This window comes from Pristiophorus japonicus, chromosome 8 (genome assembly GCF_044704955.1).
Source record: "Pristiophorus japonicus isolate sPriJap1 chromosome 8, sPriJap1.hap1, whole genome shotgun sequence".
NCBI classification, from domain to species: domain Eukaryota; kingdom Metazoa; phylum Chordata; class Chondrichthyes; family Pristiophoridae; genus Pristiophorus; species Pristiophorus japonicus.
In genome coordinates this window covers 179437480-179581658 of record NC_091984.1, presented here as the reverse complement: position 1 = coordinate 179581658, position 144179 = coordinate 179437480, and the positions used below count along the sequence as shown (strand labels likewise).

At 43.9% G+C, this 144179-nt stretch overlaps 1 protein-coding gene and 4 pseudogenes across 1 annotated transcript; 3 read left to right on the top strand and 2 right to left on the bottom strand.

Moving 5' to 3' along the window:
* LOC139268251 (immunoglobulin lambda-1 light chain-like) overlaps positions 1–2105 on the bottom strand; it is an 11897-nt pseudogene extending 9792 nt beyond the window's left edge.
* Positions 2106–61709: 59604 nt separating this feature from the next.
* Positions 61710–66166, top strand: LOC139268250 (immunoglobulin lambda-1 light chain-like). Its single transcript, XM_070886297.1, has 3 exons — positions 61710–61758; positions 61903–62247; positions 65844–66166. The coding sequence occupies exons 1-3, from the start codon at positions 61710–61712 to the stop codon at positions 66164–66166; spliced, it is 717 nt and encodes a 238-aa protein (XP_070742398.1).
* Positions 66167–84009: 17843 nt separating this feature from the next.
* LOC139269229 (immunoglobulin lambda-1 light chain-like) lies at positions 84010–96932 on the top strand (annotated as a pseudogene).
* Positions 96933–109629: 12697 nt separating this feature from the next.
* On the bottom strand, positions 109630–113946 carry LOC139268249 (immunoglobulin lambda-1 light chain-like; annotated as a pseudogene).
* An 18711-nt stretch (positions 113947–132657) lies between these two features.
* The window catches only part of LOC139268248 (immunoglobulin lambda-1 light chain-like), a 16191-nt pseudogene continuing 4669 nt past the window's right edge, over positions 132658–144179 (top strand).

Below are 144179 nucleotides of genomic sequence, written 5' to 3'. Positions count from 1 at the left end.
TTAGTTTGGTGTTGATCCTTGTGAGTTTTGGTCTGTTGCTTTTGTGCGGCCACAGCTGTTCAAATTGTTGGATGCTCATGAGAGATTGACTAGCTCCCATGTCCAGTTCCATGTTGACGGGTATTCCATTGAGTAGGACCTTCATCATTATTGGAGGTGTCTTGTTGTAAGAACAGTGGACATTGATCGTGTTGACCTGCTGTACCTCGGTGTCCCGGGCACTGTCCCCACCATCTTCTGGTCCGCTTTCCGACCCTTCCGATTCATATACCAGCCGAGCTGCTGTTTTTCTGCACATGCGAGCCAGATGCCCTGTATAGTTGCAGTTTCTGCAAACAGCATGCTGAAATCGACACCCCCTTGTTGAGTGCCTTCCCCCACATCTCCAGCACAGACCGCTTCCATTGTTTCTGAAGGATGAGCTGCGCCTGGCTGATCTCTCTTGAGCTTCTCTCAGTCTGTAGTTGATTGCTCGCATTATGCGTTGATGAGGTGTGACCGTTCATGTTGCCCTTGATGGCTTCTGGCGCCACTGCCTGCTGTTGAAGGCCTGCTCTCCTGCCTTTGTCTGTGTGTGGGGGTAGTGGCTTGTTTCACGCTGTGAACCCCTTGTTCCGATATTTTGCTAGTTGTCGTACCCGCAGTATAGATCAACTTCGTTTCTTCTTCTCCTGCCAAGAATGTCTGTGCGACCAGTGCTGCTGCCTCTAGGGTCAAGTTCTTGGTCTCTATAAGCTTTCGGAATATGCCTGCGTGGCCTATTCCTGCAATAAAAAAGTCTCTCAGTACTTCTCTCCTTAGTTCATCAGAGAACTCACATAAACTAGCCAGCCTGCGAAGTTCCGCCACAAAGTCGGGTATGCTCTGGCCCACACAGCGTCTGCAGTTGTAGAACCTGTGTCTAGCCATGTGTAGGTTGCTCGCCGGCTTCAGGTGGTCTCTCACCAGTGTGCTCAACTCCTCAAATGACTTGCTTGCTGGTTTCTCGGGTGCCAGCAGGTCCTTCATTAAGGCGTATGTTTTCGAGCCACAGCTGGTCAAGAGATGGGCTCTTCTCTTGTCTGCCATATCGTCGCCCAACCAGTCTTTGGTTACAAAGCTTTGCTGGAGCTCCCAATTGTCTGCAGCATTGTATTTCTCATGTGAGCGGTTGGTAGCCATTCTGTGGATTCTGTGATCCCGTAACTCGTCACCACTATAACGTCGTGACCCTGCAGTACAGACTTACACGAGGCACATGTTGAAGTCAAGGTCACTCTGGACCTGCACCTTTATTTCACAGCAATCGAGTGCCACACTTGCCTGAGACCAGCCTTTATATACCTGTGTAGGACAGGTATGCAGTGTCTCCTGCAAGTGCACCCCTGGTGGTAAAGTATGCTTGTGGTTACAGATCATATCTAGTTACAGTCGTGTGTAGCATGGTAAGATACAGTTATATACAGTAGTGTGAGATACATGACAAGTTCCTTTCCCGAAAGTGAATTCATCACCATTGTTATCCCAGGCACCACAGTAATAACTGGCGCATCCCCGGATTGGACATTGCTGATGGTTAAACACATGACGTTGCTCGACCTGTCCCTGGATCCAATAAATCGCTCAGGAATCCCCGCACCTCTCCTCGAATGAGAGTCCCTCCAAACAAAGGCAGGGGCACTGTTTCTGCCAGTACCAGCTGGTGTAGCAGCTGCCCACGCAGCCTCCGGATTGGGTGCAAGTGATTTTGACGGTTTTTCCCGGTGAAGTTGAGATGGACGGTGGCTGAGTGAGCAGAGTACCCGCGTTGGTACCTGGAGAAATAACAAGTGATTAATAAGTGACCGTCAGCAAAATTTCAGCTCACCTGTTTCTGCATGTAGTGAATGAGTCTAGTATTGTAAGAAAAACTGGCAAAAATTCGCTTTATGAAACACCAATCAGACCAATTCCAAGGATTTAATAAATGGCCATGTGGAAACAAATAGTAATTCAGATCCGTTCAGCTCAAGTACAGCAAACGATCAGTGTCATAAAAGAGCAGGAATATTGAAGAATTTTACAGCCCTGTACCTACATTGCAAACAAAGCATGAGGGCGGCAAGAACATGAAGCCACTCACTCATTGTGTTGATTTTTAAAAATCAAGATCAAAACAAACTGTGTCCGACACGAACCCAATGATGCCGTACTCGTCAAAATCTCTCTAAAAGCATGTACAGGGGTCACATTATTTATGCAAATTTCTATACGTCGCGGCCGTTTATTGGATCCTTGAAATTGGTTTGATTGACGTTTGCATAAAACGAATTTTTGCCAATATATTTTTTTCAATAGTATACTCATTCATGACATGCAGAAACAGTTGAGATGAAATTACCTTGCTCATGGAGACTCTGCAGACTCTGAATGGTTTCACATGAAATTCCATTGATTGCTATTTAACAGAGACGTTACACTATTTAAAATCTGTTAAAGTGACGGCCAAATTAATTTTCTGCAAAGTTGAAAGGTAGATGTTGCAAAACTACACAGTGCAATTTGACCCAATGTGTCTTTGAAGAAATGAGAGAAACAAGATTTTTATTGTTCAGTCTCGAGAGATCAAGTTCGAGATTCAATCCCTGCATTGAGAAACAATTGGCATGTCCGCATATCTCCTTATCCTGCTTAACATGTAATGCTCATCGCGGATGAAGAACTAATTTTTAAAATCCCACAAGGTCAATAAACACGACTTATAACCATAGAATCATAGAATGATACACAGCACAGAAATCGGCCATTTGTCTCATCGTGCTTGTACCGGTGCTTTGGCATAGCTATTCAGACAGTTCCACTCTCCTGTTCTTTAGCCCCATAAAAACATCGGCTATAAGTTTTTATCTACTTCCTTTTTGAATGTTACTCTTGGATCTGTTTCCTCCAACCTTTCAGGGAATGCATTCCGGATCACAACACCATGTTGCCTCCGGTTCTTTTGTCAATCAGTTTAAATCTGTTTCCTCTGGTTACCAACTCTTCTACCACTGGAAACAGTTTCTTCTTATTTACTGTATCAAGGCCGTTCATGATTTTGAACACCTCTATCAAATCTCCTCTTAACCTTCTCTCATTAATGACAACTGCAGAATTTCCACGTAACTAAAGTCCATCATCCCTGGTAACATTCCAGTAAATCTCTTCTGCATTCTTTCTAAGGCCTTGACATCGTTCCTAAAGTGTGATGTTCAGTTCTGAGGCCTAAGCAATGTTTAGTTATGACATCAGCCAATGGAAATATTCACCCCTGTTCCCATTGACCTCAATTTTGTTCGTGCTCCTTGATGCCACTCTTGGTCAAATGCTGCCTTGATGGCCAGGGCAGTCACTCTGACCTCACCTCTGAAATTCAGCTCTTTTGTTTATGTTTGGACTAAGGCTGTAATGAGCTCTGGCGCTACGTGGACCTGGGGGAACCCAAACTAAGCGGTGAGCAGTTTATTAGTAGGTTGCCAACTGGGCATATCCATTTACAACTCTTTGAAGGAAGCCCTCCTCCAGTTAATTATTTTCATGCTGGCTTGTTCCTTTCCTTTCCCATAATTATACTAAATCTGCTGATACTATGATAACTGTTCCTCAGTAGCTCGCCCACTGAAACATGCTCCACTTGCCCCACTTCATTCCCTAGAACTCGACGACAATGTTCCGTAAATTAATTCTCCCAAAATACCTACAAAAAAGTTAATTGTTTCCTTTTTTTTCAAACTCTGTTTTTTTTTAAGATAATGGCATCACTATTACCGTTTTACAGTGACTTTGGAACCTAGTAAGGCAAAGACAATTGTTGCTGGGCATGTTCCAAGAAGTTGTAACTTTCAAGTGCAGGCTATTATTCCCGAAAGAAACCATAAGATAACTTTGCAATACTCTGAAGCCAAATCTAAAAGCTGCTTCCAGGTACTCATCATCATCATAAGTGGTCCCTCGAAACGAGAATGACTTGCTTCCATGCCCCAAAACAGGTTTTTCAATGATGGACCCGAATTACATCCTGAAGGGTGGAAGATGCCTGTGAGTGAATTTTTTTAATGTGGGCAGGCCGTTGCACACCAACCACCACACAGGCTTGACCGAGCTAGGTCTTGGTACAGTGGCAAGGATTACCCAAGACAACTGGAGACCAGCTCTGCTGCACTGACCTAGTGCACACATGTATCGCAGTGTGGGCTGGCCGATGCTGCCCCTGGGCCCCTGGCCCGAACTCACACCTCCCCGGGCCAGAAGTCACTCCACAGTCTCTAGCACGCTGCTCCTGCTGTACCTGCCCACGCTCCAATCACCAACCTGGATCTTAATGACGTCACTCTTCACAGCCATCGCCCTGCTGCACCAGCTCCTGCTGTACCTTGTAGTGGCCTCCACGCTGTCCATGGCCGTCGCTCGCCGCTCCTTTTATTGGCCCCGACCTGCCGCTGATGTTCTCACGCAGGTCGGGCCTGCACGCTGCTCCCGAGGCCGCCGCACGCCGCTACTTTATGGCCCCGACCTGCCGCTGGTATTCTCACGCAGGTTGGGGCCTCCACGCTGCTCCTGGGCTGCCGCACACCGCTCCTTTTGTGGCCCCCAGGTACTGACAGTTAAATCAATGGCAATGTCCTTTCAAGCAGCAACAGGAAATATATGAAAATTCTCCGAAGTTGCAGCTCACAATAGCAACATGCGAGATACAAACCACATGGTTGACTGCCCCAATGAATTTATAAATGTTGCCATGGAAACGAGGCAGTTGTGCGAAAAAACCCTGGAAGTTTATTATCTGGCTGGATTCTGTACTGTGAACAAGATGTCTCTGTCCCCCGTGCCAACCCCTTCAGGGACATAAATGTTACGTGAGCAGCGATACCTAATCAAACACCTTCAGGCCAAAAACCCTCGTTAAAATTGCCATTGCCACTATTTCCCTCATATAAGGTCCCACGATACAAGATTGTTGAGGGAGTACAGCGAAGGTTCACCAGACTTGTTTCCCGGGATGGCAGGAGTAACGTATGAGGAGAGACTGGATCAACTGGGCTTGTATCCACTGGAGTTTAGAAGAATGAGAGGGGATCTCATAGAAACATATACAATTCTGATGGGATTGGACAGGTTAGAGGCAGGAAGAATGTTCCCATTACTGGGGAGTTCCAGAACCAGGGTCACAGTCTAAGAATAAGGGGTAAACCATTTAGGACCGAGACGAGGAGAAACTTCTTCACTCAGAGAGTGGTTAACCTGTGGAATTCTCTACCGCAGAAAGTTGTTGAGGCCAGTTCATTAGATATATTCAAAAGAGAGTTAGATGTGGCCCTTACAGCCCAAGGGATCGAGGGGTATGGAGAGAAAGCACGAAAAGGGTACTGAGGTTGAATGATCAGCCATGATCTTATTGAATAGCGGTGCAGGCTCGAAGGGCCGAATGGCCTGCTTCTGCACCTAATTTCTATGTTTCTATGTTTCTCCACAGATAGATTGCTGGACCTCACGGCAATTGTTATTTATTCTATATGTATTTGCAGTTACGTGCATTGCTTTCGGCATTTTGAGACCTGCGTGTGTTTTGGGCAATTGTAGTGCTATATCATTACACCAAAAAGGCAGTTCTTAAATTCCATGTCCTGGTTCCTTAAGCACTTTCCCGAGTACACTCATATTACTGTCCTGCGTTCATCGCTCCCATTCACAAGTTTTAAAACATGAGAAGCAATCTTGGCTATTGTTCTGTTTACCGATATTCTAATTAACACACGAGATACTGAGATATTGTAATACAAAAAGTTCGTTAGATGTTGTCGTCGAGATGATTTCGGCTCTATAGATTAATCTGAAATATTAGTTATTCTTCTGGAAGTATATTACTCTAGCTTCTGTCTCTCGACTTTATGACAGTGCAATTTGTACTTCGTTAGCTATAGTTAAATACGGCAAATGCTCGTGATTCAATTCCGCTTAGTGCTCAGCCCATCTTAGGAGTGACTGGCTTCAACAGTCTTCGGGAATGGTCCTACTAGCACAGAACAGTGTACTAATCATTGTTAATTAAATGGATAGGTGTTAATGATTCAAAATGAGTGGTAGTAAGCATCACGCATTTAATCGATATTCCTGATCCATTCTCTTACAAATCTGAGGGGATCCTGAACGGAAACCTAATTTTTATTGCATATTCTTGCAAAACAGTTTTCACGTGCCTCCTCCTCACTCCAGAAGTATATGAGGAATTCCTTCTGGTTTGTGCCCAGATGAAATTTTCTTCCCACCCCACCCCGTTACACCCACACTATGTTCGAGTACTCCTCCTCCTAGACCTGGTTGATTTCTCGGAAAGCTCGGTGCGTGTGTGGCAAGTGATATCATTGGACTGGACCAAATCCGGAAATCATGACACGGTCGCTAATCACTTCATACCCAATAAACGTGTTAACAATCTGTGACTCACGCACAATGCACCATCTATCCATCAATGTGTGTGTGTGTGTGGGTGGGGCGGGAGGGAAAGTAAATAACTTGGGAGGAGAAGGTCATGGGGGCGGGGCTGAGGGAGGAAGTTGGGAGGGGGAGATGGTCAGCAACCTGGGCGTGTTGAGGAGGTAGAATTTTTTCTGAGGGGGGAGAGTTGTCAGAAATTTGTGAGGTTGGGGAGGAGTTCAGGAACTTGGATGGGAGGAGGTCAGGAACTTGGGTGGGAATGTGGTGGATGGGGAAGGTCAGGAACTCGCTGGGGGTGAAGGAGGTCAGGAACTTAGGCAGGTGGTGGCAGAAGGTCTTAACCCGCGAGGGTGGTATGTGAGCTCTGTTCTGTCTGGAGCCTGGCAGTCAGAATTGATCGAATTTCACTTTGCAAAGTAATTGATTATGTAGGCAAGCAGGATCTAATTACACATTCTAGAGAAACTGCTGGGTGTATGTTGTCCTCCAAGGGGACCAATCAGAAATCAGTCGTGTCCTCCAAGCTGACAATTCAGAACTTTGGTGCTGAGAATAGACAGGTCCATTTTTGAAGTGTGCTCAATGAAAATTGTGCCCCAACGAGTTATCACCCATAAAACTGGCCATGGCCCAGGAACTGAATGCAAGTTTCCTCCAATTGCGTTTGTTTGAGGGTTTTCATTAAATTTTGTCCAGATTGTCAGGTGCATAGGGATAACCCTGCACATGTGTCCAATAGATAGGTCATCCAGACAACAACTGATGTGCTGAAGAGTCACTTCAAGTATCTGGACAGATCTGGGGTGAACTGAGTATTTCCCACAGAGCGTGGATTATGTTATGGTGAATTGCTGCATTTTTCACAACTTTGTATTAGCCGAAGGTCTCGACCACAACATCCTGGGAGAGGAGATGGTAGAGTTCAGCAGAATGAGAGGTGATCTTATTGAAAATTACAAGTTAATGAATGAGCTGGACAAGTTGGATGCAGAGAGGATGTTTCCACTCATAGGGTAAATTAAACTAGGCGACATAGTCTTAGAATAAGGGGCCACTCATTTAAAATTGAGATGAGGAAAAATTTCTTCTCTCAAAGGGTTGTAAATCTATGGAATTCTCTGCCCCAGAGAGCTGTGGAGGATGGGTCATTTAAATTATTTAAGGTGGAGATAGACAGATTTTTGAGTGATGAGGGAATAAAGGGTTATGTGGAATGGGCGGGGAAGTGCAGCTGAGTCCATGATCAGATCAGCCATGATCTTATTGAATGGCGGAGCAGGCCAAAATGACCTATTTCTGCTCCTATTTCTTATGTTCTTATGAGATGGAAGATGCAGCATTGCGGGTCCTGGAGCAGGACCTACACAGGAGGAAAGTGCCCGATAGGGCAAGGCCATCACAACATGGGTTTTGGAGCAAGTGTTCATACAATGAGCAACCCCATCTCATCGACCACCCTCCCCCGAGGTCTGTGAACACAATAAAACTAAGACATTCATCAGTTCAAATTAAAAGGATATCCATTACAAGAAATTTAACTCTCTAACTGTTAACAATAAATAGAATACAGATATAAAAAATGTAATTTTTTTGCAGTGATAAAAAAATGTAACTATATATAAATGTTTGCTGTTTCAATTTATAAGATCGAAGGATGAAAACATTTTGCAAATTCTGCATTGAACATTAGCATTTAAGCCTCAACAGGTGTGTTTAGATTTATCTTTTGCATTTTTGTTCGTCAGACGACTAATTAGCAAATTTGTTGTAAAAGACTCTAGTTAGTGGGTTTTATACGACAATGGGGAAGAGTGACCATAATATGGTTGAATTCTGCATTAGGATGGAGAATGAAACAGTTAATTCAGAGACCATGGTCCAGAACTTAAAGAAGGCTAACTTTGAAGGTATGAGGCGTGAATTGGCTGGGATGGATTGGCGAATGATACTTAAGGGGTTGACTGTGGATGGGCAATGGCAGACATTTAGAGACCGCATGGATGAACTACAACAATTGTACATTCCTGTCTGGTATAAAAATAAAAAAGGGAAGGTGGCTCAACCGTGGCTATCAAGGAAAATCAGGGATAGTATTAAAGCCAAGGAAGTGGCATACAAATTGGCCAGAAATAGCAGCGAACTTGGGGACTGGGAGAAATTTAGAACTCAGCAGAGGAGGACAAAGGGTTTGATTAGGGCAGGGAAAATGGAGTATGAGAAGAAGCTTGCAGGGAACATTAAGACGGATTGCAAAAGTTTCTATAGATATGTAAAGAGAAAAAGGTTAGTAAGACAAACGTAGGTCCCCTGCAGTAAGAATCAGGGGAAGTCATAACGGGGAACAAAGAAATGGCGGACCAATTGAACAAGTACTTTGGTTCGGTATTCACGAAGGAGGACACAAACAACCTTCCGGTTATAAAAGGGGTCGGGGGGTCTAGTAAGGAGGAGGAACTGAGGGAAATCCTTATTAGCCGGGAAATTGTGTTGGGGAATTTGATGGAATTGAAGGCCGATAAATCCCCAGGGCCTGATGGACTGCATCCCAGAGTACTTAAGGAGGTGGCCTTGGAAATAGTGGATGCATTGACAGTCATTTTCCAACATTCCATTGACTCTGGATCAGTTCCTATACAGTGGAGGGTAGCCAATGTAACCCCACTTTTTAAAAAAGGAGGGAGAGAGAAAACAGGAAATTATAGACCGGTCAGCCTGACATCGGTAGTGGGTAAAATGATGGAATCAATTATTAAGGATGTCATAGCAGTGCATTTGGTGACATGATAGGTCCAAGTCAGCATGGATTTGTGAAAGGGAAATCATGCTTGACAAATCTTCTGGAATTTTTTGAGGATGTTTCCAGTAGAGTGGACAAGGGAGAACCAGTTGATGTGATATATTTGGACTTTCAGAAGGCATTCGACAAGGTCCCACACACGAGATTGATGTGCAAAGTTAGAGCACATGGGATTGGGGGTAGTGTGCTGATATGGATTGAGAACTGGTTGTCAGACAGGAAGCAAAAAGTCGGAGTAAATGGGTACTTTTCCGAATGGCAGGCAGTGACTAGTGGGGTACCGCAAGGTTCTGTGCTGGGGCCCCAGCTGTTTACACTGTACATTAATGATTTAGATGAGGGGATTAAATGTAGTATCTCCAAATTTGCGGATGACACTAAGTTGGGTGGCAGTGTGAGCTGCGAGGAGGATGCTGTTAGGCTGCAGAGCGAATTGGATAGGTTAGGTGAGTGGGCAAATGCATGGCAGATGAAGTATAATGTGGATAAATGTGAGGTTATCCACTTTGGTGGTAAAAACAGAGAGACAGACTATTATCTGAATGGTGACAGATTAGGAAAAGGGGAGGTGCAAAGAGACCTGGGTGTCATGGTACATCAGTCATTGAAGGTTGGCATGCAGGTGCAGCAGGCGGTTAAGAAAGCAAATGGCATGTTGGCCTTCATAGCAAGGGGATTTGAGTACAGGGGCAGGGAGGTGTTGCTACAGTTGTACAGGGCCTTGGTGAGGCCACACCTGGAGTATTGTGTACAGTTTTGGTCTCCTAACCTGAGGAAGGACATTCTTGCTATTGAGGGAGTGCAGCGAAGGTTCACCAGATTGATTCCCGGGATGGCGGGACTGACCTATCAAGAAAGACTGGATCAACTGGGCTTGTATTCACTGGAGTTCAGAAGAATGAGAGGGGACCTCATAGAAACATTTAAAATTCTGACGGGTTTAGACAGATTAGATGCAGGAAGAATGTTCCCAATGTTGGGGAAGTCCAGAACCAGAGGTCACAGTCTAAGGATAAGGGGGAAGCCATTTAGGACCGAGATGCGGAGGAACTTCTTCACCCAGAGAGTGGTGAACCTGTCGAATTCTCTACCACAGAAAGTTGTTGAGGCCAATTCACTAAATATATTCAAAAAGGAGTTAGATGAGGTCCTTACTACTCGGGGGATCAAGGGGTATGGCGAGAAAGCAGGAATGGGGTACTGAAGTTGAATGTTCAGCCATTAACTCATTGAATGGCGGTGCAGGCTGGAAGGGCCGAATGGCCTACTCCTGCACCTATTTTCTATGTTTTCTATGTTTCTATGACAACCTTTTGAAAGTATTTTAAGAGGAAGTGATATTTTGTTTGATTTTTGCTCTTTACTAATTTAAATATAATGTTTTTTCTGAAGTTGTACACAATCACACCTGTTTGATTAATTCACAATGCCCCCCCCTTTGACCCTTGGATTTATCAAGTTTCAAAAATTATTCAAAAATCCACAAAGATTTGCTGCAATATCTATCAAATTCAAACGTGAACAATAGTGAAAAAATGTATGGAATTCTAAATTTTGAAAAGAACTGTTGTACATTTAAATATTTACAGATGTTCAAATATTGTGCAGTCAGCCAGCTCCTCCCCTCCCCCTACGACAACAAGAAGTAGAAAGCTGAGGCAGTAGAGGCAGGAATTAATTTCCCCATCTATTGTAAGGCACCTTGCTTGGCCCACGTGCCCCAGATGAGCTTTTCTACCAACTGCCCCCCTCCACTGTCCATCAGTCAAGGTGAATGACGCTTCTACCTGTGGTGCGGTGGGTAGATGCCGGCCTGATGATGCATGGGCCTATGACTCACGGATTGTTATGGCTGTCAGCTCCTGGACCAGCAATGCTGCTACCTACATCCCAAGTTGGAGTCCTGAGTTGCCATGTGCAGCTTGCCATTTGTGTCTGCCAACTTGCATGTTGCTGTAAGACTAGTATCCAGGGTGGTGCTGCTACCCATAGAGGTGCAAGCACCAGCCACGCAGCCCACACTCAGCCAACCAGATACAGAGCTGGCTGGCAGGACGCAGGCAAAGAGCAGTTATAGATGGATTTGGATCCGTTTGGAGACCGGTCTTCAGTGGTGTACCGCAGGGATCAGTGTTGGGACCATTGCTTTTTAATATTTTTATTAATGATCTAGATTGAAGGATTGGTGGCAGAATTTGCAAATTTGCAGATGATACCAAGATCTGTGCGAGTGCTAGAACTATAGAAGAAGCTCGTCTGATTCAAGCAGATCTTAATGCGTTTGGTGACTGAACTCATGAGTGAAAAATGAAGTATACCTTCGATAAGTGGAGGTAGAAAGAGATTTGGACATTCTAGTGCATACATCCTTAAAGTTACACGAGCAATGTTGTGTGGTGATTGCTAGAGCAAATAGGTTGTTGGGGTGTATCCATAGGACAATTGAATATAAGACGAGGCATACTGTTTTGTCTTTGTACAAAACCTTAGTCAGGTCACACTTGGCATATTGTTTACAGGTTTGGTCTCGTCACATGGTGGGTGATTTTGAGGCTCTGGAAAGGGTGCAGAAGAGGGCCACTATACCAATTCCAAGTCTAAAGCATTTTAGTTATCACGATAGGTTAAAAGAGTTGGGACACTTTACCTTAGAGCAGCGTAGACTAAGTGGGGATATGATTGAGGTTTATAAGGTAATGAAGCGAATTGACATTTTTCGAGCTGACCATTCATTTCAATTAAATAGATTAGGCAGGACCAGGGGGCACACCTTTAAGTCATATAAGACTAGATCTAAGTTAGATGTCAGGAGATGTTGTAAGTGGTTTTGCCCTTGGTGGTTTCGAATCACCTTTTGTACAACAGGTCTAGACTCCGGAATTACAGTGGTGAACAGAAATACACAGTTACAGCCAGATCTTTCGGTCTCAACCCATCACAATACTTTTATTCAAGTTAAAGCACACACCTGTACCCAGTAAAACACCCCCTGGTAGTGTAAAACAAACAAACACAGTACAACACACAACCCTTGGCCCATCTTAACAGGACCCTAACGTGAAGTACCCACGTCTCAAGCACCCCTGCTCAGATTCAATAGTGCACCTCTGAAATCTGTCCAACAGAATTGTGCATTTGCTTACGATCCATGCTAAAATCTCCCCACTAAACTCCTAATGCTTGGTTGGGACACATGATACCCTTTTACACTATGCAGTGGTCTTAAAGATGTCTGGGCTGGGATAAATGCTCACCATTTACCTGTCTGGCTTACTTGCTGCTTCTCCCAATGAGGCGTATCTTCTGGGTCTGTACCAATCTATGGTATTCAAGTCCAGTCTCAAGGTCAGGTTCCCAGGCTCTCTTTGCTCATAGATGGTGTTTATTCTCTCCATTCCAGATGGAGTGCATAGTCCTTCTGTGTTGAACGAAGCAAGCAGGTGTAGAAGAGGGGAAAAAGAGAGAGATGGCTGCAAACTGCCATCTCTTATACCTGAAAATTGCTTCTTCTCATGCCAAAAGTTCAACTGTTCTTCTCCTGAGGCTGTACAACTGCAAGAACAAAAAACATCTCCAGCCTATCTCTCTTACTGGGCCTCTTCCTGTGGATCTGGCTCCGAAAAGTCTGAGTGTCCATCATCGTTTCCTTTGTCTTTCAATGGCCTGAATACCGGTCACTTTAATTAATGTCTCACTGATGGGCTCCCATTTCATGACAAAAGGCGCCCATCAGCCATGATGTTCCTGCTTTCAGCCATTGACGCATCCCCGCCCAGCTGATGTGTATTCAAGTTAAACATTTTTGGGCCTGCTCCAGACACGCTGTCAGCTCTTCTGCTGTATAGTGAATATAGTAGCAATGTCCAGAAAGTCCAAAACGTTTACGCTGATGTTTTCACCGAATTCCTACAGTGGTTCTTTTCTTAGAGAACAGTAGACCTCTGGAACAAATTGCCCTCTCATGTGGTGGATGCAGATACACTGAATTCCATCAAGCAAAAGCTGCATTTGTTTCTGGCTGCAGTGGAGATGAACTCTTACAGAAGGTAGGTACTTCAGGGAATTTAATGGCCAGAGTGATCTCCTGGAGTAGTTTCGATCACCTAGATGGGTCGGAGAGGAATTTCCCAGGTTGTTTCCTCCCAAATTGGCCTGGGATTTTTATCAGTTTTTTTTGCTTCTCCCAGGAGATCACATGGTTTCTGGTGGGTTGGAGTGTATAAGTTGTGATACACAAGGTATCGCAATTGTGTGGGACAAGCTCGATGGTCCAGATGGACTTTACCTGTCGGTGATTGTTCGTATGTTCGTAAATATAAAAACTGCAAATGTATCAACATTGCGTGAAGCGAGTAGCTGAAAGTCGTGACTAATATATGCTGTAATGCACTGCAACATTATGGTGAGGGCATCATTGCTTTGCTAAGGGAAAAGTCAGCGTAGATTTATTTAAGCAGAATGAGAAGAACTTTAAGTAAAATGGAGTATATTCTGTTTGAACAACTAAGTTACAACAATATTTGTCATTTTTCTACGACAATATGCAGTTCGTATGTAGGACAAACATTGATTAAAGTCGTCAATTACGTATGGAAACTACGCAACTTTCTTTGAACTGGCACTTTAAACATACTACATAGCAAAGCTGGATAGTTTTAACAACCATTTTCTCATCACGCTGAATTAAGTTTGTGGAGATGGAGGAGGGGAGATTTTCTCTCGTCGTTGTATATATGGTTAATTATGAAGAAGATGCTCACAATTTCATGACGCATCCCACACGGGAAAAATGTGTCACCATAATTCCTGCTGTTTACACTTTAAGTCATTTTTCCACAGCTTTCTGGAATTCATTAAACATCATACAAGTTGGGGTATTTTTAATTAATTAAATTGAGGGATGTCTACGCGCTGTCGATATCAAGGCTCCTAAATAAGGCATAAATGAATCAGATGCAGAACTAACTTCTTCTGGGGAAGCTGAAAATGAACATCTACGTTGTCAATGTGTGGGTGAAGATTTCATATATTCCACAGTTCTAGTGAACTTCGAGGTCCTGTTTCCATATGCAAAAATAATTCTGGCCCCTCATTCCTACTCCTGGATGGCGTTGAACAAATCAAACCTATGGTTTGATCTTTCGCTCAAGAACAACTTCCCACTACGCCGGGTAAATGGAATTGATACACAAATCAACCATAATCCAGTTGAAGGGTGGAGGAGGCTCGAGGGGCTATTCCTGTTCCTATCTTATCCCTCTTTCTTTCAGTCAAAGCTTTCTTATAGATACCGATAAGGCCAATGCATCTCGGAATTTTCCTATTTTGCTTCTCCTAAGCCCCGAATACACCCGTTCTTTTGCGCCCTTGAACCGTCTTTTTGTTGAAACCACAGTGATCGTGAATTTTTAATTGTCCGTTTTCGATTCTTGTTTCAATGTCATTTTAGTAGGAGCTCTTTTCAGCATAAACCATCATTATCCAAGTTTGTCTATTCCTTGAGCACATAAATCTAGGCTGACACTGCAGTTCAGTGCGGAGGGAGTGCTGCACTGTCGGAGGTGCCATCTTTCAGATGAGACGTTAAACCGAGGTCCGTCTGCTCTCTCAAGTGGACTTAAAAGATCCTATGGCATTATTTTAAAGAAGAGCAGCAGAGTTATCCCTGGTGTCCTGGCCAAGATTTAGCCCTCAAGCAACATAACAAAACCAGATTACGTGCTCATTATACTATTGCTGTTTGTGACAGCTTGCTGTGTGCAAATTGGTTGCCCACATTACAACAGTGACTACATTCCAAAAGTTCTCCATTGTCTGTAAAGCGGTTTGAGACGTCCGGTGGTCGTGAAAGAGGCTATATAAATGCAAGTATTCCTTCCTTCCGGTTCTATTTCCAAAATGCTCGTCGAACTGCTTATACCAAATAAAGCATCAAAAAGATATTTTCGGAAGATTAATTTAAGTTAATTCTAAATTAGTGTACTTATTTAACTTGTATTAATATGGAACGTGCTAGTCAGCATCAATTGGTAGCTAAGAAAGATCCAGAACATAATGAGAAGCGTATCAGACAGCACTTACGGATTAATTTACATCAGACTTTAAAGCCTCAATTTTATCAATCGTTAGAGAGGAGCTAGAATATCAAGTTACTAATCCCTATTGAATCAATGAGATGGAAATCGGGCCAGAACCGCCCAGTGGTGAAGGGAAAAAAGAAGGGAATTAATCCGCAAATTAAGCGGAGACGCTCAGTACAAGATTATCAGTCCATAGTTCACATGAATCCACCATGTCTGTGGTAATCATGCACTTGCAGTCGTTTAGACTAGTAATTATTATTCATATCGATTTTGTATTCAGTGTAATAACACACAATGATTGCATGATGTCTATATTGTAATAGCTACCAGAGCTTTATATTCAAATCCGAAATACAAGATACTTCAGTTGTTGGAAATCTGAAATATAAACAGAAAATGTTGGAAGTACTCGTCAGGTCCGGCAGCATCTGCAGAGAAAGGAAACAAGGTTAACGTTTGAGAAACCTTTATCAGGGTTCTGAGGAAGAGTTATAAATGAAACCTTAACCTTTTTCCTCACCTTTAAATCTGATCAATTTTTTGGAGAATATTCTTGTTCTGTGCTTGTTATTATATATTTTGTCTTATAATGCTCCTGTTATTATTATTTTATAAGCGCTATATAAATACAAGTTTTTGTTGCTGTTGTTGCTATTGTTGTTCTGCTTGTTCTGATGTAACGTCCACGATAGGAATAATAAAATACTACTGATAACTGCAGATATCCTGCAATATCCCAGTTATTGCCTGGTCTTTACAGCAAATAATGACAATAGGGAACAGAAGTGGCAATTCTCTAAAGGTCTTGAAATTTTAGGATCTAAGTTATAATGCCAGGCGGACGCATAAAGTTGCACGTTTCATGACTAATACACCAGATTTTGAATAAATTGTTCTTCTAACCATATTGATTATGTCGCTGTCATAACCAGCGCAGTACTTGTGACAATTGTTTGCGTTGACATTCTGTCTGAAAGACAATCACTGTGAAAATGATCCTTCCTAAATATCAATTGGTGTTGATCAGGAAGTGAATGTAAAAATTACAGTGTGAAAGTAACATCTACTTCCACAGAGTATGAGGCACTTATCTCATTGTACTACTCAAAGAGTTAATGCTTCGGCTATTGTGTTCTTTGAATTATAATAGACCTTATTGTTATTATTATTTTCAATGCTTGATCAACCGCTTCCATGTAATAAATGTTGATACAGCTGGTGACTTACAGAGACAGGCACTCTTCTTATAGAGCTCAGTCGCTTGTGATAATCTGTCTTCCTTCTTGGACATCGATTATATTTCAGAATTAGTGTCATAGCAAGATTTAATTTAAATATGACTGAAATCAGTATTGTGATTGTTTTTCAGATTATTATTGGGAAATTATAATTTTAACAACTAGTTTACCATAGTGATCCTTAATTATTTTTGTTGTAAACTGCTTTAAATATTGGCAAAATACCTTTCAGTTGATGCTGGGGATGCCGCCGGTCAGCATATCCTGGCTATGTTATCTTAATCCGATAATATTTAAAAAAAATCATACACCGCTTAGTCACAGTCAGACAGGACAGAATTCTTGCAGAAAGGGCGACTCAAGATGAGTGGCCAGGGCAATAATAATTCCATTCCTAAACCATTAGTTAATGATTTACAACTTGCTTCGGGAATCTTGTGAAAATTGCTCACAGTGGGAAGCAATCCAGACTGGTAATGAATAAACAAGCACCTATATTTTTGGCTACAATTACAAAATGAGCTTGCATTATTATTTGTTACTTCTTTTTCAATAAATTCATGGCTTGCTGGATAACGGAAAAATCAGGACGAAATGGATTAGAATGATTTGGTGTAGCCGAAGAGCTAATATTCATACAGACATGATGGGCGGAATGGCATCCTTCTGATTTGTAATGTTCCTTGACCTATGCTCCTGAAAAAATATAACATCCCCACCGATTTTTGGGAATCCCTGGCCCAAGATGGCTCAAAGTGGAGGAGAATTGCCCGAGAAGGCAGCGAACACCTTGAGTCGCTTCGCTGGGAGCACCTGGAAGCGAAGCACAAACAGCAGAAGGAGCGTATGACAAACCAAGCACCCACCAACCAACCACCATTTGCCCAACCTGCGACAGAGACTGTTGATCCCGCATTGGTCCCATCAGTCATGCTAGTACTTATATTGGTGTGGAACCAAGTCATCCTCGACTTCAGGGGAGTGCCTAAGAAGAGAAGAATTTCTAAAATTCTGCTATGGCTCATGAGACATATGCCGCGTATCAGTTGCACTTAGATCAGTTCATTCTGAGCCTGATGATACCATGTGGCCAAAATAATTTAATAAAATTAATAACATTGTGTTCAAATTCGAATTTTGTGTTTTTTAAAAATCAGCGGCTTTAATCCGCAATTAACGATTCTTAGTATTGAAACATGAACTGCAGCCAATAACCCAAACCAGTTGTATTCTGTCCAGGTTACAGATTTAGGAGTAGAAATTCCCTGGGGGTTCTTCCGGTCTCCCGGTTTTAATGGCAAAATCTTTATAGAACCCCTGGAGAAAGAGTTTAAAGGATCCATGCCGGTTCTCCGAGAATTTCGCTGATCATCCGATGAAAGTACAGTAAGGAATCGGAAGAACCCCATCTAAATTTCTACTAACGGGACATTTAGAAAATAATTTATTGTAATATGGACGATTTATTGTGCCTCAAAAATATACCCATTCTCGAGAGTTGCCGCTGTGAAATGCTGTGTCTGCCAGCTGTATATCTCAAAGTAATTACTTTTTGTGCACACCACGTGCTCGGCAGAGACTCTGCTATTGAGTGGGGCCAGCTGCCACGGGAAGGCCAGAACGTTGCTGGAGAAAGGAAGGCCAGCATGTCGCCAGAGGAATGAAGGCCAGGACGTCACTGGAGGAAGGTCAGGACGCCACCAGAGGGATGCAGGCCCGAACGGTGCCGGTGGGAGAAAGGCCCGAATGTCGCCAGTGGAGTGGAGTGGAATGCACAATTGCTGTGGCCCCTTGATATCTCTGACCTCTCCTCCTTCCATGAAGTGGACCTCTGACCATCCCAATGCCTGCCTTCAGCCAGGCCTCACTTTATTCACCACCTCACCATAGGGCACTGCTCAGCACCGAGCTTATGGCTCGCATCCCGCCATTGGTAACTAGGCTCATACAGCAGTGCCTGGTCTCCAGTCTTCTTGGACCCCCTTGCCACTGAACCAAGACCTTGCTCTGCTAAGCCCGTGTGATAGCCGGTGTGCAACGGCCACCTCACGTTAAAGAACTCATGCATAGGCATCTTCCACTCTTCAAAACGAAGTTCTGGACCTGGAACATCAGGACCCTCTTGGGCAACTCCAATAGCGACAGATCGGAACCGCCATCGTTGCCCGGGAACTTAGATGCTTCGCTATTGACATCGCCGCCCAAAGCGAGAGCCAGCGGGCAGGGGAACATAAGAACATAAGAAATAGGAACAGGATTGGCCATACGGTACCTCGAGTCAGATCCGCCATTCAATAAGCTCATGGCTGATCTGATCATGGACTCAGCTCCACTTCCCCACCCACTCCCCATAACCCCTTATCCCCTTATCGTTTAAGAAATTGTCTATTTCTGTCTTAAATTTATTCAATGTCTCAGCTTCCACAGCTCTCTGAAGCTGCGTATTCCACAGATTTACAATGCTCTGAGAGAAGAAATTTCTCATCATCTCTGTTTTAAATGGGTGGCCCCTTACTCTAAGATCATGCCCTCTAGTTCTAATCTCCACCATCAGTGGAAACATCCTCTCTGAATCCACCTTGTCAAGCCCCCTCATAATCTTATACATTTTGACAAGATCACCTCTCATTCTTCTGAATTTCAATGAGTAGAGGCCCAACCTACTCAACATTTTCTCATAAGTCAACCCACTCATTCCCGGAATCAACCTTCTCTGAACTGCTTCCAAAGCAAGTATATCCTCTCGTTAATATGGAAACCAAAACTGCACGCAGTATTTCTGGTGTGGCCTCTTATATAGCTGTAGTAAGACTTCCCTGCTTTTATACTCCATCCCCTTTGCAATAAAGGCCAAGATACCATTGGCCTTCCTGATCAATTGACCAGGAAGGCCAATGGTATCCTTTTGTGTTTCATGCACAGGTACCCCCAGGTCCCGCTGTACTGCACCACTTTGCAATCTTTCTCCATTTAAATAATAACTTGCCAGCTCTAAGAACAAGGTGGAGCTTATACCTTCTTCTGGAAAGGCAAACCAGAAGCAGAACACTGCGTCCATGGAGTTGGTTTTGCCATCAAGAGCGAGCTGGTCAACCGCCTCATAGACTCCAATTGTGGGATTAGCGAACGTCTCATGACTCCCCAGCTCACCCTATCCCGGAACCAGTGTGCCACAGTTATCAGTGCGTATGCCCCAACACTTGACGCAATAAATGAGGCCAAAGAGGTATTCTACTCTAGCTTTCAAGAATCCTTGTGCCACTTCCCTACGGACAACAAACTGATCTTCCTCAGCAACTTCAATGCCAGAGTCGGTAAGGACACAGACCTCTGGTGAGGCGTGATTGGCAGAGAGAGGGTAGGGAAAACCAACTCCAGTGTAATCTGTTCCTGACAAAGTGTTTAGAACATGACCTTGTCATCACCAACACCTTGTTCCGCCAGAGGGACAAGTAGAAGGCATTGTGGCAACACCCTCACTCTAAGCACTGGCTTGACTACGTCATCATTCCAGTGAGGGATCACAAGGATGTGCGCATCACCCACACTATGACAGGAGCCGACGACTGCTGGATGGACCACCACCTAATCCATTCCATCATTAACATTAATATAGCCCCAAAGCGATGATGAAAACAGAAGCAATGCCACAGAAAAATCAACACCGAGGCACTCAAAACCTAAGAGAGCACTATACAGCCAAGCGCCTCACTGCCAACCTGGCAACCCCCGATGACCCCAAGACGCAGAGTGCCCACACTGCTTGGTCTGCTGTACAGGTTACCATAACCAGTGCCTGTGAAGGGATGCTCGGTCACTCAACCAGGAATCACCAGGACTGGGTTGATGAGAATGACCAGGAGATCCAGTGCTAATAAACCGCAAACGCTGGGCATTTCTGAATCTAAAGCAACAAGACAACTCCGAAGCAGCAACATAGCTCGACAGATGGCTGAAGGCCGAGTTCCAACAAAAAAAATGCAATCTAAGGAATAGATGGTGGGTGGAGAAAGCACAGGAGATTCAGCAGCTGGCCGACAGCCATGATGTGCGAGAATTATTCACCACAGTCAAGTTCACTTATGGATGCATCACAGAGTCAATCCATGTCTGGACCGGGGTCAAGCATGGTTGTGACATTGCGCCAACCCTCTTCTTGATCGTCCTCACTGTAATGCTGCATTTCACACTCAACAATCTCCCCACTTGTGCGAGCTAAACTATAGAACCAGTGGGAATCTGTTCAAACTTCATTGCCTCCAGGCTAGATCCAAGACCGTCCCATCCTCTGTCATCAAACTACAGCATGCGGATGATGCTTGTACATTCAGTGGCTGAACTCCAAGCAATCGTCAACATCTTCATGGAGCCATACGCAAGCCTGGGCCTTACACTAAACATCTGTAAGACAAAGGTCCTCCACCAACCTGACCCCACCACACAGCACTGCCCCCTGGTCATCACAATCCATGGCACCGCCTTGGACAACGTGGACAACTTTCCATACCCTGGGAGCCTACTGTCAGCAAGGGCAGACATCGACGACGAGGTCCAACACCACCTCCATTATGCCAGTGCAGCCTTCAGTCACCTGAGGAAGAGAGTGTTCGAAGACCAGGCCCTCAAATCTGGCATCAAGCTTATGGCCTACAGGGCGGTAGTGATACCCACCCTCCTGTATGGCTCAGAGACGTGGACCATATACTGTAGACATGTCAAATCGCTGGAGAAATACCACCAACGATATCTCCACAAGATCTTGCAAAACCCCTGGGAGGATAGACGCACTGACATCAATGTTCCCGATCAGGCCAACATATACAGCATTCAAACACTGACCACACTCAACCAGCTCCGTTGGGCGGGCCACATTTTCCGTATGCCCGATACAAGACTCCCAAAGCAAGCGCTATACTCGGAACTCCTACAAGGCAAGCGATCCCCAGGTGGGAAGAGGAAATGTTTCAAGGACACCCTCAAAGCCTGATTGATAAAGTGCAACATCCCCATCAATGCCTGGGAATCCTTGGCCAAAGACTGCCCTAAGTGGAGGAAGAATATCCGGGAGGGTGCTGAGAACCTTGAGTCTCATCACTGAGAGCATGCAGTAGTGGAGAAAATGTTGGAATCAATTATTAAGGATGAAATAGCAGCGCATTTGGAAAACAGTGATAGGATCGGTCCAAGTCAGCATGGATTTATGAAAGGGAAATCATGCTTGACAAATTATCTGGAATTTTTTGAGGATGTAATTAGTAGAGTAGACAAGGGAAAACCAGTGGATGTGTGTATTTGGACTTTCAAAAGGCCTTTGACAAGTTCCGACATAAGAGATTGGTGTGCAAAATCAAAGCACATGGTGTTGCGGGTAATGTACTGGCATGGATAGAGAATTGGTTGGCAGACAGGAAGCAGAGAGTTGGGATAAATGGGTGCTTTTCGGAATGGTAGCCAGTGACTAGTGGAGTGCCGCAGGGCTCAGTGCTGGGACCTCTGCTCTTTACAATATATATTAATGATTTGGATGAAGGAATTGAGTGTAATATCTCCAAGTTTGCAGATGACACTAAACTGGGTGGCGGTGTGAGCTGTGAGGAGGATGCTAAAAGGCTGCATGGTGATTTGGACAGGTTAGGTGAGTGGGCAAATGCATGGCAGATGCAGTATAATGTGGATAAATGTGAGGTTATCCACTTTGGTGGCAAAACCACGAAGGCAGAATATTATCTGAATGGCGGCAGATTAGGAAAAAGGGGAGGTGTAACGGGACCTGGGTGTCATGGTTCATCAGTCATTGAAAGTTGGCATGCAGGTACAGCAGGCAGTGAAGAAGGCAAATGGCATGTTGGACTTCATAGCTAGGGGATTTGAATATAGGAGCAGGGAAATCTTACTGCAATTGTACAAGGCCTTGGTGAGGCCTCACCTGGAGTATTGTGTTCAGTTTTGGTCTCCTAATCTGAGGAAGGACGTTCTTGCTATTGAGGGAGTGCAGCGAAGGTTCACCAGACTGATTCCAGGGATGGCTGGACTGACATATGAGGAGAGACTGGATCAACTGAGACTTTATACAATGGAGTTTAAAAGGATGAGCGTGTATCTCATCGAAACATATAAGATTCTGATGGGACTGGACAGGGTAGATGCGGGAAGAATGTTCCCGATGGTGGGGAAGTCCAGAACCAGGGGACACAGTCTTAGGATACGGGGTAGGCCATTTAGGACTGAGATGAGGAGAAACTTTTTCACTCAGAGAGTTGTTAACCCTGTGGAATTCCCTGCCGCAGAGAGTTATTGATGCCAGTTCATTGGATATATTCAAGAGGGAGTTAGATATAGCCCTTACAGCTAAAGAGATCAAGGGGTATGTAGAGAAAGCAGGAAAGGGGTACGGAGTTGAATGATCAGCCATGATCTTATTGAATGGTGGTGCAGGCTCGAAGGGCCGAATGGCATATTGTGACACCTATTTTCTATATTTCTCTGTAAACAAGTGCAGGCAGCTGAAGTAGCGCAGCAAACCAACCCCCACCCCGCCCCCCCATTTCCTTCAATGACTGTCTTTACCACCTGTGACAGAGACTGTAATTCCCGTATTGGACTGTACAGTCATCTGAGAACTCACTTTGAGAGTGGAAGCAAGTCTTCCTCGATTTTGAAGGACTGCCTATGAGGAATTACTTTTAACAGATTATCTTCGACATAGTTCAAAGTATTGTTCGTAAACTTGTGTAAAGAGATGGCGTAATAATCACAAAATAGATATCCTTAAGAAAAGCTGCGGTAACTCAAAAATGTCTGCAATGAGCCTGTACCGTGCTTCGGAACTGAAAGGATTTAATTTTCAATTACTTCCATGCAGATATTCTTTCAAGTTAGATTTCTACTTCTGAAACTTTGGGTTCTACATCATAGAATTTTACGGCAAAATGGAGGCCATTCAGTCCTTTGTGCCTGTGCAGGTTGAAAACGCTCTAAGGGCTAGAAATTTCCTAGCCTCTCGTTATTTGATAAATAACGTCATTTTAGTCAATAAATTAGAATAAAAATGTTGCCATTTTTTAAGGTGGTAAATTTGGCCATAAAATACGCCTGTAGTTAAAAAATGGCGTTGCACAACGATTCGTGTTAAAAACCGCGATCTTGCCAACCTTAGAGCAAGGCCTATCAACGCCAAATATACAGGCCCTGGGCCGGGAGAAAACACAAAAAAATGGCAAAAAACAAAATATCAAAAATGACAAATCATTTAGAAGACCCATAACAAAGTAATCGCTGCGAAAGAATTAAAAAATGAAAACTTTAATTTACCTTATTTGCAGGTCTTCCTACGTACGGACGTTTCTGAGGCTGCAACGTCTGCTTTTCTCGTGCGTCTTTTTTCCATCCCAAAACGGGTTCGCCGAGTGGCTAAACATTGGTGCTCCCCTTTTTGGTGATATTTTGAAAATGCCATTCTTAAAGTTTGGGGAATTTTGTGCACTTAATTTTAAGAAAAACAAGCACTTTTAACGCGAAAAAATCACGTTAAGTCGTGCGATAGGCTGGGGAAATTCTAGCCCAGAGCCTCACTCCCGTGCGCTTTCCCTATAACCCTTCAAATTTGTCCTTTTCAAGTATAATTTGAAAATTACGTTTGGATCCGCTTCCACCACCCTTTCGGATACTGCATTCCAGTTCATAACAACTCATTGATTAAAAAATATCTCATCTCCCTTCTGGTTCATTTGCTAATTATCTTACCTCTGTGTGTTTGGTTACCGAACCTCCTGCCACTGGAAACTGCTTCTCTCTGTTAACTCTGTCAAAACCCTTTATGACTTTCAACACCTCTGTTAAGTCTCTCTTTCATCTTCTCTGCTGTAAGGAACACAATCTCAGTTTCTCCACATAACAAGTTCCTCAGCATGGTACCATTCCAGGAAATCTGTTTTTCACCCTCTCCATCGTAAAGGGCGGAGCCCAGAATTGAGCACAATACTCCAGCTGAGGACAAACCGGTGTTTATGTGTCTTTAATGAGCGCTGATTAGCTTCCATTGTAATGTTTTGCTGAATGTTAAAAATAGAAAACCCAAGACTTAATTTTCGACTGTTTATATGAAACTAAGAGAGAATTTTCGCTCACTCTTGCATTTTGCTAGATCCATGGGGCCCTTCAGTGAACATCCTTCCCCCTTCATCAGATGAAATCAGAGAAAAGAAAACGGCCACCCCGGTGTGTTAAGCAATAAAGAATTCAGGATAAACTTCTTTACCCAGATAGTATTTAGAAGGTGGAACGTACTACCATGGGGATTAGTTGAGACGAATAGCATAGATGACTTTAGGGGGAAGCTAGATAAGTACACGAGGGAGAAAGGAATAGAAGGATTTACAGATAGTGCTGGGTGAAGTCGATGGGTGGAGGCTAACGTGGAGGGAGCACAAATACCCGCATAGACCAGTTGGGCCCAATGGCCTGCTTTTGTGCTGGATATTCTATGCAATTCTATAATAATCCAAAAGAAGGTTAACACAGTTGAGCATTATTAAATTTGCATCATAATTGTCCTCATACATTTTGACTACACGTCAAAAAGATGGTTAAAGGTTTAATCAAAATAACAGTGAATAATTTTTCAGGTTAATTTCTTTTGTAAATGCACGGAACCCTCGGATTTTCTTCAATTCGTTACATAGTTTTATAGATCAATGGACCCTGTGATTAGTTACAGCATTACCCATTGTAAGATTTTTAACCTTGTACAGTGGTACCAAGTATTAAACTTTGAAAAAGTGGAAAGAAATGCTTGCATTTATATAGCGCCTTTCATGACTACCAGACGTTTCAAGGCGATTTACAACCAATGAAGTACGTTTCATACAGAGTAGCCACTGTTGTAATGTGGGGAACGTGCAGCTAATTTGCCATTGCAAGCGCCCACAAACAGCAACTTGAAAATGACCAGATAATTTGTTTTGTGTTATTGATTGAGGCTTGAATATTGGCCAGGTTACTGGGGATAACTCCCCTGCTCTTCACAAAATAGTGCCAGGAGATCTTTTATGTTCATTTGATAAAGACAGGCCTTGGTTTAACGTCTCATTCGAACGACGGCACCTCCAACACTCCCTCAGCACTGTTCTGGAGTGTGAGTTAAGCTTTAAGTGCTACACATCTCTGGAGTGGGTCTTGAACCCACAACCTTCTGACTCAGGATGCGAGTGTGCTATCCACTAATTCATAGCTGACACTCCAAACGTTGTTAACGTAAAACATTGAATTTCGATTTTTTACATCCAATTCAGAATGGTTCTTCACAGTTTCTACTTTTCCTTTCAGATTCGTGCCCCCTCAGTGACCGTCCTTCCACCTTCATTGGATCAAATCACAGCAAATAACAGGTGACCCTGGTGTGTTTGGTGAACGGCTTTGATCCCGGCGCTGTGGAGATTGAGTGGACTGTTGATGGCAGTGTGAGAGGGAATGGCGCTGAGACCAGTCGGATCCAGCAGGAGACGGACAACACGTTCAGTGTGAGCATTTATCTGACTCTGCCAGCCTCAGAGTGGAACTCACACGAGCTTACACACGAACATAAGAAATAGGAGCAGGAGTCAGCCATACGGCCCCTCGAGCCTGCTCCGCCATGTAATACGATCATGGCTGATCCGATCATGGACTCAGGTCCACTTCCCTGCTTGCTCCCCATAACCCCTTAATCCCTTATCGGTTAAGAAGCTGTCTATCTCTGCCTTAAATTTATTTAATGACCCAGCTTCCACAGCTCTCTGAGGCAGCGAATTCCACAGATTTACAACCCTCTGAGAGAAGAAATTTCTCCTCATCTTAGTTTTAAATGGGTGGGTCCTTATTCTTAAATTATGCCCCCTAGTTCTAGTGTGGTTAAGATTGAGACTCAGGCAATCCCGCTTCAAACAAGCATCACCAGATCCAGCTGTATCTGAATCAAAAATCGTATGTATCGATTTGTTATACCTTTAGTAAATTTCTTTTAAAAATAAATTGCGTAATAGATATTACATGTTTACTTTTATGTGGAACAATTCAAATCACGACAACGGATGTACAGTTGTCGGCTGGATCCCGCTGTCTGTATTTTAATTATGTTCACCCTGAACTGATCAAAGCTTCTGTATAACCTTACAAATATCACAGTGTAATAAAATGACCATTCCTTTAGCTCAGCCGTTGTTATTCCTTTCTGTGTGATATCTCTGTGCCAATCGATGGCAACTTTATAAATGTGACTTAATAATGAAGTTTTATTCTGCACATTGTAAGGAAAATCAGTAAAATCAGTCGGTATAGCGAGGGTACAGACATGATGTCTGTCTATAGTTTGACATTAGATGAAAAAAAACAATTGACCTGACTGAATTCATCTGTGTGGGGAAGGAGCAGGACCTTGCGTCCATGTGTTTATGTGAACTATTCAAGGCACGTGGTGTAAGATTTTCTAAATCATATGGTTACACAAATTCAGGACAAACTCTGTGCCCGTCTCCCTTTTGGATACCTCGAACTACCGCGGTACAGTTTCTGCCATTGCATGTTTTCTTTCATAACCACCCGATTCCGCTGAATAATAGTTATATTGAAGCAAGTGATATTAGCAACAACTCAAGCCGTCATAACTACAAATTCACTGACGCATTTGCCTAAGTCCAACACAGATAAGAAACGCACTTTGTAAATTCATCTTAACACTAATCACAAATTGTGTATCCCTTTAGTACATAGTCTACTTTGTTCAGAGTGATTGGGACTGAAGATGGACAAATCGCTAAACAGAGAAACACAAGTTGTTATGCTCAAAAAGGGTGCAATCAAAGTACTGGGGATCTTTTTAAGGTAATAGAATACAAAAACAGAAAGGTAATGTTACATTTATATAGAACTTAGGTTAGACCAGACTTGAAGTACTTTGCACTATTCTGGTCTTCATGCTCAAAAAAATGCATTGAAGCACAGCAGAGAATTCAGAAAAGAGTTTCAACGAGTTAACAGAATTCGGAGGATGCAACTATCAGGGAAAAATATACCAGCTGGTCTTTTAACTCTGAAAGAGAATGCTAAAAGGAGATTTGATGGAGATCTTTAAAATTATGAACGAGTTAGATAGGGAAAACGTAGATAAACTGTTTCCACTTGTGGATAGGTCTGGAACAGGGAGAATAAATATAAGGTAGCCACTAATTGGTAATTGGTTGGGAGGCAGGAATAAGTGTAAATGTTTTATTCACTGATGGTGTTCCCCAGGAATGTATATTGGTGTCTCAGCATTTCACCATATATAAAATGACTTAGGTCAAGGAACATAGAGCTATACATCCAAGTTTGCAGATTACACTGATTTTGGAGGCATGGTTGTGAGGCTGGGACGAGGAAGTTAAAATGGCATAGATAGATTGATTGGGAAAAACTATGGCAGATGGAATTGAATGTGGGAACGTCATCCACTTTGAATCTAAGAAAGACAACTCAGAATATTTTTTTAGCAGTGCAATAGGATTTAGGCATCCATGTACACAAATCACTAAAAAGGTAGTGCACAGGTACAAAAAGTAATCAAAAGGGTTAATGGAATGATGGGCTTTATCTCAAAGGGGCTGGAAGTCAAAAATGAGGAAGTGATGTTGCGGTTCTATCGATCCTTCGGCAGAACTGATCTGGAGTGCTAATTTTGAATTATACACTGAACTCCAGGAAAGATATATTACCCTTAAAGGGTGAAATTATGAGGATAGTTTGCATAAACCTGGCTTATATGCTCTTGAGTTATAAGTTGAGTGGTGATTTAATAGAGATATTTAAAATGATTATGCAATTCGATAGGTAGATACAGAAACACTATTTTCTCTCGTGTATAATCTTCAAATTTGAACTAGAACATTTGGAATGATAGAATCCAAGAATGGTTATAGCACAAGAGGCAGCCATTCGGCCTATCGAGCCCATACCGGATCTCTGCAAGAGCACTTCAGTTAGTCCCACTCCCCCATCCTTTCCTCGAAGCCGTGCAATTTTTTTCTTCAGATACTTACCCAATTCCCATTTGAAAGCCACGATTGAGTCTGCCTTCATCATCTTTTCAGGCAGTGCATTTCAGATCCTAACCACTCGCTGCATAAAAAAGTTTTCCCTCATGTCACCTTTGGTTCTTTTGGCATAAATCTGTGTCCTCTGGTTCTAGACTTTTCCGCCAATGGAAACAATTTCTCTCTACTACTCTGTCTAGAACCCTCATGATTTTGAATACCAGTATCAAATCTCCTCTCAACTCTCTCTGCTCTAAGGAGAACAACCCCAGTTTCTCTAATCTAGCCACATAACTGAAGTCCCTCATACCTGGAATCATTCTTGTAAATCCTTTCTGCACCCTCTCTAAGGCCTTCACATCCTTCCTACAGTGCGGTGCCCAGAATTGGACATAATACTGTAGTTGAGGCAAAACCAGTGTTTTATAAAGGCTCATCATAACTTCATTGCTTTTGTAACCTATGCCTCTGTTTATGCAGCCGAGTATCACGTATGCTTTTTTTTTTAACCTTTCTCAACCTGCGCTGCTACCATCAATGTCTTGTGAAAGCAAGAAGCATTTTTCACATAAAAGGTGTGATAGTCTGGAAGTCGCACTCCTTGAAAGCTGTAGATGCTCGGTCAATTAAAATGTTCAAGATCGAGATCATCAGATTTTTGTTAAATAACGGATAAGGAACAAAAGCGGGAAAATTGATTTGAGGTAGAAATCAGTCATGATCTAACTTAATGGCGAAACAGACTATAAAGGCTGAACGGCCTACTCCTGTCAGCTTAAGCCTTCTCCTATCTGTATTGAAAGTGACTAGCACTTTTTTTATGTAAGAGTGACCAGCGTTTCATCTAGTTCCAGGGCCGTGCAGTATAGCATTGGTGGTTCTGAATTTAACTTCGAATTAACACCGGGTGTCGCTCAGTCAACTTGATTGCACCAGAGATTAAGAATTAATCTGGTCACGATTTGTGCGCTATTATAAATGCAGTTACAAACATTCCGCCATTCAGTATTTGCAGCAAAATCGTAAACCTTCTAAATTAAAGCTTGTGTCCTATGCTTATAACTTCACTAGGGAAACCCAAGGAAATAGTTGGGATATCACATCACACAGTGACTAAAGGAATTCTTATGTGGTTCACTGTAGTTCATGTTTTCAGAAAAAAAGCGAATGTCATTTCGGACTGCAATGCCCAAAGTGAAAAATCTAGAATTTGCCCTATTCATTCCGCTAAAGCAGTTGTCCTAGTTATCAATGCATTGCATTGCTACCCTAGATCCGTCTCCCTCTTAGCAGTTTTTAAGTTGCTGTCCACTGGTTCCATAATTTAAGGAGGCTCCCTTGTGCTCAGTTCTACTGTATTAATGTATTCACGTTAAGATAAAGAACATAAAAAAAATTCTCTAATGATCGGATAGATAAGGTATTTGGATCTTTCCTGCCTAGTCTTGTGAAAGTATATTTTCGAAAGTTATCTTTTGATTTTATATTGGTCAATTGTTGTTCATCGTCTTTTTGTTCCATTTTTCTTCACCTCTGTTGTGTGTCATTTTCCTGTGGTCTCCTGTTCAATTGTTTCTATTTTTGCCGACCTTTTTCACAACACATTTCTCCCCTGGACGTGTGTACTCATTCCTGTCACTGTGACCAAGATTCCTTCGCGAGACCAAACAGGCTTTCCCACTGTTGGGAAGGGAGAAATAGGAGGGGGCCAAGAATAGATGCTTGTGGAACACCAGAGGTAACGATGCTGGAGCGGGAAGAGAATCCCTACAACACGCCGAGATCTCTGTGCTCATCCAATTCTGACCACGCCATTCCCCAATATCCATTGCTCCACCATTGATAGCCAAGCTTCAGCTGCCTAGGCCCTAAAGTCTGGAATTCTCTCCCTAAGATTATGTGCCTTTCTTTCCTCCTTTAAGACACTCCTTAAAACCTGCCTCTTTGATCAATCTAGTGGTCACATATCCTAATATGTCCTTATATGACAGATCTCCTGTGAAGCGCTTTGGGCCATTTTCATACGTTAAGGGTGCGATATAAATGCAAGTTGTTCTTGTTGTGGACATTATAAGACAACTGATTTGACTAAATACACCTAGAATAAACAAGACTTTAGCCCAATAATTTTCTGTAATATGGCACTAGATAGCGTCCTTGCTCTTAGAACATAAAAAATTGTAGTAAATTATTATTATAATTATTAACTCGGTAAATGCACATCAGAAAATTCCAGTTGATAATTACACCGAAAATCAGCATGGAAAAAATGTAAACATCTTGTAAAACAAAGCATAAAATAGTCAAAAGGTGATAGTTCATGATTGAGGACAAGCAATCACACTAAAGGTGTTTATTCATAGATTCATAGAATCGTAGAATCGTAGAAAATGACGACACAAAAGGACGGTATTCGGCCCATCGTGTCTGTGTCGGTCGAAGAAGAGTTACCCAGCCTAATTCCACCTTCCAGCACTAGGTCTGTAGCCTTGTAGGTCACAGCTCTTTAAGTGCACATACAAGTACTTTTTAAATATGATGAAGATTTCTGCCTCTACCACCCTTTCAGGCAGTGTGTTGCAGACCCCATCACCCTCTGGATGATTTTTTTCCCTCATCGTCCCTCTAATATTTGTACCAACTACTTTAAGTCTCTGTCCCTTGGTTACTGACCCCTCTGCTAAGGGAAACAGGTCCATTCTATCTAAGCCCCTGATAATTTTATACACCTCAATAAGGCCACCCCCAGTCTCCTCTGTTCTGAAGAAAACAACCCCAGCCTATCCAATCTATCCTCATAGCTAAAATGTTCTAGTCCTGGCAACATCCTCATAAATCTTCTCTGCATCGTCTCCAGTGCAATCACATCTTTCCTGTAATGTGGTGACTAGAATCGTAGGCAGTATTCAAGCTGTGGCCTAACTAGTGTGGTATACAGTTCAAGCATAACTTCCCTGCTCTTAGATCCTGTACCTCGACTAATAAAGTAAAGCATTTCGTAGGCCATTTTAACCATCTTATCGACCTGTTCTACTACCTTTAAGCATCTGTGGAGATATACTCCAAGGTCCCTCTGTTCCTCCACACCTCTCAGTATCCTCCCATTTATGGCATATTCCCTTGCTTTGTTGCCCCTTCCCAAATGCATTAACTCACATTTTTCCGGATTGAATTTCATTTTTCAGTTTTCTGCCCAACTGACCAGTTCATTGATATCTTCCTGCAGGCTACAGCTTTCCTACTCACTGTCAACCACATGGCCAATTTTTGTATCATCTGCAAATTTCTTTATCATGCCCCCGATATTTAAGTTTAAATCATTAATATATACTACAAAAATCAAGGGACAGAATACTGAGCCTGTGGAACCCTACTGGAAACAACCGTCCAATTGAAAAACACCCAGCAATCATTACACTTTGCTTCCTCCATGGACTCAATTTTGGTACAATTTGCCATTCTCCCTTGTATCTTATGGGCTTTTAATTTTTTGATCAGGTTGCCAAGTGTAACCTTGTAAAAAGCCTTGCTAAAATCCATGTACACTACATCAAATGCACTGTCCTCACTGACCATCATTGTTACCTCATCAAAAAATTCAATCAAGTTAGTCAGACATGACCTTCCCTTAACAAATCCATGCTGACTGTCCTTGATTAATCTGTCTTTCAAAATGATGGTTTATACGGTTCCTCAGAATTGATTCCAATAATTTGCCCACCACTGAGGTTAAACTAACTGGCCTGTAATTACTCAGTTTATCCCTTCCTCCTTTTTTAAACAATGGTACAACGTTTGCAGTTCACCAATCCTCTGGTACCACTCTAGCCAGGGAGGATTGGAAAATGATGGTCAGAGCCATCGCAATTTCCTCCCTTGCTTCTTCCAATAGCTTAGGATAAAATTCTCCAGTCCTGGTGACTTATCCACTTTCAAAGATACTAAATCACTTAATACTTCCTCTCTTACTATGTTTATCACAGCTTATTTCCTGCGAACACATAATGAGTATGGGTGCAAAGTGCAGAAGGGAAACTCTCTTCATTAACTAATTAGCATGAATTAGAACTTTTCTCTGTGTAATTCTGTATGAACCAAGGCGAGGGAACTCTCTCGATATCAGGCTCCTGTGGATGACATCCCTGTATACAATAATCATGGAGAAGGAGGAACAGAACTTGATAAAGCAAAAAAGATTTAGGAAGCTTTTAAGAAAGACGCAGGCTACCAGATATTATTCTATATGAGGACTTTTCTGAAGAGTTGTGGATAAGATGAGTGTTCTATACCAACGGGGTAATAACGCAGCTCCATTACCTACCACAGCAGCGGGAGCAGCGGGGGAGATAAAAGGCAGCACCCCAGACCAGCTCAGAGAGAGGGAGCAGCTAGGTGGGAGTAACTGGAATGGACCTGTGAGGGGAAAAAAGAAAAAAAAAGCAAAGAGTGATCTCACAGGAAAGCAGGTAAGTGATTGGTTGGTCAGTCTTTCTCTTTTTTTCTAAACTTGGGTATTGGTTTAAATGAAGAGCCATGATTACAGATTAAAAACTATACATAGATAATTGATATTTCAAAATTTGAAAACCTAATTAGTTAAATAAAATACAATAGAGATGGCAGGGCAGGCGATGTGTTGCAGCTATAGCATGTGGGAGCTGGTGGAGACCAGTGTGATACATGGCGACCACATCTGCAGTAAGTGTTGGTGGCTTGAGGAACTTTGGCTTCAGATGCTGCGATACATCAGAGAGGGGGAGAGTTATCTGGACGCTGTGTTCCAGGAGGCAGTCACACCCCTTCGGTTAAATACTTCAAATTTGGTCCGTGGTCAGGGACAGGTGTGACTTTGAGTGTGGCAGGTATGGGGATCCAGAAGGTAGCATTGGAGGAGCCTCAGCCCCTGCAGTTGTGCAACAGGTATGAGGTTCTTGCTCGCTATGTGGATGAGACCAGGGACTGCAGGGATGTTGAGCAATCGGACAACAGCACCATGGCAGAGCGCGCCATTTAAGTTGGGGGAGTAAAAAGAATTGTAGTATTGTAAGTTAGTTAGGGTTATAGATACTGTTCTCTGCAGCTGAGAGCATGAGTCCCGAAGCTGTGTTGCTTGCCTGGTGCCAGGGTTAACATAGAAACATAGAAACATAGAAAATAGGTGCAGGAGTAAGCCATTCGGCCCTTCGAGCCTGCACCACCATTCAATGAGTTCATGGCTGAACATGCAACTTCAGTACCCTATTCCTGCTTTCTCGCCATACCCTTGATCCCCCTAGTAGTAAGGAGTACACCTAACTCCTTTTTGAATATATTTAGTGAATTGGCCTCAACAACTTTCTGTGGTAGAAAATTCCACATGTTCACCACTCTCTAGGTGAAGAAGTTTCTCCTCATCTTGGTCCTAAATGGCTTACCCCTTATCCTTAGACTGTGACCACTGGTTCTGGACTTCCCCAACACTGGGAACATTCTTCCTGCATCTAACCTGTCTAAACCCGTCAGAATTTTAAACGTTTCTATGAGATCTCCTCTCATTCTTCTGAACTCCAGTGAATGCAAGCCCAGTTGATCCAGTCTTTCTTGATAGGTCAGTCCCGCCATCCCGGGAATCAGGCTGGTGAACCTTCGCTGCACTCCCTCAATAGCAAGAATGTCCTTCCTCAAGTTAGGAGACCAAAACTGTACATAATACTCCAGGTGTGGCCTCACCAAGGCCCTGCACAACTGTAGCAACACGTCCATGCCCCTGTACTCAAATCCCCTCGCTATGAAGGCCAACATGCCATTTGCTTTCTTACCCGCCTGCTGTACCTGCCTGCCAACCTTCAATGACTGATGTACCATGACACCCAGGTCTCGTTGCACCTCCCCTTTTCCTAATCTGTCACCATTCAGATAATAGTCTGTCTCTCTGTTTTTACCACCAAAGTGGATAACCTCACATTTATCCACATTATACTTCATCTGCCATGCATTTGCCCACTCACCTAACCTATCCAAGTCACTCTGCAGCCTCATAGCATCCTCCTCGCAGCTCACACTGCCACACAACTTAGTGTCTTCCGCAAATTTGGAGATACTACATTTAATCCCCTCGTCTAAATCATTAATGTACAATGTAAACAGCTGGGGCCCCAGCACAGAACCTTGCGGTACCCCACGAGTCACTGCCTGCCATTCTGAAAAGTACCCATTTACTCCGACTTTTTGCTTCCTGTCTGACAACCAGTTCTCAATCCATATCAGCACACTACCCCCAATCCCATGTGCTTTAACTTTGCACATTAATCTCTTGGTTGGGATCTTGTAGAAAGCCTTCTGAAAGTCCAAATATACCACATCAACTGGTTCTCCCTTGTCCACTCTACTGGAAACATCCTCAAAAAATTCCAGAGGATTTGTCAAGCATGATTTCCCTTTCACAAATCCATGCTGACTTGGACCTATCATGGCACCTCTTTCCAAATGCGCTGCTATGATATCCTTAATAATTGATTCCATCATTTTACCCACTACTGATGTCAGGCTGACCGGTCTATAATTCCCTGCTTTCTCTCTCCCTCCTTTTTTAAAAAGTGGGGTTACATTGGCTACCCTCCACTCCATAGGAACTGATCCAGAGTCTATGGAATGTTGGAACATGACTGTCAATGCATCCGCTATTTCCAAGGCCACCTCCTTAAGTACTCTGGGATGCAGTCCATCAGGCCCTGGGGATTTATCGGCCTTCAATCCCATCAATTTCCCCAACACAATTTCCCAACTAATAAGGATTTCCCTCAGTTCCTCCTTCTTACTAGACCCTCTGACCAGTTTTATATCCGGAAGGTTGTTTGTGTCCTCCTTAGTGAATACCGAACCAAAGTACTTGTTCAATTGGTCTGCCATTTCTTTGTTCCCCGTTATGACTTCCCCTGATTCTGACTGCAGGGGACCTACGTTTGTCTTTACTAACCTTTTTCTCTTTACATATCTACAGAAACTTTTGCAGTCGTCTTAATGTTCCAAGCAATCTTCCTCTCGTACTCTATTTTCCCTGCCCTAATCAAACCCTTTGTCCTCCTCTGCTGAGTTCTAAATTTCTCCCAGTCCCCAGGTTCACTGCTATTTCTGGCCAATTTGTAAGCCACTTCCTTGGCTTTAATACTATCCCTGAGTTCCCTTGATAGCCACGGTTGAGCCACCTTCCCTTTTTTATTTTTACGCCAGACAGGAATGTACAATTGTTGTAGTTCATCCATGCGGTCTCTAAATGTCTGCCATTGCCCATCCACAGTCAACCCCTTAAGTATCATTCGCCAATCTATCCTAGCCAATTCGCGCTTCATAACTTCAAAGTTATCCTTCTTTATGTTCTGGACCATGTTCTCTGAATTAACTGTTTCATTCTCCATCCTAATGTAGAATTCCACCATATTATGGTTACTCTTCCCCAAGGGGACTCACACAACGAGATTGCTAATTTATCCTCTCTCATTACACAACACCCAGTCTAAGATGGCCTCCCCCCTCGTTGGTTCCTCGACATATTGGTCTAGAAAACCATCCCTTATGCACTCCAGGAAATCCTCCTCCACCGTATTGCTTCCAGTTTGGTTAGCCCAATCTATATGCATATTAAAGGCACTCATGATAACTGCTGCACCTTTATTGCATGCACCCCTAATTTCCTGTTTGATGCCCTCCCCAACATCACTACTACTGTTTGGAGGTCTGTACACAACTCCCACTAACGTTTTGTGCTCTTTGGTGTTCTGCAACTCTACCCATATAGATTCCACATCATCCAAGCTAATGTCCTTCCTAACTATTGCATTAATCTCCTCTTTAACCAGCAATGCTACCCCATCTCCTTTTCCTTTATTCTATCCTTCCTGAATGTTGAATACCCATGGATGTTGTGTTCCTAGCCCTGATCATCCTGGAGCCACGTCTCTGTAATCCCAATCACATCATATCCGTTAACATCTATTTGCACAGTTAATTCATCCACCTTATTACGGATACTCCTTGCATTAAGACACAAAGCCTTCAGGCTTGTTTTTTTTTTAACACCCTTTGTTCTTTTAGAATTATGATGTAGTGTGGCCCTTTTTGTTTCTTGCCTTTGTTTACTCGGCCTTTCACTATTGCTTGTTACCTTTCTACCATCTGTTTCTGACTCCATATTACTTCACCCTATCTCGCTGCATAGGTTCCCATCCCCCTGCTATATTAGTTTAAACACTCCCGAACTGCATTCGCAAATGTTACCCCTGGGACATCAGTTCCAGTCCTGCCCAAGTGCAGACAGTCCCTTTTGTACAGGTCCCACTTCCCCCAGAACTGGTTCCAATATCCTAGGAATTTGAATCCCTCCCTCTTGCACCACTGCTCAAGCCATGTATTTATTCTAACTATCCTGCTCCCTCTACTCTGATTAGCACGTGGCACTGATAGCAATCCAGAGATTACTACCTTTGAGGTCCTACTTTTTAATTTAACTCCTAGCTCCCTAAATTTAGCTCGTAGGACCTCTTCCCGCTTCTTACCTCTATCGTTGGTACCTACATGTACCACGACAATTGGCTCTTCACCTTCCCTCTCCAGAATGCTCTGCAGCCGCTCTGAGACATCCTTGACCCTTGCACCAGGGAGGCAACATACCATCCTGGAGTCTTGGTTGCGGCCGCAGAAACTCCTATCTATTCCCCTTACAATAGAGTCCCCTATCACTATCGCTCTCCCACTCTTTTTCCCACCTTCTGTGCAGCAGAGCCAGTCACGGTGCCATGAACTTGGCTGCTGCTGCCCTACCCTGATGAGTCATCCTCCTCAACAGTACCCAAAGCGGTGTATCTGTTTTGCAGGTGGATGACCGCAGGGGACCCCTGCACTACCTTCCTTGCACTGCTCTTCCTGCTGCTCTTCCATTCCCTAGCTGGCTGTGGATCCTTCACTTGCGGTAAGACCAACTCGCTACACGTGCTACTCACGTCATTCTCAGCATCATGGATGCTCCAGAGTAAATCCACCCTCAGCTCCAACTCCGCAACGCGGTCTGTCAGGAGCTGGAGGCAGATACACTTCCCGCACACATAGTCGTCAGGGACACCGGAAGTGTCCCTGAGTTCCCACATGGTACAGGAGGAGCATATCACGTGACCGAGCTCTCCTGTCATGAATTAACCCTTAGATTAACTTAAATTGGCAACAACAATGCTATAGTTTACTCACTGTTATAGAAGAGAAAAAAGAAAAACTACTTACAAATCACTACTTACCCCCTTGGCTGTGACGTCACCTTTCTGTTGTTTTCTACTTCTTTTCTGCCCTCTCCCTGTAGCTGCACTGGCACGCCTTTTGTCGGCCTCTCGCTGACTCCAGACTCACGTCTTTCCACGCACCTCCCAATGCCTCTCGCGGCCTTTTGTAGGCCTCTCGCCGACCCCGGACTCACGTCTCTCCACGCACCTCCCGATGCCTCTCGCGGCCTTTTGTAGGCCTCTCGCCGACCCCGGACTCACGTCTCTCCACGCACCTCCCGACGCCTCTCGCGGCCTTTTGTAGGCCTCTCGCCGACCCCGGACTCACGTCTCTCCACGCACCTCCCGACGCCTCTCGCGGCCTTTTGTAGGCCTCTCGCCGACCCCGGACTCACGTCTCTCCACGCACCTCCCGACGCCTCTCGCGGCCTTTTGTAGGCCTCTCGCGGACCCCGGACTCACGTCTCTCCACGCACCTCCCGACGCCTCTCTCGGCCTTTTTTAGGCCTCTTGCCGACCCCGGACTCACGTCTCTCCACGCACCTCCCGACGCCTCTCGCGGCCTTTTGTAGGCCTGTCGCCGACCCCGGACTCACGTCTCTCCACGCACCTCCCGACGCCTCTCGCCGCCTTTTATAGGCCTCTGGGCTGAAGAGGAACTTGGGGTAGAAGGAGAAAGATCCATTTGTCGTAGTCTACCAACGACATAGGTAGGACAAAGAAAGAGGTTCAGCTGAGGAAGTATGCGCAGCTAGGCACTAAATTAAAAAGCACAACCACAAGGGTAATAATCTTTGGATTACTGCCTGAGCCACAAGCAAATGGCATAGGGTAAGTAAGATCATAGAGATGAATGCGTGGCTCACAGATTGGTGTGCGAGAAATGGGATTTGATTCATGGGGCTGTAGCACCAGTTCTGGGGAAAGTGGAAAGTGTTTCATTGGGACGGGCTTCACATGAACCATCACTTGACCAATGTCCTGGCAAATCAAATAACTAGGGCTATAGATAGGGCTTTAAACGAAATAGAGGAGAGGAGGGTTCAGGTGAGGGGAAATTTAAAAGGTCAGAGAAAGGAGAAAGCAATAGTGCAGGGTAGCAATGGATAACCAGAGTGTGACAGGAAGGGACAGAGCAAAGAAACATAAGAGTGCACGAGAAGGTAGTCAGAGTGGGGAAAATAGTAAAAAGGCAACATTAAAAGCCCTTTAATTCAATGTGTGCAGCATTCGTAACAAGATAGATGAGTTGACGACATCAATAGAAATACATGGGTATGAACTAATAGCTATTTCAGAGACGTGGTTGCAAGGTGACCAGGACTGGGAACAGGATATTCAGGGGTATTTGACATTTCGGAAGGATAGGCAGAAAGAAAAAGGAAATGGGGTAGCTCTGTTAATAAAGGATGAGATCATTGCAGTATGAGAAATATTACTGGCTCAGAAGATCAAGATGTAGAATCAGTTTGGGTGGAGATAAGAAATAATAAGGAAAATATGTCATGAGAGGGTTTAGTCTATAGGCCCCCTAACAGTAGTTACACTGTAGGACAGATTATAAATCAAATCATAATGGAGGCCTATAAGAAAGGTACGGCAATAATCATGGGTGATTTTAATCTTCATATAGATTGGACAAATCATATTGACACAGGTAGCCCTGGGGACGATTTCATAGACTGTATTCGGGATGGTTTCTTGGAACAATATGTTGTGGAACCAACCAGGGTGCAGGCTATTTTAGGTCTGGTAATGTGTAATGAGATGGGACTAATTAATTATCTCATTGTGAAGGATCCTCTAGAGAAGAGTGATCATGGGATGTTAGAATTTAAAATTCGATTTGAGGGTGAGAATCTTGAGTCTCAAACTAGTGTTCTGTATGCAAATAAAGGCAGTTACAAAGGCATGAAGACAGAGTTGACTAAAGTGGACCGGGAAAGTATATTAATGGGTAAGATTGTAGATAAGCTGTAGCAAACATTTAAGGAGATATTTCATAACTCTCAGTAAAGATATATTCCAGTGAGAAAGAAAGACTCCAAGAGAAGGAAGAACCATCTGTGTCTATCTAAGGAAGTTAAGTATAGTATCAAATTATAAACAAAGGCATACAATGTTGTAAAGATTAGTGCAAGGCCACAGAATAGGGAAATGTTTAGAAACCAGCAAAGGACGACTAAAATAATAATAGAAAGAGAAGATATATTATTAGAGTAAACTAGCAAGAAATATTAAAACAGACAGTAAGAGCTTCTACAGGTACAAAAAAAGAAGGGAATAGGTAAAGTAAACATTAGTCCCTTAGACAATGAGACTGGGTAATTCATAATGGGAAACAGGGAAATGGCAGAGACTTTGAACAAATCTTTTGTATTGGTCTTCACAGTTGAAGATACTAAAAGCATCCCAATAATAATAATCGAGGGGCTATAGGGAGGGGGAACATAAAACAATCCCTATCACCAGAGAAAACATACAAGGCAAATTAATGGGACTAAAGTTGTATAAGTCCGCTGGACCTGATGGCTTGCATCCTAGGGCCTTAAAAGAAGTGGCTGCAGAGATAGTGGATGCATTGGTTGTAATCTACCAAAATTCCTCGGATTCTGATGAAGTCCCAGCGGATTCAAAAACCGGAACTGTACCACCCGTATTCAAGAAAGGAGGACGACAGAAAGCAGGGAATTATAGACCAGTTAGCCTAACGTCTGTCATTGAGCAAATGCTTGATTCCTTTTGTAAGGAATTAATAGCTGGACATTTAGAAAATTAAAATGCAATCAAGCAAAGGCAGCATGGTTTTATGAAAGGGAAATCATGTTTGACAAATTTGGTATAGTTCTTTGAGGATGTAACGAGTAGGGTCGTTAAAGGGGAACCAGTAGATGTAGTGTATTTGGAATTCCAGAACGCATTCGATAAGATGCCACATAAAAGGTTACAGCACACGATAAAAGCTCACGGGGTTGGGGGTAATATATTAGCATGGATAGAGGATTGGCTGACTAGGAGAAAACAGAGAGTCGGGATAAATGGGTAATTTTCAGGTTGGCAAACTGTAACTAGCGGTGTGCCACAGAAAGAGAGTGTCTAAAGTAAATGTTGGTGCCTTAGAGGATGAGACTGGGGAATTAATAATGGGGATCAGGGAAATGGCAGAGACTTTGAGCAAATCTATTGTATCAGTCTTCATGGTATCATACACTAAAAACATCCCAATAATGGATAATCAAGGGGCGTTAGGGAGGGAGGAACTTAAAACAATCACTATCACTAAAGAAGAAGTACTTTTCTTCTCTCAGAGGGTCATGAATCTTTGGAATTCTCTACCTCAGTGAGCTGTGGAGGCTGGGACATTGATTATACATAAGGTGGAGATAGTCAGATTTTTGAACGATAGGGGAGTCAAGGGTTATGGGGATTGTGCACGAAAATGGCGATGAGGTCAAGATCAGATCAGCCATGATGTAATTGAATGGTGGAGCAGGCTCGAGGCATCAAATGGCCTACTTCTGCTCCTATTTCGTATGTTCTTATGCATTGTATCCATGCTCATCTACGCACACTGCTCTATCAGTGGCTATGCAGATAACAATTGCCCACAAAGTTTGTGCCACAACGTAATTCTAGACACCCGTCAGCAATCTCTGGAACAGCATCCGAGCAGTAGTACAGATTGTGCATTCATTATGCTGTTTATGCCTTTTACTCTCTCCAGACCACCAGTGAGGAAACTAATGTTTCAATCGATATCAGGAGTGACCTCACCTATGGCGATATAGCAAGGGAGCAGCAAGATATGGCCCCCTACTTTAACTGGGTTGCTTGTTTTCACAAGGCTACAATCGATGGCTAACATGCTGCTTTGCGCACTCCCACACGGCAACCTCTCAACTACAACAGGAGGGGCTTTCAATCCTTGAATATACCAATTGTGTGTGACCACCTGCGGAGATTTCATCATACCAACGTGCTGACGGCTTCAGAGAAGAAAATGACATCAATGGCTTCTGGGTGACAAAGCCTAACCCCTACGCAATGTATTATTCTCCCAGTAAGAATGACTCGAGAACAGCAGAGGAGCATTACAAGGAGTCAAATTCTTCTACTAGAATGGGCATTGGGAGAGCCATCAGGGAGTTACAGACAGGCTTTCGCGACCTGGGAAGATTGGGAGGGGCTCTGCAATCTGATCCAAACGATATGTCACGGAGAGCTATAACCAGCTGTATCAAATATATACCACAATAGAATGTCGCGGTTAGTTATACATAGCTGTATCGAACATCTACCACTGCGTTAGTGCAGAACCAGCTCTATCATAATGTCTGCCCATTATACTCCCTGCTCGATATTCAGTTGCTATGCCTTCAATCCACTGATGTATAACAGGCGGTCTATGCCGTCAATTATAAGTGTGATCCTTGTGCTCATATGCTACTACACCAGTGGGTGACAATGTTGGGCCACATATGCTTCATACTCGCTGGAATGTGACATTTCATTTCCTTTCTGAATAGTACAGATTAGGGAATTGTGTGGTTAAAAAATGTTGCACTGTTAGCAGAATAGTAACAACTTAAACCAGACAATCTGTCTTCTAAACTAGCCACATTTATTTATATAATCATTTTGATGCTCACTAATTTGCCTTTTACTGACACCTCCTGCTGCTTAACTTTGGCCTAAATAATCCCAACAACCTAATCTAAAGCATGTATTAGAGTCCATCTCACAGAGTAAATCCATAACGGACAGATATTACTACTGACTTCTGGATTATTTTTCATAATTTTACATCAGCACTCTATACCAAATATTCCATAATATCCTTTAACATACCAAACTAGTGAGAGAGGAAGTATTAAGGGTTATAGCTTCTTTGAAAGTGGATAAATCCCCAGGCCGGATGACATTTATCACAGGCTGCGAAGAGAAGCAAGAGAGGAAATAGCTGACGACAGGTGTGGAGGACTGGAGGACTGCTAAGGTTGAACCGTTGTTTAAAAAGGGAGAAAGGGATAGAACGAGTAATTACATGCCAGTTAGGTTAACCTCGGTGGTGGGAAAATTATTGGAAATTTCCGAGGGACAGGATAAATCTTCATTTACAAAGACACTGATTAATCAAGGACAGCTAGCATGGAAGTGTTAAAGGAAGGTCGTGTCTGACTTAATTGATTACATTTTTTGAGGTGGTAACATGGTCGATGAGGTTTGTGTACTTGATGTAGAGTATATGGATTTTAGTAAGGCCTTTGATAAGGTCCTTCATGGCAGACTGGTCATGAAAATAAAATCCCATGAGATCCAAGGCAAAGTGCCAAGTTGAATCCAAAATTAGCTCAGAGATAGGAAGCAAAGCATAATGGTCGATGGGTTTTTTTTTTGAATGGAAGGCTGTTTCCAATGGGGTTCCACAGGGCTCGGTAGTAGGTCCTTTGCTTTTTGTGGTATATATCAATGATTTAGACTTGAATGTAGGGATTATGATTAAGAAGTTTGTAGATTATACCAAAATTGGCTGTGTGGTTGATAATGAAGAAGTAAGCTATAGACTGCAGGAACATATCAATGAACTGGGCAGGTGGGAAGAACAGTGGCAAGTGGAATTCAATCTGGAGAAGTGTGAGGTAACGCAGTTGGGGAGGGCTAACAAGGCAAGGGAATACACAATAAATGGTAGGATGCTGAGAAGTGTAGAGGAACAGAGGGACCTTAGAGTATATATCCACAGATCCCTGAAGGTCGTAGGACAGGTAGATAAGCTGGTTAAGAAGGCATACGGAATATTTTCCTTTATTAGCCGAGGCATAGATTATAAAGCAGAGAGGTTATGCTTGAATTGTGTAAAAACTAGTTAGACCACAGGTAGAGTACTGGTGCAGTTCTGCTCACCACATTACAGGAAAGATCGGATTGCACTAGAGACGAAACAGAGGAGATTTACGAGGATGCTGCCTGGACTGAAGAATTTTAGCTATGAATAAAGATTGGATCGGCTGAGGTTGAATTCTCTGGAACAGAGAAGATTGAGCAGAGATCTAATTGAGGTGTATAAAGTTATGAGGGGCTTATATTGAGTGGATAAAAGGATCTATTTCCCTTAGCAGAGGTGTCAACAACCAGTGGACATAGATTTAAAGTAATTGGTAGAAGATTATTGGGGATTTTAGAAACATAGAAACGTAGAAAATAGGTACAGGAGTAAGCCATTCGGCCCTTCGAGCCTGTACCACCATTCAATATGATCATGGCTGATCATGCAACTTCATTATCCCATTCCTGCTTTCTCTCCATACCCCTTGATCCCTTTGTTATAGAGAAAGATTTTCCACTAGGGCAACGGCACCTGTAGCATAGATGTTAGAACATATAAACATTGTAGTATTAAATATGTGTAAAATGTATAAAGATGGGTGCTCGAGGTTTAGCAAAGCCCCACGGGATGTCAGCCAGCAGAAAAGAGAAAGCATTCTTAGTTACTGATAATGGCTGTGTTCTCACGGAGAATCACACTACAGCTCTGCAGATGTTCCCCAGACGAGACATCCTGGTCCATGATAGAACAATACGACTCTGTAACAGGACTAAGATAAGGAGACTACCCAAAGACAGCACACAAGGACAGTAAGATAAGGGAGGCCTGGACCATGTCACAAGTTCATCATGAGTAACTCTTAGCAAAACATCTCTTAGCAACATATCTCTTAGTAACACATGAGGCAATCACGCAGTCACCTAATGTTTAGAGACCACTTCTATTGGTCTATTTGAATCTATATGTAATCTATAATTAATATGATTGGATAGTGTCCGGCCGAAATGGGCTGATGTAACCGCAGTAAACTGTTTTGAACCATATAAAAATCCATGAAACCCTTTGTTCGGCGGAGAGAGGTACCTGGACCCACCAGTTGCTTCATCTCCCCGCTGGCGTAATAAACCGTTTTGATGTATGGACCGACCCTGAGTGATGAGTGATTCTTGGAAGGGTACATTCGCGCTAACAATGGCATCACGAACAGGATATTGCAGAGGCCATTGGGACACTCCTGGAGAATCCGGGTGAGTATAAATCCCGGGGGGAAGGGACCAGGTAGTGTCCGGAGGCCGACACAATATCCAACCTGTAAGGAGGGTCGGACCAACCAGCAAAACAGTGGCAGGTAGTCGTTAAGGAGGGGTAGAGCACTGAGGGAATTGCTTAAATTTGTTTTAAGAATTGCGCGAGTTTGTGTAATAGCAGATTTGTAACCTGAAAACGGCCTGCTACAAGTCATGCTAGTGCAGGCAGACTGCTGAGAGTAGGGTGTCCTACTACAAGTCACGCTGATGCAGGCGGACCACTGAGAGTAAGGTGTTCCATTACAAGTCACGCTGGTGTAGACGGACCTCTGAGAGTGGATCTTTAACGAGCTACCCAAACTAAATCTGAGTTAGAGACAGCCTCCTACAAGTCATGCTAGTGCAGGCAGACCGCTGAGAGTGAGATGTTCCACTACAAGTCACGCTGATGCAGGTGGACCGCTGAGAGTTAGACCTCTAACTAACTGTCCCCAATACTAAATATGGCCAATATAACAACTGAACTCGAGTGGGGACCTGAAGGGTCCCTTACCCGCCACTTGGTGGAAAAACAGAAAAAGATGATAAATCAAATGATTACATCAGGTTGGAAACCCCACGACTCGCCGGAGAATCAGCGAGAGTGGTGGAAACAGGAAAAGAAAGGTAAAGATGAAAAGGCATTGGTCCTGATCCTCCGGGCCCATGTAATATTGACAGGGAAAGTAAATCAATCATGTATTAATATTAATTTATGAAAAAAAACCTTGATAGTTACTATCTTAAGTGATGTATGGATCCAAAAATAGAGCCGGCCAAACAATAAGCTTTGTTGAAAGAAGAGAGACTTTTGTGAATGTCTGTCTTTGAGTGAGAATGCTTGTGTGATTTTTTGACTGCAGAATGAATTTTTCATGTATATGAAAGCCTGTTTGGAAAAGTGGTGGAGCTGACTGTTTGTTTTAGCTCCACCCACTTTTTCAGACAGAGTGCAAGTTTTTTTTAACCCTTTGTAGTGTTGTCCTGTATGTAGGAAGTTTTAAGTTAGAAACGCAGGTGTGGATTTATTCAGATGATAAGTTACGGAGCTAGGAAATGCCCAAAGGATATAGGTTTGTTGAGCAAAAGATAAAAAATACATGGTCCCGGTGGTTTTAAAAAAAAATTCATTCGACACGCTTACTTACTTGTCGAAAGAAAACCTGCAATTATTGATTACATTGGGTTGAAAGATATAAATTTATTCTAGGAATGAGATAAAGAATGCCTTTAAAAAAAGCCTGCATGGGTCTCTCGAGGTTGTGGGCAGGGGAAGTATGCTCCCATTTTCCTTTGTGTAAAACCTTGACACGAAAGCTTCTAGCTCAGTAAAAAGAGTTTTAAATAAAAGATTGGCATTACAAAATTTGAATTGGGATTTTGAGATATTAAGAGAAGGCATAGAGATACAGTTAGATGGAATTTAAATAATCGAGACACATGCTAAAACAATTAATCATCTAATTGACGTAGAAAAGGAAGATGCCGGAAAGCTCCGACAAGGTTAACTCTGTCACGCTTATGGTTTGTGGATGGTGGGACAGGTACGACACAAACTCGATCAGATCCAAAGGGCGGAGGTACTAGACTGGATAGACAGCTCACAGCTAGCTCAGCTAGCCAAGCTGAAGGGGACACTGGATAACTGCACTCTGAAGGGACTAACCAGAGTATACCCAGCGATCCCAAACTGCCACATGGGCACAGCCGCAGGAGTGGGGATTGTCTTGACACACGAGACTCAGGTCCATTTCCCCTTTATCAACTGGAGAATATCGGGGTTGTATGGGACAATGCCTTCCTTCATTACCACTTAACCGCAGACTCAGCTATGGATGCGTTTTGGAAATAATACCTGCTCCCACACATTTTGCTTGGGCCGGGTACAGAGGCAAAGGAAGATACTGTGTCACCACCACTGAACACTCATATCACACAAAAACCATGACAAAAATTACTAGTCACAGGAATGTGGGAAGGGAGGACCTTGAGACAATCACTATCACTAGGGGGGTAGTGCTGGACAGGCTAATGGGACTCAAGGTAGAAAAATCCTCTGGTCCTGATGAAATGCATCCCAGGGTATTAAAAGAGATGGCGGAAGTTATAGCAGATGCATTCGTTATAATCTACGAAAATTCTCTGGACTCTGGGGAGGTACCAGCGGATTGGAAAGCAGCTAATTTTACGCCTCTATTTAAAAAAGGGGGCAGGCAAAAGGCAGGTAACTATAGGCTGGTTAGTTTAACATCTGTAGTGGGGAAAATGCTTGAAACTATCATTAAGGAAGAAATAGCGGGACATCTAGATAGGAATAGTGCAATCAAGCAGACGCAGCATGGATTCATGAAGGAGAAATCATGTTTAACTAATTTACTGGAATTCTTTGAGGATATAACGAGCATGGTGGATAGAGGTGTACCGATGGATGTGGTGTATTTAGATTTCCAAAAGGCATTCGATAAGGTGCCACACAAAAAGTTACTGCAGAAGATAGAGATACGCGGAGTCAGAGGAAATGTATTAGCATGGATAGAGAATTGGCAGGCGAACAGAAAGCAGAGAGTCGGGATAAATGGGTCCTTTTCGGGTTGGAAATCGGTGGTTAGTGGTGTGCCACAGGGATTGGTGCTGGGACCACAACTGTTTACAATATACATAGATGACCTGGAAGAGGGGACAGAGTGTAGTGTAACAAAATTTGCAGATGACACAAAGATTAGTGGGAAAGTGGGTTGTGTGGAGGACACAGAGAGGCTGCAAAGAGATTTGGATAGGTTAAGAGAATGGGCTAAGGTTTGGCAGATGGAATACAATGTTGGAAAGTGTGAGGTCATCCACCTTGGGAAAAAAACAGTAAAAGGGAATATTATTTGAATGGGGAGAAATTACAACATGCTGAGGTGCAGAGGGACCTGGGGTTTCTTGTGCATGAATCCCCAAAAGTTAGTTTGCAGGTGCAGCAGATAATCAGGAAGGCAAATGGAATGTTGGCCTTCATTGCGAGAGGGATGGAGTACAAAAGCAGGGAGGTCCTGCTGCAACTGTACAGTGTATTGGTAAGGGCGCACCTGGAGTACTGCGTGCAGTTTTGGTCACCTTACTTCAGGAAGGATATATTGGCTTTGGAGGGGGTACAGAGACGATTCACTAGGCTGATTCCGGAGATCAGGGGGTTACCTTCTGATGATAGATTGAGTAGACTGGGTCTTTACTCGTTGGAGTTCAGGGGTGATCTTATAGAAACATTTAAAATAATGAAAGGGATAGACAAGATAGAGGCAGAGAGGTTGTTCCCACTGATCGGGGAGACTAGAACTCGGGGGCACAGCCTCAAAATACGGGGGAGCCAATTTAAAACCCAGTTGAAAAGGAATTTCTTCTCCCAGAGGGTTGTGAATCTGTGAAATTCTCTGCCCAAGGAAGCAGTTGAGGCTAGCTCATTGAATGTATTCAAGTCACAGATAGATAGATTTTTAACCAATAAGGGAATTAAGGGTTATGGGGAGCGGGCGGGTAAGAGTAGCCGAGTCCACGGCCTTATTGAATGGCGGAGCAGGCTCGAGGGGCTAGATGGCCTACTCCTGTTCCTAATTCTTATGTTCTTATGTTCTTATGTAGTATAACGGCTTTCAGTGCCAGATCCCGCAACCGAACTTCTGCTTTACACCCCTACAACCCATAACTATAGGGCAATCCCGCATTATCCAATTTAGACGGCGAGGTACCGAGATCATTGACGCCAACGATCAGCTCCATGATCACCTGCAGGACTATGACGAGCCACAACAGGCCCCTATTCCCCATACAGCTAGTCCTAGCATTAGAATGGGGAGTCATGGCTTGCCGGTCCTGCAGATATTATGCACAACAAAGGAGGTTTAACATCAGAGCTCAGATAAGGAAGTAAGTTCGCGTGACAGGCGAAGGGGGCCCTTCGAACAATGTTAATTTGATCTAAGCAACTGGCCAACACGTTGAAGCAGGGAGTACCAGGAGATAAAAATCCATAAATCATATAACATTAAATTAGTGTTGGTTTCAGGAGGCTAGGACTAGCCCCTTTACCGAAAGGGGGGAGCGTTATAGAGAAAGATTTTCCTCTAATGCAACGGCACCTGTAGCATAGATGCTGGAACATATAAAAATTGTAGTATTAAATGTGTGTTAAATGTATAAAGATGTGTGCTCGTTGTTTAGCAAAGCCCCAAGGGATGTTAGCCAGCAGAAAAGAGACTGCATTCTTAGTTACTGATAACGGCTGTGTTCTCACGCAGAAACACATTACAGCTCTGCAGATGTTCCCCAGACGAGACATCCTGGTCCATGATAGAACAATACGACTCTGTAACAGGACTAAGATAAGGAGACTACCCACAGACGACACACAAGGACAGTAAGATAAGGGAGGCCTGGACCATGTCACATGTTCATCATGACTAACTCTTAGCAACATATTTCTTAGCAACACATCTCTTAGCAACACATGAGGCAATCACGCAGCTACCTAATGTTTAGAGGCCACTTCTATTGGTCTATTTGAATCTATATGTAATCTATAATTAATATGATTTGATAGTGTCCGGCCGAAATGGGCTGATGTTACTGTAGTAAACTGTTGTAATCCATATAAAAATCTATGAAACCCTTTGTTCGGCAGAGAGAGGTACCTCGACCCACCAGTTGCTTCATCTCCCCGCCGGCGTAATAAACCGTTTTGATGTATGGACCGACCCTGAGTGACAAGTGATTCTTGGAAGGGTACATTCGCTCTAACACCTTTAACCATAAGGGCTATGTGGGGGAAAATAGGAAGGCTTCTCCTCCCACGAGCGGGCCCCCTGATATAGAGGGTTGATGCTCGCCCCAACCCGTGCAGCAATTCTTGAAGTTAGCAGACAGAGACAGATGGCAAGGTATAACGGTCTTTAATTATGAACGTCCGGGAACACTTCTCATCACAGCCGCTTGTGGATGGAGATGCTCCTCGTGTAACAAAATCACACATCATTTATACATTTTAGAGATCCCTTCGCCCCCCGGTACGACCCTCCCCGATCTCCAATTGTGTTACCTTATCAGTACTACATTGGATTGACAGACCCCAAGGCAGCCCTAGGCCCTACTAAGATGATTTCATCAGGTTTGAATTTGCTTATTCTCCTAGGTGCCCGTGAGTCTATCTCGAGCCTCTTCACAGGGTCTTATCAATGTCTGTTTAGGCTCTTCCACTGTATCTTGTCGGAATGTTATCTGGTGTCCTGGTACATATTGAACTCGTAACTTCTGCAGCCTTGGTTCTGGAATGTGCAAGGTTGAAGAGAGGCCTTTTATCTCCTTATGGGTTGGTGCAGGATCCCGCACGTTAACCCTTCCCGCTGGCACCCCTAATTCCAAATTTCTCTTACAATTCCCCCCTTTTGGCCCTTGGCCAGACACCAAATGCGCCATATTCCCCGGAAACTATTCCCTGTGTGCAAGTCTCAGATGTGTCCGTTCGCCTGGGTGGCCATCTCCCAAACTTCAGGACCTCCTGTGAAGGTAAGTCCCTTTTGCAGGATTGTTTAAATTTTCATCACTTATTGTCTTAATCATAGTGCGTGCCCTGACGTATCGTTTGGCTTGTTTAATTCATGCACAGGTTAGCCCTACCAGTATCATCAGGACCAGGCCTTGTATTACTACAAGTTCATGTGACGTAATTCTTATCCATGGGTGTATCTAAATATTAGGTCCAATGTTCCACAGTTTTGAATACCATGGCTGGTCAGCCAGCATTGCGTCAGTGTCTCTCTGTAGATTGTCTATTTCTTCCATCAGCCGGTTATACTGTCGTCTTTGGTTCTGGATTCCTTGCACCAAATGTAATTGTTCCTCACTTAATTCAGGTATCTGTCAGATATACTGCCTTCTCGCACCCTTCTCGCAGAGTATCCATGACTATTCCGTGTTTAATTTCCATTGTCTCGGGATGTATGTGATATCCATTTATGTCTATTTCTCCCTTGGGTCTGAAACAGAAGTTAGAGTTAGTGATGGCACAGGGGGTCACTCCTTCCCTGGTCTTGATCGTCAGGTTGGCTGCCCCTGTGTTCACACACCAATCTCCGTTCCCTTGTGGGGCAACGATGGTTTCAAAATCGCGTTCGAGAGGAGTGCTGCTTAGCATACATCCGTTTATCTGGTGGAATCCACAATCATCATTCGTCATTCGTGGCGTACCTCGACACAAAACTACTTGGTTATTTTTATAGCAATCGGTTATGTCAATGCCTTTGGTACTGTTGTTAATCTGAATCACCCGCCTGGAGGGCTGATGCTAACGCAACCGGGTTTGTTTTCTCAATTCACCGATATTGTCAGTCTGGTATAAGAGGCCTCCCTTGATAACATCATACTGTGGTATGGATATCACAAATCCAATCATATTCGCATGTCCAGTGATGCATCTGAATTTTGGCACCCATGCATGACTATGTACCTCGCAGGTGTTATTCAATTTTCTCTCTCGAGTCCATTTGTTAAGTATGCTGTTCGGGATCCAATCCAGTATATCCCCATTCTGGAGTTGCTGCAGGTTATGTTGTACCTCACGCAATATCCAAGCTCCATACCCGGAGCAAACTATTGCAGCTTGTAATCATTTACTTAGGTCGTTCTCCATTGCGTGGATTAAATTTGTTGTCCTAGCATGTTCCTGTAAGGTATAGGCCACTTGTAATAGCCCCCCTTCCGTGCTATCCCCAAATCGCGCCTGTAGGGCTTGGTTATCCATGTCCTTCCCCAGTAAACCCCTTAGGATTTGCGTTAAGGTGTTAATCCGGTCGTCTATTGCATACAGGTCCATAGTATTTACCGTTGCAAGCCCTGCTGCATAATCCGTGCCTAATATTTCCAGTATTCCCCTTTTTGTTCGACCTTGTTCTGCTCCCCTTTCGATATTAAATCTCAGTGTCTTGGATTCCGGGCCTTCGAGGGTTCGTTGTGTCAAATTCTGGTATAGACTTATAGTTTCATTCCCACAGAAGCTAGGAAGGACGAAATCCGTCAGGTTTAGGACTACCATAAGTAGTCGCTGACACACTCCAAAATGTATTCTCTCTTTAGATTCCTTTATTACCAGCCCCCTTTGGCTCCCGTCTTACGGACGGGCATGTGGGAGGGGCTTCTGTGGTGGTACTAAGGAGAGTTGTTGTCCCCGAGGTTGCTGTCGGGGCAGTGGTGGCGGGTCTATTTTGGACACGGATGTTCCAACACCACTGATCCGTGCCCACGCACGGAGAGGCTGGACATATCTTCCCAGGTTGGGGCCTTCCTGAGAATTGAGTGAAGACAGGTGTGCACCTTATCTGTACCCCTTCCCTACGAGTGCAACTCCTCCGCTCTCCTTCTAACATGAAGCACACTGCAGTCTCATTTACTACTAATGTTAGGCCCTTGTTATTGATCCACCCACACTGTCGATTAAAGCTCATGTAAAGTTATGTTATGCCCGTTAGTCCAATGCTACAATTTAAATCTACCGTTGTGCCGCCTATCATCATTAGGGTTTTTGAATCGGGATCACAGTTAATGTTTTCTGACATCTTATAATATAGGCCTTGAGGTCCATGGCTCCCTTCGTCGTTGGATGTTCCTGCTCCAAGGAGGAATAGGATCCTGCAAAACACAACATTTTACGGTGGCCACCGGTCGGTTAGGATCCGAATCGTTTCAACTGGGTCCAGTGTTTCCATTTGCCCACACCTCCCATGTCTATACAAGCGCATGTGTCGCTAATCATGATCACTTGCTGTGGTCCGGTCCATTTTGGTGCGAATCTGGGCCTTTCAGGATTCACCTTTGCCATGACCTGGCTCCCTATTTGGGGTACCTGAGCCCTTTGTTCCTTCGTGTCCCTCTCTAGATCCCTAAGGGGTTGTTGATCTCTGGCTTGTGCTCGTAATCCATGTAATTGTTTACAGAGCTCCATCATGAATCTCCGTATCCTATCCTTGTAGGACTCTACATTCTCACTCCCAGTTACTAGCACTTCTGGCAGTCTCCTGGCTCTTCCTGTCATCAGTTCAAAGGGGCCAGGAGACTGCCAGAAGTGCTAGTAACTGGGAGTGAGAATGTAGAGTCCTACAAAGGGTTCGGGGTAGCTCTGAATTTCATTGGGATTCGTGGTAGTAACTCAACCCATCCTTATCCAGTCTCCTCAATTGCTTTGGCTAGCGCTGTTTTCAAAGTCCTATTCATTTACTCTACCAATCCAGAAGATTCCGGGTGGTATGGGACGTGGAATGTTTGTTTAATCCCTAACAGGGCACAGGCTTGCTTCATGATTTTTCCCATAAAGTGTGTACCCTGATCTGAGTCCAACTGCAGTGGCATTCCCCACCTGGGTATTATTTCCCCGGCCAGGATCTTAGCCACTGCATCAGTGGTGCAATTCCTAGTGGCGAAGGCTTCTACCCATTTTGTAAATTGGTCTATTATTACCAGAAAGTACCTTTTTCCCCTTTGGCTAGGTAATGGCGCAGTGAAGTCTATTTGTAGGGCTTCCCAGGGTCCCTTTGGGCATGTTTGATATCCCAGCCTAACCTTTATCTTTCCCCCTGGGTTGTGTTTAGCGCATGTTATACATCTCCTGGATTTCTCTGTCTCTACCCATTCCTTTCCACCACCAACATCGTGAAATGGAGTTAATCATGCCAGTCCGACCGGTATGGGTGTATCCGTGATGGAGACTCAATAGATTCTGTTGGATGCATTCCGGGGCCACTACATTGTTATCTTTCCTCCACACTCCATCTGCCCCCATTTTTGCTCGATTCTGTTTCCACCCTTCTGTTTCTTGCAGGGTGGATTCTCCCTGTACTTTGAGTTTACTTCTTCTTCCATTTGGGTGATACATGAGCCGATCGGGGCGGTGCTAGTCATATCTAATTTGGCTGCTTGTTTTGTAGCTTCGTCCACCCAGGCATTTCCCTGCTGGTGCCTGTCAGTGATCTTCGACTGTGCCTTAATTTCTATTACTGCACATTCCTGCGGGAGGAGGGATGCCTCTACCAATCCCTTAATTATCAGTTCATGCCCAATGGGTCCCCCTGCCGATGTCACGAATCCCCGCCTCTTCCAAGCAGTCATATAATCGTGTAACACCCCAAAGGCATAACGACTATCGGTGTATATGTTGACCCTTTTTCCTGCTGCTAATTTTAATGCTTCGGTGAGGGCTACCAATTCTGCTACTTGAACCGATATGTTTCCCTCTAATGGTCCCTGTTCCCTGATTTGGCCATTGTTGTCCACTACTGCCCATTCTGTTTGTGGGGTTCTGTCTATATATCGACAGGATCTATCCACATAAAGGTCTAAATCTGCCCTTTCAAGCAGGGTTTCACTAATCTGACTTCCTTCTCCTTCATTTCCCGTGGGACCACACTGGTGTTCTTCACCATCGGTAACCATCCACCCTGCGGGATGATTCCCATTGTCCTTTATTATAGTTACGGCACCATTTGGGGGTAGGAGCATTGCTTCCCAATTGACGCATCGTCCTCCACCTCCTGGTGTTAAGTAACTCCACGAGGGTATGTGGTATATGTAGGATGATCTGCCACATCATCACTATGGGCTCATTGGCCCTTACAGCCCACGCCGTGCAATCAAGAACTGCGACACATCGGGACAGCCCTGCGGCCACCGGCCCTTGTTTCGTGGAATAGTATGCCACGGGTCTTTGCCTATCCCCATGTTCCTGGGTTACCACCGCATTGTAATGGGTCTCACTATGATACATATACAAGAGAAAGGTTCTATTCTGATCCGGCAATCCCAAGGCGGGTGCACTCATAAGGGCTTATTTAAGTTGTGTGAACGCCACCTCCTGGGGGCTACCCCAGTCGACAGGCTCGTGGGAGGATGTCCCTCCTTTCACTAGGTCCTTTATGGGTTGAGCCATCTCCGTGTATTCTGGAATAAAATTCCGGCTATAGTTAATTAATCCCAATATCTGTCTAACCCCTTTCACCGTTCCTGGTGTAGGCATTGTTCCAATGGCCTCCTTCCTATCTGCGGGCATCTGTCTATTTCCTTGGGATGCCACATCTCCCAAGTACGTAACCTCCTCCTTTCCAACCTGGGCTTTCTTGGGGTTCGCCTTCAACCCCGAGCACTGTAAGGCCCCTAATACTGTAGTTAGTGCCAGCAGGTGTTGTTGCTCAGTAGTTGAAGCGATAAGAATATCATCCACTTAATTTAGTACAGTGCTTCCCTCTCCTACGGCCAGGAGTTCCAAGATCCCTGACAATACCCGATGAAATATGCCCAGGCTATTGTGAAACCCCTGTGGCATCGTAGTCCATGTATACTGTCTCCCTTTTACGGTGAAGGCAAACTTCCTCTGTGATTCATCATTCAAACGTATTGCCCCGAGTTCATTCGCTATGTCAAGTACCATAAAAATCTTATGTCCTGGGTTCAGGCCGTTGAACTCTGTGGAGGTGCTTGCCACAATCGAATGTTCCCTTGGGGTGACCTTATTCAGGGCTATATAGTTGACAGTGAACCTGTAGGTCCCGTTGGATTTCTTTACTGGCCATACCGTTGAATTAGTGATGGCAGTTACCAGCTTCACTGCCCCCTGCACTTCCAATTCTTGCACTATTTGGTGGACGGCGGAATCCGCCTCGAGTTTTAAAGGATATTGTCTATGGGCCCTATGTTCTGGCCCGGGGAAGTTGAATGAGTCAACTCGGGCCAGCCCGCAATCTTGCTTGTGCCGTGCCCACAGCGTCGGGTATAGTCGGCACACGCTACCCCACACAGCCTTCAGTTCCCACTCGTGCTGTATTGGGACAATCCTTGCTACTTGCTGCTGCTGCTGCCCCGGACAATCGAACTTGTGTTGGGTCTGATGTTTTCCTTCCCATATAATCCGATTATGCTGGGGGTCTATAAGCACCCCTACTTCCCTCAAGGTGTCTGTCCCTAGTATGTTGCCTTCCGGGTTAGGGCAGCACCAAAATTGGGTGGATATCATTATGCCCTGTATTTCTAATAGTATTACTTCGCTCAATGTCGCTTTTTTAGACCTTCCCCCTATTCCTTGAATATTGACCGTAGTTCTCGTAAGGGGGAGATCTAGGTTGGTTATGGATACCAACGCTCCCATGTCTAATAGCATGTTGCACTGCCGGCCTCCTAACATTGCGCTAATAAACATACGGGGTTCTAACATCAGCTGTTCCAACCTTCCTTCGGGGGCCGGCAACCCCTCGTGCCCACTGGCCAATTTGAGTAGGTTGAGGAGTTCCTCGTTGGCGGGTGGCTCTGGAGGCGGCAATGTTGTTGTTGGAGAATTTCCATCAGTTCCTCAAGTGTAATAGGCATTCCCGTTTGTTTCCCAATTGGCTGGGCTTGCTTCCTGTTTTGCTGGGGGCCCTTTCCTGCCGCCACCCCTCCTGGTGCCCAGCATCCTTTTTGCTACATGCCCTAGTTTGTTACAATTACGGCACCTGGGCCAATCTGTTCCTTACCCAGCCTCCTTTTGCGGTCATTCTCTGCTAAAGTGCCCGTCCTGATGACATGTCAAGGAAGTGGCGCGGAGGCCCCCTCCATCTTCCTTTTCTCCCGTTGCTAATGCTGTCGCCACTATCTTGGACACCCTTTCTTTCTGCTCGGTCTTTAACTCCTCTATGTTCTGTGCCCATGCAAAACCTTCATCGTAATCGTCTCCTATTTTGATCCCTAGTTTAATTATTTTGTGGTGTGCCTCCCCCAGCCCATCCTTAAACATTTCTATGTATGACGCGTCCTCCTTACTGGGGTCATTAACATCGGAGTGGTCCTTGTACTTGAGCCATTTCCACTGTCCATACTCTCCCAGTTTCTTTCGGTTTTTGGACAACCTTTAATATCCGGCTCCAATTCGTTCTTACTGGTCCCCAACAATCATCCATCCCATGCTTGAGGTCATTTATTCGCTGTGCCTTAGTTCGCTCTGGGTCTCCCTACTTCATCCAGTCGCCGTTTTGTGCGGCTCGGGTGGTCCTTTGCCAGTTTACATTACCGGTTTTGGCCTTTACCAAACCGTGTACATCTCCTAGGGTTAAATTCTGTGCATCAAACATCCCTTCAACCTTTTGCCAGAATCCTGTATTTCGGCTATTTGGTTTGGGGGTGGGTAAATCTTTCAGCAATGTCTTATCTCATGTGAGGTGAGGGGAACTTCTTGTATAGTGACGTGAGCGGGTACCAGCCCGCGTGCTGGAATGGTAGTAATGCATACGGGAGCTGCCTGTACGACATGCTCGTCATATGCCGGAGGCCCTCCCTGGGTCCCATTATCATCTTGAGATTCTGCTGTCAGTATCTTCTCCAGGAAGTGGTATTTTGAGGATATTTGCGGGACTAGTGTCGCTTGCTCTCCTTTGCAGCCCTTTCTAAAGTTGTTATTTTAATGTTTAATTTCTTATTCAATTCAATGTGGATACCTATTTCCTTTTCCAGTTCCTGGTAGCAGGTGAGGATAATTACCTGGGATGTTTCAACCTTGTGCTTGGCCTGAATATCCCACCATTTTTTCTGCCTATTGGGGATATCCGTATGTTGTTACCCTTTCCGGCTCATTCCCTCCATTAGTGTTGCATATTTGCTACCCAGAAAGTTTAATAGAGACCCCTCGGGTCCCCAGTTACATTCTTCCTTCTTCCCTTTTTTGATGGCCTGGGTCCATGTTTCCTCACCAGTTCTACTCGCGTTTTTACTTGCCGAGTTACCCATCTTACTTCGGGGAGGTATAAGAGTTTTGGGCACTCCCTTCAATTCGTGTTAATTATGCAGGACGTTGTCTATATGTCTTCCCTTGGCGCCGTACACTCGTACTGTCACGCTTCCGGATCAATATGTCTCGTCTCTGCAGGTGCATCGTTTATATGTCTTCCCTTTGCGCCGTACACTCGTACTGTCACGCTTCCAGGTCAATATGTCACGTCCCTGCGCCGTATGCCCGAACCACTATGGGTCAATGGGGCTCGTCCCTATTTCTTCCCTTGCATTGTACCCTCGCACTGCCGCGCTACCTACACGTGCACGTCTCAGACTATGCCTTTTAACCCCCTCCCACCCCTAGATCGTCCTTTTCCTCTGTCTCCATCCCTCTGGGACCTGCTACAAATGGTTTTTGTACAGAAGTTCTTCCCTCCCGGTTTACAATGCCACAGCTTGAAGGTGGTAAATTAAACATACTCACTCCAACAGCTGGATCATTGTTCCGTTCGGGAAGTTCTTGTATACCCTGCTTGCAGCGCCAAATGTAGGCAGAAAATGGGAAGGCTTCTCCTCCCACGAGCGGGCCCCCTGATATAGAGGGTCGACGCTCGCCCCAACCTGTGTAACAATTCTCGAAGTTAGCAGACAGAGATGGATGGAAAGCTATAACGATCTTTAATTACGAACGGCCGGGAACACCTCTCATCACAGTCGCCTGTGAGTGGAGATGCTCCTCATGTAAAAAAAATCACACATCATTTATACATTTTAAAGACACTTTCGCCCCCCTGGTACGACCCTCCCCGATCTCCATTTGGGTTACCTTATCAGTACTAAATTGGATTGACAGACCCCAAGGCAGCCCTAGGCCCTACTAAGATGACTTCATCAGGTTAGAATTTGCTCATCTCGAGCCTCTTCGCAGGGTCTTATCAATGTCTGTTTAGGCTCTTCCACTGTATCTTGTCGGAATGTTATCTGGTGTCCTGGTACATATTGAATTCATAACTTCTGGAGCCTTAGTACTGGGATATGCAAGGTCGAAGAGAGGCCTTTTACCTCCTTATGGGTTGATGCAGGATCAGCACTTTAACCCTTGTCCCGCTGGCACCCGTAATGCCAAATTTCTCTTACAAGCCACACCTAACTCCCTTTTGAATATATCTAATGAACTGGCCTCAACAACTTTCTGTGGCAGAGAATTCCACAGGTTCACAACTCTCTGAGTGAAGAAGTTTCTCCTCATATCGGTACTAAATGGCTTACCCCTTATCCTTAGACTGTGATCCCTGGTTCTGGACATCCCCAACATCAGGAAGATTCTTCCTGCATCTAACCTTTCCAATCCCGTCAGACTTTTATCTCTTTCTATGAGATTCCCCTCTCATTTTTCGAAACTCCAGTGAATATAAGCCTAGTCGATCCAGTCTTTCTTCATATGTCAGTCTTGCCATCCCGGAAATCAGTCTGGTGAACATTCGCTGCACTCCCTCAAATTCATGAATGTCCTTCCTCAAATTCGGAGACCAAAGCTGCACACAATATTGAAGGTGTGGCCTCACCAAGGCCCTGTACAACTGCAGTAAGAGCTCCCTGCTCCTATACTCAAATCCTCTCGCTATGGTAGTCTGCATCCCAGAGTACTTAAGGAAGTGGCCCTAGAAATAGTGGATGCATTGGTAATTATTTTCCAACAGTCTATTGAGTCTGGATCAGTTCCTATGGATTGGAGGGTAACTAATGTAACACAACTTTTTAAAAAAGGAGGGAGAGAGAAAATGGGGAATTACAGACTGGTTAGCCTGACTTCAGTCATGGGGAAAATGTTGGAATCAATTAATTATTAAAGATGAAATAGCAGCACATTTGGAAAGCAGTGACAGGATCGGTCCAAGTCAGCATGGATTTATGAAAGGGAAATCATGCTTGACAAATCTTCAATAATTTTTTGAGGACGTAATTAGTGGAGTGGCAAGGGAGAACCAGTGGATGTGGTGTATTTGGACTTTCAAAAGGCTTTTGACAAGGTCCCACACAAGAGATTAGTGTGCAAAATTAAAACACATGGCATTGGGGGTAATGTATTGACGTGAATAGAGAACTGGTTGGCAGACAGGAAGCAAAGAGTAGGAATCAATGGGTCCTTCTGAGAATGGCAGGCAGTGACTAGTGTGGTGCCACAGGGCTCAATGCTGGGACCCCAGCTATTTACAATATACATCAATGATTTGGATGAAGGAATTGAGTGTAATATCTTCAAGTTTGCAGATGACACTAAGCTGGGTGGCGGTGTGAGCTCTTAGGAGGATGGTAAGAGGCTGCAGGGTGACGTGGACAGGTTAGGTGAGTGGGAAAATTCATGGCAGATGCAGTATAATGTGGATAAATGTGAGATTATTCACTTTGGTGGCAAATACATGAAGGCAGAATCTTATCTGAATGGCGGTAGATTAGGAAAAGGGAGCTGCAAAGAGACCTGGGTGTCATGGTACATCATTCATTGAAAGTTGGCATGCAGATACAGCAGGCGGTGAAGAAGGCAGATGGCATGCTGGCCTTCATAGCTAGGGAATTTGAATATCGGAGCAGGGAGGTCTAAATGCAATTGTACAGGGCCTTGGTGAGGCCTCACCTTGAATATTGTGTTCAGTTTTGGTCTCCTAATCTGAGGAAGGACGTTCTTGCTATTGAGGGAGTGCAGCGAAGGTTCACCAGACTGATTTTCGGGATGGCAGAACTGACATATGAAGGGCCTGGATCGACTGGGCCTGTATTCACTAGAGTTTAGAAGAATAAGAGCGGATCTCATCGAAACATATAAAATTCGGACGGGACTAAACAGGTTAGATGCAGGAAGAATGTTCCCGATGTTGGGGAAGAACAGAACCAGGGGTCACAGTCTAAGGATAAGGGGGGCAAGCCATTTAGGACCGAGATGTACAAAATTTTGAGCGGCCTGAATAGACTGGATGAGAAGGACTTGTTTTCCTTGGCAGAGGGGTCAACAACCAGCGGGTATAGATTTAAATAATTGGGGTGAGGTATTGAGGAGATATGAGGTGAAATTTATTTACCTGGTGGGTGCCGGGATCGGGACTTCATTGCCTGAAAGTGTGGTAGAGGCAAAAAGCCTCACCACATTCAAAAAATGCTTGGATTTGCACTTAAAATGCTGTAACCTACAGGAATACAGACCACGAGTTGAAAAGTAGTATTAGGCTGGATAACTCTTAGTCGACCGGTGCGGATACGATTGTTCGAAATGGCCCCCTTCCTTGCTGTAAATTTCTATGATTCTATGATTCTATGAATACATTGTCTTGCAAAAAGCTCTGCGCCCAGTTCCATATTTTTCTCACAGCGCTTAATTCTCTACTAGTGCCAAATGATTCCTGATCCAACTATCTATCTATCTATCTATCTATCTATCTATCTATCTATCTATCTATCTATCTATCTATCTATCTATCTATCTATCTATCTATCTATCTATCTATCTATCTATCTATCTATCTAAGAGAATACATTTTTCTGCATGCTGCTCAACCTCCTTAACTCCTCGCTTTGTACAAATAAAATCGCACCTCACAATCTCCTTATCAAGTTCCTTCTTCCCGAGGGCCTAATTGCTATTAAACCCCTTAACCCCTCAGCTTTCCCTCTCTATTATAATCTTAGGGCTTCTAAATCCCAAGCCTGAGACCATGTAATCGTTCCTGCTTTTTGACTGCACCTTTTATTTTGCTGTATTCAGCCATTCTCGTGTCTTAATCTATGGCTTTGACGCTGTTTCTATTTTTAATAGCTGAAATGCACATAGCGCAAAAGTCAGTCAACGCAGTCGATCGCACGAGTTCATGTGGATGGAGATTTGCATGATCAATTAATATTGAGTGACGTTGCGATGTTTGAAACGTCTTAAGGAGAGCTTTAGAAAGCCCAGAACCACATTCGTGTCAGGAACTATTTTGCTTCTGACCCTCACCAGAACCTTCACCATGACTGAATGGGTTCGAGTTCTCGCCGCACTGATGCTCAGTCTCCACAGTAAGTACAGCCGCTAACCTTCAGTATCGCTGCATTTTACATTGCCTTGATTGTTTTGTTGTGCTTGAGTTGAATGGACCTGAATTATAAGCGACATTGAAGGGGCTCGATTTGTGACTGATCGATAACTTGTTATTTCACCAGATACAAACGCGGATTCTGTCCTGACTCAGCCATCGTCCATCTCAACCACCCCGGGGAGCACCGTCAAGATAACCTGTACCCTATCGGGAGGCAACATAGGTAGCTGGTACACGAGCTGGTATTGGCAGAAACCCGGCAGTGCCCCTGTGCGTGTATGGTATCAAAGCTCCAGGGCTTCGGGGATTCCAGATCGATTTACGGGGTCTGTGGACTCATTGGGTAACAAGATGCATTTAACCATCTCGAACGTGCTGTCCGAGGACGTCGCTGATTATTACTGCGGTGCGATACGTATCAGTCCCGACAGAATTGTTTTCGGGAGAGGAATCACGCTGAATCTGGGCAGTAAGTAAATCACTCTCAATGTGCAACTTTGCGTTTGTCAGCTACCAGTGGTCGAAGTTTGTTTTTTCTAAATTCCCTCGATCAAAACATATCAGCGTCCGAGTCTCTCACAGTACTTACAGCGTCAAATTTGTTTTCTGTTTTGTTTCCAAATCACGCATCAAGCTGTCCCCTAACACTGCTAACACTGTGAATGAAATAACAAAAACCCATTAAAATAAATTTCTTGCTAGACTGAATTACTGCAAGTTAAGATTATTGCCCTCTAAATATATTTAAAGCGAAGTTGTAAAACAGTGCCCAGTGATATTTAAGAGTTAACAAAGCACAAAGGGCACCAGATTTTTGGGAGAGTTTAAAGGTCTTGGAGAGGTAACAGAAGCCATTTATTAATATTATACTAGTACAGATAGGTTTTCCTTAAGTCAAGAGATGAGAGAAGCTCATTTCACTCGAAGTTTGCTGTGCGATCCGCTCGAAATGTTTAGCATCACGAGTCATTTTGTTGCAGCAAATTAAAAAATACAATTTTCACTGATCGGTCAGTCGGTGACCAGAGGAGTTCAATTTAATAATATTAGTAAAAGAACGCGCTTAAAAGGGAAGAGGATCAACATGTAAAAAAAGGATCTGAAGTAAGTGCCGGAGCGGTCGAATTCGCCCTCCTTCTGAGCTGTACAATTCTATGATTCTGTGAATGGCACATACTCTTTCAGCCCGGCTTGCACCCGGTCCTTCGAGCCGTGCTACAATAAGTTCTTGATAAACGGCTGTAGAAACACATTTTCAAGTTCAAATCGATACATTTTCATTCCTATTAAAGCCCTGCCGCGATTTAATCACCATTCAGACTGCGGGAGGATAGTGTGGTGATATTCTGTTACTCATTCCCACTCCTCTCCAAACTCAATGAAAAACATTCAGTACATGATTATCATCCAATTGTCAGATGACTCATTTTTTTTATCTTCCTATCAATAATTTTGTGTGAATGTTGTTGGAACGGATTTTTGGACATATACTTGACTAGTATACGGGACCAAACATTTGTTTTATTTTCCCCTTTAATGAATTTTGTAAGGGACAATACTGATGCATTATGCTTTATATAAAAAAAAACAGTTAGACTTCAAGGTATGTTGGCCTTGAGTTATGGAGATAGGAAAGTGAGATAATGAACACCGGAGAGTTAAGTACTGGGTATGTTTGTTTATACCGGTGCCAAAAGCCTGCACTTATTTATACTGCCCTGTCACAATGCAGGATGGTTTATATCAAAAGCGTAGCCTTCGATAGTAAAAGCTTTGTAGTGCTAAAGCATGTGATGTAAAGTGACGTAATTTGTAAGATAAAAGAACCTCACTGGAGATACCAATTTGAGAAGTGGTTCAGAGACAGGGGTCTCTAATACTTCTCCCAAAACTTTGTCTTCGATTTAATAAACCTCTCTTTATATATTATACAGTCTCGGAAATATTTTTCCACAATAATGTCTTTTCAGATTTTGTACCTGCTTCTGTACTCACTCCATTGCGCTTTGCTGCTGGCTCTATGATTAGTGTCAGTGAGATGAGTAATATTGCAGAAAATACGCTATCGCTATTTTGATGTAGTTATTCGGCTACATCAGGGTCAAATTGACTATCAGGAAACAGCAAAAATCTTAAGTAATATTATCAGTTATTACATTAAGAATACATCTCTGGTACAAATTATAGTCCAAAGCACTTTCAAACTCTTAAATGTTTAGACAACAATTTAAACTGGCAGTAAAACCTGCTGAATAATCCCACGGGACTCCAGATATTTCAGTACCAGAAAGTTCAGCTAGACTCCAGGCGCTGCAGTGGTTTATACCAACTGTGACAATAGGGGTTGGTGGCTGTTCCGGACGACTCCCAGTTTCAGCCTCCAAATAGTTTCGAAAACAAAGCGACGTTCTGGGTTCCTAGGCGAACGGTTTAGAATAGGAATAGGTTGCTCCACCTGCCCGGGCAAACCTGGTATTGGTGAGACGCGCCGCTGTCGCGGACAGTACACCCCAATGCAAGAACCATTAGTAACGACCCAACCTCGAATTCTACGATTTTATTAAATCGCAGCTGTGCTTTAAAGAAATAAAGAAATGTTTCAGTCTTTTCTGCGGTGCTTTACATTACATAAAGCATTTACCGAGGGTTTGCCATTGGCAGCTGGTGCTTGTAACATATGGTCGGTGCAAATGGTCATTTAAAGAAACAGGAGATGATGACAGTCCGATTTCAACATTCTTCCACTGTTGTTATCATAGGAATAGTATTGGCATTACTTTTCATTTTGAAGTTAGGATTGGGATAATACTGATATACTTGTTCACAAAGCAGGCATTATTTGTTGTAACCTGTTTCTCTTTAATAAAAGCGTTGTGACACATTCACCCCGAATATGTCTCCAAACAGCATATTTCGATTGTGGTAGACTTATACTGATAATCTTTTGAAGTTTTACACAACATAGTTACTGTCCGGCAGTGGCGCGGAACCTTGAGGAAACGACGAGCCGAGCAGAGCGGGCACAGCAGTGACGGCACACAAGCCCAGATATTAGTGCCATATTTCCTTCAAAATTTGAGAAAGAAGCAAGAATCGAGATTAATAGTAAATTCATTAGCGTGTTTGAGCTAAATATTTCAGTATCCGTGTAGTCACTATTGTTTCAAATATTTACCCCACATTCGGATTTATTGCTTTTTAACTTCTTTTAAGTCGCAGCTTCTGGAACACAATGTCTGTGGAAAATTGAATAGGGCATGTAATTTCGATGTAATACTGTATGCCCAATGTTATTTTTATGTTTTAGAAATTATTTTCAGATCCTGTTCTTTGACAAATTATATATCAAGGCGTTGAAGCGGTTGCAGAGGGGATTTATGATAGCAGTGATGAGGAACTTCAGTTATGCAGAGAGACTAGAAAAACAGCAGAGAACATTACAGAGAGATTTAAAGAGGTGTTCAAAATTATGAATGGTTTTGATAGAGCAGATCGGACCAATGGTTTGCTTTGCCAGGCGAGTTCATAACCTGTACAACAACTGGCAAAAGAACCAGGGTGGACAAGAGAAGAAATTTGTCATACTGCAAGTTGTTCTGATCTGCAATACACTGCTTAAAAGGTTGATGGAAGCAGATTCAATAGTAACATTCAAAAGGGAATTGGGTAAATACTTGAAAAGGAAAAAATGTGCAAGGCTATGGGTAAGAATAAGGCGAGTGGGTCTAATTGGAGAGCTCTTTCAAACAGCCGACATAGGCTTGGAGGACTGTTATTAAATTCTATTTTTAATATATGCACAGAGTTTGGATTATATTTCCATGGAAATAATTTGTGTACGTTGTTTTCCATGTCGGAAAAATAGGAAAATGTTCCCGGGTTACAAACATTGTAGAACTTGATTGTAGAATTGTCACTAGTGAACTTCCTTTATTTATAACATTTCAAATACGTTTGTAAAGTAACGCCGAATTTTATTGTAAGATTTGAAAAAAGTGAAACATTGATTTCGAATTTTTATGTCAATTAAGTATGGATCTTTTTAAATTGGATTTTATGTTTCAGGTCCACGGGCTCCCTCGGTGTCCGTCCTTCCGCCTTCATCGGATCAAATCGCAGCAAAGAACACGGCGACCCTGGCGTGCTTGGTGAACGGCTTTAACCCGGGCGCCGTGGAGATTGAGTGGACTGTAGATGGCAGTGTGAGAGGGAATGGTGTTGAGACAAGTCGGATCCAGCAGGAGACGGACAACACGTTCAGTGTGAGCAGTTATCTGACTCTGCCAGCCTCAGAGTGGAACTCACACGAGCTTTACTCCTGTGTGGTTAAACACGAGTCTCAAGCAAACCCGCTTCAATCAAGTATCGCCAGATCCAGCTGCATCTGAATGATGAATCGTTTGTGTTGACCTATTATACCATTATTAACTTTCCTTTAAAAATAAATTCTATGATCAGCTATTATATATTTGAGTTTAAGTGGAACATTTCAAATCACAACAAATGTGCAGTTTGTCCGCTGGATTCCGCTGTCTCTAATTTACAGTGTGTTCACCCTGAACTCATAAAAGTTTCAATGTGATGTTACAAATACCGTAGTGGAATAAAAATGACTTCTATTATCTCGGGTACTTTATGCTTTCCTGTCCAATACCTCTCTAGCAATCCATATGAACATTTAAAATGTGGTTAAGTAGTGATGATTTATTCTTTATTCTGCACATTGTATCTAAAATCAGTGAAATCAGTCGGAATAGCAAGGTTACAGGCACGATAGATGACGATTATTTTGACATTTCGGGAAAGAAATCTTACAATATATATTTTTAAACACATTTGTTTAAATTCATAGAACTATACAGGTTGCACAGCACCGGCCATCAGGCGCAACTCGTCAGCACCGGCGTTCCACTTGAGTCGTCATAGAATCATAGAAATTTGCAATACGGAAGGAGGTCATTTCGGCCCATCGGGCTCGTGCCGGCCGAAAAAGAGCTATCCAGCTTAATCCCACTTTCCAGCTCTTGGTCCACAGCCTTGTAGGTTATGGCACTTCACGTGCATATCCCAATAATTTTTAAATGTGGCGAGGGTATCGGCCTCTACCACCCTTTCAGGCAGAGTTCCAGAGCCCCAACAACCTCTGGGTGAAAAATGTTCCCCTCAAATCCCCTCTAAACTTCCGACCAATTGTTTTAAATCTATGCCCCCTCGTTGCTGACCCCTCTGCTAAGGGAAATCGACCATTCCCATTCACTCTATTTGGCCCCGCATAATTTTATACGCCTCAATAGGGTCCCCCTTATCTTCCTCTTTTCCAAAGAAAACAACCCAGCCGATCCAATCTTTCCTCATAGCTAACATTCTCCTGGCAACTTCCTCGTAAATCTCCTCTGTAACCTGTCAAGTGCAATCACATAATTCCTGTAATGTCGTAACCAGAACTTCACGTAGTACTCTAGCTTTGGTCTAACTAGTGTTTTATACAGTTCAAGCATAACCCACCTGCTCTTGTAATCTATGCCTCGGCAACTAAAGGCAAATATTCCATATGTTTTCTTAACCACCTTGTATACCTGGCCTGGTGCCTTCAGGGATCTGTGGTCATGCGCTTCAAGGTCCCTTTGTTCCTTCTAAGTGTCCTACCATTAAACGTGTATTCCCTTGCCTTGTTAGCCCTCCCCAAATGCATTACCTCACACTTCTTTTGGATTGAATTCAATTTCCCGCTGTTCTGCCCAAATGACCAGTTTATTGATATCTTCCTGCAATCTACAGCTTTCTTCTTCATTACCAACCACACAGCCGATTTTTGTATCATCTGAAAACTTCTTAATCATATCCGCTGCATTCAAAGTCGAAAGCATTGTTATATGCCACAACAAGCAAAGGATATAGTACTGAGCCCCATGGAACCCCACTGGAACAGTCTTCCAGTCACAAAACACTCATCAAACATTACTCTTTGTTTCCTGCCTCTGAGCGAACTTTGGATCCAACTTGCGACTTTGCAGTGGATTCCATGGATTTTTGCTTTCGTGACCAGCTTGCCATGTGGGACGTTATCAAAAGCCTTGCTAAAATCCATATACACAACAACAAATGTATACCCTTATCGACACTCCTTGTTACCTCCTCAAAAACTTTAATCAAATTAGTCAGACGTGAACTTCCGTTACCAAATCCATGCTGACAGTCCCTGATTTATCCATGTCTTTCGAAATGAAGATTTATCCTGTCCTTCAGAAGAGTAGCCTTCTCCTACCCTACTTCATCTAACCCATCTGCATATCCTTAAATTCCTTTATTCCTCCTGGACGTATTTAGATTTACCTTAAAGGCGTATATGCTGTTCGCCTCAACTACTCCATCTGGTAGTTCTTGGCAAATAGGTTTGTCTTGAGTCCTTTATTGGATTTATTAGTGACAATCATATTCATGGCGCCTAGTTTTTGAATCCCCAAAATGGAAATGTAATCTATACTTTATCCTATCAAATCGGATAAATATAAATATCTCTATTCGGTCATCCCTCAGCGTTTTCATTTCTAGAGAAAAGAGTACCTACCCTTCCGGTCGTTCCGTTATAACGAGTTATAACTCGCAGTTCTAGTATCAACTGTACAAGTCTTTTTTGCACCTTCTCCAGTGCCTAAATCCCTTTTGTAATATGGAGCTCAGAACTGCACACAGTACTCTTAAGTTTGGTCTAACCAAGTTTCTATACAAGTTTAATAGACCTTCCCTTCTTTTCATTTCCATTCCTCTGAAAAAGAACCACAATCTTTTGTTGCATTTGGCATGGCCTTGCTAACTTTCGTTGCTAATTTTAATGATTTGCGAATTGATACCCCTAGATGCATTTGCTCCTTTACTCCAGTTAGACACTTATTTTCCAAGGGGTATGTGGCCTCCTTATTCTGCCTACCAAAGTGCATCACATCACACTTGTCTATATTGAAATTCATTCGTCATTTACTCGCCTATTCTGCAAACATTATCCCTGTGTTATATGCAACAGCACCAGTAGGTGGCAATGTTGCACGACATATATTTCATACTGGAGTGTGAAGCACAATTTATTTATTGTAAAATAGACAATTTTGCACCATTAGCAATATAACAATTTTACCAGAATTATAACAAGAACATGAAACACATTTTTGTTGGCCAGATTAGCCATTATTCTTTCAATAGACATTTTGATGCTTCAACAATAACGACTGCAATAACTTGAATTTATATACCAAGGCATTTGACGGAGACCAGCTCATATAGGAGTTAGGTTTTTAAGTTCATCTTCACACTAACAAGAAACTTTGTATTCCTTCAGTACACAGCCTTCTTTGTTCAGACCCATTTTTCAATAGACATAAATCGCTAAAAGTAGCAACACCAGCTGTTACGTCAATAAAGATTGCAAACAGAATTATAGGATAGTACAGGATACTTATCTTCTTCCGGATGACATAGACAGGATGGTGAAATGGGCAGAAGCATGGCAGATGCATTTCAATGTGGAGAAGTGTAAAGTAATGCACTTTGGAAGGACTAATATGGAAAGGCAGTAAGTGGCACAATTTTGAACCGTGAAGATGAGCAAAGAGACCTTGGTGCCCATAAACACACGTCCTTAAAGGCGGAAAAGCCATTTGATGAGGTGGTTTAACAAGCATATTGATTATTTGGGTTTATATATAGAGGATTATAATATAAAAGCAAATAGATCATGCTAGAACTTTATACATTACTGGTTAGGCCTCATCTGGAGTATTGTGGACAATTCTGGGAACCACATTTCAGGGAAAATGTAGAGGCATTAGAAAGGATGTTACCACGGAAGAGGAACTTCAGTTATGAGGAGAGCTTTATAAGTTAGGAATGTTCTCCTTGGAACAGAAATGGTTAAGAGGTGACCTAGTAAAGGTTTTCAAGATGATGAGAGGTTTTGATAGAATAAATAGGGAACAAATATTCCCTCTGGCGACTGGGTCAATAACCAGAGGTCAAAGATTCAAAACCATTGGAAAACATCTAGAGAGGAAATGAGAGTATTTTTTTCATGCAGAGATTTGTCGGGATCTGGAACACACCAGCTGAAAATATGGTGGATGATGATTCCATAAATTATTTTTAAAGGGAGTTAGACAGCTACTTGAGGATGAGGAACTTACAGGGTAATGGACAATAAGCAGGATGTGGAACTAAGCAAGGCTGCTGTTTCAAAGAGCCAGTACAGGTGCTGTATGCTTCTATGATTCCATGATTCTATGAAACAATATACTGGGGTTCATATCTAGAGTAAAGGAATTCAAAATCAAAGTGACAATGTTAAATTTATATAAAGTCGAGGAGAGAGCTCACTGTGAGCACTGTGCTCAATACTGGTCTCTGTGCTAAAAATTGACGCACTGGAGAAAGTGCAGAAAATGTTTAAAGGGAGGTTACTAGAATTCGGAGGATGAAATTAGGAAAATTGAACAGCCTGGGTTCTTTTCTCTGCAGAACAGAAGATTAAGAGGAGACCTGATAGAGGTCTTCACATGTATGATTGGATTCGCTAGGGTGGACGTGGAGAAATTGTTTCCACTAGAGGGTGAGCCAAGAACAAGGAAGCATAAATATAAAATAGCCATAAACAGATGAAATAAATAATTTTTTGAAGATATTAGTTGGCAATTGGTTGTGAGGTAGGAGAGGAAGAGTAGGGATCAAGGAGTTGATTCAAATTGCTGGGATATGAAGAGAGGTGCGCCCCAGTGATCTGTGTTGGGGCCGCAGCCTTTCACCAAATATATTAAAAACATGGATGAAGGAATTGAGGGTTGTATATTCAAGTTTGCAGAGGTCACTAAGTTAGAATGCAGATTAAATTGTGTGGATTGAACGATAAAGTTGCATAAATAGCCTAAGTGAATGGGAAAACTATTACAGATGAAGTTCAATGCGGGAAATGTGAGGTCATCCACTTTGGGTCTGTGAAAGATAGCTCAAAATATTTTGTTAATCGTGCAAGACTAGGAGCTGTTGTGAAACAAAGTAATTTCAATGTCGATGTACACAAATCACTAAAAGGTAGTACACAGGTACATAAAGTAATTAAAAAGGCTAATGTAATGTTGCAGTTAAAAAGTGAGGAGGTAATGCTTCAGATGTACCGTCTTAGTCGGTCCTGAAATGTCGCATTAATTTTTGGGCAGCAAGCCACTGGAAATAGTAATTGACCTTGGGTACAGAGCTGGTTCACCAGGTTGATACCAGGCCCAAAAGGATGAAATCATGCTGCATAAACATGGCTCCTAATCTCTTGAGTTTAGAAGGTTGATCGAATCGAGTGATTGAAAATGATTAAGGGTTTTGTTATGGTCGGCATAGAGCAAGAAGGCATAATCTTCAAATTAGAGCTAGGCCAAAACACATTCAAACCAGGATAAACTTTTTCCACAAAAGTTGCAGTAGAAATCTCAAACTCGTTGCACCAAAAGACTATGGATGCTGGGTCAATTGAAATGTCCAAGATTAAGATCGATAGATGTTTGTGACGTAAGGGTATCAAACAGTATGGTAAAAGGCGGGCAAAAAGAGTTGAGATACAGAACAGCCACGATCTAATTGAATGGCAACACAGGCAGAAGAGGCGAAATGACATACATCCGCTCCTGGGTTCCTATGTTTTTCTTAGGAGAATTTTCTTTACAGATAAAATGGTGTGAATGCAATGTTCATTCCCACGTGAAATAGTTGAAACAGATAGCTTTGACACGTTTAAAGGGAGGCTTGTTGCATACGTGAGGGGGAAGGGACGAGAGGGACTTGGGGGCAGCGTGGAAAGATGGAATTGAAATTGGAGGAGGCTCGTGTTGACATTAAACACAGCATAGACCAGTTGGGAACGATGGCCTGTTTCTGTGCTTGAGCTTCTCTGTAGCGAACCCCGATTTAAATATCACGCAAGCATCACATTGCATTGATTGCCAAGAATTAATATTAATCCGACTTCAAATCTGCTGAGAATACGAAGTTGGAGAGTGTTTCCGATCACAATTCCTGGTTGTACAAAGTTATTCCCTCCCAATGTAAGATAAATCGAAAATTCGTGTTCATTCATAGAGCTGCATGTCCCAAGTCCAACTGGACAAGAAAATCTTTCACCGGGATTTATTCCGATTGAAAGAGATGCCCCCTCTCTGAACAGAAGTATCGCTGTGGAGCAGATTCAATTGAACTGCGATTTTTCGCTCCCAAATAATTAAGAAATGGAGCCGGGTAACCGTGGCTAAAACAAACTCAAACGGAATACATGAGCTTTTGGTTCACATTATTTTCAATAAAATATCGGTCAGATAAAGCCGCACTTTGTTTCCTAGAGTGCTGATGATAATACTCAATGATACTGAACCCAGACAGTACCTCTCGTGTAAAATGCATAATGGTAACAAGCAGCAGTGTGAACATCCAAGAGAGCAATGACACCTCCCAGTATGTCCTCCAACAGAACTCCAAATAGTAACCTACCTAGTGTCTCCTTCGCACCCGGAATACCACACAATGAGAACACGACGTGAACTGTCTGAATCGGAGAATATATGCATGTTTAGATTACTAAGAATAAAAACAAAAAAAAAACAGATTCAGATAAAAATGGATGAAAGCACAGCGCGCTTCTCACACTCAACTGCTCGACTGTGTAAAAAGTATCCATTCCTGTATTTGATTGATTTTCTCAGGCATTTATATATTTGAGAAGTAAAATACAGAAAATATCGAATTCTAAAATGGGGCGATACGTTGAGGCTTAATGTAGAGCGTTATTTTGGGATTTGAAAACCGGTAAGATTGAGACTAAACCAACAGTAGTGCACCTCACCCTATTTATATTGAACATGACCAACAATGAAAAATAAGTGAGTGACGAGTATTTAATTTAGTTCTAGGGCCGTGCAGTGAGCATGTGGTTTATTCGAGTCCAACTTTGTGTTAACATTGGTTATATATCTTCGTGGCACCGCGGGTGAAGATCACAGGTGATCACAATTTGTCGAACGATGTAAATGCAATTTTGAAGATTCCGCTGTTCAGTATTTCTAGTCAACTCGTAAACCCTCTAAAATAACGTCTCCTGTGCTTATAATTTCATCTGGAAAATTCAAGGAACTCTCTACAAACATTTAGGATAGGGCATTACTCAGTGACCAGAGTAATTCTTTCCCTCTGGAGTCACTGTACTTTCCGTATCATTACAAACTTTGAATTCAGTTATCGTCAAGGTATTTCAATGGTAATTGCAAAAAAAATAAATGAAGTCTCGCAATGTAATCCCCAAGTACAAAGTTTCCGAAAATAATTTTGAATGAGTCACTCCTCTAAGCCAGTGGTACTGGCTACCCTTGATCGGCATCTTTTTGAACAGTTTCAAACTTGCAGTCCAGTTGAACTTTGAGTTAAGGAGACTCCCTTGAGCTCATTGCTAATGTCTTAATGTGCCTGCATTAAGGTAATTAACAGGTAATACTACATTTATTTATTCATCGGAAACTTACGGGGTTTGCTTCCTTCCAGCCTGGATTTGTGAAAGCATATTTTCTAAAGTTGCCTTTCCATTTCATATTTATCAATTTTTCATTTTCCAGTTTTTGTTCCGTTTTGCTTCACTTCTGCTTGGATGATGTGGAATTGGTATGGGTGGAATTGCGGAATACCAAAGGGCAGAAAACGCTGGTGGGAGTTGTGTACAAGCCATAAAACAGTAGTCGTGAGGTTGGGGAAAGCATCAAACAAGAAATAAGGGATGTGTGCAATAAAGGTACAGCAGTTATGATGGGCGTCTTTAATTTACATATAGATTGGGTTAACCAAACTGGTAGCAATGCGGTAGAGGAGGATTTCCTGGAGTGTATTAGGGATGGTTTTCTTGACCAATATGTGGAGGAACTGACTAGAGAGCTAGCCATCCTAGACTGGGTGATGTGTACTGAGAAGAGACTAATTAGCAATCTTGTTGTGCGAGGCCCCTTGGGGAAGAGTGACCATAATATTGTAGAATTCTTTATTAAGATTGTGAGTGACACAGTTACTTCAGAAACTAGGGTCCTAAACTTAAGTAAAGCTAACTTCGATGGCATGAGATGTGAATTGGCTAGAATAGACTGGCAAATGATACTTAAAGGGTAGATCGTAGATAGGCAATGGAAAACATTTAAGATCACATGGATGAACTTCAATAGTTGTACATCCCTGACTGGAGTAAAAATAAAACAGGGAAGGTGGCTCAACCGTGGCTAACAAGGAAAATTAAGGATAGTATTAGATCCAAAGAAGAAGCAAATAAATTGGCCAGGAAAAGTAGTAAACCTGAGGACTGGGAGAAATTTAGAATTCAGCAGAGGGCAAAGGGTTTAATTAGGATTGGGAAAATAGAGTATGAGAGGAAGCTTGCCGGAAACATAAAAACTGACTGCAAAAGCTTCTATAGATAGGTGAAGAGAAACAAATTGGCGAAAACAAACGTAGGTCCCTTGCAGTCGAACTCAGGTGAATTAATAATGGGGAACAAAGAAATGGCAGACCAATTGAACAAATACTTTGGTTCTGTCTTTACGAAAGAAGACTCAAATGACCTTCCGGATGTACTAGGGGACCGAGGGTCTAGTGATAAGGAGGAACTGAAGGATATCCTTATTAGGTGGGAAATTGTGTTGGGGAAATTGATGGGATTGAAGGCCGATACATCACCAGGGCCTGATTGTCTGCATCCCAGAGTACTTAAGGAGGTGGCCCTAGAAATAGTGGATGCATTCGTAATCATTTTCCAACAGTCTATCGACTGTGGATCAGTTCCTATGGACTGGAGGGTAGCTAATGTAACACCACTTTTTAAAAAAGGAGGGAGAGAGAAAACCGGTAATTATTGACCGGTTAACCTGACATCAGTAGTGGGAAAAATGTTGGAATCTATTATTAAGGATGAAATAGCAGCGCATTTGGAAAATGGTGACAGGATCGGTCCAAGTCAGCATGGATTTATGAAAGGGAAATCATGCCTGACCAATCTTCTGGAATTTTTTGACGATGTAACTAGTAGAGTGGACAAGGGAGAACCAGTGGATGTGATGTATTTGGACTTTCAAAAGGCCTTTGACAAGGTGCCACATAAGAGATTGGTGTACAAGATCAAGGCACATGCTACTGGGGGTAATGTACTGCCGTGGATAGAGAATTGGTTGGCAGGCAGGAAGCAGAGAGTCGGGATAAACGGGTCCTTTACGGAATGGGAGGCAGTAACTAGTGGAGTACCACAGGGCTCAGTGCTGGGACCCCAACTCTTCACTATAAACATTAATGATTTTGATGAAGGAATTGAATGTAATATCTCCAAGTTTGCAGATGACACTAAACTGGGTGGCGGTGTGAGCTGTGAGGAGGATGCTAAGAGGCTGCAGGGTGATTTGGACAGATGAGGAGAGTGGGCAAATGCATGGCAAATGCAGTATAATGTGGATAAATGTGAGGTTATCCACTTTGGTGCCAAAAACATAAAGGCAGAATATTATCTGAATGGCGGCAGATTAGGAAAAGGGGAGGTGCAACGAGACCTGGGTGTCATGGTTCATCAGTCATTGAAAGTTGCATGCAGGTACAGCAGGCGGTGAAGCAGACAAATGGCATGTTGGCCTTCATAGCTAGGGGATTTTAGTATAGGAGCAGGGAGGTCTTACTGCAATTGTACATGGCCTTGGTGAGATCTCACCTGGAATATTGTGTTCAGTTTTGGTCTCCTAATCTGGGGAAGGACGTTCTTGCTATTGAGGGAGTGCAGCAAAGGTTCACCAGACTGATTCCAGGGATGGCTGGACTGACATATGAGGAGAGACTGGATCAACTGTGCCGTTATACATTGGAGTTTAGAAGGATGAGAGGGGATCTCAAAGAAACGTATAAGATTCTGAAGGGACGGAACCAGTGAGATGCGGGAAGAATGTTCCCGATGTTGGGGAAGTCCAGAACCAGGGGGCACAGTCTTAGTATAAGGGGTAGGCCATTTAGGACTGAGATGAGGGGAAACTTCTTCGCTCAGAGAATTTTTAACCTGTGGAATTCCCTACCGCAGAGAGTCGTTGATGCCAGTTAATTGGATATATTCAAGAGGGAGTTAGATGTGGCCCTTACGGCTAAAAGGATCAAGGGGTATGAAGAGAAAGCGGGAAAGGAGTACTGAGGTGAATGATCAGCCATGATCATGTTGAATGGTGGTGCAGGCTCGAAGGGCCGAATGGCCTACTCCTGTACCTATTTTCTATGTTTCTATGTTTCTATGCTGCTCGGTATGTTCTTGTGGTCAGTTGCCCATTATTTTCATTTTCCCAACTTTTTTTCTATAACCCTCTGCTCCAATGGACACCTAGACTCTTTCCTGCGCCCTGTCACTGTGGTCAGAATTCCTTCCTGAGAAGAACCGGGCTTCCCCACTGTTGGGAATGGAAGCCAAATCCGAATATGATCTTATTCTCACGGTCGATCCGGTCACGAGTACTTCCAGCGAAGAATAACGATCAGAAGCGGTAAAATCGCCGTTTTTCCTTTGTTGTTGTGCGACTATGGTGGATTATTGCAGTACATGGAATGTCCTACCGGGACCTGCGCTACTAGCTGAGTCCATAAATGTTTTTAAAATAGAAATGGATAAATATTTAAGAAAAATGAAAAGTGGAATGAACGAAATGGATAGCACTTTCAGAGAGTCGGCTTAGGAGCGAGGGGCTTCTTGGCCTCATGGACTGCACAATTTTGACACTTTCTCATTCGATGAATATAACGCAGGTTCTTCGCATTGTTTTATAGAGTGATCTATAGTCCCGCTCTCGTGAATTGTTCATAAGAGGACAACAACATGAAGTGATCATCTTGATGTGAAACCGCCTCTACTTCCCCTGAAAAAAATGCTTTATGCGTTATCTATTCTCGGAGTGAGCTTGAGTGAGCGTTGTGCAGAGTTCTCTTCCACTTGTGAGAGGCGTGAGTTTGGGGCCCAAAGAGGCGAGAGCCCAGGGGCAGCACGGGCCAGTCCACACAGTGACATTTCCGCGCACTAGGTCCGTGCAGCAGAGCTGGTCTCCAGTCGTCTTGGTTAATCCTTGCCATTGGACCAAGACCTAGCTCTGTCAAGTCCGTGTGGTGGCTGGTGTGCAACGGCCACCACACGTTAAAAAGCTCCGTGCACAGGCATCATCCACCCTTCAAGATGTAGTTCGGGATCTGGAATAGTAGGTCCTTCATTGAAACACCTGCGAACTCAACCCTTTTTGGCATGGAAGCAAGTCATCCTCGTTTCGAGGGACTGCGTATGATGGTGTTGATCTCTTCCACTTTTCTCCAAACTCAATGGAAGCATTAAGCTCTGATCTCCACAGTAGCTATAGGATTGCACCAGCTGCAAATAATAAGTGCGATACATGTAGTTTTTTATATTTATTCATTCACGGGATGTGGGCATGGTCAGCAAGGCCAGCCTTCATTGTCCATCCCTAATTGCTCTGGAGAAGGTGGTGTTGAGCCCCCTTATTGAGCCACTGCAGTTCATGTGGTTAAGGTACTCCTACAGAGCTCTGAGCTAGGGAGTTCCAGGATTATGACCAGCGATGGTGAAAGAATGGCAATATATTTCCAAGTCAGGATGAGGTCTGACTTGGCGGGAATCTTGGACGTATTGGTATTCCCATGCGTCTGATGCCCTTATCCTTCCAGGTGGTAGAGGTCGTGGGTTTAGGAAGTGCTGCCGAAGGAGCCTTGGCGAGTTGCTGTAGTGCATCGTGTACACACTGCAGCCACGATGCACTGGTGATGGAGGGAATAAATGTTTAAGGTGGTCGATAGAGTACGGATCAAGTAGGTTGCTTTTTCCTGGATTGTGTCGAGATTCTTGAGTGTTGTTGGAGCTGCACTCGTCCAGGCAAGTGGAGAGTATTCCATCGCACTCCTGACTTGTGTCTTGTAGGTGCGGGAAAGTTGCTGTGGAGTCAGGAGATGAGTCTCACGCCAAAGATTACCGAGTCTCTGACCTGCTCTTGTAGCCACATTATTTACACTGCCTTTGGACATTGCCCTGAGGAACTCATGCAACTGAGACGATTGGCCTCCAACAATCACCGCCACCTTTCTTTGTGTTAGGTATGAATCCAATCAGTGAGGAATTTCCCCCCTGATCTCCATTGACTTCAGTTTTGCTAGCGCTCCTTGCTGCCATACTCGATCAAATGCTGCCTTGCTGTCAAGGGCAGTCACTTTCACCTCAACTCTGGAATTCAGCTCTTTTGTCCTTGTTTGGACCAAGGCTGGAATTAGGTCTGGTGCCGAGTGGTCCAGGAAGAACCCAAACTGGGCATCGCTAAGGCAGTTAATGGTGAGCAAATGCCACTTGATTGCATTCTGGATGACCGCTTCCATCACTTTTCTGATGATTGAGAGTAGACTGATATTCTGGTAATTGGCCGGATTGGATTTGTCCTTCTTGTGGACAGGTTATATCTGCACAATTTACCAGTTTCTCAGGTAGATGCTAGTTTTGTAGCTGTCCTGTAACAGCTGGCTAGAGGTGCGGCTGGTTCTGGAGCACATGTCTTCAGCATTACAGCCGGGAAGCGGCCAGGCCAATAGCATTTGCTGCATTCATTGGGCTCAACCGTTTCCTGATATTACGTGGAATGGATCCTACTGGCTAAAGACTGGTATGGACTTCAAAAGGAGGTCGGGATGGATCAGACACTAGGTCCTTCTTGTTGAAGATTTTTTCAAGGCTTAGTCCTTGTCTTTTGCCCTCACATGCTGGGCTCTGCCATCATTGAGGAGGGTATGTTCTTGGAGACTGCTCCTTCCATTAGTTGTTTCATTCCCTACCACCAATCATGACTTGATGTGGCATGGCTGCAGAGCTTTGATCTGATCCATTGGCTGTTGGATCACTTAGCTCTGCTACAGCGTCCTGCTTCCGATTTTGCATGCTTTTAGTCCTGTGACATAGCTTGACCACGTTAGCACCTCTTTTTTCCATATGCCTGGTGCGGCTCCTGGCATGCTCATCTACTCTGCTCATTGAACCAGGTTTGGTCCCCTGGCTTGATTTTATTGGTAGATTGAAGGATATGCCAGGCCATGAGGTTACAAATCGAAGTGTAACAGAATTCTGCTGTTGTTGATGACCCACGGCGCCCCATGGATGGCCAGTTATGAGCTCCTCGATATATTCTGAATCTATCTCATTTAGCATGGTGGTAGTGCCACACAACACAATGGAGGGTGTTCTCAGTGTGAAAACAGAACGTCAATCAAATGATTGTGCGGTGTTCACTCCTACCAATACTGTCATGGACAGATGCTTTTGTGACAGGAAGATTGGTGTGGACGAGTTCAACTAGGTTTATCCCTCGTGTTGGTTGTCTCACCACCTGCCGCAAGCCTAGATTGCTAGCTATGCCAGGATTCGGCCAGCTCGTCCAGTAGTGGCGCTTCTGATGGACATTGAAGTCCCCCACCCAGAGTACATTCTGTGTGCTTGCTACCCTCAATGCTTCTTCCAAGGGGTATTCAACATGGAGGAGTACTGATACATCAACTGAGGGAGGGTGGTAGGTGGTAATTAGAAGGAGGTTTCCTTCCCCATGTTTGACCTAATGTCATGAGACTTTATGATGTCCAGAATCAATGTTCAGGACTCCCAGGGCCACTCCCTCTCGACTGCTTATACTGTGCCGCCACCTCAGGTGGGCCTGTCCTGCTAGTGGCGATGGAGGAGACTGGGACTTTGGCTGAAAGGTATGATTCTATGAGTATGACTTTGTCAGGCTGTTGCTCGATTAGTCTGTGGGACAGCTCTTCCTGTTTTGACACAAATCTGGGATATTAATAAGGAGTACTTTTCAGGGTCGATTGGGCTGGGTGCCCCTTTGTCATGTTCTAATGCGATGCCTAGGTCGATGCGAGGTGTTCGATCTAGTTTTACTATTAGGCTCCCTTTTGTTAAAGTGATTTGATGCAACTGAGCCATGCCATTTCAAGGGGAAAAAAGAGTCAACCACATTGCTGTGGGGCTGGACTCAAATGTAGGCCAGACCGAGTAATGATGGCAGATTTCCTGCCCTAAAGGACGTTAGTGAACCAGTTGAGTATTTATGAAAATCCAATAACTTCATGGTCACAATTACTGATACTAGCTTTTTATTCCAGATTGTTTAATTAACTGAATTCAAATTCACAAGTTGCATAATATGCAGTTCTATTTTCTTCAGTAGAACTGAATATCATACAAATCGTATAACAGGAGCACTGTGTCATTCTATTTTGATTGTTATTTGATTCTTGTATGCCACATGCTACTCGGCCAGTAGGTGACAATGTTGCACCACATATATCTCATACTCAGTGTACTGTGAAAGACATTTCTAATCAGTACAGAGAAAGCAACTTAGCGGTTATAAACGTCACGCCGTTATCAGAATAATAACAAATTCAACAAGGCTACCTGTCTCCAAACTAGCCATAATTCTTTACATAAACACTTTGCTGCTTTCTCAATTGCCTTTAAATGACACCTACGGTTGATTGGCTTGGCCTACAGAATCCTAACAAATTAATATAAACCATGTGTTACGCTCCATCTCACAGAATACATTTATAACAGACGGATATTAGTACTGACTTCTAAAGTATTTTTCATAATTTCATAATGCTCTAAGCCATCTGCCGAATCACACCCAATGTAACCCCGCGGTTTCTACATTTCCTCCTTTCCTGTAGCCCTCTATGCTAACCATTCCACAATACACTTTAACATACTAATCTGTTAACCTATTATATTATACACAATCCTAAACTCTCCAGGCCATGTTTTTCACTTGCATAGCGGGGATTAACTCTTCGCCAAGACAGTTACGACAAACAATGTGTGCTTAAAGCAGGAAATATAGGAAGCTATTTGCTAGAGTAGTTTTACAGAATATTTTCATCAATTATTGTCCAATGGACATGTGAATGTTCAATTATTGCTCCTGCTTCAGTGGAGATGATGCAGAATAGCCGAAAATCGGAAGATTTCGGCCCATGTGTTCAAGGATCAGCAGTGTGTACTCCCGTTGCGGTGATTAACTATTTACATCTTGCTCTCTTCTGTACTCTTCAACTCGATATTGAAAAGGTTACTGCTTTCAATCCTTCAAGGACAGATACAGAAAATTGTGCTGTGAAATATTACTTGAAGATATTTAAAGTATTTTAAGAAGGGCTGAAAATAGAACTTAGGAAAATAAAATGGGCAACACTACTGGCAAAAAACATGTCGAGGAGCAATTTAAAATCGCGTTCAAGAGAGTGCAGGAAAATAGATTCTGCTAAAAGGAAAGAACAAACTAAACATTAATGAGGCTCCATGGATGAATAAAGTCAGAAGGGAACAATTGAGGGTAAGGAAAGAGGCATACATTAAGTACATAGCGAGCAAGGGGATGCAAGATAAGGGAAAATATGAAAAGATTAACGTAGATGTAAAAAAACAATTAGGAAGGCAAAGAGGAACTATGAAATTAAATGATAAAGGAACACAAAACCAAACAGTAAAATATTTTACAGGCACATCAACAAAAAAAGTAAGGTTGGGTTGGGAATAGTGCCATTCAGCGATAGACAGGATAATATCACAGGTAACGATAGAGAGATGGTCGAAATATTAAATAATTATTTTGCTTCAGTATTTACCAGGGAGATAGAACAGGTGGACATGATGAGATTAGTAAAGAGATAAGTACATTTAAAATAAAAGAGGGGATCTATTAAATAAACTAATCAAACTCAAAGAGGATTAAACCTTTGGTCCGAATGGATTGCATCCATGCACTTTAACATCATCTAGTGTGGAGATAGCAGAGGCCTTACTACACATATTTAATAATTTGATAGAAAAATGTGTAGTGCCAGAGGACTGGCTTATAGCTGATGTAATACCTATATTTAAGAAGGGGAATAGAACATGTCCAGGGAATAATAGATCAGTCAGCTTAACATAGGTGGTAGGAAAAAATGGAATCCCTACTAAAGGAAAAATCGAAGAACATCAGGAAACTAAACATATAATAATCGTCAGCATGGATTTCAAAAGGGAAGGTCTTTCTTGACCAAACTCATTGAAAGTTTTAAAGAAGTAACAGAGAGAGTAGACAATGATAACGCAGTAGATGTAATGTATCTAGATTTTCAAAAGGCTTTCGATAAGGTACCCCATAATAGGCTGATGAACAATGTCAGAGAATGCGGAGATGGGAACAAGTAGCAGAATGGATAGCCAGCTGGCTTCAAGGCAGAAAGCAGAGAGTAGGCGTAAAAGGCAGCAATTTATAATGGCAGAAGGTGGGTAGTGGTGTTCCACATGGATCAGTGTTGGGAACATTGCTTTTCACAATTTATAATAACGATTTAGACTTTGGAATCAAAAACACAATTTCTAAATTTGTGGATGACACCAGATTTTTTGGGGTGGGTGGGGGGTGGGTGGGGGGAGTGGTGGGGAGCCAATACTGAGGAGTATTACTACATTTTCTAATTACTAAATTTGCAGAATGGGCATATCATTGGCAAATGAAGTTAAGCACATATAAATAAGAGGTAGTACATTTTGGTAGAAAGAATAGGGAGGTCACTTATTGGAGCTTGAGAGTCTAGCTGGGGTAGAGGAACAAAAGGTGCTAGGAATACAAATACACACATTGCTGAAAGTTGTGACACAGGTTAGCAAGGCTGTTGGATATAGCAAACCAAGCACTAGGGTTTATTTGTAGAGGTATAGAATTGAAAAGTAGGCTAGTTATAATAAACCTTGGTTCGATCACACTTAGAGTTATGGTCGCCATATTATGAAAATAATATACAAGCACTGGAAACGGTTCAGAGAAGATTTACAAGGATAACAGAAATGCGAGGGTATATATTTCAGGAAAGGATGAACAGGCTTGGTCTCTTTTCTCTTGAACAAAAGGAAGGGTGAGGGGTGACCTCATAGAGGTCTTTAACATTATGAAAGATTTTGAAGGAGTGGATACGGAGTGAATTTTTGCACTTCTGGGGAAGAGCATAACTAGATGCCTTCAATATAACATAGTCACCAAGAAATCAAATCGGGAATTCAGAAGGAAATTCTTTACCCAAAGAGTGGTGAGAATGTGGAACTCGCTATCACAGGGAGTGATTGAGGTGAATAGTATAGATGCATGTAAAGGGAGGCTGGACAAGCATACGAGGGAAAAGGGAATACAGGGTTATGCAGATAGATTTCGACGAGGAAATACGGGAGGAGGCTCAAGTGGATCATAAAGGCCGGCATGGACTGGTTGAGCCGAATGGCTTGTTTCTGTGCCGTATATCCTGTGTAATACTACGTAAATAAATATCTTTTGGATTGCTTTTTAAATAGTTAACTGTTCCGTTCAAGAAGGAATCAAAGGAATTTCCTGCAAAGGGTTAACAATGACATCGGGCACCCACACCGCACAAAGCAATGTTTTTATATCTATCACAAGTCGAAACAAAGTCTTATTTTTGCTTCATTCACCCTTACACTTTCCATACAACGACATTTTGAACCTCACTTTCTCATGTGAGCACAAATAGATCTCTCAGAACCATCGATAATAAGCCTTTCAAAAAGCTCCGTTAAATTATCCCTGTTTCTCGTCACAGTGCTTAACTCTCCAAATAATCTATCTATCTATCTATCTATCTATCTATCTATCTATCTGTCTGTCTGTCTGTCTGTCTGTCTGTCTGTCTGTCTGTCTATCTATCTATCTATCTGTCTGTCTATCTCTATTTCTGAGATATTGAATCCTTCACTGACTGCGGTCTTTTTTCTTCATTACAAACTTGAATTGTCGAAACCCCAAGCCTACAGTAACTTAATCGCGCCTCCCAGTTTTGCCGCACCATTTAGCTGCAGAATTCTATCATTCTCGTGTTCTATTCTATGGCTTTGACTCTTTATTTCCATTTGTTTTAATTGGCCGGAATTGTGCAAATATCAATCGGCACAGGACCTATGATCCAGGAGCCCGATGTGACGTTGACGCAGATTTGTATCGCTAATTAATACTAAGTGACGTGGCGAGGTTTGAAACTTCTTAAAGAGATATAGTAAGAGCCCAGAACAAAATTCGTCTCAGAAGCCATTTTTCTTCTCACCGTCACCAAAACCTTCACCATGACTAAATACCTTCGGGTTGTCGCCGCATTGATGCTCTTTTTCTACAGTAATACAGGAGTTAACCTATAATATCACTGCTTCTTATATTGCCCTGATTATTTTGTTTTGGTTGTGGTAAACGGATCTGATTATTCAGAATTCCACAGAGTTGCGATTCATAAAGTACTTGTTATTTCACCAGGTTCAAACGCGGATCTTGTCCTGACTCAACCGCCGTCCATCTCAATATCCCCGGGGAGAACCGTCACGATCACCTGTATCCTATCCGGAGGCAACATCGGCGGCTACTGCACGAGCTGGTACTGGCAGAAACCGGCAGTGTCCCTGTGTTTGTTTGGTATCAAAGTTATACCAGAGGTTAGAGAATTCCAGGTCGATTTACCGGGTGTGTGGACTCATCGGCTAACAAGGTGCATTTAACTATCACCAACGTGCTGTCCGAGGACGCCGCCAATTTTTACTGTGGTGTGTAGAGTGGTGCAAGGTTCATTTTCGGGAGAGGAACAAGCTGAAGCTGAGCAGTAATTAAATTATTCTCAGTTTGCAACTTGGGATTTGTTAACTACTAGTTTTCAATGTTGTTTTTTTTTGGCCGTAGTTCACGGGATCAACAATATCCGTGTCGGATTCTCCTTAAAGCGAATGCAAAAGTCACTTTTTTTAAATTCGACTTCCAAAGCGCTCATCAAATTGTCCCCAAACATTTGCAATATTGAGGATAAAAGAAATCCCTTAGATTGAGTTAGTGTAAGTTAAGATTATTTATACAGAAGTTGTGAATCAGCGTCCAGTGACATTTAAGAGATAGTCAGGCATAAAGGACGCCCGACTTTAGGAAGGGTGTCAAAGCCTTCGAGAGGGTACAGGGGCAATTGATAAAGATGTTACTACTGCTGCGAAGTATTAGTTGTGAGAGGAGACGGGAGAAGGTCTTTTCACCTGAAACTTATGATGTGATCTGCTGGAAATGGTCAGAATTTTTGATCCATTTTGTTCCAGCGAATTAAAATAAAACTATTGGCACTGCTCGGTCAGTCGGTAACCAGAGGGGACAAAGTTAACCTCATAATTTGAAAGACGAAGGGAGGGGTTAGGACAATTTCCTTATCCAAGGGATTTTGAAAGCTTTAAGAGTGGAGCGAGAAGAATCCATGCCAGTGTTTAAACGGAAATAGAAAAAAATTGAAAAAGGACACAGATATCTAGGAAATAGTTTAAAAAATGCTCTTTCAAAGAACTGGGGTGGGCTCGATGTGCCTGCTTCTGAGCTCCACATAGTCTTTCAGCCTGGTTTACGCCGCCCCCTATAACCATACTGGAATTAATTGTTGATAAAATGCTAAAAACACAAATTCAAAAATTTCACATCATACCTTTTTAATTCCCATTAAAGTACTTCCGCGGTTAATATCCATTCTCGGATTGACACTGTAGGAGGATAGTGTGTCGACTTGTTGTAATTCTATTCCACTCGTTTCCGAATACAGGAAACATCGTTCAGTACAACATTTTCAGACCTACATCACACATGACATAGCAATCATACGAATACAAAAGCAAAATACTGCGGATGCTGCAGCCTGAAATAAAAACAGAAAACGCTGGAAATCTCAGCGGGTCAGGCAGCATATGTGGAGAGAAAAACAGAGTTAACGTTTCAGTTCGATAACCGGTCGAAGATCTTCGATCTGAAACGTTAACTCTGTTTTGCTCTCAACTGATGCTGCCTGCCCCACTGAGATTTCCAGCACATTTTGTTTTTATTATAGCGATCATACCTTACTGATCAGTTCAGCGAGTAATAGTCATTAACACTGATCGATTTTCTGCATGCAGTAAGAAATATCAAAGATTCGCAGAATGCTTAATTTTCACGAGCACACTACCTTCCAAGCCGAGCAATATTGAGTGAAATTCGCAGATTATGATTTCAAATTTTTGTAGCTGTTTTGAATTCACTCCATTGCGGTTTGCTGCTGGTTCTGTGGTTCGTGTCAGCGAGAGTAGTAATATTGCGGAACATGCACATACTCTATCGCTATTTTGATTTGGTTATTCGGCTACATCACGATGGGATGAGATATGAAACAGCAAAAATCTATCATTATATTATAGATTTTTCCATTATAAATTTAAATTTGGATTAAAACTACATCCCAAACTAACGTAAAGAGAATTCACACTCAAATTCTTGGTGGTTAGATAATAATCTGATCTGACAGTAAAACCTGCTTAATAATTCCACCTGACTCCAGACATTTCAGTACCAGAAAATGCGGCTATACGTGTTGCGATGTTTATTACTGTATGCAGAAAATAGATCAGTGTTAAAGATTATTTATAGCTGACTGAACACAACAGTGTATTGCTATAGTTATCGGGGATGAATGTGAAATGCAGGACTGAGAATGTTGTATTGAACGGGGTTCTCTGAGTTTGGAGACGAGTGGAAGAGAATAATCGCACGTCGCCACACTATCCTCCTGCAGTCTGAGAATGGTTATTACCTCGCGAAAGTGTTGTAATGGGAATTAAAACGGCATTGTGTGGAACTTTTGAATTTCAGTACCAGAAAATGCGGCTGTACTCCGGGTATTCTAGGGCGATTATACCAAGTGAGATAATAGGGGTAGGTGGTTCTTGTGAAGACTCGCATTTTCAGCCTTCATATTATATTGTAAAGGAAGCAAGGCGAAGTTGTAGACTCCAGGCGGACGTCTCAGAACGGCAACAAATTGCTAAACGGATGCATGCCAACCTGGTATTGGTGACACGCAACGCTGTAGCCGACATGGTACCTCTGTATCGCATTAATCTGGAGCAGTCCCGCCTCTGATACCTAATTTTATGATTGAAAAAAGTATTAATATTTCATTCCTTTCTTCGGTGCTTTTCATTATATAAACCATTTTACCGAAAGGTTGATATTGGCTACTGATGATTGCAACACATGTTCGGTACGAAATGTCATTTAAAAAGATAAAATATCGTGACCAACTGGCTTCAACATTCTTGCTCTGGGTTATATTTCATAGTCATGGCAATTTTCTATTTATATAAGAAAAGAAAGGCCGAACTTGCACTGATATAGCATCTTTCACCACTTCACGGTGTCCCAACCCGCTTTACAGTCAAAGAAGTACTTTCGAAGTGTAGTCACTGTTGTCATGTAGGAAACACTGCAGCCAATTTGCGCACAACCAGAACCCAGAAACAGCAATGTGTTAATTATGAGGCAATCTGCTTAGCTGAGGTTGGATGATGGATAATTATTGGGCAGGAAAGTTTTACATTAGTACTTTCATATTGAGGTTATTGCTAGGATATTATTATAAGAAACTAATATAATTGGTTATAATAGCAGAGGTTATTTGTAGGAAACTGTTTGTCTTTAGTGAAAAGATAAATTTTGTCCCGGGATCTGTCTCCAAATAGCGTATATTTCATTTTCCGACAAGCGTGGGACCTTTGTAGAAACGGCAGGCGAGTAGAGCTTGTACAGTGATTGTCTATAAGCCCAAATATTAGTCCAATCATCATAGGTAGTCCCTCCGAATCGAGGAAGACTTGCTTCCACTCTTAAAGTGAGTCCTTTGGTGGCTGAACAATCCAATACGAGAGCCACAGACCCTGTCACAGGTGGGACAGACATTCGTCGTGGGAAGGGGAGTGGGGTGAGTGGGACTGATTTGTCGCACGCTCCTTCCGCTGCCTGCGCCTGACCTCTTCACGCTCGCCGCGTTGAGATTTGAAGAGCTCAGTGCCCTCCCGGATGCACTTTCTCCACCTAGGGCAGTCTTCAGCCAGGGACTCCCAGGTATCAGTGGTGATATCGCACTTTACCATTGAGGCTTTGAGGGTGTCCTTGCAATGTTTTCTCTGCCCACCTTTGGCACATGAAGGAACTCCGCATAGAGCAATTGCTTAGGGAGCCTTGTGTCTGACATGCGAACTATGTGGCCTGCCCAGCGAAGCTGATCGAGTGTGGCCAGTGCTTCAATGCTGGAGATGTGAGCCTGGGTGAGGATACTGATGTTGGTGCGCCTGTCCTACCACGGGATTTGCAGGATCTTATGGAGACATCATTGATGATATATCTCCAGCGACTTGAGGTGTCTTCTGTATATCGTCCAAGCCTCTGATCCATACAGGAGGGCGGGTATTATGACAGCCCTGAAGATCATGAGCTTGGTGGTAGATTTGAGGGCTTGCTCTTTTCCTCAGACTGCCAAAGGCTGCACTGGCGCACTGGAGGCGATGTTGAATCTCCGCATCAATGTCTGCCTTTGTTGATAAAAGGCTCCCGAGGTATGAGAAATGGTGCTCGTTGTCGAGGGCTGTGCCGTGAATCTTGACGACTGGGGGACAGTGCTGTGTGGTGAGTACAGGCTGATAGAGGACCTTTGTCTTCCGGATGTTAAGCGTAAGACCCATGCTTTTATATGCCTCAGTGAATACAGGAACTATATACTGGAGTTCAGCCTCAGAATGTGTGCAGATGCAGGTGTCTTCCCTGTACTGCAGCTCAACGGCAGAGGTTGGGGTGATCTTGGACCTGGTCTGGAGTTGGCGTAGTAAAACAGCTGCCCACTGGTTCTGAAGTTTAGTTCCACTCTAGCGGGGAGCTTGTTGGCGGTGAGGTGGAGCATGGCAGCGAGGAAGATTGAGAACAGGTTTGAAGCGATGATGAAACCCTGTATGACCCCGGTCCGGATGTGGATTGGGTCTGTAATGGAACCCCTGGTAATGATCACGGCCCGCATGTCGTCGTGGAGCAGGCGAAGGATGTTGACAAACTTTTGGGGCCATCCAAAACGGAGGAGGACGCTCCATAAGCCCTCATGGTTGACAGTGTCAATGGCCTGTGTAAGATCAAAAAAGGCCATATATAAGGGCAGGCGCTGCTCCCTGCATTTTTCCTGCAGCTGTCGTGCTGCAAAGATCATGTCCATTTTGCCCCGTATGGGTGAAATGTGCACTGTGATTCCGGGAGGAGCGTCTCAGCCACAGGGAGAAAACGGTTGAGGAGAGGTCTAGCGACAACTTTTGCAGTGGCTGATAGCAGGGAGTTTCCCCTGTAGTTGCCGCAGTCTGGCTTGTCCCCCTTTGAAAGATGGTCACGATCACTGCATCTCTGGGATCTCCCAGTATGCTCTCCTCCCTCCAAATGAGAGAGATGAGGTCATGTATCCGCGCCAACAGCACCTCTCCGCCGTACTTTAGCGCCTCAGCAGGGATTCCATCGCTCCTGTAGCCTTGTCATTCTTGAGCTGTTTTATGGCTTTGCCTACTTCGTGCAGCATTGGGGTTTCACTGAGAAGGTGGCAGGTCACATTCTGCAGGATGATGTTGATAACACTCGAGTCAAAGGCTGAGTTTCGATTGAGGAGATCTTCAAAGTTCTCCTTCCAGCAGGCCCTGACAGCCTTGGTGTCCTTGATGAGTGTTTCCCCATTCTTGACCAGGAGTGGGGTGGGGCCTTGGGAGTTTGCACCATAGGTGGCCTTGACTGTGATGAAGAATTCTCACATATCATGGCCGTTGGCCGTTGTTGTATCTCCTGTGCTTTCTGCATCCACCATTTGTTCTTTAGGTCCTGCGATTTTTGTTGGACCTCATCCTTGAGCCATCTGTAATGTTGCTTTGTAGCTTCCGAGTTGGGTTGTTGCTTGAGGCTCAGAAATGCTCTGCGCTTATGATCTATTAGTTCTTGGATCTCCTGATAATTTTCATCAAACCAGTCCTGGAATTTTCTGGTTGAGTAACCAAGTTTCTCTTCACAGACACTGGTTATGGAGACCTGGAGGGCAGACCAAGCGCTGTGGGCATTCAGCATCTCTGGGTCATCAAGGCACTCCAGATTAGGGGCCCGAGAGTCGGGAGGAGCTAGAACAGCGGGAGCGGGAGTTCCCGGCCCAGATAAAGGGGACTGAGTGTCAAGAAGAGTCACAGCAGCGGCAGCGGGAGTTCCAGGCCCAGATAATGGGGCCCGAGTATCGGGAGGAGCCACAGCAGCGGGAGCGGGAGTTCCAGGCCCAGATAAAGGGGCCCGAGATTTTGGAGGAGCCAGCTGGTACAGGGACAAAAAGTTTAAAAAATCAAAATCGAAGTATGATGCCACAGCCAAGCGGGTAAGTGATTGGCTGGTGGATTGGTGAGTATTTTATTTTTCTTTTTCTTTTTCTTTTCAGTAGGAAACCTTTGGCATTGCAGTAGGAACTGCAAGTAAATATATCTGATCTTTTTTATCGAAGGCGAGTTAGATAATTAAATTGGATGTTTGCTGAGTAGTGGCAGGGTGTGTTGTGCTAAGGTTTAGAGTTTAGTTCTACTCGATAGTTGTGAGTGTGACGAGAGGGATGGCAGGGCAGCTGAGTCCCGTGAATTGCGCATCCTGTGGCATGTGGGAAGTCCCGGATGCTTCGCGCAGCCGGGGCGACCATGTGTGCAGGAGGTGTCTCCGCTGTACCAACTCGAGCTCCGTGTTTTGGAGCTTGAGCGACAGCTGGTGTCACTGCGGTGCATCAGTGAGACTGAGAGCAATATGAATAGCATGTTTCTAGAGGCGGTCACTCCACAGTTTAAGAGTGTGCTGACATATCGGGATTGCGTAACCGCAGGACAGAAGAGGAGGCAGGTAGGCCCGTACTACCCTGAGTCCATCTCACTCTCCAACCGGTACTCTGTTCTGAGTATTGGTGGGGGCGATAGTAGCTCTAGGGAGTGCAGTCAGAGCCAATTCCATAGCACCACGGGTGGCTCAGCTGCACAGCGGGGGACGGGGGAGGGGCGGAGGAAAACGAATGGAAGAGCTATAATGGTAAGGGATTCGTTAGTCAGCGGGGCAGACAGGCGTTTCTGCGGCCGCAGACGTGACTCCATGAAGGTATGTTGCCTCCCTGGTGCCAGGGTCAAGGATGTCACTGAGCGGCTGCAGGGCATTCTGGGGGGAGAGGGTGAACAGCCAGCGGTCGTGGTCCACATCGGTACCAATGACATAGGTAGGAAGAGGGATGAGTTCCTGCAGGCAGAGTTTAGGGAGCTAGGAGAGAGATTAAAAAGCAGGACTTTAAAGGTAATAATTTCCGGATTATTCCCACTGTCAAGAGCTAGTGAGTACAGAAATAGGAGGACAGAGCAGATAAATACGTGGCTGGAGAGAAGATGCAGGTGGGAGGGCTTTAGTTTACTGAGGCATTGGGACCGCTTCTGTACAAGCTGGACGGGTTGCACCGCAACAGAGCAGGGACCAATATCGTCGCTGGGGGGGGGGGGGGGGAGGGTGTTGCTAGTGCTGTTGGGGAGGGTTTAAGCTAGCATGACAGGGGGATGGGAACCTGAAAATAGATTCAGTAGGCAGAGGAGTGAAGCTGGAATTAGAAAGCAAAAATAAAGAAAGTGAGTTTGAAGGAGAGAGGAAACAAGCAGGAAAAAAGTGTAAAAAAACAAACTTCGTCTCAATGCACGTAGCAATTGTAACACAATATCTGAGTTGATGGCACAAATTGAGACAAATGGGTATGATCTGATAGCCATTACAGAGACGTGCTTGAAAGGTGACCAGGACTGGGAAGTAAATATTCAGGGGTACTTGACAATCCGGAAGGACAGACAGAAAGGAAAAGGAGGTGGGGAAGCTCTATTGATAAAGGATGGAATCACTGCAACAGTAAGAAATGATATTGGCTCAAATGATAAAGGTGTTGAAACAGTTTGGTTGGAGATAAGGAATAATAAGGGAAAAAAGTCATTGGATGGCATAGTCTATAGGCCCCTGAACAGTAGCAACTTTGTTGTTCGGAGCATAAACCAGGAAATATTGGGGGCTTGTAAAAAAGGAACAGCAATAATCATGGATAATTTTAACCTCCATATTTATTGGACAAATCAAGTTGGCCAGGGTAGCCTTGACCTTGAGCCTTTCATAGAATGCATAAGGGATGGGTTCCTTGAGTAGTATGTAACGGAACCAACCAGGAGGCAGGCTATCTTATATCTGGTCCTGTGTAATGAGACAGGATTAATAAAAAATCTTCGAGTAAAGGATCCATTCGGAATGAGTGATCATAGCTTGATTGAATTTCAAATTCAGATGGAGGGTGAGAAAGTTGAATCTCAAACCAGCGTACTAAGATTAAAGGAGACTATGAAGGTATGAGGGCAGAGTTGGGTAAAGAGGACTGGGAAAATAGATTCAAGTGTCAGATGGTTGATAAACAGTGGTGTACATTTAAGGAGATATTTCACAACTCTTAAGAAAAAAACATACTCCAGTGAGGAGGAAAGGGTGTAAGAGAAAAGATAGCCATCCGTGGCTAACTAAAGAAATAAAGCACGGTATCCAACTAAAAACAAGGGCATACAAAGTGGCCAAAACTAGCGAGAGGACAAAAGACAAGGAAGCTTTTAAAAGCCAGCAAAGAACGACTAAAATAATGATTAAGAAAGGGAAGATAGAATATGAAAGTAAACTAGCACACAATATAAAAACAGATAGCAAGAGTTTCTATAGGTATATAAAAAGAAAAAGAATGGCTAAAGTAAATGTTGGTCCCTTAGAGGACGAGACCGGGGAATTCGTAATGGGGAACATGGAGATTCCAGAAACTCTGAAGACATATTTTGTATGAGTCTTTACGGTAGAGGACAGTAACAAAATTCCAACGGTGGATAGTCAAGGGGCTATAGCGGGTAGGAAATTAACAGAACCACAATCACTAAGGAGGTGGTATTCAGTAAGATAATGGGACTAAAGGCAGATAAATCCCCTGGACCTAATGTTTTGCATCCTAGGATCTTAAGCGAAGTAGCGGCAGGGATTGTGGATGCATTGGTTGTAATTTACCAAAATTCCCTCGATTCTGGGGATGTCCCAGCACATTGGAAAACTGCAAATGTAACGCCCCTATTTAAAAAAAGCAGGCAGACAAAAAGCAGGAAACTATAGACCAGTTAGCCTAACATCTGTGGTTGGGAACTTGTTGGAGTCCATTATTAAAGAAGCAGAAGCAAGACATTTGGATAAGCAAAATTCGGTCAGGTAGAGTCGGCATGGATTTATGAAGGGGAAGTCATGTTTGACAAATTTGCTGAAGTTCTTTGAGGATGTAACGAACAGGATGGATAAAGTGGAACCAGTGGATGTTGTGTATTTGGACTTCCAGAAGGCATTTGACAAGATGCCAGATAAAAGGTTACTGCACAAGATAAAAGTTCACGGGGTTGGGGGTAATATATTAGCATGGATAGAGGATTGGCTAACTACAGAGAAAAGAGAGTCTGGATAAATGGTTCATTCTCTGGTTGGCAACCAGTAACTAGTGGGGTGCAGCAGGGATCATTGCCGACGTTTGCTGACGATACAAAGATGGGAGGAAAAGCAATGTGTGAAGAGGACACACAAAATCTGCAGAAGGACATAGCCAGGCTAAGTGAGTGGGCAAAAATTTGGCAGACGGAATATGATGTTGGAAATTGTGAGCTCATGTACTTTGGCAGAAAAAATCAAAGAGCAAGTTATTAGGGTAAATGGAGAACGATTGCAAAGTTCTGCAGTACAGCGGGACCTGGGGGTACTTGTGCATGAAACGCAAAAGGATAGTGCACAGGTACAGCAAGTGATCAGGAAGGCCAATTGTATCTTGTCTTTATTGCAAAGGGGATGGAGTATAAAAGCAGGGAAGTCTTGCTACAGCTATACAAGGTTTTGGTGAGGCCACACCTGGAATACTGTGTGCAGTTTTGGTTTCCATATTTACGAAAGAATATACTTGCTCTGGATGCAGTTCAGAGAAGCTTCACTAGGTTGATTCCGAGGATGAGGGGGTTGACTTATGAGGAAAGGTTGAGTAGGTTGGGCCTCTGCACATTAGAGTTCAGAAGAATGAGAGGCGATCTTATCGAAACTTATAAGATTATGTGAGGGCTTGACAAGGTGGATGCAGAGAGGATGTTTCCACTGATGGGGGAGACTAGAACTAGAGGTCATGATCTTAGAATAAGAGGCCGCCTATTTAAAACAGAGATGAGGAAAAATTTCTTCTCTCAGAGGGTTGTAAATCTGTGAAATTCGCTGCCTCAAAGAGCTGTGGAAGCTGGGACGTTGAATAAATTTAAGACAGAAATAGACAATTTCTTAAACGATAAGGGGATAAAGGGTTATGGGGAGCGGGCGGGGAAGTGGAGCTGAGTCCTTGATCAAATCAGCCATGATGGTATTGAACGGTGGAGCAGGCTCTAGGGGCGATATGACCTACTTCTGTTTCTATTTCTTATGTTCTTATTAGCTGTGAGGCGCTGGCTGTATAGGGGTCTCTTAGCTGGGTCTTTAAGTGCCCTGGCATTAACTTTTTTGCGGCACTGCTTCTGCTGTCCCCTCTGCTTTGGGGCTATGTTGATATAGATGATGGATCGGATTAGGCGATGGTCTGTCCAGCAATCATCAACTCCTGTCATGGCATGGGTAATGTGCACAACCTTGCGATCCCTGGCTCGGCCGATGGCATAGTCGAGCAGGTGTCAGTGTGTGGAGCGAGTGTGTTGTCACGATATTTGAACCTCTGGCTGAACAGGGTGCTTGTGATGAGGAGTTTGTGTTCTAGACATTTTGTCAGGAGTGGGGTTCCACTGGAGTTGGCTTTCCCTACTCCCTCTCTGCCAATCACACCTCCCCAGAGGGATGTGTCTTTGCCGAACCTGGCATTAAAGTCACCTAGGAGGATCAATTTGTCGCCCGTGGGGATGCGGGACAGGAATGTCTCGAGGTTGGAATAAAAACCCTCTTTAGCCTCATCTGTTGCATCGAGTGTTGTGGCGTATGCACGGATGACTGTGGCATATTGATTCCGGAATAGGGTAACGTGAATCGTCATGAGGCGGTTTGTTAACCCCACAGGGGAGAGTTTGAGGCGGTCGAGTAGTCCATTTTTGACGGCGAAGCCGACTCCATGAAGGTGGCGTTCTTCCTCTGGTTTTCCATTCCAGAAAAAGGTGTAACCTCCATCCTGTTCCTTGAGCTGGCCTTCTCCTGCCCGCTGGGTCTCGCTTAGGGTGGTGATGTTAAAATGTCTAACTTCCCGGGCAATTATGGCAGTGCGGCGTTCCAGCCTGTTGCTGTTGGAATTGTCCATGAGTGTCCTGACGTTCCAGGTCCAGAACTTCATATTAGCAAAGTGGAAGATGCCTGTGCATGAGTTCTTTTAACGTGGAGTGGCTGCTGCACACCCGCAAGCACACGGGCTTACCTGAGCAAGGTCGAGATCCAGTGGCAAGGGTGTCCAAGACGACTGGATACCAGGCACTGCTGTATAAGCCTAACTGCCTACAGCAAGATGTTGGCCACAAGCTCGGCGCCGAGTAGCGCCATTGATGGTAGATGGCCCGAGGCTTGGCTGGGGGGCAGGCATTGGGAAGGTCAGCTGCCCGCTGGGGTTTTGAGGGATGTTTTGGAAAGTTTCTTCCATCAATTCGGGAAATTTTTAATGAACTTTGATAACTTCTTGTCTATAAATTTTAATCAACTCTTAATCTATTTATTAAACCTTCAAACAACCTGTGTAACTTTAAAAAAATGTGTAAATACTTTTAAACTCTTAAACTTTTAAAACAACTTGGAAATTTGTTAACCTTAATCCAATACAGTCTTTACCACTTCCGTCAATATTAGTACAAAACTGCAGACAGAATCAAAGAAGCATGATTAGCAGTACATTGATTAGAATCGAATGTTTTGAGCTGAATATTACTGTAGCTTTGCAGTCAGCAATGGTTGGAATATTTACCCCAAATTCGGGTCTTTTGCTTTTTACTTTCTCGTTAAATCCGCTGCGCATGTGGCGCAATATCTGGGACAGGTTGAGTCCGAACAGTACCTTTTAAAGTAATAATGGGTCCCAGTTTCATTTTTATATTTTATTTTTCTGACATGCAACTTTCCCAAACGTGGCAATATTCCTAACAAAAAGCTAAACTTCAGTGGGGAAAGGAAATAGGAGAAAATCGAAACAAATATTAATATCCAATTAGCCTGGATTGTATTTGCATAAAATGATTTTTATCAGTCCCTTTCCCTGTAGCTAAAATATGAAATTATTCTCAAGTTGTATAATTTGTAGAATTGCGGGCGTCTGTCATTGTGGAATTGACTGTGCTGAGGTTCCGTTGTGTGAAATTCCGCATACATTTATACAGTAACGCCGAATTGTAAAATAATTGATGAAATAACACATTGTTTCAGACTTTTTATGTCCATGAATAATGGATCCTCTTTCATTTGTTTTTACTTTTGCAGATCCGTGGGGCCGCTCGGTTTCCCCCTTCCGCCTTCATTGGATCAAATCGCGGCAAAGGACGGCGACCCTGGTGTGTTTGGTGAATGAATTTAACCCGATGTTGGGGAAGTCCAGAACCAAGGGTCACAGTCTCAGGATAAGGGGTAAGCCATTTAGGACCGAGATGAGGAGAAACCTCTTCAATTAGAGAGTTGTGAGCATGTGGAATTCTCTATCACAGAAAATTGTTGAGGCCAGTTCGTTAGTTATATTCAAAAGGGAGTTAAATGTGCCCTGACGGCTAAAGGGATCAAGGGGTATGGAGAGAAAGCAGGAATGGGGTACTGAAGTGCATGATCAGCCATGATCATATTGAATAGTGGTGCAGGCTCTAAGGGCCGAATGGCCAACTCCTGCAACTATTTTCTATGTATCTATGTTTCTATATTAATCCGGGCGCTGTGGAGATTGAGTGGACTGTAGACGGCAGCGTGAGAGGGAATGGTGTTGAGACCAGTCGGATCCAGCAGCAGTTATCTGACTCTGCCAGCCTCAGAGTGGAACTCGCACGAGCTTTACTCCTGTGTCGTCAAACACGAGACTCAAGCAAACCCGTTTCAAACAAGCATCGCCAGATCCAGCTCTACCTGATTCAAGAAGTTTATGTTTTGATTTGTTGTGTCATTAGTAACGTTTATTTCAAACAAATCCCGTATTCGGACATTGCATGTTTGATTTTAAGTGATCAATTTCCAGTCACACCAACAGCTATTGAGTTTATCCGCTTGAACCCGCTGGCTGTATCTTACCATGTGTTCACACTGAACTTATCAAAGCTTCAGTGTAGCCTTACAAATACCGCAGTGTAATAAAATTACTCTTCGAATATCTCTGGTGCAGTTATTCCTTTGTGTTCGATATCTCTGTGCAAATTCATAGAGTGTAGGCCCAACGTGCTCAACCTTTCTTCATAAGTCAACTCCTTCATTTCCGGAATCAACCTCGTGAACCTTCTCTGAACAGGCTCCATTGCAAGTATATCCCTTCTTAAATAAGGAGACCAAAACTGTGCACAGTACTTCAGTTGTGGTCTCACCAACGCCCTGTACAGTTGTAGCGGGACTCTTATACTCCATCTCCTTGCAATAAAGGCCAACATTCCATTTGCCTTCCTAATTGCTTGCTGTACCTGCATGCAAACATTTTCTGTTTCATGTACAATGACTCCAGATCCCGCTGTACCACAGCATTTAGTAATCTCTATCATTTAAATAATAATTTGCTTTTTTATTTTTCCTACCAAAGTCGATAACCTCACAGTTTCACACGTTATATTCCATCTGCCAATTTTTTGCCCACTCTCTTAGCCTATCTCTATCCCTTTGCAGAACCTTTGCCTACACCCCACAACTTGTTTTCTCACTTATCTTTGTATCATCAACAAATTTTGTTATATTACACTCGGACCCTTCATCCAAGTCATTAATATAGATTTTAAATAGATGAGGCCCCAGCACTGATTCCTGTGGCACACCACTAGTTTCGGTTTGGCAACCTGAAAATTACTCATTTATCTTGACTCTCTGTTTTCTGTTCATTAGCCAATCAGCTACCCATGCTAATATGTTGCCCCCAGCACAGGGGCCCTTATCTTGTGCAGTAACCTTTTATGTGGCAGTTTATAGAATGCCTTCTGGAAATCGAAATACACTACATCTATTGCTGCCCATTTATCCACCCTGCTGGTTACATCCTCGAAGAACTGCAGCACATTTGTCAAACATGACTTCCCTTTCATAAAATCATGCTGACTCTGCTTGACTGTATTTTCCAAATGTCATGCTACTACTTCCTTAATAATGGACTCCAGAATTTACCCAACTGGTCTACAGTTTCCTGCTTTCTGTCTGCCTCATTTCTTAAATAGGGGTGTTACATTTGCGGTTTTCCAATCCGCTGTGAAGCTGCAAGAAGTTTATGGGAGGAGATGTCCAAATCCGCCGCAGCCAACATTTTGGACCTGGAGCTTATGCCGAACGAAGGTTAATGACTTCACAAAGCAGGTGAAGGCTGCACCAACTGCCATATCCCAACATCTGCACCATAAGCCTCACGCACTGCTCAAGATGCACCACAAACCCAAGACTCATCGACCAACATTTCTCTGCCTATCACCACTCATATCTCACAATCATGGCTTTAGTTCACTCTTAACAACCTTACCACTGCCGTAACACTCAAACCCATATCACAAACTTTGCACACACTGAATTCTATTCAACTATGGCAAGCGTATCAATCAAACCCATTTCACGACATTCACTGACATATTTCCCTTTCTTTTGCAGGCCAAGGTGGCACATAATTGGAAAGAGCAGCGGCAGATGGGAGGCGGCTATGCTGCTAATCAGACCCATAGCCACCTGGAGGAAGACATGCTCGACATCATTAGAGGGACAGTGACTGAGGCCGTGGCAAAGGGAGAATTTCAAGTACTTACTGATAAAGGTGGCATTGTCATTCCTAATCCTTCTTCTTACATCCTACTTCCCCTCATTACACAATGTCTTCTCTCTTACAAGCTGCTGATGGTGTATGTGTGCATATATTGCTTCCAAGCCCCAAGCCTCATTACAATCGACTCTGTTGCCTTTCTGCTTTCAGATAGAAACATAGAAACATAGAAAATAGGTGCAGGAGTAGGCCATTCGGCCCTTCTAGCCTGCACCGCCATTCAATGAGTTCATGGCTGAACATGCAACTTCAGCACCCCATTCCTGCTTTCTCACCATACCCCTTGATCCCCCTAGTAGTAAGGACTTCATCTAACTCCTTTTTGAATATATTTAGTGAATTGGCCTCAACAACTTTCTATGGTAGAGAATTCCACAGGTTCACCACTCTCTGGGTGAAGATATTCCTCCTCATCTCGGTCCTAAATGGCTTACCCCTTATCCTTAGACTGTCCCCTGGTTCTGGACTTCCCCAACATTGGGAACATTCTTCCTGCATCTAACCTGTCGAATCCCGTCAGAATTTTAAACGTTTCTATGAGGTCCCCTCTCATTCTTCTGAACTCCAGTGAATACAAGCCCAGTTGATCCAATCTTTCTTGATAGGTCAGTCCCGCCATCCCGGGAATCAGTTTGGTGAACCTTCGCTGCACTCCCTCAATAGCAAGAATGTCCTTCCTCAGGTTAGGAGACCAAAACTGTACACAATACTCCAGGTGTGGCCTCACCAAGGCCCTGTACAACTGTAGCAACACCTCCCTGCCCCTGTACTCAAATCCCCTCGCTATGAAGGCCAACATGCCATTTGCTTTCTTAACCGCCTGCTGTACCTGCATGCCAACCCTCAATGACTGATGTACCATGACACCCAGGTCTCTTTGCACCTCCCCTTTTCCTAATCTGTCACCATTCAGATAATAGTCTGTCTCTCTGTTTTTACCACCAAAGTGGATAACCTCACATTTATCCACATTATACTTCATCTGCCATGCATTTTCCCACTCAGCTAACCTATCCAAGTCGCTCTGCAGCCTCATAGCATCTTCCTCGCAGCTCACACTGCCACCCAACTTAATGTCATCCGCAAATTTGGAGATATTACATTTAATCCCCTCGTCTAAATCATTAATGTACAGTGTAAACAGCTGAGGCCCCAGCACAGAACCTTGCGGTACCCCACTAGTCACTGCCTGCCATTCCGAAAAGTCCCCATTTACTCCTACTCTTTGCTTCCTGTCTGACAACCAGTTCTCAATCCACGTCAGCACACTACCCCCAATCCCATGTGCTTTAACTTTGCACATCAATCTCTTGTGTGGGACCTTGTCGAAAGCCTTCTGAAAGTCCAAATATACCACATCAACTGGTTCTCCGTTGTCCACTCCACTGGAAACATCCTTAAAAAATTCCAGAAGATTTGTCAAGCATGATTTCCCTTTCACAAATCCATGCTGACTTGGACCTATCATATCACCTCTTTCCAAATGCACTGCTATGATATCCTTAATAATTTATTCCATCATTTTACCCACTACCGATATCAGGCTGACCGGTCTATAATTCCCTGTTATCTCTCTCCCTCCTTTTTAAAAAGTGGGGTTACATTGGCTACCCTCCACTCCACAGGAACTGATCCTGAGTCAATGGAATGTTGGAAAATGACTGTCAATGCATCCACTATTTCCAAGGCCACCACCTTAAGTACTCTGGGATGCAGTCCACCAGGCCCTGGGGATTTATCGGCCTTCAATCCCATCAATTTCCCCAACACAATTTCCAGACTAATAAGGATTTCCCTCAGTTCCTCCTCCTGACTAGACCCTCCGACCCCTTTTATATCCGGAAGGTTGTTTGTGTCCTCCTTAGTGAATACCGAACCAAAGTACTTGTTCAATTGGTCTGCCATTTCTTTGTTCCCCGTTATGACTTCCCCTGATTCTGACTGCAGGGGACCTACGTTTGTCTTTACTAACCTTTTTCTCTTTACATATGTATAGAAACTTTTGCAATCCGTCTTAATGTTCCCTGCAAGCTTCTTCTCATACTCCATTTTCCCTGCCCTAATCAAACCCTTTGTCCTCCTCTGCTGAGTTCTAAATTTCTCCCAGTCCCCGGGTTCGCTGCTATTTCTGGCCAATTTGTATGCCACTTCCTTGGCTTTAATACTATCCCTGATTTCCCTTGATAGCCATGGTTGAGCCACCTTCCCTTTTTTATTTTTACGCCAGACAGAAATGTACAATTGTTGTAGTTCATCCATGCAATCTCTAAATGTCTGCCATTGCCCATCCACAGTCAACCCTTTCAGTATCATTCGCCAATCTATCCTAGCCAATTCACGCCTCATACCTTCAAAGTTACCCTTTTTTAAGTTCTGGACCATGGTCTCTGAATTAACTGTTTCATTCTCCATCCTAATGCAGAATTCCACCATATTATGGTCACTCTTCCCCAAGGGGCCTCGCACAACGAGATTGCTAATTAATGCTCTCTCATTACACAACACCCAGTCGAAGATGGCCTCCCCCCTAGTTGGTTCCTCGACATATTGGTCTAAAAAACCATCCCTTATGCACTCCAGGAAATCCTCCTCCACCGTATTGCTTCCAGTTTGGTTAGCCCAATCTGTGTGCATATTAAAGTCACCCATTATAACTGATGCACCTTTATTGCACGCACCTCTAATTTCATGTTTGATGCCCTCCCCAACGTCACTACTACTGTTTGGAGGTCTGTACACCCATGAAATGCCAGCAGGCTAGCCTTTCCGACAAGTTGTGGAGGAACCTGAAGCAGATGGAAGATACACTGGCACTGCATCTGACACTCGCAGACACCAGCTCAGAAAATGGCACTGCATCGAATGTAGAAGGTAGTATCGAGGCAGCATCTGTACATGGTAAGGCACCAGTCATGAATGGGCTGTAGGAAACCAGGGGAACAGGGTAGCTCGGGGGCCAGCTCAATGTAGGCAAGTTCGGCCACGTGATCTGCTGCACAGGACTCAGATCATGACCTCAATGTGGTGTCCTGCAGAAGGGCGATGGCCATGCACACCGAAAAGCTAGGTGCAATGGCAAGCCTACCAGAAAGTCGCTTATCAATATCAAGAAGCGTGGCAGGTTCTGGTTCAAATATTACAGAGGGATTTGTGCAGAGCTTGGAGCCCATGATTTGCAGGATGGAAATGATGGACAACTCCAGGAGAGACAATGCCGATGCAATCAGAATGCTTTGTGCGATGGGCGATGTCACTGCTTCCATTGCAGCACAGGCGGAAGTGACCCAATGTCTCAGTGCTGCAGTGGAAGCTCAGACTGCTCTCATTCAATCTCAGCTTGCTGCTACGCGAGATCAGACTGCTTTCATCATCACTGGGTTGACGAGCGTCAAAAGTGACTTGCAGGGTAACGCAGCCGTCCAGAAATCCGTCCTCCAACAGCTTTACTACGAATGCTGAGGTGCCACACTGGTGGAGTGGCAGTGGGTCTGTGGTGCATGTACCACATGTTTTCTCCCAGGCTGACAGCATTCCTATTCCCACCACTGCCACTCAGCCATTGCCCTTGTCACAGCCTGTCAACCAGTCAGCCCAGATTGTTGACGCCGATGCCACGATGGTGCTATATACAACTGAGCCTTCTAGGCCCACAGCTGATTGAGATCGGCTGGCAAGGCCATTTGTAGCCTCCCCCATTGAGAGTGCTACCTGCTTCCTCATTTCTTCCTCGACCTTTTTGTCCTCTTCTTCCTCTCCCCCACCTGATCCTGAGGTGGTCCTGCAATCCCTGAGGCAAAGGCTGCACACTCATCTTAGCCATGTTGTAAAGCATGTAATAGACCACCACGAAATGGGATACCTTCTCCACCGAGCACTGGTAGGCTCCTGCTGAGTGGTCAAGGCAGCAGAACTGTTGCTTGAGCTCCCCAATGATTTGCTTCAAGCCACATATCGGCTTCTCCTGCTTCTCTCTATTTAGAGTGAAGACAATGTAATGCATTCTCCTGGTGTAGAAAACCTCTGTGACCTCCCAGATGCAGTGATATATGGTGCAACGGGCGATTTTTAGCTATGTCTCCTCCTGCAGACTGGAAGGATCTGCTGGCGAAAAAAACTGAGAGCTACAGTGAACTTAAGAGCCATTGGGAGAGCTGTGGCTACTATGCACTAAGTCAGCAGGTCTGGTTGCATGCGGTGGCACAGTTCTGTGACCATCCGCTTGGTGAGAAATTGATATGAGCCGAAGCCTTTAAATGAGCATGAAGGCATTCATAACTTGGACCAATAGTTCCTGTCACCTCAGGAACTTGAAACAAGTTGAGAAAGCTACACAGAGCCAGTCAAACTGAAAAACCATGTCAGCTGCAAGTTGTTGACGATGATGCCTTTAAATACGACTGCTGGAGCCTCCTTCCTGCTGATGTGCGCTTTGGTTGTGACTTACGCAGACTGAGAAATGGGTGGGGACCGTGAAATCCGCAGATCTGGCATCAAGTGAGCTTTGCACACTCAGTGTCGTCACGATCAGCCTAATCTACATATCTGCAGCCCAGTGCAAGGAATTGCGGCACTGCCGACCTGACCAAAATGGCAACTGCCGCTTCCAACCGCCTTAACGGCCAGCGCTGGACTCCCGAATTTCTAGGGTCAGTTTCTATTAAATCACGCCTGTAACGTATTAAAATGTCCCAAGATCCCAGGAGAGATATAAAACACAATTTGACACACAGCCGTATAAGGAGATATTAGGCCAGGTGACGAAAACGTTGGTGAAAGAGGTACGTTTCAGGAGTATCTCAAATAAAGAGAGACTGGAAGAGAGGCGGAGATTTTCAGGGAGAGAAATTCAGAGCTATGCTTCTGGACAGCTGAAGGCACAAAGCCAGTGCTGGAGCGATTAAAATCTGGGATGCTCAAGAGGCCAGATTTGGAGGATTACAGAGATCTCAGAGCGTTGTAGGGCTGGAGAAGGTTCGAGAGACATGGAGGGGCGAGGTCTTGGAGGGATTGGAATAAAAGGGTGAGAATTTTAAAGTCAAGGCATTGCTGGACCAAGACCCACTGCATGTCAGCAAGCATCGTGGTGATGGTTGGGGACTTACGGGAGTTATGATAGGGGGAGCAGAGTTTCAATAAGCCCAAGTTTATGCTGAGTGCAAGGAGAGCTTTGGGATAGTTGAGTGTTGAGCTAACAAGCATATGGATGAGAGTTTTAACAGAAAATGAGCTGTGACAGGGGCCGAGATAGGCGATGAATGTTGAATTATATGAACAACTGAACAGCTGTTTTGTGGTTTTCACAGGAATCGCTGAATGTTATTCGCATAACAGCTTAAGTCCCTGAATCCTGTGTAATTATAATAGAATTTCGCTTACTCTTTAACGTAAACCAGGGGTTCAGTATTATTGAATGAATCTCCTTGATATATCTCCCCTCGTTCAGTTTCATACTTGAGGTTCTGTAAAGATAAATTTTAACGAGGCTCCCTTGTGCTCAAGACATACGTCACACACCCCAGTTATATCGTCTGCGTTATAATAATTGATTGATAAAACATATGATTAAAGATTGGAAGCATAATGCCTTTAGATCTCTTAGCCTATTGTTGTCGAAGTATACTTGATAAAGCTGTCTTCCCCATATATTTTTATTCAGCATGGTGTGGAACGAATGCTTGTCACAGTATGCTGCCACCAGTATGGTGTCATTTTGAGGCATTTTAATGAGTTGTTCACTCTTTCAACCTTCTCACCACACTTTCCACAAGGAGATCTTATACTAGTTATGAACCAGAAGCGGAAACCAGGATTAACTAACTGGATTTATTTACAGAAATTAAGCAAGTACCATACATAGAGAGCAATTGGCACATGTGCTGCTGGCAGCAGTGGATATAGTGAAAGTCTCTACACCAACAGCATGTAACATGCTCTAGCAGTTTGTGTGCAGTTCCATTTCACCTAGGACCATTTAAGTTATCACGCTTACTTGGTTCAGTCGTTCCCTTTCGATAGTTTCCTGGAAAAAAAAAGCTTAAACAGCTTCGTGGACTACCTGGAATGCTGTGGATTGAGGTTGGACAGGAAAATTGCATATTAATGGTTTAATGCTTGCTGTGATCGCTAACATTAATGATACATGGTGCAATATTATTCACACTGCCCAATGATACCTTCGTGGCATAATTATTACATTAACATTGCGTGTTAGTCTAATACAAATATCATGTATGGAAGCTTAACATACAGGAACCGGGTATCAGTTAGTTTAGTAAAAGGTTATCTGGCTTGAGGAGGTTACAGAGGTAGGAAAGGGCGAGAAGCTGGAGGGAGTTGAACATGAGATTTTGAACTTCGAGGAATTGATGGACCAGCAGCTAAACTAGGTTGGTGAGTACAGGGGCGATTTGACAAGGTTCCACTTAAGAACAGAAAACCAGAAGAAATAGGAGCAGGAGAAGGCCATACGGCCGATCGAGCCTGCTCTGCCATTTAATAAGATCATGGCTGATCTAATCATGGACTCAGCTTCAGTTCCATGCCCGCTCCCCATAACCCCTTATGCCCTTATCGTTTAAGAAACTGTCTATTTCTGTCTTAAATTTATTTAATGTCCCAGCTTCCATAGCTCTCTGAGTGCAGCGAATTCCACAGATTCACACCCCTCTGAGAGATGACATTTCTGCTCATCTCAGTTCTAAATGGGCGGCCCCTTATTCTAAGATCATGTCCTCTAGTTCTATTCTGCCCCACCAGTGGAAACATCCTCTCTGCATGCAGCTTGTCAAGCCCCCTCATAATCTTTTAGTTTTCGATAAGATCAGCTCTCATTCTTCTGAATTCCAATGAGAAGAGGCCTAACCTACTCAACCGTTCCTCATAAGTCAACCCCCTCATCCCCGGAATCAACCTAGTGAACCTTCTCTGAACAGCCTCCAAAGCAAGCATATCCTTTCGTAAATATGGAAAACAAAACTACACGCAGTATTCCAGGTGTGGCCTCACCAATACCCTGTACAGCTGTAACAAACGTCCCTGCTTTTATACTCCATCCCCTTTGCAATAAATACCAACATTCCATTGGCCTTTCTGATCATTTTCTGTACCTGCATACTATCCTTCTGTGTTTCATGCACAAGTTCCCCCAGTCCCCCTTTACTGCAGCGCTTTGCAATCTTTCTCCATTTAAATAATAACTTGTTCTTTGATTTTTTTTCTGCCAAAGTGCATGACCTCAAACTTTCCAACATTATACTCCATCTGCCAAATTTTTGCCCACTTACTTAGCCTGACTATGTCCTTTTGCAGCTTTTTTATGTCCTCCTCACACATTGCTTTTCCTCCCATCTTTGTATCATCAGCAAACTTGGCTGCATTACACTCAGTCCCTTCTTCCAAGTCGTTAATATAGATTGTAAATAGTTGGGGTCTCAACACTGATCCCTGCGTCACCCCACTCGTTACTGATTGCCAACCAGAGAATTAACCATTGATCCCGACTCTCCGTTTTCTGTTTGTTAGCCAATCTTCTATCCATGCTAATATATTGCCCCTACCCCGTTACATCTGGGCAGCGTTCTGGGTAGACCCAATATAGAGTACTGTGTTCAGTTCTGGGCACCGCACCTGAAGAATAATATATCGGCCTTCCACAGAGTGGAGCAAAGATTCACCAGGATGATACTTAGACTAAAAATTATGAGGCCAGTTTTAATAGACTACGCTCGTTAATTGGAGGATAATTCTGTCAGCCAAGACAGAGATAGTGGAGGGATTGAGAGAACTGATAGTGAGGTACAACTGGGTAGCATCAGAATACATGTGGAAATTGATGTGTCTTCTGATGATGTCGAGGAGGGGTAGCATGCACATGAGCAATAGGGGGATATAGGACTGACTACTTGTTTTACACATAATGTTATTACTTAAACCCGTTTCTATAACAATCTGTTAATACATCATTGCAATATGCAGTGCAATTTCCACATCACATGTTCCACATGCATACTCGTATCGCTGCCTTTTTTGATATCCGACTTTCTTCCATAATCCCCTTGACTTGCCCATCTCTTTTAGATATTTATTACTGAAAAAGCCTATTAGTCTTTCATACACCTAACCTAACGCCAGACAATACATTCTCCCATACTTTCGTGCTAAGCTCTGTGTCCCATTGTGCTCGAAAATAATGTAATTCCATTAAACCCTTCTAAAACTGCCGTGACCTAAAATAATATGATGCTGGATATTCTGCTCGCTATATTCCCCCATAAAGGGAGCAGTAATTATGACCTTGCTTTTAAAATATAATTTATGTTTCTCCCAAGTGGGTTTTTTCGTTGCCTTTCCATTCAATTTATACATTGAGGAAAAAATTTCTCTTGCAGAATTTAAATGGTAACTAAAGTAAAGTCTACAAAGGGTTAACACTTTAGAGAGTCACTGTCAATAGTGGACTGAACCACCTCGGGCATAGTTCCATAGACTGCAGTTTCACAGTGAAACTTAAAACAAAACAGTACACTGAAACAAGAAAAGAACCTGGTGCAGCCTGTGTCAATGTTAGGAAAGGAATATCGTCTTCTCCTTTATTTATCCTTATTCTCTCATCTCAACTTTAAATCTGTGATATTGATTACTTACCCCAGGTTTCTACAGATTTAAATCCTCATATAGATATAAGCGATGCTCATTCTCAGGCTTGCACTGGTGCTCCTGTTGTGCCCACCTTATTTACGAATTTAGGGATGTGGTTTATATACCACCACAATTTATCAATGTAATCACCCATTGGTCAGAATCTTCAACCAAGCCTTGTGGAGTTCTGGCTAACAACGTTGTGGGCCGTTAATTTAATTATTGTGTCTCACAATTCTTTTGTTACACTTGATGTGAGTAGCTGAAGCATCTTTATCTAACTGCATCACAACCTAGGTCTAATGTTTAATGACTCACTTTAACCGCTGGAACTGTTCATCCTCCTCATGAACAATTTCCTTTAATTTATTACAATCTTTTGAGCACTATTCTCATTGCGTTATTAGTTCTTGACATGTTATAGACATTCCTTGCTGCTCACCCTTTATTCTTTTATATTAATTCTTCGTTTCTTATTCTAAACTTCAACTTTCTTAGTAACGGCAATCAAAACTTGCCACAGCGCTGCTTTGGTGTTGTTTTTATAATGCTATCGGGCACTAAAGAGCTATTTCTCTAGCACATGAACCAACACGCTCAGGATGTTCCCCATCAAATCCGCTAGTGTAAGAGAGTCACCAGTGTGGCTGGCGCTGTATTTGTGTACATATTTTGCTAAGTTCTCCATTACGTCTACATTTTTTTGTTATCGCCAAATTCAATTCATATTCCCGAATTTCCTCTAATACACGTTGGGGCTGGCTCAGGGATATTCAGTCCCGGATTCACTGGACAAATATCCATGAATCGATGTTTGTTGATATTTCAGTGCGCATAAGGCTACAAGTAAGTAATATACGTCTATAAACTCAGAAGTAGAATGTGTATTTGGGACATACAGACGATGCTGTTCGTGGCAATTTGCAGTGTTAAGACAGAACGTTGTTGCTGATCATTCATATTTATAGAGATTAGCAAACAGGAATAGCTGAACTGAGTTGTAGTCGTTCCGGCCCTGGAACTCCGTTTCGACTACTATCTTTGTGACCCTTATTCTACCTTTACATGTACCAGACGGTTCCAGTTTCTTTTAGTTCAAGATCTCTTAAGACTGTTGTTTTACATGGCTTCGATGAGCTCATTTTCCATTATCCCTAATCTAGTTTGTCCTATAGTAACATTAGTAATTCTCAAGGCATTAAGCCATATTGCATTTTGATCATGCCAGGTTATCCTAATTTAGCCGTTATCTATGCGCACCTCCTGTTACTACACAGCGAAACCTTTGGTTCACTAAGCCGTTTGCTCTAAAAGGGCTATTGATACTGTTCGTGTTCTTATGCGTCTGGTCAATGCAAATAATTGGATGCAAAATAAACTCTAACATATGATCTTGTTCAAGGGATCCGTGCGTTATCTACGAAGAGCATTAATTTAGCTTTGGTGTGTAACTACTTGAAGGGGAGAAAATTGCAGGGCTATGGAAAGGTGTAGGGGATTGGCGCTATTTGGACAAGCTCTTTCAAAGAGCCGGCACAAACCCGATGGGCCGAATGGCCTCCTTCTGTGCAGCATCATTCTACGATTCTATGCGTTTTCATTTCAATTCAGGTTATATTCCCATTCTACTGGGACTTTCATTAAGATTTATCTTTTGCATCGGATTTCGTACAACGCTATTTCGTATTTATATAGTTTCTCATTGACGTCATTCAGAAAAGGGGGAATATTAAAAAGAAGCACAGACGCAATGCAGTTCAATCAATGCACAAACAGAATTTAGCATTTTATAAGTTGTTATGTTTCGACCCGTGACATAGGCTTTCTTTAAAATCGTTATTTCAACTGGCGGTTTTAGGTTAATTTTCAAAAGTTTCCCAAGAGTGGAACCTCGAGGTTTGGACGTTTTAAAAACGGTCATGAATTCGGAGAGAATTGAAGCAAGAAATGAATAACATTATCTGAACATTGGAACAATAATTTTATTACACTGCAATGAGACAGTAAAGGTATGATGACTGCACAGTCAGCACACTCTTGGGTTACATTTGGCGGAATCAAGCAAACAAACTGCATATTTATTTTTATAGCTTGAAATACAGCAACTAAACTTTAGAAAAACCTAACGTTTTAATTCGAACTTTGTTCAAAGAAAGTTTACTGATGGTATATTAGAAGAATACATCAGATTATTGAATCAGATACAGCTGGATCTGGCAATGCTTGCTTGAAGCGGGTTTGCCTGAGTCTCGTGTTTAACCACACAGGAGTAAAACTCGTGTGAGTTCCACTCTGAGGCTGGCAGAGATAACTACTCACACTGAACGTGTTGTCCGTCTCCTATTGTATCCGACTGGTTTCAATGCCATTCCATCTCACACTGCCATCTACAGTCCACTCAATCTCCGCAGCGCCCGGGTTAAAGCCGTTCACCAAACACACCAGGGTCGCCGTGTTCTTTGCTGCGATTTGATCCGATGAAGGCGGAAGGATGGTCACCGAGGGGGCCCGCGAATCTGAAGGGGAAAGTAGAAATAACCCCTGAAGACCACTCTGAATTGGAAGTAAAAAGTCGAAATTCAACGTTTTATTTTTGAAAGTTTTAAACATGGTACCACTGTACAAGCTTAAGAATGTAACAACGGGAGATGAAAAATATTCTTTAACTAATTTCATAGGGTCCGTTGATCTGGAAAATTATATACCGAATTGAAGAAAAACCGAGTGCCCCGTGCTTCTCGAAGAAAATAAAACAGGAAGATTAATCGTTCTTATTTAGATTAAACCCGAAGATTATAGTTTGTCTTTCTTTAAATCTTCTTATAAAGTATAGCCCATACTTAATAAGAATATTGCGATGCAATTTTAATAACGCTCAACGGCGCCAAGCTTATATTTTTACATGGAATGAGATAGACTTTACAGCACAGAAACAGACCATTCCGCCCAATTGGTCTATGCCGGTGTTCATGCTCCACAGCATCCTACTCCCACCCCACTTCACCTAAACCTGGCTGCATCTCCTCTATCTCTTTCGTTCGCATGTATTTAACTAGTTTCCCTTAAAGCCATTTCAGTATTTCGCCTCAACTTGTCCCGCTGGTAACAAGTTCCACATTCTAACCACTTTGTGGGCAAATAACTTTCTCCGGAATTCATTCTTGGACTTATTTGTGACTGTCTACTATTTATGACCCCTGGTTTTCGACTACCCCTGAAGTGGAAATATCTTTGCTAGTCTACACTAACAAACCCTGTCATAATTTAGGACATTTATTAGGACAGCGCCCAGCATGTTCAATAATTCAGAGCCCCAGTCTGCTCAGTCTTTTCAGTCGTTTATAACGTGAATGCTGGGGCTACTATTGCACACTGGCAGAGTCACGCTTGTATAGCTATTTGATGTAATCGCTATCCAGTTTTCGGCGTTTAGCTGCCTGGTCAGCCGTGTATCCATCTGCTGCCGAAAGCTCAGTTGCTTTTACTTGCTTATGTTAATTTAAAACAAGTAACGAGCAGCATTATAAAGTACCGCATCCGTTTTCACATATTACTTTGAAGAGCATTGATAGTAAACTTTAAAAAGTAAGAAGCTAGGCACACCAACCTCTTTCTTTTAATGGGAGTGATTGCTGCGGGTGGTGGGAAAATGGGCTGTGATTATCTGCTGTTCCTCGAACAATGCAACGGGATCGTGAACGTCCATTTGAACAGGAATGTGGAATTCGTCTTTGTGGCATCAGCCAAAGGAAAGCATTTCCTTCAATGCCGCACTCCCTCCATCTGATTATTTCCTTTGTTAGGGGAACCCAGTACAAGAAGGCACGGTCTTAAAATTAGACCTAGTGTGTCAAGGAGTGAAATCAGGAATCACTCTTTCACACCAATGGTGGTGGAAATTTGAAACTCCCTGCCGGCAAAAAGTTTGTGTCTGTTGGGTAAATTAAGATTTTCAAGACTGAGATCGGTAGATTTTTTCTGTACGCTAAACCTATCAAGGGATAGGGAGCAAAGACGGATAAATGGAGTTGAGCTACATATCAGCCATTATCCAATAATATGGTGAAACTGGCTCCAGGGGCTCCATAATGGTCTTCTGTTCCTATGTTCACACTTGAAGCCTGTAAAAGAGGTTTAAATCTAAAACGTTCCGCTCAAGACGTGAAAAAGTTACAAACTGAGACAAACCAACTGCAAGACCTGTAAATAGTTTGAAAGTATAATCTCGTACATTGCCAAATTATTTTTGAAATTTAACTTGCACCAGATGTAAGTTCAACGGAACAATTTACAATATAGTCTAGCGCCTTTACTACAGCATGTAGCGAAATATTCCAATCAAAATATCGTTTGATTCTCTCGGAATGCCTGCATGGTTATAGTTTTTTACGACAGAATTAACCAAAAACTCGAATGCTGACCCCACGGTTCTATTCATAAAAAATGAATCGGATTCGAAAGTAATGAGTCTGTCAGTTGTTAAAATATCGGCACGGGATCAAACACTGATGTTTATTACAATGCTACAAATATTCGAATACAAAGATGGCAAAGAAGTTTCAGGCCCTTAGTTGCTGAGGATATCTACTCATGCACCCGCCTGTACTGTCATCTTCAGGAGAGCCAAAACAGCGAAAAATATTTGACTAATTCCGGGAAAACTCTGGGAAATTTATCATAGAATCATGGAATCATAGAATTTTTCTGCACGGAAGGAAGTAATTTCGGCCCATGATATCCCCGCTCGCCAGAAAAGAGCTATCAAGCCGAATCCCATTTTCCAGCTCCTGGTCCGTAGCTTTGTAGGTTACGGCACTTCAAGTGCATATCCAAGTACTTTTTTAAAGTAGTGAAGGTTTGTGTTTCTATCACCCTTTCATGCAATGAGTTCTCTACTACCACCAACCTCTGGGTGAACATAAATTCTCCTCATATCCCCTCTAAACCGCCTACCAATTACTTTAAACATATGCCCTCATGGTTATTGACATTTCTGCTAAGGGAAATAGATCATTTCTATCCACTTTATCTAGGCCACTCATAATTTTATACAAATCAATACGGTCTCCCCTCAGCCTCTTCTTTCCCGAAGAAAACAAACGTAGCCTATCAAATCTTTCCTCATAGCTAAAAATCTCCGGTCCAGGCAATATTCTGGTAAATCTCCTTTGTACCCTCTCTAGTGCAATCTAATTTTCCTGCAAGATTCAAGAGGTAATAGTTAACCAGGACACATAATTTGACCAGATTACGCTAATCTCTCTTCAGCTAATATTTCCCAGTTTCCTTAAAGCACATAACTATAAAAGACAGGATATGACCATCTCCATCCATAATGTTTCCCCAAAGGCAACAAACCTTTAATTTCATTTTATCTCTGATAACTTCAATATCCCTCTCAAAAAAGAACATCAACTTCTTCAAATTTCTAACCCAATCGCTAAGGTATATATGCATTCGTTACACACTAGTGCAATTACGAATTAATGTTTAACATGAAATACAATAATGAAAATATCGCACTAACGACGCACGCACCAACTGTTGATTAGAAGGTTTTAATGACACCGTGTCGGGGAATTAGAAAATATTTCACGTTATAGTTTTGTTTGAGCTCCACGCGCGCCATTAATCACCGCGCGAGGACAATATAAGTCAGTTACAAGTATTCAGATTATTTAATGCCGTATCATGCAGATTGACCAATGATTTACGAATATGTTTCAAATCACCAAGAAATTATAATTAAACTGGTGCAGCTCAATTCTACCCACTCAAAAATAATTATTCGGAAGATTTTGGAACATTGTAATTATTGAGCGACAGTTTCACGAGCACTTGGCAAATACAATAGACACCAAAAGATAGTCTGAGAATTATAAACGTATTTTCAAAAGCATTTTCACCACAACCGGATTAATCGAACAATTGAAAATTGGGACTTTAAGAATCCCAGACGTATATAGCGAAAATTTACTTACTGCCTAGATTCAGTTTAGTTCCTTTCCCGAAAGTGAATCCACCAGCACTGCTCTGCCAGGCGCCACAGTAATAATCGGCGGCACCCCGGATTGTAAGTTGCTGATGGTTAAACGCATGACGTTGCTCGACGTGTCTCTGGATCCAGTGAATCGATCAGGAATTCCCGCACCTCTATTCGAATAATTGTCATTCCAAACAAAGGCACTGCCGGGTTTCTGCCAGTACCAGCTCGTGTGGTAGCTGCCCATACTGCCTCCGGACTGGGTGCAAGTGATTTTTACGGTTTCTCCCGGTGAAGTTGAAATGGACGGTGGTTGTGTCAGCACAATACCCGCGTTGGTACCTGGTGATACAAAAGGTTATTGATAAGTGAACATCCGTAAAACCGCGGAAAGAATTGTAATTCAGACAGGTCAAGCTCAAATATTGTAGCCGATCAGCATAATGCAAAAAGCAGCAAGACTTTAATAGCGTTCTACTAACATTGCAAACAGAGCATCACGGTAGCGAGAACATGAAGCCACTGACTCATTTTGCAGATTAAAAAAAATCAAGGTCAGAACAAAATGTTTCCTTGCACGCAGCTAATGTTGCAGCACCTTCTAACGCTCTCCTTATGAGCATTTACTCAGAGGGAGATCTCGTCACGTTTAATATTTATGCAAATTTATGTCACAACATTGCTGTTTATTGGATCTTCGGAACAGGTCTGATTGACGATTGCATAAAGTAAATTTTAGCCAGCATATTTTTGAAATACTGCACTCGATCGCGACATGCAGCAACAGTTAAGGTGAAATTACGTTGTCCCTCTTAGCACTGGGACACTGAATGAGTTTATGTGAAATTCCATTGACTACTATTTAACAGAAATATTACACTATTTAAAATCTGTTAAAATGACGACCAATTGAATTTCCTGCAAACCTGAAATATAGATACAGCAAAACAATACAGTGCTATTTGACACAATGTGTCTTGTAAGAGTTGACCATTATTCAATTGCAAGAGATATCAAGCTGTACTAATTCGCCCACTGCACTAAGATAACTGGAAGCTGCGATCAGAAAGAGTGTGGCATATCGCATATCTCATTATTCTTATATGAACAACAAGCCTGAGTGGTTTCGATTCCACTTTTAACATTCATCGTCCACGAAGAACTCATGTTTTAAAATCCAAAAAGGTCAATAAACAATACTTGCTAATTATGTGCTGCAAACTAGTCCTCCCAAAATAACGTTAAAACTGTAGCTTTTAATTCCATATTTTATAGTGGAGTGTTTTTTTAGAGCGAGAATGGCATCAATATTGACTCTCATTGTAGAGACCTTGGAATCGCCCAAGGGGTAGATTGTACTACCCGAGCTCCCAGCAGGCGATGGTCTGTGAGCGCGAACTGCTACATACTTTAGAGGCGCAACGAGAATTAACTTGCTTCATTGCGCAGAAGAGCTTGAATTAGGTTAGCTAACAGTTCCGTTTACATTGGGCACAAAGAATGAAGTTGAAGTAAGTTGTTGCTATTTAGGGCAGTTAACCAGAGATGGCCATTTAATTGCGCCCTGTACGCTGCTGCTCTTTATATGATGTAGGAAACAGAACGGGAAGACGCACAAATAGGAGCAACACTTTCATTATACAAACATTATATTACTTCATAAGAACATAAGAAATGGGAGCAGGAGTAGGCCATTCGGCCCCTCGCGCCTGCTCTGCTATTCAATAGGATCTTCTACATCAATTCAATTTTCCTGCACTATCCCCATTTCCCTTCATGCCCTTAATCTCCAACACTCTATCGATCTCTGTCTTGAATATACTCAACGACTGAACATCCACAGCCCTCTGAGGTAGAGAATTCCAAAGATTCACCACACACTCAGTGAAGGAATTTCTCCTCATCTGAATCCTAAGTGGCCAACCCTTTATTCTGAGACTGTGACCCCTGATTCTATATTCCCCAGCTAGGGGAAACCTCTCTGCATCTACCCTGCCAAGGACCTTAAGATTTTTGTATGTTTAAATGAGATCACCTCTCATTCTTCTAAACTCTAGAGAATATAGGCCTAGACTACAGAATTTCCCCTCAGAGGGCAATCCCCCAACCCAGGAATCAGTCATATGTACCTTTGTTGCACTTCCTCCATGGCAAGCATATCCTTCCTGAGGTAAAGAGACCAAAATTGTGACAATACTCTTGGTGTGGTCTCACCAGGGCCCGATATAATTGCAGTAAGACATACTCAAACCCTCTTTCTTAATTGCTTTCTTAATTTCTTGCAGTACCTGCATGTTATCTTTCAGTTATTCATGTACAAGGACACCCAGGTTCATCTGAACACCAACATATCCCAACCTCTCATCACTTTAAAAATACAATGCTTCTACATTTTTCCTACCAAAGTGGATAACTTCACATTTCTCTACATTATGTTCCATTTGCCATGTTCATGCCTACTGACTTAGCCTGTCTATATCCCCTTGAAGCCTCTTTGCATCCTCCTCACAACTTACATTCCCACTTAGCTTTGTATCATCAGCAAACTTGAATATATTACATTTGGGCCCCTCATCTAAATCATTGATATAGATTGTGAATAGCTGGGGCCGAAGCACTGATCTTTGCGGCACCCCACTAGTTACAGTCTGCCACCCCTAAAATGGCCTATTTATTATTATTCTCTGCTTTCTTTCCGTTACCTAATTCTCGAGCCATGTTAGGATATTACCCGGAATCCCATGAGCCCTAGTTTTGTTTAATAACCTCTTGTGTGGCACCTGATCGAATGCCTTCTGAAAATCCAAGTACATCACATCCATCGGTTCCCCTGTATGCCTTAAGTATTCTGTTCATTACAATCTCGAAGAACAGATTCGTCAAACATGATTTCCCTCTCATAAATCGGTGTTGGTTCTGCCCAATCCTCTTATTATTTTATGTACCCTGTTTCCACGTCCTTAATAATAGATTCTAGTATTTTCCCTACTATTGATATCAGGCTAACTGGTCTGTAGTTCCCCCGTTTCTTTCAAACTTCTGTAGAACAAGAACGATTCCCATGGATTGGAAGGCAGCAAATGTAACCCAAGTATTGACGAAATGAGGGACAGAGGCGATATATTTCCAAGTCAGTATGATATCTGACTTGGAGGGAAATTTTGAGGTATTGGCATTCCCATGCATCTGATGCCCTTGTCCTTCTAGGTGGTGGAGATCGTGGGTTTAGGAGGTGCTGCGGAAGGAGCCTTGGCGAATTGCTACAGTGCATCCTGTAGAATTTACCAATATCTCGCATAGATTCCAGGTACCTTTCCCCTGCAGAGGAGAAGAATCTCTTTCTGGGCTTTTAAAATGAGTTTAAAGGGCAGACGAAGCCTGCGGGGGATAAAAGGGGATGCATTCATGGAGACCCGCCCCCCCCGCAGTGTTTGGACTCATAGGAAAGGGCATTCAAAATGGACCTAAATTACAGAAGCTTGAGATCCCCTAAACATCTATGGGAAGGAGCATATCAATTTTAAGATTCTACAACATTTTGCCTGCGAAAAAGAGTTGCCAAATACAGGAGGTGGGGCCAACCTCTGAAGCAAATTCGTGTATTAAGGATCCTAGGCTATTCACCCCCTAAGAGATAATCGAATTACCCAATCAAGCACAATGGAAATCATGGTCAGGAAACTGGACAATCCTAAAACAATGCAAAACCAGTGATAGCACATTCTCACACCCTAATCGAGTTACTGCTGACAAAGGAGACATTTGAAAATCAATGGACAGAACAGTTTAAACAGAGCCCAAGAGATTTGATGGGAGATAACGGAGCCTTTTTTGGGGATATATCTCTCCCCCAGTTTTACAAGGAAAAAACTAGCAGAACACAGACTGGAACTCGCACAGACTCGAACGGAACACAGACTGGAACTCGCACAGACCTAGCAGAACACAGACTGGAACTCGCACAGACTCGAACAAGGACACAGACACAGACACAGGCAGCCTGATTCCTCTACAGTGAAGAAATGGAATAGTGAAGGAAACTCATCAAGAACTGACCGAGCACGAGACCCACGAAACGGAAGGTTGTCAGCAACCAAATTGACAACCACTCTACAATCTACTTCTGAATGACCCAACGGGGGAGAAATTACCAAAAGGGACTAAATAAAACTATTCCTAACCAAAGAAAGTGGGTACTTACCCCATACATCCAAAACGCAACTTAGCACATCAACAGACTCACCCCAACCGAAGACTACGCAGTCCGAAGTCCTCTCCTCTATCCAGGGTATGGCTCGCCTAGAAGGTCAAGTGCAGCAAACCCCAAATTTGCAATTCACCGGCAACTGTCTAAAGGGATTAGTGAGCATAGTCCCTGAACCCCCAAAGCTATAGCTTAGTTAGTCAGAGGAATTGGGAGGGCAGTAAGGCTGGGATAACTCGTGTAAATGTATTTGCATTCTCCTCTTTACCCCATTTAGAGTTTAAGCTGTACTTCTTTCCCCACAGGCTGTAATTTGACATTTTATTCAATGTGTTGTACCCCTCAGTGTGTATTGGTCTGTGTGTGTTATTAAAGGTGTGCCTTTTATTTCTTTTTAAACACAATAAAGCCATACCTGCTTCCTACCTTGAAACCGATTGTCTGTCCAAGTCTGTCACAGTCCCTTCATAATTCCAGTGTCTAGAACCAAGGGTGTAGGAGCGATTCGGAACCGCTCATATAAGGTCAGAAGGGACAGCTGACCCCCTGCAAACCACCCCTTACACATGGCGACCCAGATGGGACACTGGTACAAGGGACGTGATAAGAGAGAGACTGGTTTCAGGAAACGAAGCAAAATGGAAGAGGAGATTTCCTCATATTTGTTTAAGAGGGTATATGTGGCTAAATAGTGGGTACTCGATTTATTGTATGCTGAGCGTCCAGAAGATGCTGCAGCTCAATTGACCGAGAGCAAGGACCATAAAAAGTCGATAGTGAAGTCCATTTGGCTAAATTGCCTTCAGCAACAGATCCGGATTCTAGATGAGGAGAATGAGAAATTAAAGGAAGTATTGAGGCAGGCAGAAGAGAGGTCCATCGTAAGGGCCACCGTTGGGGAAAGGCTGTGGACAGAGGTGGGACAGTTAAAGGAAAGTAGTGAGCTCACTAAAGAAAGGTACAAAACGCAACTGGACCATCTACAGTGTCAGATTATTGAAGCCAAGAATAGCGAATGGGCATTGCGGGAAGAGAATTCCTGCCTCGCCAAGCAAGTTAAAGAGTACGGGGAGAGAGACATTCAGGTAGCCTATAAGGTAGCCAGTACCAGGGAATTTGAGGCAGGAGACCACGGCCCCTGCCAGCAGCAGACCACGGCCCCTGCCAGCAGCAGACCACGGCACCTGCCAGCAGCAGACCCAAAGCTTGAATCTTGATCTATCCCGGGCTAAAGGCATGGTGTGCCTGATAAACCCGGGTTTAGCCCAGGAACACCTGGTTGGGCAAGGAGAAACCCCTCAGTCACCGCCTGTAGCTCCCAGGAATGGCCCGGGGCAGCAGGGGTGTCAGCCAGAGTGCGGGGCAGGCAAGGATTGCGAACTACCAACACCGGCAGCCCCAAGGTTTAACTCAGCTTGGCAGCAGAGGGAAGCGAGCGAGCCAATACAAGAACGGCCGGAACCAGGGCCAATGCATCCGGCCCGGCAGCAGAAGTTTGGCCTGCCTGATGCCAATGGGGCAGCAGGACCCCTAGAAAGCAACTTCGTAGTCCCCACGACACCCAAAAACTGAGGGCTATGATAGGCCATCTAAGTAAGCTTACCCAACAGGGGGATCCCTCGGTACACTTCCTGGAAGTGGAACACACAGGGGATATTAACGGGTGCGATGATTCAGAGCAGGCTAAGCTGTTGCTCTTCTCGCTAGACACCAAGCTGTGCCATTCCCTCTCTGCAGACAGCAGAAACGGGCGAAACACCTACGCTACGGTTAAGGAGGAGGTTCGAGAGGCCATGGGTATGAACGGCGGGAGTCCTTTCTCCCGGATGGAGAAAACAGTGCAGCTCTATGGGGAGACTCCACAGGCTTTCGCTGACAGGTTGTGGCCGGTCTACGAAAGGGCCTGTAGTGGGGTTCTTGACCGGGCCCACCTGAACCCTAACGAACGGGTTCACTGGCTCCGTAGCCTGGTGGCAAACAGCTTACCTGGAGTAAAGGCAAAAGCCGAGGTCTGGTTCGATCCAAGAGATCCCAGAACCACCGAGGAGATAGTGGTCAGACAGTTGACCCTGGCTTATTGGAACGGTAGAGGGACAGAGGAGCCCTCCTCTAAAGGGAGGGTCCATGAGATTAAATCCAGCCAAGGCAAGAGAGAGTGGCATCATGAAGGTGGGAACCCTCCCCACGAAGGGGGCGAGTGTTTTGGGTGTTGGAAAAGTGGGCACTGGAGGAAGGACTGGAGGAACCCATGGAAAGAGACTAAGGGAAAGGCCACTTCAGCCCCAGCCCGTAAGGCCGGGGCAGGAACACCCGACTCATATGAGACATTCGTAGCCGCCCTACCGACACTCATATACGGACAGGGAGCAGTAGCCATCGCAACGGGTCCAGTAGCCGGTACGGTAAAACCCTCTGCTCCAACCCACCCAAATGCATGACTAGAGCCAGCGCAGCCTGTGTGCCTGTGATCCTTAGACTACGATGCCTGGAAGAGACCGTGCGTTACGATGGAGGTGGAGAAGGTGAAAGGGACCTACCTGCTAGACACTGGTGCTTCCAGCATCCTTATATATGCAGATAACCTAGCTACCTCACCTCTATCGAACGGGGCCCCTTCAATCTAGTGGGGTTCACAGGCAATGAGCAAACTGGTTCGTTTTCCATCCCATTCATCATTCAGTTAGGGACACTCAAAACCAAATGGAAGTGTGTCCTGATGAAATGCGAGCAGAAAGGAAAAGGGATCCTGGGAACTGATTTTATCATTAGCCACCAGATTCTAGTGGATCTCAGGAACCACTGTCTATGGCGAGCCATAGTGACTGACAGGGAAGGTGAGGTGGCGGTGATCCAGGAAAAAGGGGCCAAGGGAACATTGTGTACCATGAAGCCAAAGGAGGGTTATGACTTGGAATTACTGGTCAGTAACACCCCAGTGGAGTACCAGGTATATGTACCGGCACACCTTGCAGCATTCGCCACCCACAAACATGACTGTGGTAGGGTAACGGGGGTGGAAGTTAGTATAGAAGGGGACCCCATGACCCGACCACAAAAGCAATATAACTTCCCCAGGGAGGCAGAGGCAGACCTGACAACGGCGCTGGGATCACTGGTAGAGCAAGGGGTGTTAAGACCGATAGCAACCCATGTGAACTCTCCATTGTGGCCGGTTAAGAAACCAGACAAGTCATGGAGGGCCACCGTGGACTATCGAGTACTAAATAAGTATATCCCTGCCTGTGCACCAACTGCAGCAGCCGTAGCGGATCTCATAGGGAGTATTCCAGCATCCGCGACCACTTTCACGGTGCTGGACATTTCAAATGGGTTCTGGTCCATTCCTTTAAAACGGGAGGACCAGTACAAGTTCGCCTTTACCTTTAAGGGCCAACAATACACGTGGAACTGTCTTCCCCAAGGCTTCCACAATAGTGCCAGCATTTTTCACCAATGTATGGCGAACTGCTTAAAGGGCTTTAGCAGACCCCAGCAGTTGGTGCAGTATGTGGATGACCTGCTCCTGTTCACTGATCAGGGGGAGGAGCATGGCCCACTGCTGGCTGAGCTGCTAAAAGAAGAAGGGTTTAAAGTAAACCCCAAGAAGGCACAGATCGGCCAGAAAGAAGTCAAATTCCTGGGGCAGACTGCGCGCTGGGGAAAGGGCCATAGACAAGTTTAGAAGGGAGGCAGTACAGGAGTTACCAGCCCCCAACAAAGTGACAGGGGTAACATCCTTTCTAGGGCTCACCGGGTACTGCAGAGACTTCATTGAGGATTATGCAGCCACCGCAGCCCCTCTGCTCAGGCTCCTTCACAAGGGTGTAGAGTGGCATTGGAATGAGGGTTGCGAGGCAGTATTTAATCAGCTCAAGAAGGACTTGCAGACCGCACCAGCCTTGGGAGTGATAGATGTAGGAAAGGAGTTTTTCCTGGAGGTGGCAGCCAGCGGGGACAGTTTGAGCTCAGTGCTGCTTCAAGAGCAGCACGGCCAGCTGAGGCCGGTGGTTTACTCCTCCAGGATCCTCACAGATGTGGAGAAGGGGTACTACAACTGTGAGAGATACCTCCTAGCCACACATTGGGCAGTGAAAAGATCCTTGATCTTCATGGGAGGGTCTCCTTTAACACTCCTAACCCACCACACACCTACTCAGATGCTCCTAGATGGGAGGATTAAGGACGGGACGGTGAGCAGTGCCCGCATTGCTCGCTGGACCCTGCTCCTCTCCCAGATGGACCTCAGAGTAGAAGGCCCCCGCGAGCCAAGGCTCGCAGCCAACTTAATCTATCCAGGGAAAGCCCACAGGTGCTCCATAGAAGGGGTATGGGAGGTGAACATTGGCCTTCGGGCTGGGTTACACCCTACAGGCCGGGACATCTACGTGGACGGGTCCAGCACGGTATCTGCTGGCGAGCGACTCACCGGATGCGAAGTCTATGACCCAAGGGCAGGTATTGCCCTGGCAATCAAGCTCCCCAGCACCATGAGCACCCAGCATGCTGAACTGTCCGCCGTAACGTACGTGGTGACCCACCCCGAGGAATTCCCTACCCCGTACACGATTTGCTTGGACAGTATGTTCACCTGCAATTTATGCATGGAGTACCTGGCTATCTAGTCCCGTCGGGGATAAACGTCCGCTGACGGGACACCCCTGGCAATCAAGCCCCTGCTGGAGAAAATCATGTCAGCGGTGAGGGAAGAGGGAAAGGTCTACATGCATAAGGTGAAGGCCCATTCAAAAACCGAACCCCAAGGGAAACCAACAGGCTGACAAACTGGCCAAAGAAGGTGCCTGCACGGGAAAGTTCTGGGACCCCTATGACACCGGCCGAATAGCAGCGGTCAAGAATAAGAACAGGGCAGCAGAGAGTACAGGGATAGCTTTGGCCCCGGACTTAAAAACAGTTCAGGCACAGGACCCAATCCTGAAAGCTGTCCTGAACGCGCTAGCTAGAGGAGAGAGAGTAGAAGGCCCGTATGGCACAGCAGCCATTACCGTTAAGGAAGGCATGCTGATTAAAGAGGGACAATGGGTCGTGCTGCAGCAGCACCAGAGGGAATTCCTAAAACTGGCCCATGAGGGTTCAGGAGCGGGACACCCCGGGCCTGAGACCACCTGGCAACGGGTGGAACAGGCAGGATGGTGGCCGGGACTGAGGGAGGACGTCCGCGAATACTGTGCGAACTGCCTGGTGTGTGCTGCAAACAACCCTGACCCCCAGAAAAGGAAGGTGTCCCTAGGACACGTCAGGAGGGTAGAGGGACCATGGCAGTCAATCCAAATTGACTACATCGGGCCCCTACCCAATGCCCAGGGAGGCTACAAATACTGCCTAGTCCTGGTGGACGTGTTCTCAAAATGGGTTGAAGCTTTCCCCTGACGAACAGCCACCGCACTAGGGACAGCTAAGATTCTAGTGAGGGAAGTGTTCTCCCGGTGGGGACTCCCATAGTATGTGAAGTCGGACCAGGGGAGCCATTTCACCGGGCAGGTATTGCAGGCAACCCTTAAGATGCTCGGCATTGAGGGGAAATGGCACGTTGCCCACAATCCACAGTCATCGGGTATTGTGGAGCGTTTAAACCGCACCATTAAAGAAAGGCTGCGGAAGGAAACGGGAGATTTACCCCAAAAATGGGTGGAGGTCTTACCGTTGGTCCTAATGGGGATCCAAGCCAGCCAGTCAAAGAGCACGGGATATTCCCCATACGAGCTCATGACTGACCGGATCATACGGACCCTCACCCATATCCTAGCCCTGGTGCTCACAGAAGGTCAGCTCAGAGAGGTGAACCGGGACCGGTTTGTCAGGAACGTGTTTGAACACCTCAAACAGATTCACTGGCAGGCTGCTAGTAACATGGGCAGACAGCATCAGGGGAACCGATTGCTGCTAGAACCCAGCAAACACCACGAATGGGAAATAGGGGACCAGGTCATGGTGAGGAATTATGCTCGGATTGGGGTTTTTGAAGCAATATATATGTGGCCATACAGCATTGTCGACAAGGCAAGCCCGATGGTCGATGCCATAAAGCTGCCCCGCCGTACTAAGTAGTTCCACATCAACCAGTGCAAGCTGTACAAGCCAGGGTCAGCCAAGCACAAGGGCAGCCGGAACGTATGAACTGTCCTCAGGACAGGGACCCTCCGTTGGCCGCCCCCGACGGTGGAGGGTGCACAGGGAATGTGGCAAGCTCAGAAACCGTGCCTATAGGGGCGGTGAATCGCACTACTGGAGGGGCTATCCCAACCATCGTTTGCGAGTCGGACGCAATCCCAGTAACCCAAGCCCTGAGAAGGACCCTCCGTACACCACGACCAAAGATACCATGATCACCGGCATCTGAGCCTCAGCGATTCTACCCTAGGAGAAGGGCAGCCCGACAGGAAAGGCCGAAGCTCAGAAGTACAGAGGCCCCTTAGAGTAGGGACCACTAGCCAGCCGCCTCCAGCAGTGAGGGTCTCACAGGAGCAGTAGCAACGTGCTGTCCCAGAGACAAGGGTCTCCAGCTCACTGGCTGCGGGGAAACCCTAGCATCCAGGCGGCTATCAGACCACGCAAGGCATGGGCCTGACAGGGACTAACCAGGCCACCCGGAGACGGGTGGCGGTTATACATAGCTCTAATTTTTAGTTTAAGGCAGCTGACGGCACCATTTTACATTTTAAGGTTTAGTTTAGAATTGAGGGTAATGTTGTAGTAATGCTTAAGTGATTGTTTTGAGTTTGTCTTGTGTGTCAGCCAGCCTGAGAGCAGTTCTCAAGGGCAGGATCGAGACATTACCGGGTGATGGACAATCCTAAGGAGACCAATTGATGTTGTTTAATTTTAATTTATGTTCTTCCTTCTGTAATGTGGTTGTCCGTTGCCTATATGCTGGTGAATATAATGCAAATGAAAATAAATGTTACTGTACTGAAATGCAATTGTAGTGATTGAACCCACTCCAAGCTGGGAGGGTGTAAATGTAAAAAGTTTGTACCTGTAAAGGGAAAAGTGTGCATCTATGGTGATGTTGCATAAGTGTAATGCATTTTGGGAATTAGTTTAGCTAATTTACGGGGAAGGTTATCTCTTGGGAGTCAGGAACTTTGCTCACCTCGAAGATGATACCATAAGTGATATGGTATCACAGGGGGGAACGTAGAATTTACCAATATCTCGCAAAGATTCCAGGTGCCTTTCCCCTGCAGAGGAGAAGAATCCCTTTCTGGGATTTTAAAATGAGTTTAAAGGGGCAGACGAAGCCTGCGGGGGATAAAAGGGGATGCATTCATGGAGAACCCCCCCCCCCCCCCCCGCAGTGTTTGGACTCATAGGAAAGGGAATTCAAAATTGACCTAAATTACAGAAGCTTGAGATCCCCTAAACGTCTATGGGAAGGAGCATATCAATTTTAAGATTCTACAACATTTTGGCTGCAAAAAGAGTTCCCAAATTCAGGAGGTAGGACCAACCTCTGAAGCAAATTCATGTATTAAGGATCCCAGGCTATTCACCCCCTAAGAGATAATCGAATTACCCAATCAAGCACAATGGAAATCATGGTCAGGAAACTGGACAATCCTAAAACAATGCAAAACCAGTGATAGCACATTCTCACATCCTAATCGAGTTACTGCTCAGAAAGGAGACATTTGAAAATCAATGGACAGAACAGTTTAAACAGAGCCCAAGAGATTTGATGGGAGATAACGGAGCCTTTTTTGGGATATATCTATCCCCAAGTTTTACAAGGAAAAAACTAGCAGAACACAGACTGGAACTCGCACAGACTCGAGCACAACACAGACTGGAACTCGCACAGACCTAGCAGAACACAGACTGGAACTCGCACAGACTCGAACAAGGACACAGACAGGAACACAGACACAGACACAAGCAGCCTGCTTCCTCTACAGTGAAGAAATGGAATAGTGAAGGAAACTACCAGAACTCATCAAGAACTGACCGAGCACAAGGCCCACGAAACGGAAGGTTGTCAGCAACCAAATTGACAACCACTCTACAATGTACTTCTGAACGACCCAACGGGGGAGAAATTACCAAAAGGGACTAACTAAAACTATTCCTAACCAAAGAAAGTGGGTACTTATCCCATACATCCAAAACACAACTTAGCGCATTAACGGACGCACCCCAACCGAAGACTACGCAGTCCGAAGTCCTCTCCTCCGTCCGGGGTATGGCTCGCCTAGAAGGCCAAGTGCAGCGAACCCCGAAACCGTGATTCACCAGCAACTGTCTAAAGGGATTGGTGAGCATAGCCCCTGAACTCCCAGAGCTATAACTTAGTTAGTCAGAGGAATTGGGAGAGCGGTGAGGCTGGGATAACTTGTGTAAATGTATCTGCATTCTCCTCTTTACCCCATTTAGAGTTTAAGCTGTATTCTTTTCCCCACAGGCTGTAATTCGACATTTTATTCAATGTGTTGTACCCCTCAGTGTGTATTGGTCTGCGTGTGTTATTAAAGGTGTGCCTTTTACTTCTTTTTAAACACAATAAAGCCATACCTGCTTCCTACCTTGAAACCGATTGTCTGTCCAAGTCTGTCACAGTCCCTTCATAATTCCAGTGTCTAGAACCAAGGGTGTGGGAGCGATTCGGAACCGCTCATATAAGGTCAGAAGTGAAAGCTGACCCCCTGCAAACCACCCCTTACAATCCTGTATACACTGCAGCCACGGTGCACTGGTGTGGAGGGAATGAATGTTTAAGGTGGTGAATAGAGTACCGATCAAGTAGATTGCTTTTTCATGGATTTTATCGAGATTCTTGAGTGTTGTTGGAGCTGCTCTCGTCCAGGCAAGTGGAGTGCATTCCATCGCACTCTTGACTTGTATTTTTTTAGGTGTGGGAAAGGTGTTGAGGAGTCAGGAGATGAGTCTCACGCCAAAGATTACCGAGTCTCTGAACTGCCTTTGTAGCTACAGTATTTACACTGCCCTCAGGACATTGCCCTGAAGAACTCATGCAACTGAGAAGATTGGCCTCAAACAATCGCAACCAACTTTCTTTGTGTTAGGTATGAATCCAACCAGTGAAGAATTTCTTTCCTGATCTCTAGTGACTTCAGTTTTGCTAGCGTTCTTTGGTGCCATACTCGATCAAGTGCTGCCTTGCTGTCAATGGCAGTCACTTTCACCTCACCTCTGGAATTCAGCTCTTTTGTCCTTGTTTGGACCAAGGCTGGAATGAGGTCTGGTGCCGAGTGGTCCAGGAAGAATCCAAACTGGGCATCGCTGAAGCAGTTAATGGTGAGTAAATGCCACTTGATAGAACTCTGGATGACACCTTCCATCACTTTTCTGATGATTGAAGAGTAGACTGATATGCTGATAATAGGCCGGATTGGATTTGTCCTCCTTGTGGTGGACAGGCCACATCTACACAATTTGCCACTTTCTCAGGTAGATGTTAGTTTTGTAGCTATCCTATAACAGCTTGGCTAGAGGTGCGGCTGGTTCTGGAGCACAAGTCTTCAGCATTACAGCCGGGAAGCTGCCGGGCCAATAGCATTTGCTGTGTTCAGTGGGCTCAACCGTTTTCTGATATTTCGTGGAATGGATCCAACTGGCTAAAGACTGGTTTGGACTTCAAAATGAGATCGAGATGTATCGAGCACTAGGTCCTTCATGCTGAAGACTTTTGTCAAGGCTTAGTCCCTGTGTTTTGCCCTCACATGCTGGGCTCTGCCATTATTGAGGAGGGTGTGTTCTTGGAGCCTGCTCCTCCCAATAATTGTTTCATTGCCTAACACCAATCATGATTTGATGTGGCAGGGCTGCAGAGCTTTGATCTGATCCATTGATTGTTGGATCACTTAGCTCTGTCTATAGCGTGTTGCTTCCGGTTTAGCTTGCTTTAAGCCCTGTGACATAGTTTCACCACATTGGGACCTCATATTTAGGTATGCCTGGTGTGGCTCCTGGCATGCTCTTGTACTCTGCTCATTGAACCATCTTTGGTCCCCTGGCTTGATGTTACTGGTAGAGTGAAGGATATGCCAGGCCATGAGGTTACAGATTGTAGTGTAATATAATTCTGGTCTTGCTGATGACCACAGCGCCCTATGGATGGCCAGTTATGAGCTCCTCGATATGTTTTGAATCTATCTCATTTAGCATGGTGGTAGTGCCACACAACACAATGGAGGGTGTCTTCAGTGTGAAGACAGAACCTCATCTTCACAATGATTGTGCTGTGTTCACTCTTACCAATACCGTCACGGACAGATGCTTTTGTGACAGGAAGATTGGTGTGGATGAGTTCAACTAGGTTTATCCCTTGTGTTGGTTCTCTCACAATCAAGCCCAGATTGCTAGCTATATCAGGATTCACCCAGCTCGGTCAGTCGTAGCGCTTCTGAGCCACTCTTAGTGATGGACATTGAAGTCCCCCACCCAGAGTACATTCTTTGCGCTTGCTACCCTCAGTGCTTCTTCCAAGGGGTATTCAACATAGAGTACTGATACATCAATTGAGGGACGGTGGTAGGTGGTAATTAGAAGGAGGTTTCCTTGCCCATATTTGACCTAATGTCATGTGACTTTATGGTGTCGAGAGTCAATGTTGAGGACTCCCAGGGCCACTCGCTCTCGACTGCTTATACTGTGCCGCCACCTCAGGTGGGCCTGTCCTCCTGGTGGTGATGGAGGAGACTAGGACTTTGGCTGAAAGGTATGATTCTATGAGTATGACTTTTTCAAGCTGTTGCTTGACTAGTCTGTGGGACAGCTCTCCCTGTTTTGACAAAAATCTCCGGATGTTAGTAAGGAGAACTTTTCACGGTCGACTGGACTAAGTGCCCCTTTGTCATGTCCGAACGCAATTCCTAGATCGATGCCAGGTGTTCGATCTGGTTTTACTATTAGGCTCCCTTTTATTAAAGCAATTTGATGTACCTGAGCTAGGCCATTTCAGAGGGCAATAAAGAGTCAACCACATTGCTGAGGGGCTGGACTCAAATGTAGGCCAGACCGAGTAATGACGGCATGTTTCCTGCCTTAAAGGACGTTAGTGAACCAGTTGATTATTTATGAAAATCCAATAACTTCATGGTCACCATTACTGATACTAGCTTTTTATTCCAGATTGTTTAATTAACTGAATTCAAAATCACAAGTTGCATAATGTGCAGTTCTATTTTCTTCAGTAGAACTGAACATCACACAAATCGTATAACAGGAGTAATGTGCCATTCTAAGTCGACTGTTATTTGATTCTTGTATGCCATATGCTACTCGGCCAGTAGGTGACAATGACGCACCGCGTATATCTCATACTCAGTGTACTGTGAAAAACATTTCTAATCAGTACAGACAAAGCAATTTAGCGGTTATAAAGGTCACTCCGTTTTCAGAATAATGACAAATTGAACAAGGCTACCTGTCTCCAAACTAGCCATAATTCTTTACATAAAAACTTCGATGCTTTCTCAGTTGCCTTTAACTGACGCCTCCGGCTGATTGGCTTGGCCTACAGAATCCTAACAAACTAATATAAACCTTATGTTAGGCTCCATCTCACAGAATACATTTATAACAGACGGATATTAGTACTGACTTCTAAAGTATTTTTCAGAATTTCTCAGCCATCTGTCGAGTCACGCCCAATGTAACCCCGCGGTTTCTACATCTCCTCCTTTACTATAGCACTCTATGCTAACCATTCCATAAGATACTTTCACATGCTAGTCTGTTAATCTATTATATTATACACAATCCTATACTCTCCACGCAACGTTTTTCACTTGCATAGCAGGGACTAACTCTTCGCCAAGACAGTTACGAGAAAAAGTGCGCTTGAAGCAGGAAAGATAGAAAACTATTTGCTAGAATAGTTTTACAGAATATTTTCATCAATTATTGTCAATTGACATGTGAATGTTCAATTATTGCCCCCTCTTCAGTGGAGATGATTCAGAATAACCTATAATCGGAAGATTTCGGCCCATGTATTCAATGAGTAGCAGACTGCACTCCCATTGCGGTGATTACATATTTCCATCTTACTCTCTTCTGTGCCCTTCAACTCGATATTGAGAACGTTACTTCTTTCAATCCTTCAAAGACACATATAGAAAATCGTGATGTGAAATATTACTTGAAGATATTTAAAGTATTTGTAAGAAGAACTGAAAATAGAATTTAGGAAAATACAATGGACACACTACTGGCAAACAACGATGTCGAGGAGCAATTTAAAATCGTGTTCGACAGATTGCAGGAAAAATATATTCTGCGAAAAGAAAAGAACAAACTAAACACTAATGAAGCTCCATGGGGGAATAAAGTCAGAAGGGAACAATTGAGGGTTAGGAACGAGGCATACATTAAGTACATAGAGAGCAGGCGAGTGCAGATAAGGGAAAATATGAAAAGATTAGAACAGAAGTAAAAAAAAAACAATTAGGAAGGCAAAGAGTGACTATGAAATTAAATGATCAAGGAACACAAAAAAATAGTAAAATATTTTACAGGCACATCAACAAAAGTGAAGGTTGGCATGGGAATAGTGCCATTCAGGGATAGACAGGATAATACCACAGATAACGATAGAGATGGCAGAAATATTAAATAATTATTTTGCTTCAGTATTCACCAGGGAGATAGAACAGGTGGACATGATGAGATTAGTAATGAGATAAGTATATTTAAATTAAAAGAGGGGACATATTAAATAAACTAATCAAACTCAAAGAGGATAAAACCCCTGGTCCAGGTGTATTGCATCCATGCACTTTTAAATCAGCTAGTGTGGAGACAGCAGAGGCCTTACTACACATATTTAATAATTTGATAGAAAAAGGTGTAGTGCCAGAGGACTGGCTTATAGCTGACATAATACCTATATTTAAGAAGGGGGATAGAACATTTCCAGGGAATTATATATCAGTCAGCTAAATATAGGTAGTAGGAAAAAATGGAAACCCTACTAAAGGAAAAATCGAAGAACATCTAGAAACTAAACATATAATAATAGTCAGCGTGTATTTCAAAAGGGAATGTCTTTCTTGACCAACCTTATTGAATGTTTTAAAGAAGTAACAGAGGGAGTAGACAATGGCAATGCAATAGATGTAATTTATCTAGATTTTTAAAAAAAAGCCTTCGATAAGGTACCCCATAATAGACTGATGAACAATGTCAGAGAATGCGGAGTCGGGAACAAGTTGCAGAATGGATAGCCAGCTGGCTTCAAGACAGAAAGCAGAGAGTAGGCGTAAAAGGCAGCAATTTATAGTGGCAGAAGGTGGGTAGTGGTGTTCCATAAGGATCAGTGTTGGGAATATTGCTTTTCGCAGTTTATAATAACGATTTAGACTTTGGAATCAAAAACACAATTTCTAAATTTGTGGATGACACCAAAATAGGTTGGCTGGTGGGGGGGGGGCGTGGGGAGTCAATACTGAGGACGACAGCAACAAGTTACAGGATGACATTAATACATTTGCAGAATGGACATCTCATTAGGAAATGAAGTTCAACACACATAAATAAGAGGTATACATTTTGGTAGAAAGAATAGAGAGGTCATTTATTTGAGCGTGAGAGTCTAGGTAGGCTAGAGGAACAAAGGTTTCTAGGAATACAAATACACAAATTGCTGAAGGTTGTGACACAGGTTAGCAAGGCTATTGAAAATAGAAAACCAAGCAGTAGGATTTATTTCGAGGGGTATAGAATTGAAAAGTAGGCAAATTATGCTAAACCTTGGTTAGGCCACACTTAGAGTTCTGGTCGCCATATTACGAAAATAATATACAAGCACTGGAAACGTTTCAGAGAAAATTTACAAGTATATATTTCAGGAAAGGATGATCAGGCTGGGTCACTTTTCTCCTAAATAAAAGGAAGGCTGAGGGGTGAAGTATTAGAGGTTTTTAAAATTATGAAAGATTTTGATCGAGTGGATACGGAGAGAATGTTTGCACTTGCGTGGAAGAGCATAACTAGACGCCATCAATTTAACATAGTCATCAAGAAATCCAATTGGGAATTCAGTACGAAATTCTGCAGGGTTATGCAGCTAGATTTAGCCGAGGAAATACGGGAGGAGGCTAGAGTGGAGCATAAACGCCGGCATGTGGTTGAGCCGAATGGCTTAGTGCTGTGCCGTATATCCTATGTAATACTATGTAAAGAAATATCTTTTGGATTCCTTTTTAAACTGTTAACTGATCCGTTCAAGAAGGAAACAAGGACATTTCCTGCAAAGGGTTAACAATGACATCGGGCACCCACACCGCATAAAGCAATTTAAAAAATATCTATCATAAGTCGAAACAAGAACTGTTACATTTAATTCATTCACCCTTAACTTTCCATACAACGACATTTTGAACCTCACTTTTTCATGTGAGCTCAAATAGATCCCTCAGAACCATCGATGAAACGCCTTTCAAAAAGCTCTGTTAAATTATCGATGTTTTTCCTCACAGTACATAACTGTCCATATTATCTATCTATCTATCTATCTATCTATCTATCTATCTATCTATCTATCTATCTATCTATCTATCTATCTATCTATCTATCTATCTATCTATCTATCTCTCTATCTATCTATCTATCTATCTATCTATCTATCTATCTATCTATCTATCTATCTATCTATCTATCTATCTATCTATCTATCTATCTATCTATCTATCTGTCTGTCTGTCGGTCTTTCTTCTTCATTACAAACTTGAAGTGTCTAAACCCCAAGCCTACAGTAAATGAATCACGCCACCCCGTTTTGCCGCACCATTTAGTTGCAGAATTCTAACATTCTCATGTTCTGTTCTATGGCTTTGACTTTTTATTTTCATTGGCTTTATTTGGCTGGAATTGTGCAAATATCACTCGGCACAGGACCTATGATCCAGGAGCCCTATGTGACGTTGACGCAGATTTGCATCGCTAATTAATACTAAGTGACGTTGCGACGTTTGAAACTTCTTAAGGAGATATAGTAAGAGCCCAGAACAAAATTCGTCTTAGAAACCCTTTTTCTTCTCACCGTCACCAAAACCTTCACCATGACTAAATACGTTTGGGGTGTCGCCGCATTGATGCTCTTTCTCCACAGTAATACAGAACTTAACCTATAATATCACTGCTTTTTACATTGCCCTGATTATTTTGTTGTGGTTGTGTTGAACGGATCTGATTATTCAGAATTCCACAGAGTTGCGACTCATAGACTCTTTCTTATTTCACCAGGTTCACACGCGGATCATGTCCTGACTCAATCGTCGTCCATCTAAATCTCCCCAAGGAGAATCGTCACGATCACCTGTAACCTGTCCGGTGGCAACACCTGCGGCTACTACACGAACTGTTACTGGCAGACACCTGGCAGCGCCCCTGTGTTTGTTTGGTATCAAATTTATTATTGTATATGCAAGCACTCTGTATAACGACTCCACGAGGAAAGGGTATAGTATTTGAACTGTATTGACCTTAGTCCTTTATTGCAGCTCCTAGAGTTGACGAAACCAAAAAGTGAGCTCCCTTTTATACGTGGTTACCTGCAGTGTACAGGTGACCCTTCGATCTCCAGCAGCAGCACCCTCTGGTGTACAGGTATAGTGTATACAGGGTGAAGGTACATTCAGTGGTCTAGTGTTACAGTAGATACATTAATGTACATAAATAACAACACACACCCCTAAGCCTTTCCCAAGTCCTTATTGCCATGACATGAGGAGGTGATCAATAGTGGATGGTGGGAGGTTGTGGTGAGTGTTGTGTGGGAGCCGGGTGTGATCCCTGTGTTCGTGGTTGCACACATCCATCCCCCCACCCCACGCCCAATACATAGACCACTGGGTGTCATTGTTTGAGGATTCCGCAGTGGTGGAGCAAGTACATGTTGTCATGGGTAAGGTACATACATTGTAGAATGGCTAGGTGGTGGCGTTTAATGGTGGGCAGGGCCACATTTTGGTGCGGCCTCCTTGTCCTCCATTGATGGTGGGAGCCTGGGCATCCCAGGTTCCACCGGGATAGCTGCAGGGTACTGGCCTCTTTTTCCCGGTGCTGGCCCTGGTGGCCAGGGGGTTTAGGGCCGATCTGGGGCAGGTTGCCAGTGGTGGTGGTTGTGCTACCCATTGACCGCTTGCCCTGCAGTGGATAGGCTCCCACTGGGTGTGTGTGAGCCCTTCCTGGGACATCACATTGGTCCTGGAAGCGCAGGCTACATGATCAGGTAGCCCGCTGGACCTTTTCCATGGAGGGTTTCCTTTGGCATTGACAGTATACATGTAGAATTGGGTATCATTTATCATTCTATCATTAGCATACATGACACATTGGCTTCGATCTTTACTAGTCAACTCAACATTGTTATATCTCTTTAAACTTTAACGTTTGTCATTTTCCATGCTTTCTTGTGTATCGGTATCTCTGTACAAGATTACATTTATCACGTTACCATTACTGTTCAACAGTACAACCTTGTTACTTACATCACTTTTTGAAGCATTCGTTACATTTCTCCCATTAGCATTGTTGGCATCACCATTTAACAGTACATTTATTACACTTTTATCTTTAATATCGCTGGCATCGCTGTGCCTAGATTGGAACTGTCCCTTTAATTGTTTTGGGTTGCCGGTCTCCTTCAAAAATGCCTTGCAATCTTTCCCCCATCCGGTTTGCCGCTTGGTAACATGTGTTGCTCCCTCAACACTGCCCCTTGTGGTCCAGTCGTGGCCAACTTGATTCCAGGTGCTTTGCCTCGTGGTGCGGGCACTACCTTCTCCCTCTCCACGAGGTAGGTGGCAGTGATTCTGTTCTCCCCAGGTTCTGCCATGGACGCCAGAAATCTACCTTTTGCGCCGATCTTCTTCCCTTGGAGTCCTGCTACTGCAGCCCAGAAGATGAGGTCTGGTCGCTCAGGCTAGATCATCTCGCCGCTGAGTTGTGCAGTCTGTGTCATCGCGACGCAGTCAAGTCGGATGGTAGGATTTTCAGGTGCCGCGATGGATCCAAGTTTGGGGCCACATGGGATGTCGATCACCGGGGCCTGGAGGCCATCATCGCTCCAACAGATTTCGACTTGCTTCATCCATCTTCTACCCAGCAGCGTTGGACCATCACCGGTAACGATCCACAAGGGGAGCTTGTACATCATGCTGCCATGGGATACCTCAACATCGACGCTGCCAATGACTGGGATGGTGCCTTTTGTGCACGTTGGTGACATTTTGGGTCGTTGGGTGGGATTGTCCCAGAATTTCTCCAAGGCTGTCTGATTCATCAACGACTGGCTTGGCCCTGTGGCGATCTCCATCGACACTGGAACCCCGTTGATTTCGAGTTCCATTTTCCACGGGGAACTCACGGTGGAGCAGGTATATATTCTGTGCTCCTCTTCCAGGGGCTGAGCAGCTTCGTCCTCATCAGTGCTGGAGCCCAGGTGATCGGCCAACTCTTCAGCGACTCGGTGAGTAAAACTTTTCTACACATTCGCTGAAGGTGACCTTTAGTGTTGCAGCCTTTGCAAGTATAGTCTTTGTATCGGCACTGGTGGGCCCTGTGGTTTCCTCCACAGCACCAGCACGGGGCTAGCCGGTTGGCCACATGTGGTGGACTCAGGATTGTGGAACTCGGGGCAGCATTGTTGCCTCTGAAAGTCACTATTCTGTTCACTGTACTCGTCAGGTTAGAGTCCTGGGTGTGAGTCATCATTCGTTTGGAGTTGCAGACTGAAATCATGATAGCCTGGCTCACTTTGATTGCCTTCTGCAGGGTGACCGTAGCAGCTGCAGAGAGCAGTTTATGGAAGAGGCCGATTCCAATAATGAAGCTGTCCCTTAGTGCTTCGGTGAGGTGGTCGCCAAAATCACACGGTGCAGCCAATCTTCTCAGATCTGCAGCGTATTTAGCAATTTCTTGGTCTTCGGGCCGCCAGTGGGTGTCGAACCGGTGTCTGGCTGTGAGGATGCTCTCGTTAGGTTTGAGTTGTTCTTGTATTAAAGTTACGAGCTCCACATAGGTCTTGGTTGTCGTCTTCGCTGGGGCTAACAGGTCCCTGATGAGGCCATGGATAGTGGGCCCATAACTGCTGAGCAGGATGGCTCTGCGCTTGTTCGCCAGCGAGATCGGTGTGTCCCCAGCCAGATCATTTGCGATGAAAAAGTGTTCTAGCCTTTCCACAAAGGCATCCCAATCTTCCCCATCAGCGAGTTGTTGGAAGTTGCTAGCTTAGACATATTGTGCGTGGAAATTCGTAACCTCGTCGCCAGTTATTGCATATGCAAGCACTCTGCAGTAACGACTCCACGAGGTAAGGGTATAGTACTTGAACTGTATTGACCTTAGTCCTTTATTGCAGCTCCTAGAATGAGGGCACCAAGAGGTGAACTCCCTTTTATACTTGGTTACTTGCAGTGTCCAGGTGACCCTTAGTTCTCCAGCAGCAGCATCCTCTGGTGTACAGATATAGTGTAGGCAGGGTGAAGGTACATTCAGTGGTCTAGTGTTACAGTACATACATTAACATGCATACGTAACAGTTATACCAGAGGTTCGGGAATTCCAGGTCGATTTACCGGGTCTGTGGACTCATCGGGTAACGAGATGCATTTAACTGTCACCAACCTTCTGTCCGAGGATGCCGCCGATATTTACTGTGGTGTGTGGAGCGGTGCAAAATTCATTTTCGGGAGATGAGCCAAGCTGAATCTGAGCAGTAAGTAAATTATTCTCAGTTTGCAACTTGGGATTTGTCAACCACTAGTTTTCAATTTTGTTTTATTTTGGTCGTAATTTCCGGGACCAACAATGTCCGTGTCGGGTTCTCCTTAAGGCGAATGCAACAGTCACTTTTTTAACTTTACATTTCCAAAGCGCTAATCAAATTGTCCCCAAACATTTGCAATATTGAGGATGAAAGAAATCCCTCAGTTTGAGTTAGTGTAAGTTAAGGTTATTTACACAGTACTTGTGAATCAGCGTCCGGTGATATTTAAGAGATAGCCAGGCACAAAGGGCGCCCGACTTTAGGAAGGGTGTCAAATTCTTCGAGAGGGTACAGGGGCAATCTATGAAGATGTTACTACTGCTACGAAGTTTTAGTTGTGAGAGGAGACGGGAGAAGGTCTTTTCACCAGAAGCTTATGATGTGATTTGCTGGAAATGTCCAGAATTTTTGATCCATTTTGTTCCAGCGAATTAAAAAAAAACTATTGGCACTGCTCGGTCAGTCGGTAACTAGAGGACACAAAGTTAACCTCATAACTTGAAAGACGAAGGGAGAGGTTAGGATATTTTTCTATCCAAGGGATTTTGAAAGCTTTAAGAGTGGAGCGAGCAGAATTCATGCCAGTGTTTAAACGGAAATAGAAAAAAATGTGAAAAAGCTCACAGATATCTAGGAAATGGCATACAAAAAATGCTCTTTCAAAGAGCCTGGGCGGGCGCGATGGGCCTGCTTCTGAGCTCCGCATAGTCTTTCAGATTGGTTTACGCCGTCCCCTATAACCACACTGGCATTAATTGCTGTTAAAATGCTAAAAACACAAATTCAAAAGTTTCACACGATATCTTTTTAATTTCAATTAACATACTTCCGCGTTTAATATCTATTCTCGAATTGACACTGCAGGAGGGTAGTGTGGCTACTTGCTGTAATTCTCTTCCACTCGTTTCCGAACTCAGAGAACCTCGTTCAGTACAACATTCTCAGTCCTACATTTCACATTCATTCCCGATGATTATAGCAATCATACTAATCGAAAAGCAAAATACTGCGGATGCTAGAACCTGTAATAAAATCAGAAAACGCTGATAATCTCAGCGGGTCAGGCAAAAACAAAGAAAACGTTTCAGTTCGATAAACGTTCGAAGGTCATCGACCTGAAACGTTAACTCTGATTCCTTCCCACAAATGCTGCCTGACCCGCTGAGATTTCCAGCACTTTCTGTTTTTATTATAGCAATCATACTTTACTGAACAGTTCAGCTATTAATAGTCATTAACACTGATCGATTTTCTGAATGCAGTAAGAAATATCAAAGATTCGCAGAATGCTTAATTTTCACGGGCACACTTCCTTCCAAGCCGAGCAATATTGTGTGAAATTCGCAGATTAAGATTTCAGAATTTTGTAGCTGCTTTTTGTACTCACTCCATTGCGCTTTGCTGCGGTTCTGTGGTTGTGTCAGCGAGAGTAGTAATATTGCGGAACATGCAGATACTCTATCGCTATTTTGATTTGGTTATTCGGCTACATCACGATGGGATGAGATATGAAACAGCAAAGATCTATCATTATATGATAGATTTTTCCATTAAAAATTTAAATTTGGGATAAAAACTACATCCCAAACTAACGTAAAGAGAACTCACTCCCAAATTCTTGGTGGTTAGATAATAATCTGATCTGACAGTAAAACCTGCTTAATAATTTCACCTGACTCCAGACATTTCAGTACCAGAAAATGCGGCTATACGTATTGCGAATCATTGATGTTTGTTATTGTATGCAGAAAATAGATCAGTGTTAAAGATTATTTATAGCTGAAATGAGCACAACAGTGTGATTGCTATAGATATCGGGGATGAATGTGAAATGTAGGACTGAGAATGTTGTATTGAACGGGGTTTTCTGTGTAAGGAGACGCGTGGAAGAGAATTATAGCATGTCGCCACACTATCCTCCTGCAGTCTGAGAATGGTTATCCATCGTGAAAAAATGCTGCAATGGGAATTAAAACGGCATTGTGTGGAACTTTTGAATTTCTGTACTGTACTCCGGGTATTGCAGGGCGATTATACCAATTGAGCTAATAGGGGTCGGTGGTTCTTGTCAGGAAGACTCGCATTTTCAGCCACCAAGTTATATTGTAAAGGAAGCAAGGTGAAGTTGTAGGCTCCAGGGGAACGTCTCAGAACGGCAATAGATTGTTAAACGGATCCATGCAAACCTGGTATTGGTGATACGCACCGTTGTAGCCGACACGGCACCGCTGTATCGCAATAATCTGGAGCAGTCCCGCCTCTGATACCTAATTTTATGATTGAAAAAAGTATTAATATTTCATCCCTTTCTTCGGTGCTTTTCATTAAATAAACCATTTTACCTAAAGGTTGATATTGGCTGCTGATGATTTCAACAGATGTTCGGTGCGAAATGTCATTTAAAAAGATAAAAGATTGTGACAGACTGGCTTCAGCATTCTTGCTCTGGGTTATATTTCATAGTCATGGCAATTTTCTATTTATATAAGAAAAGAAAGGCCGAACTTGCACTGATATAGCATCTTTCACCACTTCACAGTGTCCCAACCCGCTTTACAGTCAAATAAGTACGTTCGAACGGTAGTCACTATTGTCATGTAGGAAACACTGCAGCCAATTTGCGAGCAACCAGAACCCACAAACAGCAATGTGATAATGATGGGGCAATCTGCTTAGCTGAGGTGGATGATGGATAATTATTGGGCAGGACAGTTTTACATTATTACTTTCATATTGAGGTTATTGCTAGGATATTATTATAAGAAACTAATACAATTGGTTATAATAGCAAACGTTATTTGTCGGAAACTGTTAGTCTTTAGTGAAAAAATAAATTTTGACGCGGGATCTGTCTCTAACTAGCATATTTTTCATTTTCTGACAAACGTGGGAACTTTGTAGAAACGGGCAGCCGAGTAGAGCTTCTACAGTGATTGTCCATAAGCCCAAATATTAGTCCAATTATCATAGGCAGTCCCTTGGAATCGAGGAAGACTTGCTTCCACTCCTAAAGTGAGTCCTTTGGTGGCTGAACAGTCCAATACGAGATCCACAGACCCTGTCACAGGTGGGACAGACATTCGTCGTGGGAAGTGGGGGGGGGGGCGGGGTGTGGGACTGATTCGCCACACGCTCCTTGCGCTGCCTGCACCTGACCTCTTCATGCTCGCGCATTGAGTTTCGATGAGCTCAACGCCCTCCCGGATGCACTTTCTCCACCTAAGGCGGTCTTCAGCCAGGGACTCCCAGGTTTCAGTGATGATGTTGCACTTTACCAGGGAGGCATTGAGGGTGTCCTTGTAACGTTTCCTCTGCCCACCTTTGGCTCGTGAAGGAGTTCTGCATAGAGCAATTACTTAGGGAGACTTGTGACTGACTTGCGAACTATGTGGCCTGCCCAGCGAAGCTGATCGAGTGTGGCCAGTAGTTCAATGCTGGGGATGTTAGCCTGCGTGAGGACACTGATGCTGGTGCGCCTGTCCTCCCAGGGGATTTGGAGTTGCTGGTAATATAGCTCCAGCGACTTGAGGTGACTTCTGTACATCGTCCAAGCCTCTGATCCATACATGAGGGAGGGTATTACGACAGCCCTGGAGACCATGAGCTTGGTGGTAGATTTGTGGGCCTGCTTTTTTGCTCAGGCGGCCAAAGGCTGCACTGGCGCACTGGAGGTGATGTTAATTCTCTGCATAAATGTCTACCTTTGTTGATAAAAGGCTCCCGAGGTATGGGAAGTAGTCCACGTTGTCGAGGGCTGCGCTGTGAATCTTGATGACTGGAGGGCAGTGCTGTGTGGCAAGGACAGGCTGGTGGAGGACCTTTGTCTTATGGATGTTAAGTGTAAGGCCCATTCTTTCATACGCCTCGGTGAATACAGCGACTATAGCCTGGAGTTGAACTCAGAATGTGCGCAGGCGCAGGCATCGTCCACGTACTGTAGCTCAACGACAGAGTTTGGGTTGATCTTGAACCTGGCCTGGAGTTGCTGTTGGTTAATCAGCTTCCCACTGGTTCTATAGTTTAGTTCCACTCCAGCCGGGAGCTTGTTGACTATGAGGTGGTGCATGGCACCGAGGAAGATTGAGAAGAGGGTTGGAGTGATGACGCAACCCTGTTTGACCCTGGTATGGACGTGGATTGGGTCTGTAATGGAACTGCTGGTAAGGATCACGGCCTGCATGTCGTCGTGGAGCAGGTGAAGGATGTCGACAAACTTTTTGGGGCATCCAAAATTGAGGAGGACGCTCCATAAGCCCTCATGTTTGACAGTGTTAAAAGCCTTTGTAAGATCGAAAAAGTCCATGTATAAGGACTGGCGCTGCTACCTGCATTTTTCCTGCAGCTGTCGTGCTGCAAAGATCAGGTCCATTGTGCCCGGTATGGGACAAATTCTGCACTGTGATTCCGGGAGGAGCTTCTCAGCCACAGGGAGAATATGGTTGAGGAGAACAACTTACCCAGTCGCTGATAGCAGGAAGTTTCCCTTGTAGTTGCCGCAGTCAGACTTGTCCCCCTGTTTAAAGATGGTCACGATCACTGCATCTCTGAGATCTCCCAACATGCTCTCCTCTCTCCGAACGAGAGAGATGAGGTCATGTATTCCGCGCCAACAGTGCCTCGCAGCTGTACTTTAGCACTTCATTAGGGAATCCATCGCTCCTGTAGCCTTGTTATTCTTGAGCTGTTTTATGCTTTGCCTACCTCATGCAGCGTTAGGGTTTCACTGAGATGGTGGCAGGTCGCATTCTACGGGATGGAGTTGAGAACACTCGAGTCAAAGTCAGAATCTCAATTGAGCAGATCTTCAAAGTGCTCCTCCCAGCGGGCCCTGACAGCCTCGGTGTCCTTGATGAGTGGTTTCCCGTTCTTGGCCAGGAGTGGGTTGGAGCCTTGGGAGTTTGGACCGCAGGTGACCTTTACTGCGATAAAGAATCCTCACATATCATGTCTGTTGGCCGTTGTTGTATCTCCGGTGCATTCTCTATCCACCACCTGTTCTTTAGGTCCAGGGTTTTTTGTTGGACCTCATGCTTGAGCCATCTGTAATGTTGCTTTGCAGTTCACGAGTTGGGTTGTTGCTTGAGGCACAGCAATGCTCTGCGCTTATGACCTATTAGTTTTGGATCTCCTGATAATTGTCATCAAACCAGTCCTGGTGTTTTCTGGTTGAGTAACCAAGTGTCTCTTCACAGACATTGGTTATGGAGACCTGGAGGGCAGAACAAGCGCTATGGGCATTCAGCATCTCTGGATCATCAAGGCACTCCAGATTAGGGGCTCGAGAGCCGGGAGGAACCTCAACAGCGAGAGCGGGAGCTCCAGGCCCAAATAAAGGGGACTGAGAGTCGGGAAGAGTCACAGCAGCGGCAGCGGGAGCTCCAGTCCCAGATAATAGGGCCCGAGAATCGGGAGGAGCCACAGCAACGGGAGCGGGAGTTCCAGGCCCAGATAAAGGGGGCCGAGAGTTGGGAGGAGCCAGCTGATACTGGGACAATAAGTTAAAACAATCTAAATCGAAGTGTGACGCCACAGCCAAGCGGGTAAGTGATTAGTTGGTGGAATGGTGAGTATTTTTCTTTTTCTTTTTCGTTTCAGTAGGAAACCTTTGGCATTGCTGTCGGAACTGCAAGTAAATTTTCTGATCTTTATTGTCTAAGGAGAGCTAGGTAATTAAATCGTCTGTTTGTTGAGTAGCGGCTGGGTGTGTTGTGCTAAGGTTTAGAGTTTAGTTCTACTCGATAGTTGCGAGTGTAACTAGAGGGATGGCAGGGCAGCTCAATCCCTTGGATTGCCATTCCTGTTGCATGTGGGAAGTCCAGGATGCTTCGCGCAGCCGGGGCGACCATGTGTGCAGGAGGTGTCTCCAGCTGTACCAACTCGAGCTCCGTCTTTGGAGCTTCAGCGGCAGCTGAGGTCACTGCAGTGCATCCGCGAGACTGAGAGCAATGTGGATAGCTTGTTTCTTGAGGCGGCCACTCCACAGTTTAAGAGTGTGCTGGTAGATGGGAATTCAGTAACGGGCTGACAGAAGAGGAGGACTAGGCAGGTAGGCCAGTAGTCCCCTGAGTCCATCTCACTCTCCAACCTGTACTCTGTTCTGAGTAAGGGTGGGGGCGATGGTGGCCCTGGGGAGTGCAGTCACAGCCAAGTCCACGGCACCACAGGTGGCTCAGCTGCACAGCGGGTGGGGCGGGCGGAGGGTGGTGGGGGGTGGGGGGTGTGTGTGGGGAACGAATGGAAGAGCTATAGTGGCAGGGCATTCGCTAGTCAGGAGAGCAGACATGCGTTTCTGCGGCCATAGACATGACTCCAGGATGGTATGTTGCCTCCCTGGTGCCAGGGTCAAGGATGTCACTGAGAGGTTGCAGGGCATTCTGGGGGGAGAGGGTGAACAGCCAGAGGTTGTCGTCCACATCGGTACCAATTACATAGGTAGGAATAGGGATGAGGTCCTACAGGCAGAGTTTAGGGAGCTCGGAGAGAGATTAAAAAGCAGGACTTCAAAGGTAATAATTTCCGGATTACTCCCAGTGCCACGAGCTAGTGAGTACAGAAATAGGAGAACAGAGCAGATAAATACGTGGCTGGAGAGATGGTGCAGGCGAGAGGATTTAGTTTTCTGAGGCATTGGGACCACTTCTGGAGGAGGTGGGACCTGTACAAGCCAGACGGGTTGCACCTCAACAGAGCAGGGTCCAATATCCACGCGGGCGGGGGGGTGGGGGGGGCCTTGCAAGTGCTGTTGGGGAGGGTTTAAAGAAACTTGGCAGGGGGATGGGGACCTGAAAATAGATTCAGTAGGGAGAGGAGTAAAGCTGGAATTAGAAAGCAAAAATAAAGAATGTGAGTTGGAGGAAAGAGGAAACAAGCAGGAAAAAAGTGTAAAAAAACAAACTTAAACGTACTTCGGCTAAATGCACGTAGCAATTGTAACACAATAGATGAGTTGACGGCACAAATTGAGACAAATGTGTATGATCTGATAACCATTACAGAGACGTGGCTGCAAGGTGACCAGGACGAGGAATTAAATATTCAGGGGTACTTGACAATCCGGAAGGACAGACAAAAAGAAAAAGGAGATCGGATAGCTCTATTGATAAAGGATGGAATCACTGCAATAGTAAGAAACGATATTGGCTCAAATGATAAGGATGTTGAAACAGTTTGGGTGGAGATAAAGAATAATAAGGAGAAAAAGTCACTGGATGCCGTAGTCTTTCGGCCCCCGAACATTAGCAACTTTGTTGTTCGGAGCATAAACCAGGAAATATTGGGGGCTTGTAAAAAAGGAACAGCAATAATCATGGGTGATTTTAACCTCCATATTGATTGGACAAATCAAATTGGTCAGGGTAGCCTTGACCTTGAGGAGTTCACAGAGTCATAAGGGATGAGTTCCTTGAGCAGTATGTAACGGGACCAAGCTGGGGACAGGCTATCTTAGATCTGGTGCTGTGTAATGCGACAGGATTAATAAACAATCTCCGAGTAAAGGATCCATTCAGAATGAGTGATCATAGCATGATTGAATTTCAAATTCAGATGGAGAGTGAGAAAGTTGGACCTCAAACCAGCGTACTAAGCTTAAATAAAGGAGACTATGAAGGTATGATGGCAGAGTTGGTTAAAGTGGACTGGAATTTAAATTAAATTGTAGGACGGTTCAAGAACAGTGGTGTACATTTAATGAGATATTTCACAACTCTCAGGAAAAATATATTCCAGTGAGGAGGAAAGGGTGTAAGAGAAAAGATAGCCATCAGTGGCTAACTAACGAAATAAAGGACAGTATCCAACTAAAAACAAGGG

Excerpts from the sequence above, each read along its gene's own strand:
- LOC139268250 (XM_070886297.1), top strand. The coding sequence starts at position 61,710 with ATGACTGAATGGGTTCGAGTTCTCGCCGCACTGATGCTCAGTCTCCAC. Across the intron at positions 61,759-61,902 it reads ACTGATGCTCAGTCTCCACA|ATACAAACGCGGATTCTGTC; the intron begins GTAAGTACAGCC and ends TTATTTCACCAG. Across the intron at positions 62,248-65,843 it reads AATCACGCTGAATCTGGGCA|GTCCACGGGCTCCCTCGGTG; the intron begins GTAAGTAAATCA and ends TTTATGTTTCAG.